This window comes from Periophthalmus magnuspinnatus, chromosome 4, assembly GCF_009829125.3.
Source record: "Periophthalmus magnuspinnatus isolate fPerMag1 chromosome 4, fPerMag1.2.pri, whole genome shotgun sequence".
Classification (NCBI taxonomy): Eukaryota; Metazoa; Chordata; class Actinopteri; order Gobiiformes; family Gobiidae; genus Periophthalmus; species Periophthalmus magnuspinnatus.
Window position 1 is genome coordinate 28,183,691 of NC_047129.1, and position 112,042 is coordinate 28,295,732.

Sequence of the window (112,042 nt, forward strand, 5' to 3'; positions counted from 1 at the left end):
TTTTATTTGGAAAGCCCCATATTTATAAAGCAAATGCCATGCCCTAAATTCAGTGTATTAGTAATAGTAATATACAGATTTTAACTCAGCTCAACTAACTTATATCTATTAAAACCCTTAGAAATATCATCTAAAGTGAGGAGAAAACCTTTGTTTTCTGCTGTCGTTTTTTTCTATTGCACTTGTAATTTTCATATTTAGCTTTTTATCTTCAATCAAATCCTTGGTATTAGCTTATTTAAGAATTGATTTAATGAGTTTCTCGTACGTTATGATTGTATTATATTATAGTGATTATTATTTTTGTTATTACAATAAAAGATCTGGACAAATTATTAATAAAATAACACTTTAATCATGATTTGAGATGGTCACAATCTCATAAGGTTACAGCGCCTCACGGTGGCACAGACACAACATAACTGTGGGCGTAGCTGTGGCGTCATTTAACCCCGCCTTTTAAAGTATATGAAGGACGTGACGTGGTGACGTAGGCGTTCTTGGGTAGCAACAGTTGCCTCGAGACCTCACCGCGCCATAGTGACTGTAGCCGTGGAGACAGTTACTTACCAACGGCGCAACACTCAGCAACAGCAGCAGCAGCATCTGGAAGAAGTCACCGAGCGAAGTGAGAGTGGGAAAGAAAAGAGCAAGATCCAGGCACAACTTTTATCAAAACAAAGGTGAATATTTATTTATCAAATTAAAACACAAGAATGACGTGAATTTTGGGGAAATACTGCTGATGGAGGCGCGTTCTTTCGCACATAACTTTCCATTCGCCCCAACAGGAGAAGAACCGTTAAAATATATTAACTAGCTAACGCTGATTTAGACCTGGTTAATTCAGGAGTAGTCCTGATTTAATTCTGGTTTAGTCCTGGCTCTGCTCTACACCGGGTTTAGTCTTGTTCACTCCTGGTTTATTCCTGATCTAATCCTGGTTCAGTTCTGGTCTCATCCTGGTTTACTTCTGCTTTAGTCCCGGGTTAGCTCTTGTTTAGTACCTCCCAGGATGCTGACTGACTGTTGCTTGTCTTTTAGTAATCTAGTTTCACGCTACTTAACCGAATTTAGCTATATTAGTCCGTTTTCATCTGTGCAAATCTGATTTTGATGTTTACTTTACTTGCACGCGATCTCAGTTTCGTTCATCCAACATCACTTACACTTGTTGCTTTCTGGTGAAGCGAGGCGTGATTGTGAACGATCTTTCTCTTGGACGATACGGTCGATAAAAACTACAACTTACAACAATGCCACGCGCTTTACATCCTCCAGATATGTTAGCATTTGCAAGTTCCGCTGCAAGTCTGTACGATGTAGATTTATGGGTAAATTTGGCATCGCAACAGCGCGTCTTCCTGGCTCGTTTGCAGTGCAAGGTGGTAGGAAGTAGGCGCTCTGCTAACTAGCCTTTAGCCACGTTATTGAATGAGCCCGAGCCGATTGGAAATGAATACTGCGAACTACTTTCTCTGCAGCGTGCACGGTATCAGCTGCTGCTTTCTGTAACATCTGCACAGGGGAAGCGTTTAACTGTTTATCCAACTTGGTCTCAAAGGCTATGTGTGGATCATAATGTAATTAAAACTGTCTAAGTGCTCTTTAACTTTTTGTAGCCTAGTTGACTGAGTGCCATGCAGCTTGTTATTCCAGTAATGTGACACTAGAAATGGAAAAAAAAATATTTAGGCAACTGTAGTACTGTGCGTAATTGCGTAATGGTGTGTTGATGGGGGTTTGGGTGGTTGTATTGTAGCCTGTAAAGTATTTGTGCAGCAGGTTACTCTCTCTTTAATTGAAATGCAAATTCAGTTTAAAGAGTCACTACGTAACTTTCTTGTTTCGCTCCATGGAGATGTTCCACAGTTCATTTACAGAATGTTGTAGAAAAAGTGCCTTGACTTATTGAGACTGCGTATGCCTTTCCGCAGACCTGACCTGTAACTTGTAGTCTAGTAGTGTCACCTGCTTATCATCATCATGGAGTTTAATGCCAAACTACAGAACATTTTAAGCAACCGTCTACCACTAAAGTTACACAGTGCTCCTTTAATCAGCCTATCACTGTCACCAATTCTGTTCAGAAACCAACAATGGAATTTTAGAGGTAGCTGTCAGAAGATGGGTACTTTTTTCTAACTCGTGATATGTTGGTGAAATGTCTGAAACCTCTACACCAGTAGTTCTCCACCTTTTCACACCAGTATTACTAGAAAGTATTTAGTCTTTTAGATCTAAATCAGATCTATAACCAGACGATATTATGTCCAAACTAGAACTAAACCTGGTCTAAAAAAGGACCACCACTAATCAGTGACTCTAATTAAGTTAACACTAAAACTGAAGAGGAGTCCACTTACCATCAGTGGTTTGCATATAGTTTGAGAACCACTACTTTAGGCTACTTGAGACACTGGAAACTCAAGTCATAACAGAATATGGACAATGGCCTTTACATCAGATTCACTGTATTGTGTAACCGCTGCCAAAACTCATTTCTTTGTTCTTTCTATATATAAAATTCTGTTCTAACTTTCTTCTTTCATTTCTCTGAACTGTAACAACAAGTGCTCTGATTCTCCATGTGCTGTAGTCTCCACCCCCCAGTCTGAGCGTGACACTGTTATGTTTACATGGCAACCTGATATACAAATACACCCAAGTCATGGAAAAGGAGTGGGATAGGGAGGACTAGGGGGTGAAATATCATTCTGCTAAAACGTGAGCGCCGTTAATCACATTATTTTCATCTTTTCTTCCCTCTCTTTTTAGGAGTGCTGGCTCGCAGAAGCTGGCCAGGAAGTTAAGTTTCTCTGAAGGACGATTTTTGCACATCTGAAAGTAAGATTTTGTGTTAAGACCAATGTGAAGTTCTAAGCACAGTTCATATAGTTGTGTAGTTTTTTGCTCTGGGTTTGCACAATTGTTTATTCTATCATCAATTAAAGCGAAAAGGCACGCTATGTAACTTTTCTGGTTTCCCTGAACATGTTTTTGCTCTACCTGGAACATTCGACAGTATGGCATTAAAAGATTTGCATCAGTTCAATGATATTAGTACTTTTGAACATTAAAAACACATAAAACAAAAAATATTGGTAATTTAGTCTCCACAGATCTGACCTGTTACCGTGAAGATGTTATTGCTCTGCCTGGAATGTTCCACAGTGTACATTAATTCATTCACAAGTGTTTTACCCAAAAGAACTTACTGGAATTCGGTTAGCCTCTCCACAGACCTACCTATAATTTGGCCTGGTGGTGTCTCTATGCAGATAGATAAGTCATATTTTGGTCCATGGAAACTGCCACCAGAAAAGTTACTTGTTGCACCTTTATTTTTATTTTTTTGAAGGGCTAAAGAAGGGATTACACTTACATTTGATGTCATTTGACCTTCTGTTTCTAAATTGTACTTAACAATTATGAAATGCCTTTTTTTATAACAGCTACTTTGCACTATTAATTTGATCTACACAATGTGTATGTGGTTTTTAGTGAACTACAGCTGTTAATAGTCGCTGGCCTCTTTGACAGTGGTGACCTGACAGAGCTTTTGGTCACATGATTAGCTGTATTTAGCCTCTATCATAATGACTCCCTCTATTGCCCTGGGGAGAAGTTGTCGCTCAATACCCAGTTACAGATATAGACCATAGACCATCACTTGTTGCGCTAGCTAGCCTACCCAATTCGCGTCGCCTTGTATTTACCTCCTGTTGGTTTAGCGGAACCGTCTCAGCCTATTGTGCGCTTTATTGTGCAATGCTGCTTGCACACTTTAAATGGTTTATCCCCATAACTCCAGCCAGTCAAAGGCATGTCAGGAAGAGGCAGAGCAGAGAAGCAGAGAGGGTGGAAGCCTTGTGGGGCTTGTTAAGTGGAAACTAATGGTGTCATTTGTACAGATTGTGTTACAGTTTGGTGATTTCTATAAATACTTGGCTTTGTTCAGGGTGGGTTTGATCTTAAAGGAGAAGTAAGAGTGTTTTACGGCTGACTTTCTATACATTTTATTGTCCATTACACAGATAATGCACAGAATAAAAAAGACCGTATAATACTAATTGTTCTGTTGTTCTGATGCTGCTGTTCTATATATTTTCTACCTATAAGTATTTTATTTTTTAAGCATATCTTCTTTTAACTTTGTGCATGCCCTTATTTGTATTTGTATTTATTCAGTGTGTTTTATGTTGCACTTTATCACCGAAGTAAGTTCCTAGTTTGTGAACTGTGTTCACAAACAATGGCAATAAAAGTCTTCTGATTCTGATTCTAATTGGTTCTTCGCAGCTGATGTCATCAACATTCTCTGGGGGTGTGATACTAACAGGAGGCACTGCTCTGTCTGAAGCTCTGTTGCTCAAGTCAGATGTTTTCTGAGCTTTATTTAAAAAATTCACTTACCTGAAATTACAACAGAAAACTGATTTGTGCTGGTAAACATGCCCCTTTCTAATAACATTACAGTTAAACGTTAGCTAGCATTAGACAACAGTTAGTCACTCTCACATTTTTTGTTGAAAATCAAACGTGATCATAGATGCTCATGTTGATCACAGGCTCCTGAAAATGTGTAGTTTAAATACATTTTGTATTTTTTATTTTATTTTAAATTTTTATTTTTCTTGGTTTTTCAGATTAAGGTTATAATAAGGTTAACTCAAGTAGGTTTATCGTTTTGTTAAGCCAACTAGAGTTTTGCATATTCAACTTTCATGAATGGACAGTAATGATGACACAATAAACATGGACAGTGTCACTTTCCATGCGTGTCTCCATGGAGATTTATTTTGTTTTTCCTGGAATGTTCCACAGTATGACACTTACCTGGCATTTTTATTGCACAGAAAATATACCTTGAAAACCATACATTCTTACTGTGAATGGGTTTGCCTCTCCACAAATCTGACCTGTATGTAACTTGACCAGGTGGCTTTCTTGTCTCCATGGAGATTGCTTTGCATGTGTTGCTCAGTTGCTATGGATATAGATCAGTTTAACGCCTTATTGCATGTTAACATTCCAGGCAAAGCTATAACCTCTCCATGGAGACAACCAGGTGGCAGACCCTCCACTAGAAAAAGTTACATAGTACATCTTTAATTTCTCCACAAACAATTGCATCTTCTTTTCGGATAAACTGAATGTCTAGCTAATCACTTCTAAATTAAGTTTGTCTCCCCAGTGTCCTGAAAGTCGAATGTTTTACGTCTTTGCGATTATGCCTGGCTGACTTCCCTCCCTTTCCCTCCCTCTCCCTCTCCCCGCTCACACTTTGGAAATCATTGTGCGCTTACGGTTGCTAGGAAACGGAGAAACAAATCTTGTCTCGCAGCAGAAAAAGTGTCTCCCATTGGCTCCCGTGTGGCGGCAACAAGTTGAAACTGGTTGTGAAATGAAATATTGACTGTCTACGCTTGTGTATGTGTGTGTGTGTGTGTGTCATCAAATACATTCTTTACATTCCACCTGTTGCTATCAGTGCTACACAACTGCTAATTAAATTTCCTGCCACAAACGGTAGACAAAAAAGAGGGTATTTGCATCACAATACCCACCCCCTCCCTTCCCCACTACCCACAATCCACTCAGACATGGTTACAGCCCCCCTAATATCTCCTCCACTCTTTTTCTGTCCCTTCTTTGGAGTTTTTACAGCTGAATTTGTAAAGATGTGTACTCGCTAAAAGGCAGAATTATTGTCTTAAACTTGCCGAGAGTTTAGTCAGTACAGTTTAGAGTTTAGATGGGCCTTTCTGGAAACAAAAGAGTGACTACAGTTGTCAGAAGTTAAATAGCTCTTTGTTTATTGCCATTGTAGGTATCGGTGAAGCTTTAGTGTTTCAAAGTAGTATTGTATTGGCTGTTTTACATACAGCTTGGAGTGAATGACAAACTGAATATACAACGGGAGCTAGCTGGGTATCAAAGTGTTGTTATAAAAGAATCACCCAATTCAAATGCTAGTCCGGGGACTAAAACGGTGATGTGCTATTTGTTAGCAAACATGGCCAGCGGTAAATTTGAACAGCTAAATGATGAATTAGCCCATGTTTTTTGTGGACAGCAGAAAGGGAAAACTATTGGGCCACCTGGTTTGAGTAGCAACAAGTGTGTGTGTATGTATATATGTGTGTGTATATATATATATATATATATATATATATATATATAATATATATGTGTGTGTGTGTATGTTCCCCCAATGTAAAAACACTTGGATTAGCATGAAATATTTACGTGGAAAAGCAAGATAATAGTTAATTTGTTAATGCAAACCTATTCTGCAAAATCTAATTTTTAGAGCTTATTATATAGTGGTTTCCTCTCACCATTTACTCACCCGAAGTTGTATTTGGAGTGATTCGTCATCTTTAATCCCTTATTTTCATGGTGCCATATTGCCAATGAATCCCCATTTTCTCTGGCATATGCCCACTGTCCAATGTCCGAATTATAACATAATGATCCACAGGTGTCATAGAGTATAGCATTATAACAAGACACAAGAACAACAGGTCTTCTTTAACATTTGGTATTGTACAATTGACTGCCAGCCTTAACATGGAAACCTATAGGTATTCTTATCTTCAGGGTTTTATTAAGACTTATCTTACATTTTTAAGGCGGTACTAGATCAATAGTACTGTTGTTTTGCCCAAAGGTGTATGGATTGCTAGTAGCAGAATTTGCGCCATCAATGTTTGGTTTAGGTACTTTCAAACGATTTTTTTTGTATGTATTTGGATCCTTTGTAATTTTGAGGTCTTTAATTATACTTTTAATAACCGTATACTGATTCTCTATATGTTCAAGCCATGTATAGAATTGGTTCAATATAACCTCTTAACACTTTTAAATGCCTTTTTATATCATGAAAAAAAGCTTAATTCATGAACAAATAGTTTATTAAGAATGATTTTGGCTTTGTAACTATGTAATTAAAACCCTAACTTCCAACCCTAACCCCTTAAGTAAGTAGTTATAAACTCAAACCATCATTAATAAACTATTTGTTCATTATGAATTAAGTCTTTGTAGTTTATTAAGGCTCTATTTCATTTTGAGGACTTTTCACCATCCGAAAGATATACTATGTTGTTTTAAATTGTTTATCACCACGGCGACAGACAGTCCTCATTTTTCACCCCATACATATTCTAGCTTCCCTGTTGTCATTTCCATGTGTTTGAGCTTGTGGTCAGAACAACGTACTAGTGAATGCTACTTTTCATCCTCCTGACATTAAATAGACAGGGGCTAGGGAGTGAATGGGTGGATGGTGGAGGAGGGGTGGAGGAGGGGTGCAGTGAGTGGTGGAAATCTGGAAAGGGTTAGACGAGCCTGACTGTTGGGGGGAGGAAGTTGCAGCAAACACACGATCACCATGGCAACGGTTTGATCTTTCTCTGTGTGTGTCTGTCACGCGGATGGAGTGGACAGGTTGCGCTGATGGTCAGAGGTTGGCTTGCTCTCTCTCTCTCTCTCTCTCTTTCCCTCTCTCCCACTCTCCATCTCTCATACTTTCCCTCACTTTCTCTCTCTCTCTCTCCATCTCTTCATCTCTCTTCATCTCCCTCTCACCCCTTACTTTTTCTATCTCTCTCGCTCCGTCTTCCTCTGTCCCTCTCTCTGGCTCTCTCTCTCTCTCTCCCCATCTTCTTGCCCCACCTCTCTTTCCCTCTCCCCCTCTATTTTTGTCTCTCTCTCCCTTCCTTCTCTCTCTATCTTTTTCTCTCTCTGTGCCCCTCTCGCTTTCCCTCCCCCTCTCATTCTCACTCTTTCTTTTTCTTCTCTCTCCCACTCTCCCTCTCTTTTTTCTCTCTCTCTCTCTCTCTGTCCTCCTTCCGCACTCCCTCCCCAGCTTTCTCTCCCTCTTCTTCTCTTTCCTCTCTCCCTCTCTTGCTCCTGTCTCTGTCTCTCTCCCTCCCTTTTTCTCTATCTCTATCCCTCTCTAGCTGTCCCTCCCCCGCTCTCTCCCTCCCTCCCTTTTTCTCTCTCTGTGCCTCTCGAGCCCCTCCGCTCTCTCCCTCCTTTCTTACCCCCTCTCTCTCTCACTCCGCTTCTCTCCATTACTCTCACCCTCCCTCTTTCTCTCTCTCTGTCCCTCTCTAGCTTTCTCTTTTCCGCTCTCCCTCCCCCTGCTCTCTCCCCCTCCCTCTTCTCTCTCTCCATCTCTTTATCTCTCTCCGTCTTTACCTCTCCCATCTGTGGACACCGGGAGCGGGCTTTGATTGGATTAGCCGTGACTTAATGAGACAGGCCTGAAGAACAGCCTTGCACTGGACACAAATCTCCCATCATATCTTTATTTGGGCTTTGTGTCCAGAGCAGCACGCGCAGCCCTGTGATCCCTTATTTAAGAAAAAGAAAAAAAAAAACAGTCGACTAACGATGAGAAATTTGTACTGTTGCCATAGCGATTAACAATTTAAAACAAAGCAAAGCATGTATTAGAACTGAGACCTGTTGATTTAGTCTTAAAATAAATTTTTTTTTTCTTTTTTTTTTTTTTAAAGTAAAATGTCAAAGTTTTGTTCCTTATTAGTAATTAGTAATAAATTATTAGTAATTTATTAGTAATTTTCCTTATTAATTATTAAGTCTTAATTAAGTCTTTCCTTATTAATTATTAAGCCTTAATTAATTATTAAGTCTTAATTAAGTCTTGTTTTTAGTTTTGAAATGTTTGATTATGATTTAGGAATTTAACACTTAGTAATTGTATTGTCTTTTTATTGTGTGAAAAAGTCAAATATTCCAGTAACATCATAGTTGTGGAACAGTTCATCTTGTTTCATACGGTGCGGCCCATTAGAGTTGCTCATTGGAGCTTGTTTACGAATGCTCAGCTGTGAGAAGTTTGGCCCTGCTCCAGACTGAGCTTTGGAGGCTTTGTGTTTCAGGGGTGATTGTGTCCAGCGGAAAAGTATAAAGAGAAGAGTTGATGACTTTAACATTCCTCTTTTGTGGAAGTACTTAGAACCATTTATACGTCTACACTTAAAACAACAGCACTTTCTCCTGTCGACCGTGATCAGCTCTCAAGTTGAGTCTGTAAAAGTCTGCGTCCCCTCCTCCCCTGCCCCTCACTGTCTAAAATTAAGAGCTAACCACACTTGTTGTAAGTTTGTGCGTAGCGTGAGATACAGGGATCAGGTGGGGGGATGGCATTGTTTGGTTTGGGAAGTATTCTGTTGGTTTCCTAGCAACAGGCTCCTGGAAACGGGAGTGGACGGTGTTGCCACTAGCAACCGTTGTTGCTCTGCAAACAACGTGGGCCAGTGCAAACATGAGCCAAGACTGTGGCTCCTGCTTTAATTGAACATCTGTATGTGTTTTTGTGAGATGTGTCGTTGACAGATGTGTAAATCTATCTGCACTCCGCAAATTACACAACTTTAGGGAGCTTTTACTGTTTTATATTTAGCTTATTCGAGTTTGGACAAGTTTATACAGTAACTCCAGAGACAATCATCATTGCAAAAAGACCATACCTTTTTAAAAGACATTACCAGCAAGTTTAGAACAAGTTTACTCTTTTAACTTTTAGCATTATTCTAGTTTCGACAAGTTTGTAGAGCAGCCCCAGGGACACACTCCACTGCAAAAAGAAACATTTATGCCATTTACATTTTTAAAATAAATACTAGCCACAGATACTATTCTAACAAACCAAGTAATACTTCAAAAAACATGAAAAATTGTCATATGCACTTAAAATACACTTTAACTTTTACAATTTAAAACTAACCATAGTTATTATAGTTTTGACAAGTTAGAGTGAAACCTTAGAGAAACCCACAGAGACATTCTCAACCACAAATAAGAAGCCATACTTATAAACTTTACCGGTGACATTAACTATCAAAATGACTTACAGTGCTTTACTAAAGAATGAACAAGTATGAACAAAAAAGCGTTGTTCATACTGATCTAATGGCTTGTTAAGAATGATTCAGGCTTAGTAACTAAGCTACTTAATTGTCTACTGTACTAGTTAAGGACCTGAATCATTCTTAATAAACAATTTCTTCTTGCACCATTCTGATACTGGCATCGGATATTGGCACGGATACTTAACAATGTGCTAGATCGGATATCGGCTTCTAAATCTCAGTTTAGGTGATATCCTCACAGGGCATACACATGTAAGTACTACGACTATTTACTGGTTGCAGTTGGCCCAGAAAGTCTCATAATGTTTGAACTGGATTTAATACAAAGCTGTTCTGTGGTTACTTGAGGGATAAATAACAGCTGCATAACACATTTGGATCAGTTTTGTCTTATTTTATTTCTTACTTAAGGAAACAAACGCATTCAATCTCTGCACTAGTGTCGAAATAGGGCGTCGGCAGATGCTTAAAGCTATAGTATTGATATTGGTATTGGAACTGAAAAAGCTGTAACTGGTGTATCTCTAATTATAAGGATTTTTTACTATTCAAACGGCATAGTTTTTTTGTAATTATTAATTACTATGGCTATGATCCTGATTGAAACCCATAGATAGATCGTCTAAAATGTTACCTTTCTCTTTCTTATGTTACCTGTGTATGTCTTCGAAGAGGGTTGTCAGAACTATAGGTTTAAAGCGTATTTTGAAACAGACTCTGAAATATGACCTAAACATTTTTTTTTTTTTAAATATAACTTTGAGCCAGAATAGCTTCTCTTTTTATTCTCCTCTTTGCTGGCTCCCTGCTGGGCCAAACCTTTGTGTCACAGGATTTAGTGTGTCTTTTAACTTCACCAAAAACTCCTCCTCTCCTCGCCCCACTTCAGACCAGCAAACTGCAACCCCTCACTCTATATGAAGAGAGTTTTAATTGTCAAAACACCAGCTGTACGCCGTCCTAATTAGCCTCTTTCGCTAATAGCAGAATACACCCTCAGGCTACTTCCTCCTCTGAAAATGACAGGAGCGACGGTGAATGATCGGATTGTTGCACGTTTATTTATAACTTTTTCACACTTCAGACAGACATTTTTTTCTTCAGAAAGACGGAGAGCTGCAGTGGATTTTAAGATGTTCGCTTCTTGCTAGCATCCGTCCGATAATGGTCTTGTGTAGCCGCAGTGACAGAAGATTGACGTAGTGAAAGTAGAATTACACTAGAGTGATAATTGGGTAATGCACTTGATCCAATTGAGCCTATGAAGTGTAGAACAGAGCTGCCTTGTGTGTGTTTTTAAAGATACACAACATTTTCAGGTGTGGGGTTTGCCACTTGCTTGTCTCCATGGGAAAGTTGTTGCTTTCCTAGAATGTTCCACAATAAGGCATTAAACTTATCTGCTTTGGTCTGGGATTAGTGTAATTACCATAGACTGTCTATATAAATGGACATGGCTAACCTGCTAGCTGCCGCGTTCCAAATAGGAAGTATGCATGGCTGTACTTCCGGCTCCACTGACTCTGGCTCCAATTTCACTTTACATTGGAAAACTGTCACCATTCTCTCCGTAACTGCTGCTGTCAGGCTCGTCATTTTGGTCTTAAAATGTTTGTATTAACCTGCTCTACATGATCCTGGTATTTTTATTTTTCTATTGTGTCTGTAACTCAAGATATGAACATTAATATCAGACAAATCAGGTGCCTTCTTTCCCCGAGTTTGCTTGAGTTGGAAACAGGTTTGATCGACAGTGTTACTAAGCACCGGCTCCCTGCTAAACCAATTGTGTGGCAGAAAGGGGTGTTACCTTCAACGGCCTCGTTCCGGATTGGCTCTTTTCCTGCTATGATACTTGCGGTCAGAATTCCTAATATGCAACTCAGCTCCAAATGTGCCCCTGTAACCTCTAGCCTCGATTAGCTTCATTTGACTGGATCTGAATGCTGTGGGTGACGTCACTCTCTTAGTTCACTATTTATACAGTCTATGATAATTACAGGTGTTTAAATGCTCAAAATACCTCGAAAAACATGTGTTCTTGTGGTGTAATCTGCTTGTCTCCATGGAGATATTTCAGTTTAATGCCATACTGTGGGACATTCTACAATAAAATCTCCACTGATACAATTAGGTACTGAGCCATCCACCAGAAAAGTTACACAGTACACCTTTTAAGCTTGACATATGCTGTTTCCTGTAACTGGGTCTGGTGGTGTTATCTGCTTGTCTCCATGGAGATATTCAAGTTTAATGCTATTCTTTGGAACATTCTTGGCAAAGCAAAAACATTTCCAGGGAGACAAGCTCTCACCAGAAAAGTTACATAGTGCGCCTTTAAGACTGACCTGGAATTTTGAAGTAGTCTTTTCATGTAGACACAGCCTCTGGCACAGTGGCACACCCTAACCTGTTGTTTTTTTTGCTAGAATTTCCCAGCTAAATATAGCACCCAGTCTCCAAACCTTGACTGAGGCAGTTGCAGTTGTCTGAATCATACGTCTTGTTATGTTATGGAATACACTGCACAACAGTTACAAAAAAGAAAAATGTGTGTATATATATATATATATATATATATATATATATATGTGTATATATATATAATATATTTTAGACACACACCTCTTCACTCTTTGTAAATGTAACAGTTTAAAACTAAATATTTTATCATTGGAATGACTCCTCAAGATGATACATATAACAGGAAGCTCCATCCATGAACTGGTTTATTCAATTTGACAACAGAATCCTTATCGCTATGGTACATATTGGCTTTATTCAGAGATTATAATAAATTTCAATAGGTTGACACAATTAGGTCTCTAAATTTATCGTGAGTAGTTTTTCTTTGCGAAAAACGAGAAATTTTGAGTATTTTTGTTTTGATATGATCAGATTTGAGCTGTGAATAAGTTCCTTTTATGGCTAACTTTTGGTACATTCTGCTGTTTATTTGTTGTCTATTTAAAAGTGGTTCACTTGGATTATCTTGTGTTATTTAAATCTTAATTAGTGGCATGAAGTTCTGTCAAGATTTTCGTTTATGGCAATATTGCTCTGTAGTGATATTTTGTGTTTCAAAATTTGATATCGGGACAGGTCTAGACATAATTTAACACCTTTTCCATTATTTAAACATTTTATTCAATATTTTTTGTTGACCATTCTCTTCCAGCTTGTAAGCAAAATGGTGCACTTTCAATGGTTGGCAAGTCTTTTGAGAAATGCTGGTTTAAATTACAACTCTGAGCCCTTAACTGTCTTGTTAGTCCAGTCGAAATAACTACAAGACAGCTCACATTTCCCATTTGCCACTGAAGTGTAGGATTTGCAGTGAAACCATTTAATTCCATCTTCCTTTGACTTTGGTAAAGAGCGGTTAGCAAATTGTGGCTGCGGTCAGGTTTCAGAAACTGTTTTGTTCATCTTACTCAGAAACATTCCACAAAATCAACATATTATAATCCCTGTTTTGGTTTGAGAGATTATTGTTGGAATCATGCTTTTGGCTTTTTTTATGTAGAACTGACTCATTTGTTTTTGCAGTAAAATCTTTTCTTGAAACAATTTGCGCGATTGTAAATGTTGAATTTAAAATACAGACATGCTGCTTACACTTTACAATAAGTAGTTTTCTCCTTAAAGCTGCGCTGCGTAACTTTTCTGTTGAAGGGTCTCTGTGAAAGTGTTATTGCTTTGCCTGGAGTCTTCTACAATCTCCATGGAGACACCGCTATAAGTTACAGGTTAAATCTGTGGATAGGCGCTCACAGAAAGAAAAGGTACTGTAATGGTGTGATATTTTGTGTTTAGTTCAGAATTAACACCTTTTGCTGTTCTTGTAACTGTTTATGTGTTGTTGTTAATGTAACTCCTTTTGTGTGTGACACTTGGTTGCTATGCCGACAAGTTGATGTGTGTCGTCAGTTATTGGACTGTTTTGGGGACTGGTTCTAGTGAGTTAAGACCGCTGTCGTTTTGCTCTTGTTTTGGCCTGGATTACGGCCTACAGTAGCTCTTGTGTTCAGAAAATAAGCAACACAGTATTTTTGAGCACTAAATACACAATTAAACAAATGCAAGAGAAGTTAATGCTATACCGTGGATTATTACAGGGAAGACCATCCACCAGAAGTAGTTACTAAGCATGAATCATTCTTAACTGTTTCTTCATTACAGATTAAGTATATTTGGGTGCAGTTATTATAAAGTGCTTTCTGTGAGTAGGATCAAACATTACCACATCCGTTGCTTGTTCAGGCGAGTTGGGACTGTACGACCATAATGTCAAATTTCACTTTGATTTGATTTTGAAAAAAACGTCATCCCTTAAACTGAGGCTACCCCCAATGGTGCCAACTCCAGCCCATGTCCCCCTATTCTAATCCTCCTCTTTGCACTCCAAAGTTCCTGCTAGAGCTTTACAAACGGGAGAATAGAGAGAGCAGGGAGGGGGCGGGAGGAAGAGGGAAGGAAGGGAGGAGGAGGAGGAGAGGGTGGGGGGTGGTCACCATGGAGCCCCTCGCCATGGCAACCAACAAACGTTTACAAAGCATTAAGGAATTTCCTCATATCAGCTGGATTATTGGAGTCCTCTGAGAGCCGCTGGGATGTGTTCATAGTCAGAGCCTCGCTAACGTCTATCCTGGTTGCTCAATCTGGTCTTCTTCACAAAGTTGAGGTTTTCTATGTAGATTTATAGACTGAAATCGCAATTTGGATGTAATTGGAAGTAATAAACAAATTGCAAAGGGTACAGTTTTTGAATAAACATGATTTTCTCCACAATGAACAAAACATTCTGTCTTATTCTGCATAAAAACGGCTCACTGTAGTTTTGATCTGTACAAACATGTTCTGAAATATGATTCTTGTACTCGTTTGTCAGTCTTTTTTGCAAATTCTTCTGAATATGTTTAAAATGTGAAATTTGAACATAAATCGCAAAGCTAATCTCAATGGTACCAATTGTGATTTTTTTCTGAAAGCACTATGTCCTCCACTAGCAACAAAATATCCTCTTATTCTACTAAAGCTATTTTAGATGAGTACAACATCTTCGGAAATGTGATGTGTGTATGGGGTGTGTCTTAAAATGTAAACTTTGACCTGAATCATTTTATTAATAAATAAATTGCAAATCTCACCGCAGTCCTTGTCAGAAAAATTCACAATTAGATATTCTTCCCAAATCGTGCTGCTGTACTCCGACCCCCTTCCACATCCATTCTCCAAGCTTCCCTCCTTTCCTCCATGCCTTTGAAAAGAGACCCTTTGTGCCCCTCCATTTTTAGCCCCCTTTGCTATGCTGTGCACATTGTCACCCAGTGGAGAGGGAGAGAGGAGCACTGCTTTTGGTAACTCAACTCCACAAACTCCAGTCCAACTTTTCCATTGGCGTTGCTGGTCCTGTCAGCGCAATCGTGATTCAGTTTTTTTTTATTATTGTAACTTTGATGTTTTGGAAAAATGGAAAATATGAGTAACGTGTGAGGTTAGCCAAGTGTTTTTGTACTAGGGCTGCATTGCCATGGAAACTCTAAACTAATTTGTCAGTTCAGATTTTCAGATCTTTTTTCCACAATATATTTGGATTAAGGGATTAAATTCAAAAGGTCAATTTAGGTTCTATTGTAGTCAAGACTGTACCTGGAGAGTACTTTTTGCCCTCCCTAACAAACATCAGAAGCACAAAGCTGTACTGTTTCTCTTATTTGGCTTTCCTGCAGACAATAACCTACTGGTGGTGCCTTCTGCCTTCTGCTTGTCTCCGTGGAGGTGGATAAGTTTAATGTCATACTGTGGAACATTCCAAGTAAAGCAATAACCTCTCCATGGAGACAAGAAGGTGGCAGACCCTTGACCAGAAAAGTTACACATTGTACTGGATTTCTGTTTATAAAAGAAATGACACATAATAAAGGCCTAAGTTTGGTTTGTTTGGGCAATGAGCAGAAGCCCTAGGGGTAAAATGTAATAAATGAGTCGCACCATATCACAAATAACTATACCTTAATTAGCTGTAATAAAGCTAATAGCAACCATACCAACAAAACAACCAATGAAATAAATCAAAGCAAAAGACCCAGAGGACCACTGCTGTCATTCTAACACTGTATGCTAACATTGGCACATTTTATCTCCTCCCCCTCGCCTCTCCCCTCTTCTCCTCTCCTCTCTTCTCGGTCTGCCCCTCTCCTCCCTCCTTCCCTCCCTTCCCCTCCCCACAGCAGCATGCAGAGCTCTGAAGGAGGGTCGGACTCGGCGAGCAGCGTGGCCAGCCTGCGGACGTCATCATCAGCCCAGGCTCCAGTGGTTCAGCCTGTCCCGGCCTCACAGCAGGTAGGAGCTCTTCACACAAACCAGCACCACTGCACAAATGGGAATCACTTATCCTAGTGAGATAATGGAGGACTCAGCCATCTGATACTATGCACTTTGACCTCACCTAAAATGAAATATGTTAATGGAGACATATTATTAAATCCATACTGGAGTCTGGTGTAGGGCCCATCTACAGGCAGCAGAGGGAATTGCCATGAGGAAAAAATATTGTTGGCTAATGAAGAACATGCCCAGGCATGTTAATGTAAGCATGCAGTTGAAATGAACGGGATTTGACGCCAGAAATGCTTAGAGCGAGTCTGCCAATGATTTACGGATCTAAAACAGCACAGGGTTTGTACATGTGACACAACAATCCTGGGGTAATTCAAACCAAGTATTTTCTGAGGCTCAGAGGTGAAGGATTACTGAAACCAGCGTGAATCAAGCTAAATACACCTTCAGGTATGTTTTTGATGAGGGAACAATGTTATTACATGGTTGAAAGCTTAAAAAGTTAATTTTGAACAATATGTGTCCTTACAGGCAGGCAGATTTGTCATCACTTGCTCAAACAGGTGTTGAAAAGGGCGTATGCAGATGTCCCAGTTGTGTTGACACATTGTTTACCATGATGTGTGGTTGTATGTTCAGACCTATGTAATGGACCTATGTCTTATATCCAAACAGAGGGTGCTGGTTCAAGCCACAGGCTCAGCTCAGAAGGGAGGAGCACAGCAGCACAGCAGAGCTCCACAGCAGGTACAGAGCTGTACTCAGGCAGTGCTGTCAAAGACCACCACACAGGGACAATTTATACAGGCTGAATTATCGAACAGGCTGAATTATCAAAGACCACCACACAGGGATATTTTATACAGGCAGAACCACCATATAGGGACATTATATGCAGGCAGAACTATTAAAGACCACAACACAGAGACATTTTATAGAGGCTGAATTATAAGCTGCTTTAGGGGCTCATTTCACTGACTTCAGGTTATGAAACACTAGCTACGCCTTCCAGCATGAGCACTGCATGAAGCCAATCTCCTCAGAATACAGTGTATACGTATATATACTGTATCATACAGTATATCTCTGCTGCTCCCTCTGTGACTGTAACACCAGTTCCTTTCTCTGGCTGAGCCTGGCTGCTGCCTCCACAGCAACAAGCAAATATTAATGTGATGCAAGTCTAATTACTTTGTGTTTTCTGTTTCCATCTATTTTAAACTCGTCAAGTCATGTGAATGTCTTACATGCTTCAACCAACTCCCACATGTCTATGTTGTTCAGTCATTGCTGACTCTGCCATGCTAAATGTACCTGTTGAAATAAGAGTTAATCATAATAAATCAAACAAGTTCAACAATGAAATAATATATATTTTCTATGACTTAGTATTTGAATCCAAGGGCTGCCACGGTCTAAACGTATTCTCATAAAACTGTGATAATATGTGAGTGCACTTTTTGTCTTCTTCTGAAATCTTATATATTCCTTTTCCACTGTCAGTTATATCTAAATATAGCAAGCTACCTATGGAGAACCAAGTAGGGCTGTCCATTTCAGTGCCATACAAAATCGTATTCAAGGGCAGTAGTACGTTTCCTCTCTCATGTTGTCCGTGTCTCTATAGGTTCAGCAGGTGCAGCATGTCTACCCAACCCAGGTCCAATATGTGGGAGAAGGTGGAGATGCTGTTTACACCAATGGGACTATGTAAGGACATTGTCTATATTTCATTTAAAGTGCATATGACAGGTTTTCATGTTTCTCTAATTATGACATGGTTTGGTGGATTGTGCATGTGGTAAATATTTATCATAGTTTTACATCAGTAAAGTGAAAATTTGTAGAAAAAAGTTGTTAGTGTTTATTTGTATTAGTCTATTCATAACTAATGTGCAAGTTTTGGCCCTTGTTAACACAATGGTTGCTAGGTAACAGTTATGGAATCACCTCTACGTATGTCACATTTGCATCTCGTTTCCAACCGGGAAGTAAAATTATAAACTTTACCTAAATAAAAAAATTGAAAACGGTGTACTTTTCTATGTCCAGCCGCACAGCCTACTCCTACAACCCCGACTCGCAGCTGTACGGCCAAGGCAGCGGGGGACCGTACTTTGACTCCCAGGCAGGCGGAGCCCATGTGACCACAGTGGTGTCGTCCTCGGGTGCGGGTGGAGTACCCTCTCATGGAATGGTGGGCATCGCCATGGACGTGGGCAACAGCCACATCATCTCCAGTGGCAGCACTTACCTGATCCATGGGGGCAGCATGGAGGGCAGCCGAAACCACCTGTCTCACTCCTCTCGCTCCTCCTCGGCCATGGTACGGAAGGTGGAAAAACCTAGAACAATGCTTCATTAGTAATGTTGTAGTGTCACAATGCAAACATTTCAAACTTGATTTTGATACTAAGGAAGAGACTCGATACTCAACATGGATTCAGATACCATCATGATAACAACAGCACTCAGAAAGAAACACTTATTTAGACAATAGAATGTAATTTTTAACATTAAATGATAGTACTTTCTTTTATTACTGTGTGGTGTTACACCTGTCTAATCCAGGTAGGTCGTACAGGTAGGTCCCATATTGGTTGTATACTACTCCATGTCTTATACTTGTTCTGATATAGCTCAAGATCTAAACCTGTTCAGGAAAGGTTCTTTTTTGTCCCGTGAATGTGACTTTCTTTGGTATCGATACTTGCTCAAGGAAACATCTAGTTTCAATACTAGTTGATTGATTGATTAGTATATTTTTGATTCATGTTTCTGATAGCATTAAATAACAGATTGGGATATACTGAAGAACTGCTTTGAGAATGAAGGAAAATTATGACCGTTGCCATGGCGATTAAAACAAAATATTATATCTTTTAAATGGGAAGCCCTCAAAATGTTATGTATAAAGGCATGAATAATTAGTAGTGACCTCAGTACTCCATGTCAGAAGGGTGGACACATCATCACATTGTTGGGTTTCATTTTTCAGATACATTACATTTATTGGAGATGGGGGTAAATACAATTACTATTGTTAATATGGTGAATTTTGTTATTTTGCTCAATGACCAGGTTCAACATTGGTCATTTTTTCTTGGATATTTGTTATAAAAGTATAATGTAATCAATAGGGAAAACTGGATCTTGCCTCCCATCTGAGAATATAACATTATCACTAGAATATAAAACCACCATTTACACCACATACACTAGAAATATCTGACTAAAAATTAAAATTCATAAAATGTATCAGTGGCCACTTCAGTGCCTCCAGTGTAGAATTGATTTAATGTGATTCATGGAGCCTATCATAACATCTGAAAAACGTTGTATGATTTTCAACTAATAATTTTAATGTATGAGTTTTGTGACCAGGTATCTCCAAAACAAGTCAACATAAGGCAAACTTAATTGCTCCTTTAATCTTTGTAGTGACCAATTTAGCTCTGTCCAAAAGGTGAGAAGTTGCTTTGCTAAACCACCCACAGTGGAGCTAATCTCATCAGCATTACCACATGCTGTTGCTGCCTTCATTAGTAATACCAGAGGCTAGAAACAGGGATTTATGGCAAACTGAAAGTTATACATGAACCTTATAACTTGTTCAAAGTCAACAAAAATATAAAGTAATAACCCACAAGGTGAAATTCATCCAGTTTTTTTTTTTTACCACATTTTTTCCAAATCCTTAACAGACATCTATTCATGGATTTTAGCTTCTTGTTTATAGGTGCCATTTGTTGACCTTTGACCATTCAAAAGATATAATATTCTGGTGCTCTATATAACTTTTTTTGGTGTAGGCTCCACCACAAACTTGTCTCCATGTAGATGTTGCCTTGAATGCTCCATAGTATAACATTAAACTTTCTATCTCACCTTTCTTCATTTCATAGTGTGAAACATTCCAGGCAAAGTAATAACATCTTTATGGCGACGAGCAAGTGGCAGACCCCTCACCCAAAAAGTTACATAGTGCAGCTTTAATTGTTAATTACTATGGCAACAGTGCAAATCTTTCATAACTCATTTGACACATTTTTGATGGAACAAAAACACAAACACTAAATAAAAAAATCCAGTCTTCTATAACTTAAAACCTACCATAAAATAAAACAGTTGCCTAAGAGACGCCTGTACCACAGTACTGATGTAGTGAGGTTAGCGGCTGTAGAACCAGGACAGAGCTTAAATAATTCAGATGTGTCTTGTTTGGGAGGTTTTCACAGGCACTTGAGCTCCCGGTGAAACAAAGAAACCCCCAGAGCTCATTACCATTTGGCCACAACCTCAGGAGTCTGCTGAAGGCTGGGACCAAGGCCTGCTTCTCTCCCCTCTTCTCCCATGTCTCCAGTTTGGCTTCAATTTTTTACTTTTTTGTAGTTCACTCCAAAGAACCTGGTTTTATCATTATCTGTAGATTGTTTTTCCAAAATGGTCCATCGAATAGTCTCAGGGGTGGAAAGTAACTCATGACAAATGTTAACATTACTGTAATTCAGTAGATTTATTTGGGTAGTTGTACTGATTGAGTAGATTTTTAAACCTGTACTTGTAATTGAGTAAATATCTAGGATTGTAATTAAATTCCTAATTCAAGCCCAAATCCACAGCTGTCTCAACACTCTCTGCTCCTTTCTACCTACATGCACACATTACACTGCTGCATCACCTGCTCAGAAAATATTCAGTTTGTGGTTTAAAATAACTAATTTCTGTTTCACACAGTTTAATTAATTATGTTTTGCCAGTAATACGTTCTCTGAGTAGCACTTTTTTATTCAAACTTTTTAGGTCCAGTTTTGGCTGCAGTACTTGTACCTGTAATCAAGTACATATTTAGCCATGTAACTGTATTTTTACTACTCTTTACATTCTATTCATTGACCCAGGTTCCTGTTTTTGTATACAAACCCCTATCTCGGGCACTTTTGACCTGTTGTGCTTAGATTTACACGACCCCCTGACCTTTGGGGTTCCTATTTACATTAGGGTGTCTGACTGCCTTCACTGAGAAGCTTAACCCTATGAACCCCCTGATTTGCATGCTATTGTTAGCCAATAATGCATTTGGCTACATCACTGACTGATTTGAATGGAAATGCAGAGATCTGGCTGCTTGCTAACAGTCCTGTTTCCTGTATCTTTTTGTGATTTGATTTCTGTCATTTATCTTTTGCTTACCCGTCTCTCTCTCTCTCTTGCTCTCTCTGTCTCTTGCTCTCTCTCTCTTTCTTTCTCTCTCTCTCCTCTGTCCTCTCTTTTTGCATGCTCATCTTTACTGTAGCTTGAAATGGCGATTGAAAACCTCCAAAAGTCTGAAGGAATTGCAAGTCACAAAAGCAGCCTGCTCAACAGCCATGTAAGTTCCCATGTATGCTGGTGCTTTGGCAGTGTGTTACTAAGTCAAACACACTACCTCCTGTTGGCTTTCCTTACTGCCCACTGCTATACATTTCCATCATTGATCAAGACTTGCATTTGCTATTTTTTGCTATGTTTTTTTTTTCTATATTTGTTTACTTTAAGAATGCATGGAGCTGGCTTAAATTTTTCGTTTTTTTTTCTCTCAAAGCTTAAATTATTCTCACATTGACATTCGCCTGAACATGACTTGGGTTTTAGGTCCCGAATTGTGGCATAATTATACAAATAACAAAAAGTGTATACCGGTACAATAAATTAATCTTTATAAAATTAAAGAGTCACAGTAATTTTGAATGTGTGGTAAATTGGATACTTAACCCAGCTCTAGCAAAGCAGCATCTGGTTTTTGCAGTGCTGTCATGCGGTTAATACTTATGTCATTATTTTTTAATCAGTTTTAACTATTTTCATTGAGGTGTTTATTTAAAGCAGAGATGCCCAACTTTTATAGTATACAGTATAAATTAATTTTTGTCCCATAAAATATATTGTAAAAACAGCACTTTTTGACAACATTTTACCAAGCGCAAACCCAGAAGAAAAAGCAGTACATTTGTCAGAGATGCGTTGCAAGGACTGATCATTCATTCAAAAGTGCATCTGGCCCAATGCACAACTTTGATTTGCAACTCTAGTCTCATGGTAGCATTGTACATATTTATTATCATTCCCAGAAGTACTAGCTAATTTGGATACTTCAGTCTAAAATAGAATATAAATGTCAATTAGTTTGATTATTGGAAATGCCCCATGACCTGTATATTTGTTTATTCTTAGCTGCAGTGGCTGCTAGACAACTATGAGACGGCGGAGGGGGTGAGCCTGCCACGCTGCTCCCTGTACAACCATTACCTCCGTCACTGTCAGGAGCAAAAACTGGACCCTGTCAACGCGGCGTCCTTTGGAAAACTCATCCGCTCTGTGTTCATGGGCCTCCGAACGCGCAGACTGGGCACCAGGTAAGCAGAACAATGCCAATATGTGATGACAGTATTCACACACATAATAGTGTGATAAGCATGATCTGATGAAGACCTGAGTTTTACAGTCTTGTGAAAAACAGTTAGTTAATTTTAAATCATTTCTAGTTGTCCAAAATGATTCCTCAGTTACCTTTTGTCTTTGGAGCGTCCTAATTATTCACTATAATTTATAATATAGAGTTTATAAGCTCTTTTCACAACTCTCAGAAACCAGCGCGGAGATTTACCATGACATTAACGCTAACAACAACTAGCATGCTAATATGCTAATAGATTGGCAGTGAAAGTAACAATGATCTTTAAGTTACTGGTATTACGAAGGTGCTAAAAATTCAGCTCAACTGACTTGGCCTTAAGTTTACACGTGACTCTTTGCTTCACTAATGAAGCAAATCTCAAGCAAATGTTTGAGATTTGAGTTACTTGCATCAAATATGACATCAGGTCTGCTTTGTCTGGTGACCCACAGAAGTTGCCCTGTCTTAGGTTGGATTTTAGCCTCAGTGAGGGGTGAGCCTGGCTCTGATGATTGTGAAGGTTTGGGGCTGTAAGTGTTGAATATATGTGTCTTGGTGTATTTGTACTTTTTTAACATGTAACAAAATGCACACCCACATAAGAAAAGCTGTCCTGAGCTTCATGACCAATATTGAATTTGGATCTAAGTTGAGGTGTGACAGTCATGGCAAACATTTGTGAACCACCCCAAATGAAATCATCTACATGACAAGCTAATACACCCGTTACATTTTTGTCCTCATTTAACCAGTAGAAAACTGCAGGGTCAACTTTAGCTGTGACAGCTCCTGCTTCAATCATTATGCTTTTCACTCTGTTATACCAATAGAGTGAGGCATCAGCTAAACCATACACATTTTCTCAGTTTCCAACGTTTCCCTGTGCTATTGGCCTCAGGAGGAGGTCTGTTGAAAATATCTTTAGACAGTTCCAGTCCTTTTTTAAAAAGGTAGATTTATGTCCATTGAATAAAGTTGCCACTGTTTTTGACAACTCACTTTCACAAGGAGCCTCAGCGACTCTGAAGCACAGGTTGGAGAGCCCTTTTGTAGCTCAGAAACCTGTAGCTCCTGAAACCCGCGTGCAGCAAGTCTTGCTAATTCATTGTCTGTCTCTTTAAGAGTGTAGATATAGTTTTTTTTTTTTTTTTATCTGAATGCTTTTAACTGTATGTTCATAAATGTTGATTTTAACTGTCTGTAAATTGTATATTATATTGTATTGTAAGGTGACCTTGAGTGCCCAGAAAGGCGCCCTATAAATAAAATGTATTATTATTATTATTATTATTATTATTATTATAGATATGATCAGCTTAGTCCGTTTCAATCATACTCATAAAACTTTTCATGGGTTTATAGCTTGTTTATGGGCCACATTTTGAGGACTTTTCACTAGGCCTGTCACGATAAATACTATATCGACTTATCGTTCAATACATGGCAGATTGAACCATATTTTTTGGGGGGCAAAATTCATCCTTGCACTAGTGTGAAATTGTTATTTTTCTGTACTACAATGAGATTTGAGCTGTACAAGTCTGAACCATGAACATCTATGACTCATTATAGATACAAACTAACTACTTAATTTATGCATTCTTCTATTTATTTATTTATCGCAGTTCATGGTTTTGTTTTGTTTTTTTACAATATTGTACATTTAGAGTCATTTTTGGGGGATAATTCTTGTTTATGGTTTGGTTTCAGTATTATCGTTTATTTTCTATATGCGCTTCAAAATCTGGCATTGTGACCGGCCTTGATCTGAGATGTTAATTGCTATGAACCCGTCGACTCGGCACCAGGTATCCACAACAATGCCCAGTATGTGATAACAGTAATCACACTACCATTACAGCTATGAGGAGTATGATGAAGCGTGTAAGCATGGCATGACTGTGGATGGAAGGCTGTAATGATAGTAATTGCATTGAAGGCAAGATGTCTCCTTCTCCCTCTTCACTGGCTTTTTTTCTGCCTTCCACCAGAGGAAACTCCAAGTATCACTACTATGGGATCCGGGTGAAGCCAGACTCTCCACTGAATCGTCTGCAAGAGGACACTCAATACATGGCCATGAGACAGCAGCCCGTCCACCAGAAACAGAGGTCAGAGGGCACATAATCTTCTGCCTTTTCTTTTTAGCCCATTCACAAGTTATAATATTGTGGTCTCATTTATTTGCTATGGCGACAGTTACAATTTTACAGTTTACTCTAGTCAAGTCATACTATGCTAATATTAAACCTATTCATGGGTTTTACCTTTCTTACAGGCAACATTTTGAGGACTTTTTACCATTTAAAAGATATGATATTTTCTTTTTTTATGTAATTACTATGGGGATGGTCCCAATTTTTCATCGCTCTGAAATGAATTTCTGCAGTTCAGTAACTCAGGGACAGATGTGATATGTTTATTCCATTCAAATCATACTCTTAAAACTATTCAAAGGGTTTTAAAGTCTTGTTTGTAGGTGACATTTTGAGGACTTTTGACAATTCAAAAGAAAGGATATTTTATTTTAAATTGGTTGCTATAGCAATAGTCCTAATTTTTCCTCACCCTGAACCCCATGAATATGCACAGCTAGAACATGCTATATCTTATTAATTTTAACATTTTGAAGTCATCACAGTAAAATCAAAATTGCATTAATTGGCATATTAGCAAGCCACATCTCAACTCTTGTTTTTTCTTCCTAATCAGAATATAACTCTAATCAAACCTGAAAACTGTATTGTGACTATCACATTTGAGAAAAACGCTGAAACAGTGAATAAAACAGTAATTAATGTTAGCCCATACTATAGCCGTATTCTCTGTAGTCATAGTGTTTGAATGCTTAAGCCTCCCATGCTCACCTTGCTACCCGGGCCCCTGTTGTGTGTTAGATTCAAGCCTCTGCAGAAGGTGGATGGGATGTCTGACAGTCTGTGTGGGAGCTCGCAGCACTGTAGCAGCACTCCAGAGCAGTCTGTGGCAGCGCAGAGCCAACATCACCAGCAGTACATTGGTAAGAACACAGCCACTCCTAACGGTCTCATACTCATGCACTACAGAGGCTGAAATCAAAAGGATTTTAAAGACGCAATTTGCAACTTTATAGTCAAAAATAGACTAAAATAAAGCATGTTTTTTCAATTTGGTGGTCTATATTGCACTGAAAAGCGTGCATTTTTACTCTGAGTGGGCTTGCATCTCCACAAACCTGACTTATTTGGCTTGGAGGAGGGCCTCTTTCTGTTTGGTTCTATGGGAATGTTCTTTGGCTATAATCTTCCACATTGCTATGGCCTAAAACCTATTTATCTCCATGGAGAATGTTCCGAAATATGGTTTTAACCTTCCATTTCAGTAGAAAGTTACATACTGTATCTGTGGTGCTTTTTAAACAAAATGTATAGTACCAATAAAAAGAATGTCAATGTTTTATGTCTTTGGATATACATGTATGAGAAAGTGTGTAGGAGGGTTTTAACCAGTTATGGCTACTGTTTAGCTACTTATTTATCCATTTTTATCGTTTGCATATTTGCACAGCCCATGCACAGATCCCATACTTGTGTTTGTATATTCTGTTCGGTGCTGTGACTGACAGCTGTCGTCTCGTTCCCATTTTCACAGACACTTCTCACACGTTGCCTCCGTTTCCTTCTCCCGACCTGGACTCTCAGCCTCTCCCTGAACGCATCAACATGAGCGATATCAAGAAACTGCAAAAGCTTTACAGGGACCACTGTGAGGTAAGGCTGTAGTAAGAGAACTGGATAACTCACCTGTTCAAAATTGCTTTTAATGTTTGATTTAATGTTGTAAATTTTGTGATATTTTATTCTTGTATGTATTGTGAAGTGACTTTGAATGTCTTGAAATGCGCTATATAAATACAATGTATTATTATTATTATTATTATTATGATCTTTAAGTAAACCATTTATGGTGTATAAGTGTGTAACAGGTTTTTAACATTCTCTAATTTTTACTTAATGTGTTGGGATGATACCTGCTGTAAATAGAAATTATAGTTTCACACCAATGAAGAAGTAATTTGTGAAAAAAAGTTGAAAACATGTTGAAAATTCCAGGAAGCAGAGTTCTGACGACATCAAAATGGGAAGAATTCTATCCAAAAGTTAGGATAGAATAATAAATAATAATTTCTCTGTGGAGTTTTGGCCCTGTTTACTATGTGGTTGCTAGGTTACTGTTAAGGAATTCCCTTAGTAATGTGGTGTCATAATTTCCAATAAGGAAGTAACATTTTTTACCTAAAAATGGCCAAACTGGAAAAAAGGTGTGAAAGTTTGAAGAAAAATTTAATTCTAATAACCTTAACTGTCTTTTAGTAAAATGAATAATTCATGGTTATGTACGGTACATATATGGACAGGAATATAAAGCAGAAAGTTGAAGTGACTTCAGTGTTAATTAACATATAATAACACATTGCCACATTATCCTGATCCTTCTCTTATTATAGACCTTTCACGATAACAAAGGTTCAAGTGCAATATATTATTAAAAAAAAACACGATAATATGGTTGAGTACCTTATACCTCTAACAAAATAATCCTAAAGCAGGATTATGACATTAACTTTTTACAAATGTTATAAAAGACATGAGTTGTGATATAAATAAATTGCAAAATAAAATACACTAAAACAAATTATTACTAATTAGTCACAGATGTAATGTTTTTTATCCCCTACAGATCTACGAAAAGTGTAAAAGTTGTCTGTTAATTTAAAGAAAAAGAATGCATCATATATATAGATTATTAAAAAAATCAATATACTAATGATTGTAACAGGCTTTATTATCTTATTGCCACATACTCACTAATGCGACTTGTTACACAACCCATTTCACTGAGGTCGCGCTCCCACTTCCTGTTTGCTACACCAATGTTGAATCCTAATCCTGCTGTTTATGTCTGTGGAGGTTAGAACTGAACAGTCACAACACGCTTTAACATAAAGCAGGAGTTCTACTGAGGACCTGTCAACAAGCATCTGCTGCTCATAGAAAATCAGGACAAAGAGACTGCCCTTGTTTACTTCATCACTATTATTATTATAGTATGTGATCTGTGGACACACCCAGTCCTATAGCCTGAAGCTGCTGGCTAATTAAAAATGCGTTTCTAGCACACCTTGGTTTAGAAGAATTTATCCAATGATCACTAGTCAACAGCACAAATGAAGAAGTATTTAAAAGTCGCTTATTGTAATATTGGCTTTGAATAGTTTTTATTTTATTTTATTATTATAATTTTTTTTCCCCCCCAAATCATACCTGGAGTTGTGTTTTGTTTCATTTACACATTTAAGTAATCCTCCAAAGCTCAAAAAAGTTCTGTTCCACCTTGTTGCAAAGTTGTAGTTTTCAAGTTAACGGCTCCTTTTACCTTTAGTTCAGCAGAGATCGGCAATGCCAGGGCTGAAATCATCCAACTGATTCTAGTGAAGGTGTATGAAGGTTAGTGTGTTTAACATGTGCGAATGAACCAAAACACTAGGTATGTTTTTGATGAGGAAACAACATTATAACATCGATCAAAAAATAGCGTAATATGGACCCTTTAAAATTGTTAGCCAGAACCATTGGTATATTGACTTTTCTAGGAATGAGAGACAAGTGACACCTGTTGAATGCGAAGTGAAAAGTGACATATTTGGTACATGTCAAAAAGACCACTTAAAAAAACCATGACATATTTCATAGTAATGTCATTTGAATGTGTTGCGTAACATGAATAAGCCCCCATTGGTCAGGACAATGGACACGAGTGGGCCGAAGAAAGACCCCCGGTGGAGATTGTGTTCCCCCCAGAATAGCAGGAATAATATTGGACATTAAAATTTGGGTCTTTTGAGTGGGAGAGCGGCTGTGATTAAGGCAGCACTACTCTGGCTTTATCATATTATCCCTGGCCCTGCTTGTCCAGCCTCACCACGCCGCCTTTGTTCCTGGAGCCTTTTCATCGCGGTGCTGCTTTCAAGACATGCCAATTAACCTTTGGAGCGGCCTGGACGTCGCGCTGTCTTTGTGCAGGCCTCCTCTTGGCTCTTTGTAATGCCTTGTCTGTGGTCAGGCACACGGGCGATGGCTTTGTCCCACACTGCATTTCTGTCAAGCCCGCGTCGCCTTGTCGTGTGTTTTTTCACTCTTTTTTTTGTGAGCTAACACTGACACATTAACACATTAAAAAAAAGGCGTTATTAAAGGTGCACTGTGTAACTTTCCTTGTTAAAGTTGCTTTACCTGCTTGTATCTATGGAGATGTATTTGCTTTGCCTGGAGTGCCTTTATTATTACTGTGAGTAGGGTCGCCTTTCCACAGACCTGACCTGGAACTTGTTGCTTGTGTCGCCACCTGCTTGTCCACATGGAGTGTTTTATGCCATACTGTGGAACATTTCTCATTGAATACAAGCACACGGCAGACCTTACACCTGCAAAGTTACATAGTGCTTCTTTAACTCTAAAAGACACAGAGTAACTAGAGCATACATGTAACTCGATTTAACCTGACGTTGCATGTTAAATCCATTGAAGAGCAAAGTAGCCATGGCAACGCACTGCATCTATGAGGATATGTAACTGCAAATTTTTTAAATGGACAGAAATTGTCAAAAATAAAGTATGAAATAAACAAAAGAAGATTTCAGTTGGCGTGGACTCAAATTCAGACAGTGCAGTATTAAAGGTGCATTCTGTAACATTTCTGATAGAAAGTCCACACCTTCTTACCTCCATGGAGATGTTATTGCTTTCCTCGGAATGTTCCAAGATTGATACCAAACTGTGGGACATACGCAAATCCATAACATCTCCATGGAGACAAGAAAATGGCGGATCATCCACCAGAAAAGTTGTAACTTTAAACCTTATTGTCCTCCACAAACACAAAATTTATATGGGCAAGATGGCACATAAAACTATGCTTTGGTTGCTTGGTTGATTTCTAAATGATGATACAGCTCATGTTTGAGCACATACATGTAGTATCTGCCATTATGCCAACGTTCTTCATTTTATTAATGCGGTGCCACTGTGATTCTAATACCTAATTATCCAGAACCCATCTGTGCAATTAATGAAATCCTATTTTTAGCCATTTCATAAAACATCAAAGAACAAATAAATATATTTATTTTTGGACTTAATTAAGGGTCAGTCTTCTCTACCGTCTGTCCTGTCTCGCTCCTTTCACTAGAGATGTTTTTTTTTTTCTGTTGCGGCAAAACCCTGTCGTTCGGAGGGAATGGGGAATTCTCCTTTTTGTTTTGGAGTTCTGTGTTTGACCTGTTGCTGGGGGCAACCGTAAACAAGGTTGCCATGGCGACAGCTGAAGAGGAAGCAAAAACATATCATGTGATTAAAGCCTCCACTGCTGCTGTGTAACCTGATCCAGCAGCAAGTGTCCGTCCTGCCAGATACAGACGCACGGTGTTAATGATAGAGGTGGTATTTCAAAATGATGAAAAATTAGGACCATTGCCGTAGCAATTAATCATTTTAATAAAATATTTCATCTTTTGAATGGATGTGCACAGAAATGTTGCAAGTAACTAAAGCTGAAAAAAAGGACTGTTGCCATAGTGATTTACAATTTAAAACATACTATTATATTTTTTTAATGGGGAAAGTGCTCAAAATATTGCATACAACAGGAAGCTGTTACAAAAAAAGAAAAGGATTATTGCCAAAGTGAGTAACAATATAAAAAATAATATAGTTTTTGAATTGGGAAAAGTGCTTGAATATTGCCTATAACAGGAAGACTGTTGCCATAGCGATTAAAAACTTAAACTATTATATCTTTTGCGTGGAGTAAAGTGCTCAAAATATGCCCAGGAAGTGGTGAAAAAATAGGACTGTTGCCATAGTGATTAACAAGTTAAAACAAAGCATTATATTTTTTGAACTGGAAAAAGTCTTAGTTTTATAGTTTTACATCAAAACAAAATGGCTTTTTTGATCACTGCTTTGTACACACTTGAAAGGGTTTAGCGTAGCTCCATTTGAAAGTACACAGTGTGTGTGGGGGGCAGCAGAATTCACCATGTCGTTATAGCGTTCTCTCTTTTCTCTTGTTTGCTTTGACTTCTTTAAAACTATTTGGACTGCCTCTGAGAGAAAGCCTTAAACAGTGTAGTCTTTGTGTGCTGTGGTGTGGCTCCGTACCACGCCTCTATCTATATATCGCACAGGCCTCTACGGGAAAGAGGAACTGCCATAGGGTTAGATCAGGTCAGTGTTTGGTAATCCATTTGTATGAACACTAAAAACTCTAGGATACATCACTTTTAAGAAGATAGTATTGTGAAAATTCTATTGTAATTACACTCTTTGAATCGTTTCCAATCAGTTCATTGCATTCACATTTTAAGTAGTATTAATATTTTTGTCTTTGCGTTTTACTGTTGCTTTCGAAATTCTAAACCTGTAAACATAAGACCATCGGAAACTGGAGAGAGGGATTGAGTGATTTTATACTTGTTTACGTTCTAAAAATAATCAACTTCAAAACCCTTATCATGCTTATCGTGTCGTATAAGTATATTTATTGTGGGTAGTGCAAGGAAAAGTGCTTCAGTAGAATTACAGTGTATTAAATAAAGTCTTAAATCATACATATTTTTTTAAAACTGACTTCTATGAGATTTGAACCATGTTATATATATTGGTGGTTGGTGGTTCTTCAACGTTACCCTTCTAAAAGTTGTTTCTCAGTTGATTCATGCGTGTTTGAGTAATCCTGGTATTCTCCTCATTTGAGACACGAGTGCTCATAAAATTGTAGTTTTCACTTCCCCTATCCCCGCCCACTCCTCTGCACTTCCTTCTGTCTATTCAGATTTCAGACTCATACTCGTAGAATTCAAATATGTCACGTAATCATGTTTTAACAATGAAACCAGATGGATGTATTGAGTTCCTGTTCAAACATTTACAAGCAGCTGATTTTCATCCATTTCTTTTAATAAGCGTTTTAGATCATTATCCCACTTCGCAATGCACACGATGCAAAACGGTTATCTACGTAAGTTACAGGCTAATACTAAATACCCCTAAACCAGTTGAATATGTCTCCTTTATAGCAAACGTCTGGATCAAATCTGTGTTGAAGTGAGTGTTAAAGTGAAAGTGCAGCTAAAGCCGGAGCTGGTCCTGTAGTCTGTAAGATTAATGTGTGCAGCGCCTCATTGTGTCACCCCAGGGCCCACACTGAGGCCGCACCAGAAACTTTGTTGTGTGTCTGGTTACCATGGCTCAGCTCTGTGTGTTTGTTCCCCCACTCCTCTCCTCCCTCTTTTCCTCTCTTTCTCTCCTCCCTCTTCCCTCCGCCTCCTCCTCCCTCTCTTCGCCTGTCCTCCATTCCCCTCTCTCTCCTTTTTTGCCCTCTTTTCTTCGTCTCTCCCCTTTTTCTTTTTTCCTCTCCTCCTTCTTTTGCTATTCATCTCCTCTCCTTCTCTCCTCTCCTCATTCCCTGCCCTTTCTCTCTTCTCCCTTCTCTTTTGCTTCCCCTCCTTCCTCTCTCTTCACCCCTCTTCTTCTCCTCTCTTCCCCGTCCTCTCTACATTCCCTCTTCTTGTCTCTCCCTCCGTTCCCTATTCTCTTTACCCCTCTCCTCCTCCTCCTCCTCCTGTCCTTCTCTCCTCTTCTCCTCCCTCTCCCCTCCTCCTTTCCTCCTTTAGGCCACTCTGGACGTGGTGATGAACCTTCAGTTTCACTACATTGAGAAACTCTGGCAGACATTTTGGTATGCAACATCGCCATCTAGTGACGGGAGCACCGCTGTTGGGTATGTAATTAAAATTAAAATTATGGACCAAACAATAGTGATAATGACTTTTTCCATAATCAAATGAGAATGAGAAAAATGGGTCCTTTATCTGCAGTTTAACCTGGCAACTCAGCTTCAGTTTTCATCATAGTACTTGTTAAAACTGCACAGGCTACATACAGTTCTTTTAATTAGTAAATACACAAATAATAACAAAAAATACTGTATTTTAATGTAAATTTGTACTTGTTGTGTACAGTGAGGATGACCCAGAGGCCGTGATCCCGCGGGACAAACTGGTGTCTCTGTGTAAATTTGAGCCTGTGCGTCTGTGGATGAGGAGCTGTGACCACGTCCTGTACCAGGCTCTAGTGGAGATACTCATTCCCGATGTACTACGCCCTGTGCCCAGTCAGTGTCACATATGAAATATAAACATTATGCTCACAGCTACAGCATTCCTTCTCTCTCTTCATTTCTCCTCTCCTGCTCCCTCTTCTCTTCTTTTCCTTTTCTCTTTTATTTCTCTTCCCTCTCTCCTCTCCTCTCTCTCTCTCGCTCTCTTGCTTTTACGATTAGACTGAATCTTGTTTAAAATTTGATTAATCACCCATCCCTGAATTATACTCAAGAAAAAGTATAAATGTGTCATTGTACATACACCTTAATAACCCCATGACGTCTCCTCAGGTACTCTCACTCAGGCCATTCGAAACTTTGCCAAGAGTCTTGAAGGATGGCTGACAAGCGCCATGACCAGTTTTCCTCATGAAATAATCCGTACCAAGGTAATAAGTTGTCCGTTTGCTTTCTTATAGAGGGAGCGTGATCTTTTGTTTTAGTTTTGTTCCCTCATCAAAAACATGGTAATTAAAATATCTACATTCAAACTACTTTTTATAAAGTCAATAGAATTGATTGTGTCATTTTCAGGTTGCTGTGGTGAGTGCCTTTGCGCAGACATTGAGGCGTTACACCAGTTTAAACCATTTGGCTCAAGCCGCTCGTGCCGTCCTCCAAAACACCTCCCAGATCAACCAGATGCTCTCTGACCTCAACAGAGTTGACTTCGCTAATGTCCAGGTAAACTCAACTATATATAAGGTGTAGACGAGGCTTAACTGGCTCATGTTAACAATATAACTTTTGCCCTGTATATGTTTGTGTGTAATGTCCTGTTATGTTTATGTGACGGAGCTGCCACCACTAAGCTTCAGTGCCTCATTTGTCTTCACTTCAGTCTTGACATTAATGGGTCTCTTCTTGCTGTGATGGGTGCGCTTGTTTTGTGTCTCAGGAGCAGGCATCGTGGGTGTGTCAGTGCGACGAGGCGGTGGTGCAGCGTTTGGAACAGGACTTTAAGGTGACGCTGCAGCAGCAGAGCTCTCTGGACCAATGGGCCACGTGGCTTGATAACGTGGTCACACAGGTCCTCAAACCGCACCAGGGCAGCCCCAGCTTCCCCAAGGCCGCACGCCAGTTCCTGCTCAAGTGGTCTTTCTACAGGTACTGATAAAATAAGATACAAAAATAACCAATACTTGAACTAGTATCAAAATGAGAGCAACCTATGTAACCATGGTTCTACTTCAGCCATCCTGACCTCCAGAAGGCAACGCTAAAGTATCATCCCCCTAATAATAAAATAAAGGAACATCATTGGTTTCAGAATCTGTATTGAGCACTGAGCATTTTCCTCTGTATTGAAATATTTTAGTCTTTTTTTAATGACGTCAATACCACTTTCTAGTCATGTTGTGCGTACATATCAGCCTACAGTATTTTGGGGGAAATTTCAATGGCAACATTTGCAGGGTACAGCTAGCTGGAGGAACTACTCTGTCTGAAGTTCTGTTACTCAAGTTATGCTAAAGTCTTTTGATTTAACACAGTCTGACAATAAAGAACTTATGGGGTGAACACGTTTTCTTTCACAGTCACACTCACCTTTATGTTTATGTCACCTAAACATGACAACAGACACGTGTATGGATCACAGGTTACATACTTTTTTACGTTTTACAGCCTTCTAAAACTTATGTGGCGTTGTCTCCTCGTGCCTATAGTGTTGCTATAGTAACTGCGACCACCCCAAGCCTCAGTGGAGACAGTCTGTGCTTAGACTAATCCTGTGTGTGGTGCCCCCTACAGTTCGATGGTGATCCGGGACCTGACTCTGCGCAGTGCCGCGAGCTTCGGCTCCTTTCATCTGATCCGCCTCCTGTACGACGAGTACATGTTCTACCTGGTGGAACATCGCGTTGCCCAGGCGACCGGAGAGACGCCCATCGCTGTTATGGGAGAGGTATGGAGCGAGTTAGACCGTTTATGTGACCCAATATATCATAATGTAAAATTATTTTTTTGAATGAAATAAACCATTATTTGTTTCATTTCTTTTTATGGTTTGTCCTCCTTTGGCTAATCATTATTTAAAGTTACTGTATCCACGTTTAGTTACATTTTAGACCTGTTTTGAACCCCTAGTTTTTGGCCTGATATATATGGGATTAGCTCTGGTGGTACTCGTAAAGCCAAATATTATTTTTACTGGTACTTGGTGTGAATAGTTTGAGAATGACTTGTCAAATTATCAGATCACAAATGCTTCAGTTTTATACGTAATAGAATGTCCTTTGTTTGAACCTCCAGAAACATGTTTCTACTAGTTTAATGTTTCTTAATGAATTCTGCTATTACATTTTAATGCCTCTGGACAGATTTGAAATGTGCAGTGTGAACTGAATCCTAATTCGAAAACATGAATTGGAAATGCAAGCAATGATTGGCAGAAACGTCACACTGAGATGTTATTCTAAAATCATGTAGCCCTATTTACCTGCGAGATACTGGCCACTAAACAAAGCTCTTTATGAAGTTGATTCAGACCAGAGTTTGACTTAGAATCATTTAAAACTATAATAACTACAATATTGGAGCAGCATTCATTCTCATGTGCCTTAGGAATAAATTGCACTATAGTAAATGGTGCATTTTTATATCACAAAGTAACAGATGTGTCTGATCACCGATACTGGCATTTCTTTTTTATTTTATTTATTTATTTTACAGTTTTTGATGAGCATCTTCAGGGTGATTAATTATATTTTTCCTTTTGTCTTGTTGTAGTTCAGTGATCTCAGCTCGATGATGCCCTCCCTACTGGAAAAAGGTAAAGCTTTATCAGCTACTACATTGTCTGCTCATAATTGAATCCTATCAGACCCAAGTGTGTGGACAGTGAGAAACATTGCTAATATTGGCCGCTAATTGCCCCACAGTGTTCGGGGCATCAAACGCTCCTCCTAATGTATTCCTTTGATTTATCATTCCTCTTTGTTAAACAGTAAAATGCACTGCGGCTGAGTGACATGTGCATTAATTATTAAGTACAAGCTTATTTTGAGTTCATCCCACATACTCTGTCTCTCCCATCAAACGCACTGACACAGCACTGCTCATACTCGTCTATGAGCAGATAGAGGATAAATAAACTCACACTGTTTATACGGCTGTGCAATGAACACCATTTTATTTAATCTTAGTGAAATCCAACCATTTCATATTGTCATTTACCTACATGTGTCTTAATTGCACAAAAATACACATTCTTACTCTGAGTGGGGTCACCTTTTTGTAGATCTGACCTGTTACTTGTCCTGTCACTCGCTTGTCACTCGCTTGTTTCCACGGAGATAGATCAATTTAATGCCATATGTGGAACATTCCAGAAAAAAACTAATTTCCAAATGAAGAAAAAATATAAAAACATGCTTTTAATTATTGACTTTTGGCTAAAATTTTACGGTGGGGCTTAAACAGCTCGTTTGAACTGTGGCAGTGGGCGCACTTTGAAATGTCCCAGTCTGCATCTCACTTCTTTTGCTCACTTCTGCTTCTTACTTAATTCCCTCACTCTCTCTCTTCTTCCTTCAGATGCATCTTTCTCCGATGAGATGAGTGACATGGGCAGTGACGCAGACGCCTCCCGAGGTCCCACCGAACCGGCTGTAAAACGCGAGAGGATTGAACTCAACCACCCAATTCAGGAGATGTGAGCCTGCACCCAATAATCTGCACCCGTCCCTCTGCACCCGTCCCTCTGCACCCGTCCCTCTGCACCACACCCTCTGCACCAAACCCTCTGCACCAAACCCGTAACCTGATCACAAACGTGCGTGTCCCTCTGCCTCTGCAATGTACATAGAGCAGAGGGTACTATGTCAAAACCCCCATTTGAATAACTTTTCTACTCACAGAGGGATATTTCATTATTTTTGTTAACTGTGAATGAGTTTGTGCAGTTATTTTCTTGTTTAGGACGTGTGTCTCGTGTGTTGATCTACATAGCCGTGCCATAGTGTCATTTGGAGTGCCTTAGAAACTTAACTTAACCATCACTACTACAGATGTCTATGACCCCTCAGCTGTGCCTCTACCGCACGATGAATGTATCAGATTTAAACCTCAAATGTTGGAACGAGCACCTTTTCTGTGGGTTAGGTGTGGATGTCCTGGTGCAGCTAAAACAACTAGAGCCATGCAGTTTACTACTCACCCAAAGGACCTGTCTGTCTCTGTCCTGTTCAGGTTTACACTGGTGCAGTACAGGGCAGGTGACTATACTTCAGTACAAGCTGGAGTGTGCCAAGTGTTACTGCATTAGAAGTAATATTGTGCAAATTGTTCAAATATACTTTACTTTTGCTTGGAAATCTAATTAATAATCTAATCTAATTCTTGAAAATGATGTACAAAATCAAATTGGTTTTAGCTCGACCGAGGGGCTCAAAGTTTTTACCTCACAGGGCCAAATGAATGTACGTTTGATGGTCAAGGGCCAAACCTAATTATAGTTTGCACATAAAAATGTAATTCAAATATAAGGAAATAGACAGGATTGGCTTTTTTCACATCTTCTGACAGTATTTTCAACACAAAATTTAATCAAAATATATTCTTAAAATCTCAGAGCCCTGTGTGGGACAAATCAGACATCCTGGAGCTGGATTAATTGTGATAAGATTGTTAATTGGTATAAAATTATAACTTTCTGACAAATATACCATTTGTAAAGTAATAAAACCATTCAAATTAATGTATGATAGGACGATATGTAGACCCAGAAACCATGACTACATCTTTTGTCAACCCAACTTCTGGTAGTGGGTTATAACCTGTTGGTCTCTATGTGATCTGATTGCTTTGCCTGGAATATTCCACTGTATGGCATTTAAACTTATCCATCTTGCATTTATTTAATTACAGGTGTTTTATTGTGAAGAAAATACCGTCATAAACATGCAGGCTTGCCTCTCCACAGATATAATCTATAATCTGGCCTTGGATCATACCAGGGAAAGCAACAACCTCCATAGAGGTTCAGAGCAGGTGGCTAATCCTTCACTAGAAAAGTTGCATAGTGCTCCTTTAATGGCTTCACCAAGTCATTTTTTCCATTTTACCGTGGGGCGTTGTGAGATTCGAGTTCACTCCTCACTGTTATCCAGGCCGTAGTAATTAGGAGTTACCTCAGCTTTGCCCGTATATGGTAACCCTTTCTCCCCACAAAAATACATCTACCACGCTCTACTGACCTTACCCACAATGCACCGCTCCAGTGAAACCCTGCTCAGAACTGCAGTCTATTGCTTGGACCCTGTTAGACATCAGTGCTTATAATACCTCAGAGGATTATTCTATGCTGTACTCCTTTAGCTCAAATGACATTTAGGCAAGTGTTGAAAATGTAGCCATTGAAAAAGTTTGAAAAAGTCCTTTTGTTTCTGATGTAAATAGTTTTCAAAGATCCAATTCAGCAAAACTATCAAATCTTTATTAAAAACAGTACAAGTGTAGCAGTAACTTCTTTAATTAAATCACATCTTTAAACTGGAAAAATACGTCTTTAAATGGTCATTAATTTCAATATGGACTAATACGAGAGCTTTTTAAAGGTGACGACCAAAAAAATGTTACTTGGTTCTAGTCTAGAGGTGGGAGAGAAGCGGATAAATGGTTAATCAATTTGATGTTTTGGAGATAAATTGTTCATGCTTTATTCATGCTTTATTAAGGCTAATTAAGATGTATTCATAAAGTGTGACATTTCTCCACCTTTTTTGTTTAATTTTAAGGTCAATCCACATTTTGACCTCAATGGCAACATATACAGACATTTTTAGCACATTTTTTGTTAAATTGCCATGGCAATAGAGAGAAAAAATGTTTTTAAATCATTTATTCATATCTCCCGCTTCTATTCTAGTGTTTATATTTAAGAAAAGACAAAGTATGTGTGTTACCTTATCCACAATCTTCGCATCTACAATGAGTGGATGTAGTTTAACTGTTATAAAAAGTATAAATAATTATCTTTATATGAGCCGTAGAATGTGTATGTGGCCTGATTTTTTTTTTTCTGTGACAACAGAAATTTCAAATTAATTGAAATGAACTGTAATTGATTATAGAATGATACAACTCAATCAGCTGTTTGATGTAAAGGGTAATTCTTGATTTAAAATTTAAATTGAGAACTTCTATTTATATGAGCTACTTAAAGTCTCTAATTGGTTTAAATTTTTTTGTCTGATCCCATTTTTGTTATAGCTATGAAATAATCTTTTGTTTTTATTTCTTGTAACGCGTGCCTGGCTGTCACAGTAATTTGCCTTCTTTGGATACAGTACTTTCTATGTGTACTACTTGTTTTGTAAAGCTGTCTAGATTTTTGAATATTTTTTATTATAGTTTTTGGTTCTTACAAGTATAGTTATTTTTGTGCATTTTGGATTACACTCTAGACTAAGGAGGGACGACATGTACGTTAAATAAATGAATAGTCAAGGTGTATTTTGTACTTGGTCAAGTAATAAATTGTGCAAACCAAAAAGTGTGAGTTTTTTTATTTATGAAACAAGAACTTCACTAACAATCGTACAAACAGGTCAAATCTACTCACATCTTTTAATGGTATTTACATAATTTAAAAATGCTACTTACAATGGCAACTTATTTTTATAGAGTTCAGGTTAAATTATCCAGTGTTTTTTGACGTTACAGACCCTATTCTCCAGGCTATGTTCACACTGATGCATTTTCAAATCAAGACGCTTTTCCTATTTTATTGATATTTTGCAGTGACACGATGCTGGGGGGGCTCTACATGTGTCTATATGGCGGAATGTTCATCAGTTTCCATGGTTACACGATGCACACATTCAGCAAACGCCACCAAAAAGGTTTCGAGAGTCTGAAAGCGCAAGAAAAAATAGATTTAAACAACAAGCGTCTGTGATGAATACAGGGTTAACGGTCTTGCTCAGGTGTTTCAGACTAAATGGAAAAACTGTCGGTTAAAGATAAAGATAGCGAACGTGTGACTGATTTTATGTGTGAGAGACGTGTTTATGAGCACAAATCAGCTCACCTGTTTCTTTCTAGCCAAGTCTGCTGTTCTTTAAGGTTAAATTGTGTTAAAACAAACTCTTTAGATTAAAGTAACAGATCTTCAGACAGAGCAGAGCCTACAGTTAGCATCACACCCCCAGAGAATGTTGAGGACATCAGCTGCAAAATATCAATAGCATTGTATTTGTTAATCGTCAATAAAGGTCTGAAACTTAAGCATGTCCCGCTACTTTAAGGATCTGTTTGTGAGATTTTGATTTAAAATTCCATAAACATTGTCTCAAGAGGTAAATGTGTCCAAATCAAATCAAACTTTCCAATATAGCTTTGAGTAATAACAACTGTAATGCTGATTTATTCTTAATTACAAAAACTTTGGACATGATGGCTAAGTTGTTTATGTTATAATTTGGTGTTTTGCTTCTCAACTCAATTATCCAATCCAAAAGCAGAATGAACCTCACACGAGTCTCACATTTAAGTTGCCAGTTTCAAACGCTAAAATCCAGTTGTTTTAAACCTAAAACGACTCACTCTGAACTGAACTTTTAACTAAATAATGGCGTCTTAAGCCTTCAAATAGAGAATATTTATGAATAGAGTGTATCATTTGCCATTTTACTTGAACAATGTTGGAGTTTTTGTTATAAAAGCTCATTTGGTATATTTAATGATTATCAAAACACGATTAAGATCATTTGAACAGTCGACTCACTATTCTGATTCATCATTTGCGACCCTAGAAGGACACAACCTCCAAAGTTTAAAATGAAAATGCAGTAATGAGAACATAACCTTAATACAAAGGCACAGATATCTGATTTAATACAAAACAATAAATAACTTCTACGTATGAATTTTACAGAACAGATTTGAGGAAAGGCAGAAGGACCGACAGGTACGACACAGATTTTAAATAAGAGTAGTGATATTAGTCAGAAGTGCACAGCGTCTTCAGTGTAAAGTTTATGCAGCGCTCTGACCGTCCAGCAGGGGGCCCAGTGAATATTCAGAGGGAACATCCAGCCATGTACTTCCCTGTTAAAACACAAACAAACACAGATAAGAATCAAATCTATGCTCTACTCATTACAGTAGGTTTGAAAATGTAAAAGTACATTTAAAGGTCTACTAAGTGACTTTTCTGGCGTGAGAGAGCGCCACCTGCTTGTCTCCATGGAGATTATTGCTTTGACTGGAATATTTCACAGTATGGTATTAAATTTATCTCCACAAGTCTAATCCACTTTACGTTTAATGGCATACTGAGGAATATTTCAGGCAAAGTAGTATTAACTCTCCACTGAGACGAGCTCATGCCGGCCTCTCCAGCTGAAAAGTTACACAGTGGACCTTTAAAGATGTTTAAAAGAACTTGTCAAACCATGATAGACAGACTCTTAGCTGCAGTCCAGACTAATTCCTCACTTTTCTTTCTATCGCATGCTTTTAGTTAGACTATTTTATGGGAAAAAGAACAAAGAACAAAGCCTTAAATATACTAAACCCTGTAAATATTATGTTGTATGTTGTATATTCCATTTCTTTTCAAGCTGTGTATCTAAAAGTGTCTTACACAGTACTTTGGGTTGTCAAAAGTATCAAAATGGGTTTAAAACTGGACTAAAATCGGTCGAAAACAAGAATCTCAAATGTTGAAACGTCTTATGTATAAATGGGAGAAGCTAGAATTGAAAATAGATAATCATTTGTGAAAGTATTACTAAAAAAGTCACATTCACAGGACAAAAATGAATCTTTCCTGAATAGATTTACTGGCATAAATCATAAGTCCTGTGCTCAGGTCTCTGCACTGGCTCCTGTAGCTCAAAGAATAGACTTTAAAGCAGCTCTGCTTGTGAACAAGTCTCTCCATGGCCTAGGTCCAAAGTATATCTCCGACATGTTAGTGCCATATGAACCATCTCACACTCTGAGGACTTCAGGGACCGGCCTCCTGCTGGTGCCCAGAGTCAGGACTAAACATGGAGAATCAGAGTTTCAGTTTTATGCAACTAAAACCTGACAGGCCTCTACTTTGACAATGTTTAAATCCAGGATCAAAACAGTTCTGTTTATCTATGCATACGACTGAAAGGGTTTTATTCTGCACTCTTCTGTTTTAATGTAAATTTTATGATGATTATTTGTGATTATTTATGTTTTTATTTGTGTGATTTTAATGTCCTTCTTATTCTGTAAAGCACTTTGAATTACTTTGTGTACAAATTGTGCTATACAAATAAACTTGCCTTGCCTTGCCTTGCCTAGATTTAGAATGATCTTGAGCTGTGTTAGAACGAGTATAAGACACATAGCTGGACGACTGAGGGATTACACAGATATAAGACACATGGTAACATAAAAGAACTATTATTTAATGTTGAAAATCACATTCTACTGACTAAAGAAAGAGTGATATTTATTATTATCACGGTATCAGAAGTGGCATCGAGTATCAAGTCTAATCCTTGGTGTCAAAATCAAGTTGGAAAGTTTTGTAATTTTAGTTTTACGTGGCAAGATCAGTTTAAATGTGAGGATGTCTGAATTGCAAAACTGCACTTTTGTAAAATGTGTGTTTAAAGATTTCCCCAAAACACAAGACGCTCAACATGGAAATAGTCAGAATCAAACCGGCAACTTTTATGCTCGTGTGTAAACCTCTACTGATTAATCTAAACGCACTGGGTTGTATCTCACCTGTTGCGAATCTCTTCTTGACGAGTGACATCCGGTACCTGCTTCCCACGAGCTCCAGGTCCATCCCCGACAGAGAGGCCCCAGATCCCACAAACTGCACGGCCAGGCTGGGAGCGGGGCCCCGGGGAGCCTCCAGACACTGCCAGCTCGCACACAGAGTACCAGAGCCTACCAGAGGGGGGTATGTGGGTTAAAATGTATAACTTAGGTCTGTAGTCGGCTAAAGAAATACTTGGTTCATTAAACATTTGCCTACATTTGTAATTAATAAATCGACTCAAAGGGGGTCAAAATATAAGGATCTCATGTAAAAACTATGGTACAGCATCTTCATAAGAGAAAAGCGCAGATTAAACTGTCCAGTCAAACCCAAAACTCCAACCAACAACTTATAATATATGTTAATAAATGACTTTTCAAACAGTGGTGGAGGAAATACCGGTACTAAATATTGTTACTTAAGTGAAATTACAGATACCGGAGCAAAAAACAACATTGAAGTAAAAGAAAAGTATGACATGAAAACAAAATAGCAAAAGTATTAACGCAGCGGTGTAAAAATGTACTTAAAGAATAAAAAGTAGAAGTGTTTCGTGCAGATTTTGAGTCTAATGAAGCTTCAAATGTAGTGATTTTGATAAAGATTTGTGCAGGAATTTTGCTCAATAAAAACAATTGAATGGATTTTATTTGTATATTTTGCTAAAAGTATACAAATAAATAATGTGGTAAAAAAATAAACCCTCAGCAGGTCTCAAACAAGAATAAAAAATACTTTTACTTTTCCGTCCTGTTGAAAAATACACTCAAGTAAAGTACAGATTCCTAAAATGTGTACTTATATAGAATAGTACTACATTTACATTGCTACTTTCCACCACTTTTTTCAACTAATAAGTCAGCTGGTCAATGATTTCCTCGTCAACCATTTTTTAACAAGTAAAAAAAATGCAGTTCTAGATATAAATTTACAAAAAGAAGTTATTAGATCTTTCCTAGATCGTGTACTCTTTACTTGTCACTCAAAAGTTAATCAGTTTCATTATGATCATGAACAGATTCTATGCAACGAACTCCTCTAAAAATATCTTAAAATGCATTGGATTCCTGTGTTGTTTTAGCCGTTAATCTTTACGTATGCTCACAAACTGTAATAACCATAGATGAATTCAAACCGTGTGAACCGAATCCCTATTTAACAAAACACATCTGATCTCAACGCTTTGTAGAAACATTTCAGACAGATTTTCGTTTAAAAAAACCCAATTATAGATGTTTTGTGGCTTAAGTGAGACAGAGCTTGTGAAACATTTGTGCTTTTTAGTTTTGAAGACATAATAAATCAGGAATAAAAATAACTAATCGGGGAACTGGCGGTTTCTCCTCATCCAAACACATTTCAGACTCGTATATGACAGATAAATGTAATCTGATCTGGGTTGTTGAGGGTTAAACCGGAGTGTGCGGGACAGTAGTGAGCTCTGACCTTTGCTGTGGTTGGTGGGGGACAGATTTGGCAGTTTCCACAGAAGTCGCCTCTCCTCTGAGTTCCTGCGCAAAGGAAGAAAAAGCGTTTAGCCATGTTATAGTTGTTTCCTTTCTCATGTACCCTCTCGACGTTACATTTAGGGTGATTCATGCAGGTCTGAGTAATCTTTATTCTCGTATTCAAGACGTCATTGCTCCAATTTACCCCTATTTTTACCGCCACCAGCATAAAACCCGCCCTCTGCACTTATACTTAATACAATTTTATTTTCTTAATCAGTAATACATGTAGCAATTGGCATTTTTTCCATGTATTCAAGAAATTGTATCTTGCCTCAGTACAGATATATTGTATAAGTAAATCTTGAGGTAAACATATGTCCACTGTGTACTGTCTGCATCCAATTATCGCTCAAGAATCAAGAAGTGTGCGTTGTACTGGTCTCTGAAAGCTGATAAACTCATTGTGGTGAATAATTAGGATGTTCTGAAAGCATAAGGACAGTGAGGAATAACTCTGGCCCGCTTTAAGATGGTAAAAATCAGATACAGTTGTCCCTCACTATATCGCGGTTCACCTTTCGCGGTTTCGCAAATTTTTTTAGAGCAATTTTTCATGTTTTTTTTTTACATCGAATGAACGTGCATTGTGTTCTGCGTCCTGATTGGCTGTTGGACTGTAGCTCATTGTCCATCAGTCTCCTCCGTGCTGTGTCTCCTGCACAGTACAGAATGTGTTCAGCCAAATTTACATAAACGATGGATCGCAGTGTGACTCTGAAGTGCTGTATGTTTGCAAGTTTTCTCCCCGACAAAACCCACAATGTCGATGAAAAACAATGTCGTTCTGCACCGACAAAGACGCCTACGAAGGTTTGAACTTTGAGAGTGTTTAAACAAGAGAGAAATGTGAGAAAATGTTAATGCCTGTGTGAGAAAAGTGTATAAAGTGTGTGGTGAGGGGTTTTACAGCCAAAAACATATAGAATAATTGTAAAAAATAAAGCTGATACTTCGCGGATTTCACCTATTGCGAGTTATTTTTAGAACATACCCCCCGCGATACACGAGGGACCACTGTACACAGTTCGTTCTCTCTCACCATGAGGCGGGGGGCTGGCACTGCAGGTCTGTGGCGGTGTGGTCCAGAGGGAGGAGGACCTGGACTGCGGTGAGCTGGGTGGAGGGGGCAGTGGCGGGGCAGCAGTGGTAATCCAGAGACACCCGAGTCACTGTCCCGCTGCGCTGACACTCTGCGGAGAGGAGGAGGGGGGCACGGCCAGGGTCCTGGGACGAGACCTGGGACCAAGATGCATAAAAGCAACGGGTCAAATGAAGTTAAAGATGCACTGTGGAACTTTTCTGGTGGAGGATCTGCCTTGAGGAGACCTGAGCAAAATATACATGGAACATTTAGTTTTTTAGGATTTTTTCATGAGTTTTCAGACTGTGTTTACTAATGAGTGCGTTGTATCACCATGGTAACTGCAGGACGCTTCTCCACTGACGTTACCCCTAAACCATTAGTAAAATGTGAGAGGTGGGACAGAAGATGAGACGAGACATGAGACTGGGTCCAGGAGATTTTACATAATTTATGATAAATACATTCTGCATTTCACAAATTTGTCCTAATTTTTTTGTACTTTTGTTGTCACTGTTGCATTTCAAGTTAATTTCTATAGCACATTTAAAACAGCTTCAGCTGACCAAAATGTTTCATGTAAAAGTCAAGAAAAAACTAATTTGCAGATAACATAATACACAGAAAAATAAAAAATAAAACACTAAGATGTCCTGTCTAGTATTAAATGCCAGGGAGAAGCGTTTTCAGTCTAGTCTTAAACCGTATTAAAGACTGAGAGGATCTGACAGGTACGGGGCGCTGTTCCATGGTTTGAGAGTTACCAGAGAAAATACTCCGTCACCGCTGGGCTTGAGTCTGGCTTTGGGCACAGCAGCAGGAGCTGGTCAGCTGACCTCAGAGCTCTCGGAGTACAGGGCTGCAACAACTCAAACCTCAAATAAAGAGCGATGCTTTTTGGAACTACAGTGTCTTTAGATGTAATTCACCAGCACTTTACACCTTTTTTGTCCAATCCAAATGCAAGACACATGGTTAAAATAATTTCTTGTGGCAATTTTATCTCACGATTTCTTCAGACACGAGATCTTGTCCCATCCCTATAACATGTAGATAGGGTCTGGGTCTAGTTGAATGACAATCTATATTTTAGCTGTTATATTTATAATAATTTATCGACCTCCTGGTCCATTTGCCGACTTCCTGACAGAGTTTTCTGATTTCATTTCAAGTTTAGTTTTGAATTGGGAAAGGATTGTTATAGTTGGAGATTTCAACATACATGTAGATAACGGCAGTGATTGCCACAGTAATGCTTTTGGCGCGCTCCTGGATGGGATCGGTTTCACCCAGAGTGTGAATAAGCCTGACCATTTCTTAATTACCTTTCAATTCATACTAAAAGACTATCCAGCCCCGCAGAAAAAAACTATAATGAAAATAACATTATCAGATAAATCGGTTACAGAGTTTAAAGAAATTATTGAGCCATTACTAAAAGATATGTCATGTGACAATGAAAATAATTTTAATCCAATTGTCATTGATTGATTGGTTGACAGAACAATGCTCACCTTAAAATCTGCTCTCGATGTTGTAGCTCCGCTAAAACAGAAAAGCATTAAACCAAGACCTCCGGCTCCATGGTACACGTTACAGCTCAGGACACTCAAACAACATGTGAGACGCACAGAGAAGCTTTGGCGGCGCTCGCGCTCTGAGCAGTCTCTGAAGGCATGGAAGCTCTGCCTGCTCACTTATAAGGCCGCTCTGCGGAAAGCCCGAACTAGATACTATTCAAATCTAATAGAAGTAAACAAAAATAATCCCAGATTTCTGTTCAGCACTGTAGCCAGGCTGACAAACTCCCACACTGCTAATGAGTCTCTTTTCCCCTCGAACATTAGTTGTGATGACTTTCTTCAATTCTTCGATTACAAAATTACAACCATTAGAGACAAAATCAACAAAGTTACTCCAAAAATCAGCTCTAAGCAAATCCAGTCTGTAATACAACAACAACAAACTTTATTTATAAAGCACTTTTCATACAAGAAAAATATAACACAAAATGCTTTACAGTGCATTAAAATCAGTCCCACCCACCAAACCCACCCAACCACCCCACAGCCAAACAACCCAACCCCAACACATCAAAAACACAACCAGACCTATAGACCTATCTCTAATCTTCCCTTCCTCTCAAAAATTCTAGAACGAGTGGTGGTGAAACAGCTCTGCAGGACAATAATATATTTGAAAAATTTCAATCTGGATTCAGAGCTCACCACAGCACAGAGACTGCACTGCTTAAAGTAACAAATGACTTACTACTAGCTGCTGATAACGGGTTGGCTTCAGTCCTGGTCCTACTGGACCTCAGTGCAGCGTTTGACACCACTGATCACAACATTCTACTGCAGAGGTTAGAATGTGACATTGGAATCAGAGGGACCGCCCTCAAATGGTTTAAATCCTATCTATCAGATAGGTACCAGTTTGTTAGTATAAACCAGAGCACCTCTCCCTGTTCTAAAGTAGCCTGTGGAGTTCCACAAGGATCTGTGCTTGGTCCAATCCTATTTACTCTGTATATGTTGCCATTGGGTAACATTATCAGAAAACATGGCATTAATTTTCACTGCTATGCTGATGACACTCAGCTGTACTTATCAATGAAACCAAATCAGACTGATCGAATAGATAAACTCGGTGCCTGTGTGAAGGACATCAGGAAATCCTGAAAAAACAGAGGTAATACCGCATACTTTCACCTGCGAAATATAACTAAAATTAGAAATATTTTACCTAAAAACGATGCTGAAAAACTCATCCATGCATTTGTTACTTCCAGACTTGATTACTGTAATTCTCTGCTCGCCGCCTGCCCCAAAAGTACTATAAGGAGCCTCCAGTTGGTCCAAAATGCAGCGGCCAGAGTCCTAACAGGAACTAAAAGAAGAGACCACATCAGTCCTGGACAAAAATATCTGCACTGGCTTCCTGTCGAGCTTAGAATCAAATTCAAAGTCCTCCTCCTGACATACAAAGCTCTAAACGGTATGGCCCCATCCTATCTGCAAGATGCTATTGTCCCGTACCAGCCAAACAGAGCACTCTGCTCTCAGAATGCAGGACTATTAGTGGTTCCTAGAGTGTCCAAAAGTACAATGGGAGGGAGAGCATTCAGTTACCAAGCTCCTTTGCTATGGAATCAACTCCCTGCTGATGTTAAACAGGCCCCCACAGTCTCTGTATTTAAGACCAGGCTTAAAACCTTCCTCTTCAGTATAGCGTATGACCAGGTTACATAGTGAGGGAGTTAGGGACATTAAAACCCGGGATAAGACAGGCTGCAGTAGGAGTAATTAGCTGTGGGAAGTATGGCAACCTGAGCACTATCCTCTGCTTCCTCCTATTTTCTCATCAGCAATGCTATTCACATGTTGTCTCCTGTCCCACTCCCCCTGTGGAGTGTAACTCTTTCAGATGCCCCGATGACAGCTGGACCCTCTCCTCCTCCCCGCCTGGCCCTCCTCCCCACCTGGCCCTCCTCCCCGCCTGGCCCTCCTCCCCGCCTGGCCCTTCTCCCCGCCTGGCCCTCCTCCCCGCCTGGCCCTCCTCCTCCTCGCCCGGCTCTCATCCTCCTCGCCCGGCTCTCATCCTCCTCGCCCGGCTCTCATCCTCCTCGCCCGGCTCTCCTCCTCCTCGCCTGGTCTTCCTCCGCCCCCTCCCTCCTCCTCACCTGGCCGATTTTTCTTGTTTTGTCTGATTTTCCCTGTTGTTTGATTTTCCCGTTCGTTTTCATGTGTAGGCAGCACAGTGGCTGAGTGGCAACACTCATGCCTCACAGCAAGAAGGTTTGGTTCGATCCCCGTGTCGCCCAGGCCTTTCTGTGTGGAGTTTTGCATGTTTCTCCCCGTGTCTGGATGGGTTTCCTCCGGGTACTCCGGTTTCCCCCATCAACCAAAACATTAACGCCCTTCGAGAGAACTGTTGTTGTGATTTTGGGCGTTACAAAAATAAATGAACTGAATTGAATTGAATTTTCCTCACAATTTGATTTAACGTAAAATACATTTAATTATCAACACTGTAGATACAATTACTCATAGCTAACAACACATTTTACTTATATTAAGAAATTCCCTGTGTTACCTGATATTTAATAAGAGCCACATTGTAATATGAGGCCTGGGGGTTGAGCTCCGCCTCCCTCTGCAGATGCACCTGTAGAGCCTGCATGTTGAACCAGAAGTCCCGGGTCTCTGGGTCACTTTGAGATGGATCACTGTAGAAATACAACAAGTACAATATCAACTGTAAAACCAACATGAAAGGCTCTGAATTGAATATTTACAGTTTTAAAAATGTGAAAAAACAGAACTAGTTAATTTTAAACTACTTACCTTAGGCACTTTTAGCATCCTAATTATTCATTATGATGAGTTTATAAAAGCTTTTTTTTAACTTTCCAAGGCCAGAGCAGAGTTTTGCCATTACAGTAATACTAAGAACAACTAGTATGCTAACAGGGCACTTACTGATTCTCTGACAATATAACACTTCATAATTAGATGCAGACAGTACACAGAGGACTTATTTTCATCTCAAGAGCTGCTTTTACAATATATCTGTCCTGACAATTTTTACTTCATATGAAAATAATCAAGTACAGCAACTTTAAAGCCCCAGTCTGTCACTTGTTAGCACAATAAATAGACTAAAATAAAAACTTGTATCCTTACTCTGAGCAGGCCACAAACCTAGACTTACTTGTTTCCATGGAAATGTTATTCCTTTGGCAATAATATTCCAGTTTGGCAAAAAACTTATCTATCTCCATGAAGAATCTTCCATGGAACCAAGCAGCTGACATCCCACCTCCAAAAAGTGACATACTGTTGCTTTAAAATAAGAATATAAGTGTGAGGGTCAGCTGACCTGAAGAGCAGTTTTTGATTGGGTAAGAAGTGGTCGATGCGAGAGATGTTGAGGAGCCTGAAGCTGAGCACAGGGACGTTTGGGTGAGCGCCGAAGATACGAGTGATTCCAGCTGGAAACGACATGGTCAGGTCCCCCGTGATCTTCACCAGACAACTGAGGAAGACAACAACAGACAGGTGATGCTTCAGCTACATGGAGAGTATAGATCAACATTCCCCAGGGGTGTGATGCTAACTAGAAGCACTGTTCTGTCTGAAGCTCTGTTAGTCAAGTTAGGCTTTAATCTGGGCTCTGTTTCAACACAATCACAAGAACTGATTTAATTAGAGCTACAGGTGAGCTGATTTTGTACAGTTAAACAAGTCCCACTCAAATTATACTAGTCATAAACAAGCATTTGCTTAGCTAACAATTTTTCAGTTAGTCATGCTCACATTTTTTGTTCAAAATCAGACATCTAAATGTGACCATGAACACTCAGACCCATCACAAGCTCCTGAAAATGTGTTGTTTGAATCTATTTTGTATTTTTTAACTTTTTTGGCAGTGTTTGCTAATGTGCACATTGTGTTACCATGGTAACTGCTGAACATTCCGCCATAGACATATATACATGTAGAGCGTGATGTCACTGCAAAGTATCGCTAGAACGTTCTGCTGGTAGGGGGCAGGTAAGTACCATTTATTTTGTATCAAATATAAAATACCGGTTGCTCTGTCCTCCTTTAAAGTAGGCGTTGATGTATTCAGTGATGGCGGCTGCTACAGGCCACGCCTCCTGTGTGCTGAGGGAGATCGGACTGGGACCCCGAGACAGATGCACTAAAAAAAATGCAGTTATATTTTCATTCAGCATGTATGTAAATTCATATCTATGTTACACATAATAATTAGATGCTGAGTTTTACATTGTCTTGGAGGATGGTCCGGGTGCGGACAGGGCAGGGGCGACACCTGTCCCGCTCTGCCTGGGCTGGGGGCTCGGGTGGGCTCCACCCACTCCCCCTCTCTAGTTTGGGGACCCCACTCACTGGGACTGGAGGAGGAGGAGGAGGTGAGGGAGGGGCTGGGGTCAGGGAGGGGTGAGGAGCACAAAGAACGAGACTGGAAGCAACAGAGAAAGAGAAAAAGGGACTAATGACCTAAAAGGAGACATTATTATCTATTGGAACTAAATGATTTTGAATATTTTTGAATAGTGTTTTAAAACTTCTACACCTTCTCTTTGAACACAAGAATCATAAGTCAACTGGGAGGGCAGAAGTTTAAAAGACACAGCTATTCATAGGTTTCAGCTTCTTGTTTAATGGTGACATTTTGAGGAGTTTTTAATCACATTTATAATATGTTGTTTTGAATTATTTGTTTGAAAATGACACTAAAAATCATTACTACATAGTGAGGAATAAATCTTTTGAGACTGAAAAAGACGATTTAACAGAATGGGTCCAGCACTGCCCTCTGGAGCTCATCCAGGATTCATAGAACCATAATTACATTTGTCACTCTCATTTGCGTTCACGTTACATTTTAAACTTGTTTATAAAGATAATTTCTGACTCACTCTCTCCGAGCCGCTGAGTCGCCCTGATGTCCTTTTGGCTCGAGTTACTCGGGCTGAAGGAGCAGTGATGCCCTCTACTGGCTCCTGTCTGTATTTGTGCTTTGAGCCTGACAAAGTAAAAAAAAGTTTTGTTAGAAAATACTGAAGCATAAAAAACACCATTCTGCAGTATGACATAAAATGTATATATTTTGCATCAATTCAGTTGGTTTTACTCATGGGTTATTACAAAAAAAGACCTTTTGGCACCACAAGTTTAATGGAACGTTTAATGCCATACTGAAGAAAATTCCATCCAAAGCAATAACTTCTCCATGGAAACAATACTGCAAACAAATCAAATCAAATGCAAACAAGGTGGAAGAGTCTTCATTAGAAAAGTTACATCATACACCTTTAAAGATGCACTTGTCATTGCTTTGCCTGGAATATTTGACAGTTTGGCATTAAACTTATCTCAGTTACTCAGTCATTCGTACTGTCGCCAGGGTCACCTCTCCACAGAGCTGACCTGTAACTTGGCCTAATGTTCGTCTCCATGAAGATACAGATTGGAACATTTTAAAGCAATATCATCTCCATGGAGACAAGCAGGTACAAAACCTTTACCAGAAAGGTTGCACTGTGCATCTTTGTGTTTTCTACCTTTATGTGAGCCGAGGCTGCAGGGCTGAGCGATATCGAGACAGTCCTGGTCTTTGTCCGTGGAGAAGCAGAGGTCCTCCTGGGGTCCGGAGTGCCTGGTGAGGGGAGGGCCATTTCTACGCGGTTCACTTTCTGACGATCTGTGCTTCCTCCTCTCTCCTCCCTCCTTTTGCCCACTACTTCCTGTTTTATCGTGCACTTTGGGATTCGTTAACACCACTGCAGCTGGAACGCTATCACTAAACGGATTATGCACAGAATTCCAATGCGCAGTTTCTTTTTTAGCTTGCGAAGCGTCGGCTCCTAATCTATTGTTGTTGGTTGCTATGCTACTAGGAGGCGGGATAAGCCCAGCTCCCATGGCTAGTCCTGATTGGTGCGTCGGGCTGCCAATCATTGTGATCGCAAACGGGTCTTCCGAAGAAACAGGAGGCGGTAAACTTCTATCTCGTTTTCGGTCTTGCTTTTTGCGATGAGCTGCTGAAGAAGAGGAGGAAGGAGTTTTATTTGATTGCATTTTACTGTCTATAGCGGCGAACGGATCTCCTCGTATCTCCTGATTGGTTGAGCGAGGAGGGGGGCGGGTCCAAGAGTCCGAAAAAGTCTCTTGATTGACAGTTCGTTCGAATGCGAGAAAGGGGTCCTCTTGCGGGATGTGTTTGCAGTTCCACACGGAGCTCTCCATTTCCGGGGTGGGAAGGTTGGGAAAATGCATCGAAGTTTGGTTGTTTTCCGGTGGGACTCGGGTGGGACGAGAGGAGGGCGCTGACCACACCCCGTCGTCGTGGAAACGGGGGCGGTGGGGTCCGGGAGAGGGGTCCCGGAACGCGGACAGGAAAGGGTCAGAGGAGCGACCCCGAGTTTGGTCCACGCTCTGGGGGGCAGGAGGCCACGCTGCCCAGCCCTGCCCTGGTTCGGGAGACGGCCCCAGTGCCTGATGGGAAGGAGAGTCCAAACCGGAGTCTTCAACGTTTTCAGGAGACGAGGAGTCGGAGGAGAAGGCAGCATCTGAGGAAAGAAACAATAGGTTGACGTCATAACATTTTACAGTTACTGGGCCTATCCACATGAAATAAAAACTGGCACAAAGTTCAAAGTTCTCTCAGAATAAATAAACAAAAGCCTCAGAAAGTAGTGCCATTACTGTTGTCATTTGAAAGTACATTAAACCATGAGATTAAAATTCCAGGCTTGTGGCATCAATCCCAAAGAAATAACGATAATGTTCATATGTTTGTGGATTTTCTTTTGGATATTTCTTTCAAAAACAGTAAATCTCCCACAGAGTTACACAGGCCCTCGCCCGCCATCTGCAATCATTACATCATCAAATTATAGAACATGAATGCAGCTTATTGATACTTTTCAGTGATATCACGCTGGGTGCGGGGGGATCTCTACATGTACGTCTATGGTGGAACGTTACTATGGTGTTGAAAAAACTGTTGGTTCATGCTTGCTAGCTTGTGACTGTAATGTTATTTGAGAGGGACTTGTTTAACGGCACAAGTCAGTTCACCTGTTATAGTTCAGTTAAGTCAGGTCTTTTTGATCAGATTGCGTGAAAATAAAGCTCAGATTACAGTCTAATAGAGTTTCAGACAGAGCAGAGCCTACAGTTAGCATCACACTCCCAGGGAATGTTGATGATAGCAGCTGCAAAGTATCAATAAGAACATTATAGGGGCCAGAAGTATCTAGTAGCTTCTTTAACTGGTCAAACTGCAGTAAATATCAAAACACTGTCTCATTAAGTTTTATAAGGACATTGTCTGCAGAGGTTCAATGTACTGTTGTCTTACATTCAGGGTCCCCAAACGCATTGTGTCCTCTGAGCTGCTCCCTCCCCTCGCAGCTCTTGGACTTAAGGGCCGTGTCCAGAGGAGGCCCAAACAAACTGTCAGACACAGACGCCGAAGAACTCAACCTGAGCCACAGAAAACAACCGGAGGGAGGAGAGAAGAACAAGGAGACTAGTTTATAGTAAATGTAAAAACAAGAAGGACCATACAGCACTTTACATGCATCCATCTTTGTATAAAGGGTCTCGGTTATTCAGGTTATAATACCAGTATGAAAAATGTATTGTTTTTAATTTTAAGGCTTTTGATTCATTGGACTGGTGTAACATAAAAATAGGAATTTAATCATGCTGTTCTTCATTTTCACTGTCTTAAAAAAGTTCATTTTAAATAGTTTCAGAGTTATTCCTCACATTAAAGTGCTGTTAACAACTTTCAGAAGCCAGAGTAGCATTAATACTAACAGCAACTAGCATGCTAACAGAGCACCAGCCTTATTTCGTGGCTCACAGACAAAAAATAACCCAAAAACTTTTATAATTAGTTGCAGACAGCAGTGGCCTCATTTTGATCCTAAGAGCAGCTTTTACAATATATTTATACTGGCACAAGTCAATTTTATTTTGTTACATGAATAAATGGGTATGGCCCCTTTAAAAGCCAAAATATTTTCATGTCGTAAAATAAGATGAATGAAACTGTGCTTATTTGTTGAAGAAATCTGATTATTGCAACTGTTTCAACATAAATTAAACAGATGTTTTGTTTCACCTGGTGTGGTCAGGGCTGGACGTGGATCTCCTGAGTCCATCCTGATCTCCTTCTGTGAAAACCAAAAAAGACCCAACACATCAGTAATGACTGCGCACAAATGTCAAATAATTACATAAAAAAATAAAAAATTTAAACCAGCAACTTATTAACAGGCCTTTATAAAGAGGCTGAGAGCGGGAAAAGAGAGAAATAAAAGAGAAAGTGGCATATTGTGCACTCATTACTTCTGGCAATGCACTAATCCCGATGCCTGTATTGATGCTGGTCCAGATTGGGTCTGGTTTGGCATCAGGTATAATTTCTAGATCTTCAAATATTGATCCGATACTCCAATACAGCCATACACATTTTTACCATTTACAAATATGGACATTTCATTTTAATGCTCCAAAGAACCTATAGCATATTATTTTAGATTGTGCACATTATCACATTATATTATATCAGTTGTTCTGCTGTTGCAAAGTTCCTGTAATGGCTCGTATGGAAAATAGAATGATTATTAGGAAAATTTTTGTTAATTTTTAAGGAAATCATATCAGGTGCTCAAATAGTATCTGAAGCCTGATCTCACCTCTGTGTGTCGCACCCTCATCCTCTGATCGACCTCCGGCGGTACTCGAGTTTCCTAAAAATCACCAAAGATATTAGATCATTTAATATAATAATACAGTTTTTCAGATTTTAAAGACTTACTGGAAAGATGCTTTTTGACTGGTGGCTAAAATAAAAGTAAAATAAAGAATAAACATTGGTGAAGCTAACCGCGTTTAGATTTCATAATATATTTAGATTAGATCACAAAGGAAACTCACCTGCTGGCGCCCCCCTCTGTTTGGTGGCAGAGTCAGAGCCCCCACTGTGGCCTTCAGCTCTCGGTCCTGAGCGGCTGCGCTGCTCCGGTTGCCGCTGGTTACGGGGCGGATTTGGATGTGGAACTTTTTGGGCTCCTCGTCGTCAAAGTCCGAGTCACTAGAGTAAAAGTTGTGCTCTTTCTCCTCAGCACAGCGTTCACAGAAATGAGTCAAGGAAATAAAAACACAGATTAATGTATGTCTAAAGCGGAGAGCAGTTTGGATATTGGTTATATCTCCCTAAATTCAGGTGGGTGTGATTGACAGGTGGATTAACCAATCAGGGACATGCATGGCCCGTCCATATCAAAACAAATACGACTGCTTAGGAGGAAAACAGAAAGGTAAAAAAAAATCCACAGGGGCCTGAAAAACATTGCAAATTTCTGAAGAATTGAGAGAAAGTAAATTTTATGCTCCTACGTTTCATATGTGTCAATTTCTGGTGCAATGGAGAGAGTGGGGACCAAACTGATATCCCTTTGTTTACAAAATACTGGAAGAAATCAATTTATAAAACTTGTAAAAACCTTATTTGTCCCAATTCAGTAGTAAAAGGAAGCCAATGGGCAAAGAAGAATTGGTCTGAGGGCCACATTTAGCTCCTGGGCCACAGTTTGGACATGTACCTAAAGTGGATATAGTGATATTTCTGTATTTGTCCTATTGGTCACCACAAAATAGGACATTGGTGACGTAAAATTAACAAAAAATCTCTTCAAATCTAGTATAACTTATGAATGGAAAGGGTTAACATGTTCGAATTTGTAGAAAATATCCTTGAAAGTTTGTTTGTTGACTCTACAGATCACATTTGAAGCCAACATCAACCTTAATGTGCGAAGAGGATCATTTTCAGAGCATTTGAATCATGTTAAAATGTCTTCTTTATGCTAAAGAGTCCAGTCAGGGAATAGTTTTAATGAAACTCTTTCCTCATAACATCTCTGTATCCATTAGACTCTAAACAGGAGGACGCGTTTAGTCATTTGCAGTAATAAATGGGAGCAGGGTCATTATAATTGCCCTGCTCTTCTGATAATGAGTTCATGAATGGAGTCAGTGAGGCGCGTAAACGAAACGCACCCAGACCGTGACCTCTGACCTCTGATCTAACTGCATTAACTCAATACTGTGGGTAAAGGCATTCACAGCAATTAACTGAGTGGGGAAAAGTGGTGTAGTAAAAGAAAATGTATGAAAAAATGTATACCCATAAACCAGTTAAGACTAAAACATGCACTGAGACTAGTTCTATATTAAAGAAACAACTGTTACCATGAAAATCTGACATGTTTCTGACAAAAGTGCAACACATCCATAGAGACATTAGCCAAAACAATGTTAAAAAGTAAAAGTGTAATGGATATGTGCATGGCTCTGAATCTGATTGTACAAAAAAATTCAAATAAGTACAGGGCTGTGGGCAGGGATAGGGGGGTAGGTGAAAACGAACATTTTATAAATACTCAAGCCTGCTGGGTCACTTCTTCTTAAATGAAAAGTCTGATGCCACAATATCAGCTCCATATCAGAACGAGTAAATGTGTTTGTTTTATTTTGTGTATGAATTTGAACTTTGTAGTTTTGAAAATGCTTTAATAAAAAAAAATACAGTATAAGATTACATGCTACAAATGACATTGAAAATTACATTCTATTATATATAAAAGGAAGTATTGAAAACAGTATTGAGTGATTTCCTTGGTATTGAAATCGAGTTTTAAATGTTTGTATTGTGACAACACTCGTGATGGGGAGTGGAAAGGTGGCTACTGCTATGACTCCAAACAGAGCTCGTCATAGTCATTGGTGTGTGCGGATCCTGTTTAGACTGATAATGCCAGGTAATCCTAAACCTTTCACAGTAAAACTAACGTGATATAATATTTAAGTGAGCTCCACCATCACTAAATATGTAAAACGTGTATATTTACATTTGGAGCCAACAAACTGGTAGTAAATACTATGAGGGTTACGACTGGTTTTTGATCTGCGACGATACTGAAAATTAGCTGGATCAGATATCGGCTTCCAAATATCGGTGAGCTGATATCATGTTTGGACAAATAAACTGGTGTAACAGAGACCAGAAAAGTCTAATGTTTGAATTTTTCTGTGTACAAAGCTGTTCTGTTGTTACTTGAGAGACAAATAGCAATTACATTACACATTTAGATCAGTTTGTTTTATATTATTTTAGTTTAAAAGAAATATATGCCGTGTCTGCCCTGGTATTGGTTGATATCGTATCGGCAGATCCTTAAAATCAGTATCAGAACTGAAAAAGCCTGATCAGTGGTTAGATTTCTCATCCACAAGTGAGCGATTCAAACACGGCTCGGACCAGTTGGCGAGACGGGTGAAGTGTCTTGCCCAAGGGTGTGTAGAATGAATGTTGAAAGTGAGTGATTGGTGGTGATCGGAGGGGCAGGTGGCGCAGACTGGCAGCCTTGCTTCTGTCAGTCTACCCCAGGGCAACTGTGGCAAAGTTAACCACCGCCAAGTGTGGGATCCGAACCACCAACCTTCGGATAAGTGGACACTTTACCAATTGAGCTAATGTAGCGTAGAACGGCCATTAAAATAGTTACGCTGATTTGAAAACCCCTCTACAAGATGCGTGTCAATTTAAATCAACATTACAAGATATGTTTAAACCTTAACACCTGTATCCTCTTTCTTGTCTCTTTTCTCTGGATGACCATTAATAGATACATCCGATAACACCATAATAGTTTGAACAGTTGCTTGACTTGTAACTTAAGACACTACAGCTGTTTAAAAGCGCACACACTGACTGGCACACGGGTCACGGAGTAATTATTTAAAACAGCACCGATAGGCAAAAGGATATCGTTTTGTGCGTTGTCGGCTCGTATTACAAAGCCCTCGTCGTCCACTTCCAGAGGAGAGTTCTGTGGAGCAGAGACAGACAGCAGCCGGGTCAGAAACACAGGGAGACGTAGATTTGAACTGCACAGGTGTGAGGCAGAGCAGCTGAGGATACTGCGACGAACATTAGGGCTTTATAATGGTTTAGCTTAGATCTGTGTTGCTCAAACTGTGGTACGAGGCCTGCTTCTAATTTAGGGACAAATTAATTCATATTTTCATCCTCGTATTTTCTTAACCCTCTTATAATTTCGTCATGGTTAAGTCCAATTTTACACCAGTTTTCAGATACAATATAATCCTGTTTTAGTACTGGTTTAGACCTGGTGGTACTCGGAACGCAAATTACTTTCTGGCTTTTTTAACCCATTATCAGGAATACAGTTTATTGACAATGATATATATTACAGTTTGTTGTTTGACACTCCCAAAAAACATGTAATGAGCTGAGAACTGAGATTTTTAAAACTCAGACAAAGCTTGAATTACATCAGAACAACACAAGAAGTACAGAAAATATTAATTTAGATGAAAAAAGTACTTTGTTGTTGATGTACTGAATGAAAATATTGTCAAGCGGCGTCTCTTTAGCTTCATTTTGGTTCAATCGAGCAAAAATGTCATATTCATGGGCTTTTCTCTAAAAAAAACTAAGCCATTATTGGTAAGAATAACTGTCAGATAATGAGAAATCAAGCAGCTCCAGTTCAACAGTTCAACTCAAGAAGACGTGATTGTTCATGTTATGTTACTCCCTTGATATAAATAAAATCCCCAGCTTTTTAAATCGTTTTTCCATTGCCTGGTAGTTGCTCTGTGAGTCTGTGATGTCCCACGGTAGAGTTTTAATACATGTCTCTTAAAAATGACACCGTGACTCACTCGGGGCGGGTCTGTTTACTCTGCTCTGTGCACATGGAGCTGTGAGGACGCTCTGGTGCAGTCCACACACAGGTATGACACTTCTGCTGCTGCTCTGATGTCAGGCCGATTCTCAGAACCACCAGAATAAACCTGGGAAATCCTACACTCAGACTCGTCACGATCACGCTCTCATCATAGAAACACTTAGAGCTGTTTGACGTCTCTTATGCCAGTCTGGCTTGTAATTCATTCAGAAATAATAATTACACATGTTGTAACATAACCTGGTGGCAACAACTGCTTGTCTCCATGGAGATACAATGAATGCCAAATTGTGGATCTTTTCAGGCAAAGCAAAGCAGTAATATCTCCATGGAAACAAGCAGGTGTCAGACCCTTCTTCATTTTGCACCTTAAAATTGCATATTGAAATGACATTATAAGTTAAAGTTTGTAGTATGTAGGATTTTTATTAAACCTGACGCAACTGTGTCCACAGATATAAGGTGGACATGTTTAAATCAAATATAGCTTTTACTGATAACAATTGTAATGCTGATTTATTCGGAATTACAAAAACACTGGAAATGATGGGGCCAAGTTGATATAATTTAGTGTTTTGGTTTTCAAGACGATTAATCAATCAGAAAGCAGAATGAGCCCCACATGAGTCTGCCTAAAAGACCTCTCTCTATAAGGTTTACTCTCAAACTGGGGTTGCAGTTTTTCAGGGGTAAATGCTCTTTTTTAACAATACCACAGTCTAAACAATAGACTGGTTTTGGATAATGGTACCTGAACAATTTAACTGGACAAGAGTTAGGTGCAGGGTGAGCACAAATTCCTTAGGTCACATTTAAAACCTTGAAAACCATTGTTGTAACTGGTTCCTCATGTCTCCGCTAATCTTTAAAAAACATGTTTTTTCTAGTATATAGTGACGATCTATGACACAGATCATTATTGCACATTTTTGCTCATGATTCTAAAAAACTTAATAGAAAAGAACAAAGCATGACTGCATGAATGAATCACTAAAACTATGATCTCAGAGTCTGAGTAAACTAATGGAGAGGGAAAACAATTACTGTTTTAAAAGCACAGCGTTGCGTCATATGTTGAGTTAAAAAGAAAAATAACTCACAGGTGTTTCTGTCATGGCCGAATCCCTGTAAAAACAAAAGCAGAAAAGTGTCAGGGACAAAGAGGCGCAGTCTGAAATCTTTAAGTCCACATAGAGTTTGTTGTTTCTCACGTAGAGTCTGGTTCTTTGTCTCTCCTCCCGAGCCCTGGGAGCCTGAACGCTTTACCACGAGTCTTCTTCACTCCTTCAGGAGCTAGAGCCGTCATGTACTCCTCAAAACCAACCAGAGCTGCACACACAAGCGCACACACAAACACGTACAATCAGGCCTGTCACGATAACAAAGATTGACGTTCGATATACTGTATTACTGAAGTAAATATAGACGATAAACGATAATACTGAAACTAATTTATGCCACTGATACAATAACCCAAGAGCAGATTTAAACCACAAAAACTATTCTAATTGTACAATATTGTTAAAAATTATGATCTGCAATAAATAAACATCAGAATGAAACACTTAGTCATTAATCTGCATCTGTAATGAGTCATAGAAGTTATTAAGTCAATCTTTTATGACTTAAATCTTATCTTTACTGCAAGGAAAATGTACACACGATAAATACTGACCCAAAAAATATTGTTCCAGCTTTCATATATTGAACGATAAGTTTATAGTAATTATCACGACATGCCTACATACAATTCATGTAAGGAGTTATTTTAACTGTTTTTATAACTTTCTAGAGGCACTTGCACGATTCCATGGAAATATTATGTTAAAACCATACTTTGGAACATTGTCCATGGAGATGAATATGTTTTATGCCATATTGTGAAAGATTATAGCCAAAGGAATAACATTTACATAACAAAGGAATAATAATTTCCATGGAAACAAGCACGAGGCCAAGGTTTTTATGTTTGTTGTATGCTTTTCAGTGCAGTAAAAAGTACCTAAAAATATAATTTGTTTAGTAAAAATGACTATGCAACATTTTTTTTTAAATATGTGCACGACCCTGAATCAGAATTTACAAAAAATAAAATAACGGCAAGTAAATATAGGGCTGTGGGCGGGGATAGGGGGTAGGTGAAAACAAGCATAAGCTCTCAACTCTTGAATGCAGGAAAATCTAGAATTACTCAATCAAGCATGAATCAATCAAATTACAACTCAGAGAAAGCTAATGAAGAAAAAACATTATAAAATAGTTCAAATCTAATAAAGGTTTTGCATAATATGTCTTTTTTAACCTTTCAAAATGTTAACAACAGACAGAAAACCTAATAATAAATAGTGTAAAATGCCTGGTACCTGGTCGGTCTTTGCCTGTTCCCTTCTGCTCTGCAAACTTCTGGATGAGGTTGTCAGTCCCAATATTTTCCACATTTTGCTTGAATTCCTCGTGAACCTAGAGACAAATTGAAGGAAATCCAGTTTACTAAAACACTGAGAAAGAACGGTAACTTTGAAAGACTTAAATAGTGAATAAAAAGAGGATCTGGGCCCGGCGTACCTGTCCCACCTGAACATGGGTGTCTTCTATGGAGTGAGAATAACCTTTAATGAGCTGTTTCATTTGACGTAAATGAGCCTCCTCAATTTCCTGAAATTTCTGCAGACGTAACAAAACAAACAATTTTTATTTATTTGAATTATTTATGAACCTACAATTTTTATGTTTTTTATACACAAAGATAAAGTTAATATATGTTAGATTTGGGAAAATTCACAATGTTATACAGGGTTGACCGTCAATTATATACCATTATGTTATATGTATGTACAAGTATGGGATTTAAAGATGCACTATGTAACTTTTATGTAGGAGGGTATGCTTACCTGGAATGTCCCAAAAAATGGCATTAAACTTATACATCTCCATAGAGACAAGCAGGTGATGCGACTAGGCCAAGTTGCAGTCAGAATGTATGTTTTTCAAAGCAATTTTAGTAATTAAAACTCCTGTAATAAAAAAGCAAGCTAACCAAATTTAAAGCCATACCGTGGAACATTCAAGGCGAGGCAATAATTTCACCATGGAGACAAGCGGGTAGCGTACCAGCACCAGAAAAGCCCCATAATATATCTTTAAAACAGTACTTTTGACTCTGCACAGTATAAACTACATCACCATTTACCACAAAGGTTTCTCATTACTGTAGAGTTACAAAAAATACATATAAGTCACAAGTACTAACTAATACATTTTACTTTGTTGAGCCAATATACATATTTGTAAACTACACAATAAATGTACAAGGTGCCAGGGCTCTGAGCCAATAGATGCGGTTGCCAGACTTTTTAACCCAGCGATAATTTGAGAGGATTTGGTATTTAAGTGTCTATTCAGCACAACTCATTTGTCACTGTCTGCTCTGGGGCTGTAGTCTCGATGTAAAGACTAATGTTACACAAATAAAAGAGTGTGGAGATTACTTTGCCCAATTAAATTAATAAAAATGTGAGCTATATAGGAAAGTATAAAATATCCTATTGTACAGTCAGCACCTAGCAAAGTACTTTTTCATGTTTAGTGCCAAAAAGGGTGTACTGTGGCGACTGCGTTCAGCTACAGAGCCTAAAGTAAACTGCAGAAGTTTAATATGTATTTATGTTGTGAAATGTTCTCTTTATTGCTTTAGTTGTAGCCTGAGACTTATCCTATAACTCAGCATTTTGGGAAATCCATAATTCATTCAGGGTGTATGTTGCAGCGTGTGCACAAAGCAAAAAGGTGGGGTTATAATAGTAGGGGTTGTGTGTAACTTAATTAAATAAAAGGTTTTGTCTGTAACTACTTACTAAATAATAAAACCTGCTATGATAACACATTTTAAAGAGTGAAATATTGCAACAGAAAATATACCAATTCCAAATGATAGTATTGAAGACCAGTTTATGCTGATACAATGGACTTCAAGTATAAAACATGAACCATATTGGATTTAAGTGAACAATCGATGAAAGGTTTTAGTCTGGTTATGTTCCAGCGGTGGAAGAAGTGCTCCATTTTGTTACTTAAGCAAAAGTACTGATATCTCACAAGAAAAAATCTATGGTACAAGTACAAATGTTAAGTAAACGTTTAAAATTGTACTTAAAGATGAAAAAGTAAAAGCATTTTGCGCCGTTTGAGATCGTATAAAGCTTCAAATGTAGTGATTTTGATAAAGATTTATGCTGAATTTTGTTCAACAGAAAAAACTGAATTAACATTTTTTTCCAAGCTGTTTTTGTCTGTATCTTGTTGTTTGCTCAAACTACGAACATGTTAAAATTAAACCTCTCAGACTTTTCAGCAGGCCTCGAACAATAGTAAAAAATGCATTTACTTTTCAGTTCAAAGAGAGAGTAGAATAGAAAGTACTCTACCTACACCTGCTCTCAATTAAAAAATATCCACCAAAAAAGTATCCAAACTATCCAAATAAAATTTTTACTTAAGTATAGAACTTTACTACCTTTACTTTGTTTCGTGCCACCACTGCTGCGTTCACACTTCCTCTTAGCCTGGTGAGCTAGTCCCTCCTACATTTTGTCACATTTTTGGACCGTTTAATCTGTCTGTGTCGTGTCTCTTAAATGAGGAAGACGGCTAATATCTTTGTATCATTCAGAACAAAATCTATAACTTATTTAACCTCAGACACATACGAGTTTAGTGCTTCGCGTGTTGATTCTGCCAATTTTTTTTTTTTAGCTCTTTCTCAATCCTATGAATATTTTTTTCTTTTTTACTCATAAGCCGCCACGTTTGTTTTGATATGAACGGACCATGTGCCCTCTGATTGGTTAATCCACCCGTCAGTCGCGTCCATTAGAACTCCAGGAGACAGGACTCCATTTTTCTAAAGTATAAGAAAAGTGTGCAATCTTGAACGGCCAGACAAACATGCTCTGTGAGGACCTGGTTTGATCTTGGTTTAGTCTTGATGCATCTCATAAAAAAAAAATAAATAAAAGTAGTAAATTTAAAAAAGTATATATATAAACTTGTGTGCTTATTGATAGTTTTTGTACGGTGTCCTTGAGTGCCCAGAAAGGCGCCTTTAAATAAATTGCATTATTATGACTTAGTTTAGCCCTTTTAAAATGCTGGTTAAGTCATGGTGAAGGATAATACTATTTTGTTGTTAAATTGTTAATCGCTATGGTAACGGCCTTCATTTTTCATCATTCTGAAACCCGTGGATACTAATTTCCGGGACAGGCCTTGTATGACAGCACCCGAACTGACGCTAAGGAAAATTTGACCTAAATCCATTTTGTATTTAGCACCAATAATCTGCTTGCTGTCATACTCAGACCTTGGCCTTCTGAAAGTTAATTAGCCACATATGTAGAGCCCAGTCATTATTTCAAAACACAGATCCCCTAATTAAGGTTTGTAGGAGGTTTCTATGGTAACAGCAGCCGTAACCAAGGAGGCGGAGAGTGTGACTAATGCCAATGAAAAGGTCGCAATGTGGTACCTTTAATAAAGATGGGAAGATAGATGATGTGGAAAAACAAAATATGCACCTCATGTCCAACTTCTAACTTCTACATTTTTGTAGAAGTTAATATAGTTTATATTACACAAAATGATTTCTTGTGAGCTTTAGGCAATGTTATAATATTGTTACCTCATCAAAAACAAACCTGAAGTTGTGTTTGCTCTGTTCCACCTTGTGATGTCATGTAATGGTAGTTTTCAAATTAACAGCTATTACCTTTTGTTTAGTAGAGATGGGCAATTCCAGGGCCGAAATAATCTGGTGAAGGTGTCTGGAGTTTAAAAACACAGCGGAGCACTTCCTGTATTACCACATGACATCACAAAGTGGAACAGTGTTTTCCATTTGAGACTCAGCCTAAATATGCAGGATTCGTGTGTTAAACATGTGTGAATGAAACAAAACACAACTCCAGGTGTGTTTTTGATGAGGAAACAACATTATAACATAGATCAGAAAATAGGGTAATATGGGCCCTTTAATGAGCATTAATTATAAAGAATGATACTGTATTTTCAGTATCAGCACTTGTTCAAATGAGAATCTAGGCCACTAGTTTTGATACTAGTTCAATACTAATTAACTATACACATAATAAAACAACATGGAGCAGACAGACCAATAACAGTGATTTGTAAAAGGTTGAAAAAGATGAATGAAGGGAGAGTGAGTCCCATAAAGCAGCTACATTCAAGATGTAACATCAGACCATTATATATTTGCAATTGTGACATTTTATTGTATTTTTCTGGTTAGTATTGTAAGGATTAATGAATTCATACATGATCGCTGACAAATAAAGAATAAACTAACTAAAACTAAAAGCCCTGATACAGTGTAAATGTGTGTGTCTGACCTGCGCAGACTCGCTCATCTTCTGCTCAAACTCTCCTCCCACACGGTTGTACTTCTCGATGCACAGGGCAAACGACTCTGCCGCTTTCTTAGACTTCAGCTCCGCCTAGTGACACCAGGAGGAACAGAGAAATATGGTCACTGCTGGAGGAATGTACCCAGGGTAATGCCAGATCGATATGTATAGGCCTCTAATTTGAGTATTACACATTGTTAATCTGGAAAGGATCTGGTTGAAAGTGAGAAGCAAAATGTAGAGCGCCCAGGTGAATATTTGAAGCAGACTTGTCCAAGTGTCACAGCACTGGAACAAGCCCAGAAATCACACTTTTGTTAAAGGAACTGTATGTAATATTTCAAATTCCATAAATATAATCCATCCACATCCACAGATATGAGGTAAACATGTTCAAATCAAATACAACATTTACTGATAGCAAATTTAATGCTGATTTATTCTTAATTATAAAAAACTGATATAATGGCCAAATTGTTACTGTTATAATTTGGTTTTAATTCTCAAAATGATTATCCAATTAGAAAGCAGAATGAGCCTCACATGAATCTTTGGCCAGTTTCAATGCTGAAATCAAGTTGTTTAAGCCTAAAATGACTCTCTGACCTGAATCCTCACCACCTAAACCCCAGCACCTGCAGCTAATCATTAATTAGTGCTAGTGCAGCCTCTGCAGCTCAGTCATGAGAAAAATTTGTATGTGTTCTCTGTCTGCATTGGAAACTCTGGTTCTGTTGTGATCGTAGTATTTTATTTTTAAACATTAAGAGCCCAGGTTACATACTGTTCCTTTAAATCTGGCTCCAGAAAAGCACATCTTTCCTGTCCATAAATTCATGGCTTACCCACAGGTTTAAAAAGCTAAGTTTTATGCCAAAACAAGCTCAAGTACTATTGGTGGTCTTCAGATTCTGATATGTGATGATGTCATACTTTCAGATCGGGACAAGAGCCAGTTTCCTCTACTGATTACATTGTACTTTGACATGAAATATCCAAAAGGTAAACACGCAAATATTAAACCAGATCATTTATATTATTGACTACATGGAGTAACTTCTTGTATTACAACAAAACTCTGCATTTTAACAATATTTATTTTATCTGCCTCCATCTGTATTAAATATTCTTGGCCTATAGAATATTGTGATGTCGTCTGAAACCCAACAATAAACTCTACAGTGACCCAATAGAGTTCATCTAGTAGACCATAGTTTTTGTTTGTGTAATTGTCACCTTCTCCACTTCTTTCTGTGGCGCTCCCTCCTTCTTGAGTCGGTCCAGCTCCACACACTTGGCGTGATACCCCTCTTTGGACTTCTGCAGGTGTCCACTCTGAACCTGCAGGGCCTGAACTGCCTCCACTGTCCCCACCATCTCCTCTTTAGTCTGCAGCACATCAACAACGCTACAAATATTACACAATGCACTACAGACCACATGCACGTATATTTCATAAAGCAAATGTCATGAGCAGACACAAGAGTAATTGGATTTCGGTGAGATAAATGAGTTTAGGCTGAAAATCGAAAGGACAAAAGTAAAGTACCTTGCTATATTTTCCCATGGGTTTTAATTGTATATTGCTGGATACTATAAAAAAATGGATCACTTTTGTTTCTCATATCAATCTCGATTTTAAATTACATTTTTTTTCTTTTCAATACTGGTTTCATGAACATAAACAAGACAATAGCAAAGTCTGAACTCGGCTCCAAAACACTTGCTTTTACTGACAGAAGAAGACTGCCCGTAGTGCTCTCCATTAAAAAGGCCAAAGCTGGAAGATTAGATAGGCTTGAATCTTGATCTCGATAAAAATTCCATTAACTGCCCAACCCTAATATATAGACAATATCTGTGGTATATTTAACCCCACCAGAGGAGCTGGAGGACGTGTCTGGGGTGAGAGAAGTCTGGGAGCCCATGCTTAGACTGCTGCCCCCATGACCCGTAAGAAAATGGATGTATGGATTTAACAAACAAAAGTTGTGGTAGAACTACAATTTGACTTTGGAGAAAGGGAATTTGTTTATGTGATTCTGTACAGTACATATTCACTGTTTTGATTATTCAAATTAGAGACAGATGATATATCTGCCAACCGATACATCAGATATTTGGACTGTTTAGTGCATCAGCTATCGGCCGTAAATCTCCTGCAGAAGCTGATATTTTGTTTTGGTTGATCTGCTGCCTAAAAAATACACACAAAACTTTATTCTAACACTTCTTAATGTAAAGAGACAAAACATGACTATACAGCTCTCTTAAAAATGTGATAAAAAAGGGCTGTGGGTGAGTTTTAGTCAATTTAAATGACATACTTTGAAGAAAAATAATTAAAATCAGTCCTACATATTAGCCCAAAAATATTGACCATGAAAAAAAACCATATCGGTCGATCTCTAATTCAAATAAATGTACTGCATTTCATGGACACAGGCAGCATGCAGTGGTTTAAAGGTGCACTAAGTAACTTTTGTGATAAAGGGTAAGGCACCTCCTTATTGCCATGAAGATGCTATTGCCAGGAATGTTCCTCAGTGTGGTATTAAATGTATCCATCTCAATTAAGAGAAATAGTTGACGACATAAGACAGAAGTACGAGTCAGATCTGCAGAGAGACAAGCCCCTGCTCACAGTAAGAATAAGCCATGTTTTTCAAGGTATTTCAAGTTGTTAAAGTTGTGGAACATTCCAGGCAAAGAGGTAACATCTCCATGGAGACAAATGGAATATTAAAAAATGTTGTAAAATATGCAATATTAATGGGTTTTATGCAACATTTTGAGGATTTTTTCATATTCAGATATTTAGTTTTAAATAGTTAATCGCTCTGGCCCTATGGTGCACACAGGGTTTATTTAAGCGTACCTTGCGGTGAACTTTGACCTGCTCCTCTGCGTACTTGTTGATGTCTCGGATCAGGTCGTTCATTTTCCTCATGAGCTCCAGGTGACACAGGGCCAGTTTGTCTGCAGACACCCGGAACACGTCCCACATCGGAGCAAACGTCCTGGAATAACAAACAAAACAGATGAACAGATACATAAAAGTGTGCAGATTTAAAGGTACACACCGTGGAGAGGTTACTGCTCTATTTGAAATGTTCCACAGTACGCTATTAATATATGAAAATAAATCACATAAAATTGCTTCTCCACAGCTCTGACCTACACCTTAACCTGCTTGTGCGATCTTCATGTCTCCGCAGATACATTTAATGCCATACTGTGGTACATTCCTGTTCCAAAACAAGAACATTTTTAGTATGTGCCGGACTCTTCACTACAAAAAAAAACAAACAGTCTATCAATCTAGTGCAGTATATTTATTTTGACTTCTTGTTGCTATTAAACTGCAATGGTCTACATGTTTTCATAAAGGAGCACTATGAAACTTGATGGTGAAGAGTTTGCCACCTGTACGTCTCCATGGACATGTTATTGCTTTGCCTATAATCGGATCTGTGGAGAGGCAACCCCACTCAGTAAGGATACATGTTTTTCAAGGTACAACAATGTAAGATATCAAAGTTTAATGTCATACTGTGACAAAGCAATAACTTCTCAAGCAAGACAAGCAAATGGTGGATGCCTCATCAAAACGTTACATAGTGCACCTTAAATAAAACGGAATCCAAATAGATGTTCTTAATTGACTCATTACTAATTCTTCATGTGTAATCGATTTTAATGTAATTATTGTCCAGCTGGAGTGTTTTCTAACAACGTACAGTTAAGGTGCTTCTCTATTTGAATGTTTACAGCTTATTCAGCGAATGGTGAATGGTATGAGGAAAGGAGCAGATAACACAGACTGCACAGTCTGTGTATAGCGGTAAAACTCCTGACAGGTGCAAATCCCACGTTGGGCTTGTTCCAAAAAGCTGAGAATTGCTGCAAAGACACAGCTCATCACTATTTTGAGGTAGTTTGGCTCCTGGATGTGACTACTCAGCATTTTGTCCAACCTGAAACAGTTTCCTTCTTGTCGCTATGGTTCAAATTGCAAGATTTATTAAGAAAGTGCTTTGGAGAATAAAGTGAACATGGTTCATTTTGAAGTACATTACAAATAGGGCTGTTATAAGAAACAGATTTATAGAGCAGTCCTCAAGACTATCCTACAGAGTTTGGGAGCAAAATCAGCACGTTCTTCCTTCTCAAAAGCTGATGAATACCATCTTATCTGGCAACACAGTCACAGGTCACAGCCTAATTGTGCACCACCTGTAACTGCATCTGGAGACAACCAGTGTCTGTAAAATCATACAACTTAAGAAGGTGGTCGGATGATCACAAAACGTTTTGACAAAAAAGAAAGAACACAATTCAATTGACATAATAATATTATTTTGAGTTTCAATAAATTGACCAATAATGAAAACACTCCATATATTGTCAGATTTTGATTTCACTGATATGTTGTCCATGCTTAGATTAATGGAGTAAATGTATATAACCATGTTTACATTGTCCATTTATATGATATATTGTCCATGCTTAGATGAATGGAGTATATGTATACAGCCATATTTACCGGTACATTGTCCATTTACACTTGTGTTTATCGATATGAACTTGGTACATTGCCTTAAAGGGAGGGTCACAATAGTCATATCAGTGAGGCCATGTGTAAATTATGAATATGCACATTTGGTGTACACAGATGGTTCTCATTCATATCTCATACGCTGACATACTGTATGCTCTATAATTGTGTTGCCGTAGTGACAGGACATATGGCGGAACCTTACCGACGCGAGAGGGGCAGTTCTGTGCTACTTACCCCAGTGCACTGCTGTTACTCGCAGTCTTAGCTAGTTTGCTCATGGACTTCGAGTAGCTCTCTTCAATAGCTGCCCTGCAAAAACATAAAACACAATTAGATTTATTCAGATTCACTGATCAAAAGATTCTATTATATTTTACTTTGTCTTATTAAAAACATATAAAACATTTCCTGAATATTCTGTCTATAAACTCATCTACTTTCAATTAATAAAGTGATAAACCTTAAAGGCACATGTGACATTTCTGGTGAGGGGTCCGCCACCTGTTTGTCTCCATGGAAATGTTCTTGCTTAGTCTGGAAAGTTCCACAGTTTGGCATTAAACACACCTCTCTTTCAATGATTCAGTTGGAGACAAAGAAATACCTTGAAAAACATGAATTCTAACTGTGTCACCTGCTTGTCTGCATGGAGACGGATTAATGCCATACTGCGGAACATACCAAACTATTAAGACAATCAGACCAGAAAAGTTAGTGCGCCCTTGACCTCACACCTGCATCTGCTTTTAATGTTTAAATTTTGAACAGGGTGTCCATAAAAAAGAGTCTAAGTGCTCTCACTGGGTCTCCCTGTAAAGTAAAGATAAAAAATAAACATTATAAAAACCTTATTTGTATACATAGTTGATCAAAAGCACAAAATATAAGTGCAAAATACATTTATAAAAATAATAAAAACATAAAAATAAGCACAAAAAAACAATAATACAATAGGGCTGAGAATATCAAATTTTGCCATTTTGAACATCAAGCACTGCATTTATGTTCCAAAAATAGGATTCAATTCAAAGTTCACAATTTAAACGACCATTAACATTTGTGAGAAGAAGAATTACGAGGACAAGTCGCACACATTTAAGAAACGTGCAAATAAGTGGCTACAATTAGGTGGTCCAGAAATATGACTGTTGCTTTTATTCAGTCTGCATCACGTCCCAGACCCTCCTGCATTAGAACAGAAAGCAGGAGGACTGACTCATCCTTTTTCAGTAGCACAAACAGGAGTATTTAAACAGTTTATACAAGTACAGAAGAGAGTAAATCCTTCTTTAAACTGTCAGTACTTAATGCAGTCCAGTCACATTTACAACCTCCACTAATGGTCTCATTCGTTACACTGTGATGTGAAGTTTACTTAACCCAACGTCAGAATCCTCCTCCACTGTCTGTGTTAGAAACCATCGTTTGCACTGGTACAGACTGTCACGATTTTTGAACAACAAATTTAAGAGGGGTGGCTCAGTTAGTAGAGCGTTTGTTCACTGATCTGAAGGTTGGCTGTTCGAATCCCGCTCTCGTCATAAAACATCATTGGTTGAGCGGTCCAGATCCACTGACGTACAGGTTGGCGGTGTGATTCCAGCTTCCACAAATGAAAACTGTCATCATGCTCTTGGGCAAGACACTTAACTCTCCTCACTCCGACTGTCTGCATCCACTAGTGTACGTATGAACTTTCAAATCGCACTTGTTTTTGCAAATGAACTCTTGGTAAATGGCAAATAGTCAAATTTTTATATGACGCTTTTCCACCTTCATGGCACTCAAAGCGGTTTGCATGAAGGAAACGCTTACCGCTTAAGTGTCTTGCCCAAGGATACAATAACAACATTCATCTGTGGGGGTTGGAATCATACGGCCAACCTGTGGTTCAGTAGATCTGACCGCTCAACCAATGATGTTTATGTCGATAACTGGATTCGTACCACAAACCTTCGGACAAACAGTGACAAACACTAATTGCACTGTACCAGACCAATGCATTGATATAGTTGAGCAGGTGGGTACATGCTGCAATAACCTTGGTCTGAAAATATATGTTGAGATGTTCGGTCATAAAACTTTAATACCATCTGTACAAAGACCCAATAGTCCTGCTGGGTTGAACAGAACGGGAAAGCAGCAGTAAATGTATTTCAGTATAAACAAATGTCGTTATTGTCATTGGGCTGTGCTGCTGATGAAGCTATTACTATGCCACAGTGCAAAAATGGGGGCAGCATATGGGAGGACATATTTTATTTATGCCAGAGATATTTGACCTGGTAAATATTTAAACTATTCTGATTAGAAAAAATACATTGATAAGAGTGACTGCAAAGAAAATAAGTGAATCATAGTGGAACATGCAACTAAAACATGTCAATAATCGCAGTGGTAGTAATTTTAAAGTAACGTAATTAATAATATGTAAAATATGTAAATATAAGTGAAAATATGAATGAGTGAAAGAATGGTTTATGTCTTATCATTGTTTCCAGTATTTATTTATGCATATAATTTGAATCAGGGCTTTGCAACTTACACTGCAACACTATTTTTAAAACAAAAAATAAATTTTCTCATCCCATATGGCTTCAAGGTTTCAGTAAAAATTAACTGGCTGATTTATTATTATTATAGGTACACTATGTAACCTTGTTGTCTTCATGGAGATTTTAATACTTTTTCTAGAATGTTCCACAGTATGGCATTAAGGTACACATTTATCTTGCATTTATTCGATTGCATTTGTTTTATTCCTCATAAAAACCTTGAGAAACATTGTGGAACTGCTTGTTTGTCTCCACAGCTCAAGTTAATTGTAATGCCATACTGTGGAATATATAAGCAAAGCAATAACAGCTTCATGGAGACAAACGGGTGTCAGATCCTCCCCGTGAGACGTCACATAGTGCACCTATTGACACTTTGCAGTGATATCACGCTGGGGTTGTTCTACATGTATTTCTACGACAGAATGTTCAGCAGTTACCATGGTGACGCGAAGCACACATTAGCACACACTGCCAACTATAGTTTTTTAATTATTAGAAAAAACACAATGTATTTTAACAACAATTTTTCAGGAGACTGTGATCAATACAAGGGCTCAACCTGAAAAAGATGTTGACTAATGCTAGCTAGCTTATGTTAGCTAGCTTATGACTGAAATATTATTTGAAAGTGACTTTTTAACAGCACAAATCAGCTCATCTGTTGTAATTCCAGCTACGTATGTCAGTTCTTTATGGTTAGATTGTGTTAAAACCAAACTCAACTTGAGTAACAAACTTTCAGACAAAGACGGGCCTTCAGTTAGCATCCAGAAAATGTTGATGACAGTAGTTGCAAAGTATCAATAATGGGAAATTGTCACATATAGTGCTAGGAGGCCCGTGATATGTTGATTCGTTCTTTGTTTTGCTGATCACATTATAGCAGTGACCTTTGAAAAGTCCACAGACGCAGGAGTCATTTGTCTCTCTGATTGCCTGGTTGAGTTTGTGAGAATCTCCAGCTGCTTCACCATTCCATTTCCTCGCTCTGATTGTCCCTCGCTGTCGTCCGGGGGAAAAAAATTATTAAACTTCTTTCTACCAGAAATCTGAATCAGTTTTCTCAATCAGGAGCAGATCAATGCTGTGAGCGTGGACTGTGTGGCAGTGACTGAAGGCCATGCTGGGCTCCCACGCTGAGTTGATTAGTGATTTCCCCGTGTTACTGCCACACAGTCAGAGCTAGGGCTTTAATAGGTCAATTTGAATCACACATTGGATGAAATAAATGAGGGTTGACGGGTGCAGCGAGGAAGTTCCAGTTTTCTAAAGTACAAGCACAACAAGATTTTCTACAAAAAGACATGATATTTTGGTCTGTGCAGAGGACATTCTGTTATCTAAAAAAATGCAGCCTTTGCGATTTAATAACGTCAATTCAAATTGCAATTTCGATTCCCTAATTGAACTCGAGCTCAGCGGTAGGGAATATAGATATGAGTCCCGCTGTGACACGATCCTCCGTCAGGTTTGGATTTAACAAAACTATGGACCAGTGAGGGCAGCAGAAGTTGAGAGTCTGCAAAGTGTCAGCTGTCCACAGTCTATTCTATTTAAGGTAAGAGCAGATCCGCTGTGTGTTTTGGACATTTTTGGAGCAGCGTTAATTAACTTTCTCTCGTATGAGTAACATCAGCACATGAGTAACCAAGCGGTGCTTTGGCCCACCTGCTCCTCTGTGCCAAAGTCTGAAGCTGCAGGTCTGCACTCACACTAGACAAACACTTTAGGTCACATGTGTCAAACTCAAGGCCCAGGGGTGAAATCAGGCCCGCCATGTCATTTTATGTGGCCGCGACAAGGTAAATTAAAATGTATGACTGTCTTAAAATGTCAGTTTATCAGCAGATAGGCAGTTACACAGTCATATTGAGTTTGACACCCCTGCTTTAGGTGCTGTTTGTGCTCGGGCATGGTTAGATTGGGCTTGGACACCGGAAGACATACTGCATGTGCCAAGTCTTACTGACCTTATTCCACTCCGCCCAAAAGTGGGAATAAATGCTACTAAACCCCACTTGATTTGTGGGGGCACGTCCAGTTTAGGGGAAATCCAATTAATTTAAATCAAGAATTGGAGAAAGATTTTGCTAAAATATGATATTGTAATCGATATAGTTATTTGCTGTGAAGATCCGCAACTCTATGTGAAATAATACAACCCGAATGACTATGGCGGCATTCACAGTAACTTCCAGAATAAGGTGGATAACTTTCCTTTTCGAATACCCCCTTGTTAATGATAATTAACCAAGCATTGCAACAGTATTAATTACAAAGCAATGCTCTTAAATATGTTCTTAGATAAACCTGTGAAGACTTGGCACATCGGAGCCTGTTCCATGTGAGTTGTATCAGAAGCACCTCCTCATCTCATGTTCAAACTTACCTCTCACGGACGTACTCAGCGAGCTCCTTGGCTGCCAGCTGGCCGTGCTTCATGTTGTGGTAGAGCACGTCGAAACCGGCATTTTTCTCCCCCTGTAAAAAAATAGATGAAAAAATAATATTAGTGCAAATGTGAAAGAGCAAAAAATCTCATCACTGAGTGCATTTATATACAAAGTACAATGAATATTAAAATAACTCTGACAGGTTTCATTTCTGCCTTTGCCACATTAGATTGCCCATTATACATTTCATACATATTTATCAATTTGGAACGACTCTCACTGGAAGCGATCGGGAAAAGGCGGAATGTCATGATGGATATTTGAATCTAAACGGTGGAAGTGGTACAAGCTAAAAAATCTACCATACATTTCAGACTATAGAGCACACCTGTATTTAAACCACATCACAATTTTGTACATATATAAGCCGCAGTTTTTCATGTTGTAACATCTGATATATACACACAAAAAAACATACAGTTATTTTTTTGTTTTTGTATTGTTTAATTTAATTAATTACATTTTTTTAAACCCGAAAATCAGCAGTACACACGCCATCAACACGGAATAAATATACCTGCATGTTTAGAAAATAAAACAGCCCCAACACGGCCGTCTGCTTTTATTTGGTCTGAAAGCTTTTGTCGTCTTTTTACATTGACTAAGTTCTTACTGCTGCTGCCACCAATGTCGCACCATTGATTCGTTAATGTCAAGCTTTTGTGCAGTGACTCCATTTCCTTCTTTGATGGTCAAGCTTACGTGTAGTGGCTCTATTTCCTTCTTTGAGGCCAGATCCATTGCCTTTATCTTAAAAGCTGCATCATTTGCATTTCTTCATGTGTTTTCCACGATGAGGGTGTGTGTATGATGCGCAAAATTACAGTTCCAAATCAAAACTAGTGTATTCTTCAGCACATAATCTTTTCCCACGTCTGTCTCACTTTTGCATTTACTGGTAGAGAGTGCCCCCCGGTGGCTGTTAGCCAGAAAAATCTATAAATAAGTCGCACTGTATAAGGCTCAGGGTTCAAAGTAGCGGCTTATAGTCTGAAATTTACAGTAACTTTTATTCGATCCGGTTGAGAGTAAAGCACCTGCCAGCGTCCCTCTCCACCGATGCATAAAGAATCTGCATTGAATTATCTGATTCCTGAAATTAGAATTTCATGTAAACTGTTACATCTGATGTGAGTAATCTGATTTCTTTCTGACTGTTCACACTTGTGCAGGTTCTGACTAACCTTGCACAGCAAGATGGATTTTCGCGATATTTGTGAGTTCATCTTGGCATTCTCTCACTGGAACTGGTGCCCAGTCACTGGTTAGGGGACCAATCACAGGCCAGCACTGAGGTTTGTGCGGAAGCCAAAGGCGAAGAGCTCAAGTGAACCACAGAAACATGGTGACGCTGACTGATGTCCTTCATCTTATTTTAGTGAAAATGTGGACTATTGTTTGTGAAAAATGAAAACATATGTATGTAGACATAGCCAATGTGGCAATGGTAAAAGAAAAAAATAATTCTGTCAACTCGACACAAAGTTTTTTAGTGAAGACATTTTGCTGGTCATCCAAGCCACTTCTTCAGTTCTGCAATGTTGCAATGTTGCAATGTTGCAATGTTGTCTACAGAAACACAGAAACACTTGATAATTGACACCTGTCTAAAGAAGATCCTTTACATCTCCATTTAACACATAAAACAAACTTCAAACTACTACAAGCTGTTTATACCACTTTTAAGATTTTACTTTTTACTCCTCCCTTTAATTTTATGTTTTGGTTGAAAAAAAAAAGGCTTTTCAAGTTTCAAAAATAGGTCCACATTATCACCACCCCTTGGTTAGATTTAGTCTGTGGTGGTGGTGGGGGGGGGGGGGGGGGGGGGGTGGTCAGCCCTGTTTTCACAGTTGTTGGGTTGTGGTTAAGGTTAGGGCCAGGGTGATGGTGGGGGTTATGGATTTACTTTCCAAAATGTCCTTTAAATGTGAGAAAACGGGGCTGTGGGATATGCTCCCAGTGGTTAAACAAAGAGCAGAGTCCACAGTCACAGATGGAGAGGCTGGCGGGCAGCTGCTTCCCAAACCTAAAAATATCTCGGAGGCGCAGACAGCAGTTCCCAGGTACCAGGGGAATGACTGGAATGCCAAAGGAGACAAGCCAAAAACATAAGAGTGGGAATTGCACCCTGCGGTCAGAATTTACCAACAGACAAAATGAAAGGTATCAGATAATATTTATGGGAAGAGTATCCATTCAAAAGTCCTGTGCAAATGTGCGTGCATGAATGTATGCTGCAGCCAGGACCGAGGGCTGGTGAGGATTTGGGTGGCCTGAGAACGTGGATGTGTCTGTCAGGGGCAGAGCGGTAGGCTAATCTGTCTGAGGCCGCACTAACTCACTGACCGGATGGCTCACTGGCTCGGTGGGGCTGGGGAGCGCTCTTGCCGGACACTACTCTGTGGCTGACCAGAACTGAAGAAGCGGCTTGGGTGAGTAGCGAAACGTCTTCACTTCTACAACGTTTTGTCCAGTTGACAGATTTAACTTCAGCTTTTACTCTATGGCTGACTCGCTCTGGACAGTGGAACTCTGGTGCTGGACTCAAACGGCTGCTCTACGCTGCTTGCATAATAAGTCTGCTTAAATATTATAACGTTTTACCAATTAGCAAAAAAATTCTGTAATAAGTAATATCCTCGACAAATATTTCAGAATCAGTTTTATTGCTATTAGTTTATTATTTAGTTTTTAGTGACCAAACATTAACGTCACTCTCACATGTTGTTTTAATATTCAAATTTCCTCACCACTTTTTTACCATGCACTGTTGACTGAACCAAGGCTGCGGCGTAATATTAAAGCCTCATTTGTATACAGCTGACAGCCGAGAGAGTGAGGACAGAGCGGAGGACAGGTGCTCTGATGGACAGCTCACCTTTCAGCTCACGTTTCTACAAAGAACCGCCGCTGTTCATGTTCTGTTTTAGGAATCAAGGGTCTATACAACTCTATGAAATACCCAAACTTAATATGCAAAAATGGCATGCGCTGTACCTGATATTTACCTGATATATAAATCTTAAAAATGTGAAGAACACAGTTAGCAGTGGTCCAAAGTTATTCATCACTTATCTTAGGCTTTTCGAGCGTCCTTATTATTCACTGTGAGTTTATAAGTGCATTTCCCAACTTTCAAACCTGAGGTGAGTTTTTCTAACCTGGCTCATGTTAGATTGATATGTGTGTCACTCTGAACTGAGTACTACACATTATCAATCTGGGATGTCTCTCACAGAAAGCGATTGGAAAATACGGAATGTCATGACGATTATTTGAATCTGATTGGTCGAAGCATCACAACAGCAGGACGAGCAGTAAAATCAAACTTTTGTTACATTCAGTTGACAGAAAAGCACAGACACCTTCCCTGTCCACAAATGAACAGTGCTTGCCCTTTGCACGTTTTCCACAAACAAAATAGCCCTTATTGACACATAAATAGGCTGAAGTACATCTGTGGATGCTATTGACATCACAATGTTTTGTGATTGTGATTGGTCCACCCGATTAACCTTACAGCGGGAACATGCCCAGATGAATTCTAGTGAGTCTGTGAACTCATAAGTATTGCGAGAATCCATCTTGCTGCTCAAGGTTAGAGTTTGCCATCATAGTAATACTAACAACAACTAGTATGCTAACAACAATGAGTATGCTAACAACAACAAGTATGCTAACAATAACTAGTATGCTAACAACAAGTATGCAAACAATGCACTTCCTGATAATCATACAAGAAAAGGCTTTATGATTAAGTGCAGACAGGACACAATGGACTGACGTTTATACAATATATGTGTACTGGGGCAAGACAAACTTTGCCTTTAATCTCATGTCTCACAGTCCTTTCAAATCACTCCCTGAAGCTATTGTGAAAATTGATAAATGACAAAGAAGATGTTGAACTTTGTGCCAGTTTTTGTTTCATGAAAATAGGCCCAGTAATTACAGAGATATTAACCATAAACCAGATCAACAAATCTGCATCTGACAGTTAAACAGCTACCACAGAATTCTGAGGCATTCTACAATGTTGTGAAGTCCCATGAGCCTAACTATAGAATAAAAAAAAGACAAAACCAAGAGTAATTAGTCAGAGATTTCACTACAGACCTGCAGATGACCTCTTCCTATTGTGGGGCATTACAAAACCCTATTCTCTCTATGGAGTGGGGGATAATGGGATTGGGGAGAGAGGAGTCCATACAGCAGAAAGACCATACAGCAGAAAGACAGGTTTAAATCACTTTTTATGCACTGATAGCAACTTTTAGACTCCAAATGATGCCAGTTTGTTTGATATGGCACTGAGCAGAACACTGGCTCAGTTTACAGGCACAGCAGAAATCTGATCATTATCTGATTTCTGAAGTTATTAGATTATTGAGATGTGATGTCAACAGTTACATCGGATGTGAGTAATCTAATTTATTTTTGATTGTTTAGAGGCTTTGACAAGGAAGTTATGTTATGCCATCCTTTTTTGCAGGCTGGTAGCGGGACTATTGGGTTAACCAGAGTTAGCAAAAAAAAAAAAAAAAAAAATGAACAAAAGATCTATGGATCAAATTCTTACTCCAGTAGTTTTAAAATCTCCATTGGTTTATTCCACTAGCATGTATGTATTAGTTAAGATGTGACTGTGACATTTCTGTGCTTACTACCAGCTCGGTTCTGGTTATCTTGGCCTACATCATTAGAAGTATAATACTCCCTACAACAGAAGCAAAGCCAGACTGGACTGCACTGGAATGGACAGCACCATCACAGTGTCTTGAGAGTTCATGTCTCCAGGTGCCGAGTCTTTTACTGATGGTCAATAAACTTGTTACGACCTCCAGCTCCTCCTACAGCCACATGAGTCGAACCTGCTGCTGATCTCCTATTGGTTTAAAGTTTGCAAACAGAAACGGCCTCTCCTGCGATTGGTGCATTGTTCACAAATTGGCACCTGATTGGCTCCTGGATCCTATGTGCTTATTGGTGCAACACCCTAGAGCCTGGGCACTTCTGGGCCTTCATCCGCGGCTGCTACACCTTTAAAAAGGATCTGCCCGCTGTAAAATGGAATGTTTTTACAGTAACATTCCTTTTAAATAAATTATAACTTCAGTTTTACAATTTTCCATCTTGTTTGTGACTTCCCCTGGTCCTTAGCTGAGCCGGGTCATAACAAAACTTCCTACCTCCTGAGTCTCTTCTCTTCAACTCTCGGCCTAATAGAATTTATACCACAACAGTAACAATGCAACCTTGTCCTTGCATTCTCCGTGTTTCAAAGTACTTAACAGCACCTGAACTGCAGTTAAAATGTCCAATCAGGAATAGAAACAGGACTGACCAAGAATAAACAGTTGTGTCCATGGCAACACAATGACGTGAAGTTGTGAAAAAGCAAGAGTTATGGGAAGAAAATGCAACGCTGGAATGTCATGACAATTACACTAATAACTTCCTGCAATTCAAAAATAAATGTACTGTTTTGTACTAGATGATGCTGACAGGAAAACGTAAGTTGCCCTGATTGACTAAAATAGATGGAAACGACTGATCATTTTATCTAAAATCGGCGTCGTTCTGGACAAGACTTCACTGACATCTTGCTGCTATCCACTGATTAGTGATTGTTGAGTCACAGAATCAGTAGGAAGTGCAGTTGCAGAAGTGTGATAGTGCATAGTGATTAGTTATTACTACACTACACTATATATATAAATGAACATAGCTAACCTACTAGCCGCCGTGTTCCAAACAGGAAGTGATCATGCACGGTTCCGGCTCCATCGACTCCAGTTTACTTAATATTGAAAAAACGTTGCCTCTCTCTATAACTGCTGCAGTTACTCTCCTCATTTTGGTCTTAAAATATTTGTACAATTGTGCCTGGAATTTAAAATATGAACATTAGTAACAGGCCAATGAGATGCCTTCATTCCCCAAGGCCACTCCCACTAGCACTAGCAACAGGTTTGATTGACAGTGTTGCAAAGTGACTGCCCCTACCTAACCAGTGGTGGGAAGGGGCATTACCTTCAACAGCCTTGCTCTGGATTGGCTCTTTGGTTGCTATGATACTTGTGGCTGGAATTCCAAATATGGAACTCGGAATATGGAACACTATAACTGCTAGCCTTGACGAGCTTCATTTGGCTGGAACAGAACACTGTGGGTGAGGTCACACTCACTTAGTCCACTTCTTTGTACAGTCTATGGTAATACTACATAGTGACTGCAATTTTGGGTAAATAAAGTCACAGTATTAGCAGTAGCACTATCCAGAAGTACTAGTATAAGTATTTGTAGTACATATTGTAGTTCATTTAGCTGCAGTAACTTGTAAAAAAAAAATCACAAAAGGCCTTAATATTGAAAATACAACAGTAAATGGCGACTCTCATTTCCTGCGGCTCGTAACGCATTAAGTAAAGAAACTGATTGTCCATAGTACACAGAGAGAATGCCTCCTTTCTCTTTCGTGTAGTCAACTGTCAGACATAATGTTATTCATCTCCAGAGCCCGCTCCTCTGACGGTGCTCACTTGAATCTAATTAGCTGCACTTCAGACTTCCCTCTGCCTGCTCGGAATATAATTACAACCAAGAAACCTGAGGTAAAACAGTGGTACGACATCACTGCTATCACAGGTTTAACAATGAACTGAACAATATGACTGACATAAAAGGCTTAGGATACAATGTATGAGCTGAAATAGGATCAGTGATATCAGGGGATTTATTTATTTTTTTTTTCATGGTCTGTATTGAAAAAAAACAAAAAAAACCAAAACAGTATCTCAAGCTGATGATTTTGAATTTTGAATGGCAATAGATGTGCCTTAAAACTGGTGGCTAAATATCACACAAACAAATAATTTTATATCAGAGAAAATACATTTGATCATTTTTACGTAAGTGAAAGGTGAATTTTCTGGTGTAGAGTTGGCCACCTGCTTCTGTCCATGGAGATGTTATTGATTTAGCTGGAAAGTTCCACAGTATCTCTTTTTTCATATATTCAATGAAACTAAAATATGCATTCTTTAGCTGGGTTGTCTCTCCACAGAACCCACCTCAGCTTAGATAGACAAGCTTAAAGGCATACGGTGGAACATTATGGGCAAAGCAAAATCCATATCGAACTGAAAAACAACCTCCATCAAACTCCCACATTTGTAAACTTGACTGTTCTGACATTTTGACATAAAAACACCAGTACTTAACTAGTACTTCCAAGATGCTTTGTACAGCAGAAGAAGGACAAGCTCAAACTGACACAGGAACATGAAAAGGCCAATGCACTCTGTGGATAAAGTCATGTGGTATTTTAATCTCCAACCAAAATCTGAAATAAAGAACAGTTTTTGGAGAGTTACATATATCAAGTACTGCACATAACTATACATTTTTAGGTATCTGTAGTTTAAGTAGATTTTAAAGTGGATACTTCTTACATTTGAGAGCGGGTATCTATACTTTCGACTCCTCTACATTTTCAAACAGGACTGAAAAGTTTAAGTATTTTTTATTACTGTTTGAGTCCTGCTGAAAAAGCCGAGGGTTTATTTTGATCACGTTCATCATATGAGCAAACAAAAATATACAAATAAAACAGCTAGGAAAAAAATATCAATACAATTGTTTCTGTTGAACAAAATTCACCACAAATCTTTATTAGACAACACTACATTTGAAGCATGATTAGATCTCAAAATCTGTGCAAAGTACTTTTTACTCTTTAAGTACATTTTAAGCGAGCACTTTAACATTTTTACTTGAGTAGACTTTTTTCATATGATACTTTTTCGCTCCAGTAGTAAAATTGAGTACTTCTTTCACCACTGATGTTCAGCATAAATAATGTCTATTTTAATTACTGACTGAAAAATAAAACACACTTGCACTACAATCTTGAAACAAGGTTATAGTGATAGTTCCATAGTTAATTCACTTTAACCTCAACTGCAACACAGGCACATTTTTGCACATTTCAATAGGACAGCATTGAAGTAGCTTTAACTAATGCCACTTTTCCCAGTTTAGACATGAATTGAAGTTAATTTAAGTAGAATACATCTGACTAAAAGCACCACTGATGCTCTTCCTTTCACCTTCTCCCATTAAAGATGCACTTTAACTGTGCCCCTGGTCCACAGAGCTGTTACAGTGTGTGGAGGCTCCAGTGTCTGGGACATTCCTGATGTGGGTCATATGAAACCACAGTTACTCCACAGGCCTGCAGCCCAAACACAGCACTGAGACAAAACAACTAAAACACACATTAAACATGATAATACTAGTAGTTTTCTTACATACTTTATTCAATTGAGATATAATCAAGCCTGTCACGAAAATTATCATATGTGTCAGAAGAGAATAACACTAAATGTAGTCATAAAGGGCTACTTGATAAACCACCTGAATAGCTCACTTGTTTGTTGAACTTTTATAGAGAACTTTTAATACAACATCTCACGATTGCCTACGCCGAAAAACTGGCCGCACCAGAACTGAAATGGTAAAAAAAATCTTTTGGTTATTTTGGTTCCTGAAAATGGAAAACATTTTAAAGTACAAGCAAAACTGGATACTCTGGTGCCACAAATGCACTTTAACAATCTGGTGATAAACATTTATACTCACACCTACCCCTGTTTGTAATGTTTTAAATATTATATTGTCATTTGTTTTGTTTGTTTTTTTTGTCTTTTTTTCTCTATTTTAACAGGGCACCCATGAAAAGGAGAGTTTGAGTGCTGTCATTGGGCTCTTCCTGTATAAATAAACATAAATAAATGAATTAAAAAAGCATTGATTTATCGTCTGGAACAATATATTTTGGGGCTCCGGATTTATCAAGTGAACAATTTCTTTGCAAAAGTGAGTGGGCAGATTCAGGGTATTTTTTGTGTAATTCAATAACATTTGAGCTGTAGAAGGTTGTGACTTATATGGCTATGGTTATTTGTTGCTACTCATATCTTTTAATGACACTCTCCACTTAAAAAACGATTACCCCGACTATCTCGCATTATTGCTGTTGTATCAGTGGCATAGAGTAGTTTCAATATTATCGTTTATCACTATCTTTGTAGCAATATATCCTGCTTCAGAATGTGTTATCAGGACAGGCCATTTTACTTAAATTTTTGCTACAGATGAAAATATATTGATATCTGAATATATTGCTTATTGATCACAACAGCAACACAAATACTGAATACCAGTGTGAAAATAAGCAGGTCATTACTATAGTACTTGATGTTACTGACCGCTCTTTGTCCCTCTGCTGTATGTCCGTGGAGGCTTGTCACAATAACAACATTCTGTGAGTATATATTGATACTGCTGAAGAAAATATAGACAATAAACAATGCTTTATTGAAATTAATTTATGCCACTGTCACAATAATCCGGATTAAACAGAATTGCAATAAACAGGATTATAACAAAAAAAAATGTCATTATTGTTAAAGAGCTGCAATAAATAAAAAGCAAAATTTTTATAATGAGTGACTGAAGTTGTTTATTCAATGTCCTACAGTTCAAATCTTATAGTTGTACAGAAAAATAACAAAGTGCCCACAATAAAACTGACTACTGAGTTGATATAGTGTGTACTGTTATACTGTGCGTGTGTTAGCCTCTTTGGGATGGGTCTGCCCCGTCAGCACATAAGTGAGAGTGAGTCAGCACAAACAGGGCCCCTGACAGGAGCGTCTGACAGGTGTATCTGACAGGTGCCTGTGGGCCGGTCCACACACAGGACAGCTCCAGGGCTTTAAAGGTCTAGTTCAGGGCTGTTATTATGTGGGATATTAATGCTTTGTTGTGCTGAAGTAGTGCAGTAATTGAAGTGACATTATGTTCAGCCCTATTTGTATGCGGCCTGTATAGAAAAAGATTATCTAACTGCAATTTATCTTTAGCTTTGCAATTGAGATTAGATTTGCAATTTCTGTTTTAATAAATTCTGTTCAAAGTTCACATTTTAAACATAGGTCCAGAAGAATTGACCAAAAGACTGAAATATCAACCGAAACACTAAAACAAGAATGTACAGATCTATACTACAGGGTTAACAGTTTTATGCAGAATAAAACTGGATATTTATTGTCCCTGGAGCAAATTACGGTACTTAAATAACTGTAGCCTTTATTTGTGCCCATTCAAATTGTGATTTCGATTTGATTGTGGTTAAACGTGCAGAGCTATGACACAGGAAGTCTCTAACCAAAATGTCACCTGCTTGGTTCCGTCGAGATGTTTTTGCGCTCAGCCTTGGTTATAATAACTTGACTCGGCGCATTTTGTCATCTGTATGTTGTGGTCTTTTTGTGTTTGAGGGAAAGTGTAAACCAGCAGACGCAGTGACAGATGGACTAAGTCTGTGAAGAGCCTTTTGGAGCCTTGTTTGCGTTTGTTCCCCTCTCAAATCTTCACATCTTCAAATCTTTGGCTCAAGGCTCTACTTGTCTGGTCAGTTCAGGCAGCATGTGAGCTCCCTGTGCATCCTCCCAGCCTCTCCACACACTCTGCTCTGTGTTCAACTGATCAGGAGTTTAGTTAATTATATGCCGCAGACACAGGGGAACCACTCCAACCCGGCACAGGGCCGTTTGGATCCAGAACATTCACAAAGCAATCGGCAGTCTGCGGTATTAAACTGTGGCTGTGTCGGAATGCCCACATTATTCCCTAGTTAGGACATTATTTAGGGGTCACGCCGTTTTTAGTAGTGTCCAAATGTCCAGTAAAAATCTCCCACAATGCACCTTGTAAAGTAGTTTCCAGCGCTGGTCACTAGGGTCAAAATAGACCACAATGCATTGCGGGAGTTGGAAAAACATCAGAGGACAGCAACAGGTCTTTAACGACTGAACACGACTGACACAACACGACTGAATGAAAGCAGAGAGAAACGCTGGTTTATCGTACTGTTGATTCTTGATTATGGTTAAAACATCTCTAAATAAACTGTTTTTATGTTAAGTTACTAGCATTAGCCGTTTACCTTAGCTCCAGCTGTTAAAAGAGTGATAATTTCCACATGTTAGACAACAAAACGAATGAATCCAGTCTGTTTCCGTGAGATCCAGCTTGGCAAAAACTTCTATGGTTATAATTAGTCCATAAATACTTGTGTGCCAGTCGAATTTGATCATTATTTACAGGATAAATCAAGTTTTATCTGAGTTTGGCAGAATTTTTCACTACAAAACGAGAGTCATATGCACCAAATGTAGTGAGCTCAGTGTCCGAATCGCTCTGTGAATAAGTGCACTATATAGTGCTCTAAAGAGTGCAGGCCTATGTAGTGAATGAGGAGTTAGGGACTAGGGTGGACATTCGGACACAGCCTGTAAGAGCGGAGTGTGTGTAAACTACGGCTGTGCAATTGATAAAATTTTAGCCAAGACTGAGATTCAGTCATATCCACTAGTCAAAGATCAACTTGGGTCTTTTTAATTGACAGGTCTGCAGATAATCTTCTGTCAGTAAAAGCATTTGGTGGTTTTATAAATACAAAATACCACCATATATAACTACAAGGTACCTTTAACAAAACTGAAGTACTCAAGTTGGCTAAGGTGTGCTGTGTTCTCTGCTCCTGGCTCGGTCCCAGCTCACCTGCAGCCTCTATTTCAGGTGTGCCCTACTTCTGTCTCTGCCCTGGACAAACTTCCCCCGCCGTGACATTTAGCTTTGGACAAGAATATATTCAGGATAAAAACTTAAAACAAAGTTACTACAGTAGATTTAGTTTCAAGTTTGTAATCTCTATGATGCAGTACTGTGGAATAGGGCTGGATAATATACCATCATAGTTTAAGTTTTAGTTCACTTGGGTGCTTCATCTTTGGCCTCCGTCCAAACCATAATGCTGCTCTAATTGGTCCGGTCCCTGATTATCCTAATGAAGATATAACGGTAATTGCCCATTAAGATTAAGAAATATATTTTTGTCAATATTCACTTATATACACACGATGCATGGTTATTATAAAATAGAACAGCAAACCCAAGCCTTTTGAACCAAAGCCTATGAATGAACTTCAAACTATGTGAGCTACTTCTCTTACGGAGGAAACAGGTGAACAATCAGAGCTCTGCAACATCGCGATCAAAGTGGAGGAAAAAACGGCCTAAACCAAAACCTGCGATGCGGAGGCAGGAAGGAGACACTTTGAAGCGAGGGAACTTTTAGAAACAATGTACTGAAGCTGGATCAGGAATGTGAAAGAAAAATAAATAAAAGGGTACAATGTTTTGGACTGGAAAAACTACTGATGGCGACAGGGCATGAGTACAGCCCGCTTTGGTTTGATGATAGTAATGCAGACTACAAACAGCTCAGTGTATTAACAGAATAACAGTTTAAAATGCTATATGATAGAACTTACCAAAGCAAAACTGTTTATGTGAATCCAAAACAAAATGTATGCAGAAAACTAGATATACAACGCAAAAACAACCTTAAAATATTCTGTCATATAAGCAGCTAAAAACTACACAAATCAAGATATTTTTTTCTGAATTCAACTCAAATATTATAAATTACCTCAGTCTGACCATAAACCTAAATTTGGTAGTTGGGGAGTAAATTCTCAGTAACCCAAAAAGCATCCATATCTCACAACGATAAAAGAAAACTAGAAACAGACATGACAACTGGAATCAATCAAAGAATCAATTAAAACTATAATTGATACTATCTGTCAGAAAATTACCAAAGCAAGAGGTCTAATATTTAATCTGAAGATGTGAAACACTTACCCAAAAGTTGTTTTGAAAGACGGCCATGTTTTCTCCCGGACTCACTGCTCCCTGTAAAGACACAGCATTAGTGTTAGACTTTAGTGACTCTTTAGCTCTGTGTGTTCTGGAGCACTCAGGCTTTCTCTGCCCTCACTGCAAACTGTGAGCCATTAGGGCCCGATGACGGCTACCAAACAAGCTCCTGGAAAGTGCCTCTATGTGGGAGGGTGAGTCCAGGGGGAGAAGTCCTCAGAGGACAGAGGAGGAGGAGGAGGAGGAGGAGGAGAGGAAGAGAGGAAGAGTAGAGGGTGCAGATGAAGATGAGGCTGAGAGGAGGAAGGGAGGAGGAAAAGAAGTAGACTAAGTAGAGAGGAGGATGCAGAGGAAAAGGAGGAAGAGAGGAAGAGAAGAGGGTGCAGATGAAGAGGGGGCTAAGAGGAGGGTGCAGATGAACAGGAAGCTGAGAGGAGGAAGGGAGAAGGAAAAAGAGGTAGACTAAGTAGAGAGGAGGATGCAGAGGAGGAGGAGGAAGAGAAGAGGGTGCAGATGAAGAAGAGGCTGAGAGGAGGAAGGGAGGAGGAAAAGAGGTAGACTAAGTAGAGAGGAGGGTGCAGAGGAGGAAGAGAGGAAGAGTAGAGGGTGCAGAGGAGGAGGAGGAAGAGAGGAAGAGAAGAAGGTGCAGATGAAGAAGAGGCTGAGAGGAGGAAGGGAGGAGGAAAAGCAAAGCAGAGGTAGACTGAGCAAAAGAAGCAAAGAGGAGCATGCAGAGGAGGAGGAGAGGAGAATGTAGAGGAAGAAGAGGAGGAAGAGAGGAGCACATAGAGGAGGAAACAAGAGATGCTTGCGGTAATAATGTAGAAACTGAAAACTAATCTCCTATCCATCAAGCGCTTTTTAATGCTCTTTGTCTCCCTACTTCATTTCAACGCAAGGATGTAGTTTCATTTAATCTATTTCCTAAAACTCTTAAAAATATATATTATTAACTGCCATACTGAATTGTATATATTACTATGGTATAGGGATAGTCGTAAAAGGTTACAGTCAGGTGCAAAAGGAAACATGACGTCACTTTTGAGACCTAGAGTTTCAGTTTAAGTTTAGATGAGAATGAGGCACTTCAATATTTTCAAGATATTTGTAAAGTTAATGCATTTTTCCACTTAATTACACTATAATGACCCTCTGTTGAGTTAACCAACCCCAGGTTTCAGTCGAAGCATGGACAAGACCCGCTCAGTTACTCCAATCTTAAGCGTAAGTGTTGTTTATTCTCACAGACGGCTCTTATCAGTGCTTCTGTAGAGGAGCTGTTTTGGGCTGAAGCAGACCTCCCTGTGCCTTGGCGTCTGGCCCTATAACCTTCACACACACACACACGCGCACACACACGTTGGGTTTGCATGCTTTTAGAGGACGTTACATCGACTTACATTTCCTGGAGACTGATCCTAACCGTAGCCATAGTTACTACGTGCCTAACCTTGACCTAAATCCAAATCCAGCCTCTATCCTAAACTTTAAACCACGCTGTTGACCTCATAATATAGGATTTACATCATTTTACGTCAGGCTGAATTTGAATCATGATATTTCTGACAATTGTTGAGATCAGAGTGAACATTGTAAACAACTCCAGGGGCATTAACATTTGACAAAAGAGCGAAATCTGAACTGATAAACTAATACAACAATCCCATACATTTCAGAGCATGTTTGTAGAGGTCACAACTACAGGTACGATAAAAAAATAGGAACTCAAATTGCCTTAAAGGGCCCATATTGAGCCGTTTTCTGATCTATGTTATGATGTTTCCTCATCACAAACAGAGTTGTGTTTTGTTTCATTCACACATGACATCACGTTACATATTTAGGCTGAGTTCTTTTCCCAAACTGAAAAAACTCTGCTCCACCTTGTGATTTCATGTGTGTCCACTGTGTTTTTTATTTCCATACACCTTCAGTAAAATAATTTGGATGATTTCAGCAGTGGAATTGTCCATCTCTACTAGAACTAAAGGTAAAAAGTAGGTGTTAACTTGCAAACTACTGCTTCATGACATCACAAGGTGGAGCAGAGCATTTGAGCTTTGGAGATGTAAACTAATAATGCAGCATTAAAATTTTATATAATATAGGACCTTTAATCTAAGCAATAACCTTGAGTCACATCTCAACTTTAAACCATGTTGTTACTGTATAAGGATAATAAAGGATTTACATCACGGGGATCTGATTTCTCTCCCTTTTAAGTGAGTAGGTATATAGATTTGAGTCCCCAGAATGTTATAAATACCCAGTCCCACACACACCTCCGAGGGCGTGTTAATTAGCTCTGCAGTGGAGAGTGGGAGGGGAGCCACGGGACACCCCAACACCGAGTGACAGAAATCCTTTAGCGCAGAGCAGGGACGTCCCACAGGAGGGACCAGGGGAGAGAGTGCATAATGATCTGAAGAGCTGTTTAAATGCATGCGCCTCAGGTAAGAGTGTTTAGGGAGATGGAAGTTAACTTATAAAAAAAAAAAAAATATGACTTCTTGGTGGTAGAAGCCTGTCACAATAATTACTCTATCGACTTATCATTCAATATATTATAAATGGAACAATCATTTTTAGAGGTCAATCACAGACTTTATAAAGATGTGGACGAAGTGAGTGCGACGTCTCCCGTAACGTTCGACTCCAGTCAAATGAAGCTCACTGAGGCTTGCAGTTATAGGGGCGAATTTGGAGCAGAATTGCATATCTGGGATTCTGACCACGAGTATCATAGCAACCAAGGAGCCAATCCAAAGCGAGGCTGAAGAAGGTAATGCTCTGGGTTAGAACGGCAACGCTGTCAATCAAACCTGTCGCGAAAGCTTAAAGGAGTGACCTTGGGGAAAGAAGGCACCTGCTTCGTCTGTTATTAACGTTCATATCTTGAGTTACGGACACAATGCAGAAATAAAAATATCAGCATCATGTAGGGCGGGTTAATTCGAACATTTAAGATCAAAATGACGAGCCTGACAGCAGCAGTTACAGAGAGAGGGGCGACAGTTTTTCGATGGAGCTGGAAGCGCCCAATATTTATCGTGGGTACTTTTTCTTTGTTGTAGTTGAACATTTTGGTTATTTTTTTCAGCATTTTGATACAATTTGAGCTGTAGAAGACTGAATTATGAGCTAAAATTACACAAACTAATTACTTAAATATTGCATTCTGCTGTTAATTTGTACAATATTAACAATTTTGTACATTTAGAATATGTTTTTCTGAATAATTTTGCTTTATGGTTTAGTTTCAATATTATCGTTTATCGTCTATATTGACTTCAGGGATATATCGCACTTCAAAATGTGTCATCTTTACAGATCTACTCGGTGGCATTGTCTTAAATATGATCTGAAATTTCTATATTTTGTAGGGCTGGTTGACACATACCATTTACCATCAACTTTTTTGAGCTTTCTTCTATGTTAATGCATAAAAAAAAAAGAAAAAAAGAAGTGTTTTCTGAATCACTCATGCACATTTGAGTGATCTTGCTGTCACTATGCCAACCCTCCTTACGGTTAAGTATACAAGCCCATGTCAGTAGTCTTAGGCTCAGCTCTCCAGCCTACGTAACCACTTTTTACACTATATAATACGTTGTTTTTGACTAATATAGCATTTTCAAACCGACAACAGGTAACAATTAAAATTTTAAGTCTGTCAAATACACCCTCTTTAAAAAAATGTCAAAATTACTACATATTGCACGCCTGCGATTTTTGATTTGTCTTATTAATAACAAATAAAAATGCCTTTCAGTATGAATTACATGAATATTAACAACACAAACATTTAATCAGTGAAGTTGCTAAAAAAAAATCCCCTATAACCTCACACCCACTGCTCTGTATTGCCTTTGTAAGTGGCGATATGTGTAGGATACAGCAGCGGTGTTTAACCACAAATGCACAACGCAGCACAAATTAAAGAATAAATACATTTTTAAAATCCACTGTTTGCTATACTGTGATGTGTAGTTATTCACACGGGGCACCTCATGTACACGGGGGGTCGTCAGTCTCATCCGGAAGTGCAGCAGTTTGTTGTTATTAAAAAAGGGCAGGCGGAAATCAGTGGACCTGTTTCTTGTTTTAGTTGTTTTAGATCACATGTGTCAAACGCAAAGCCCGGGGGCCAAATGCGGCCCGCCACGTCATTTTATGTGGCCCTCGACAAGGTAAATTAAAACGTATGACTGTCTAACTGTGTATCTCCTGATAATCTGACATTTTAAAACAGTCATATTTTTTACATCTATGCAAATTTGAGGGCAACCATTTTGCTGATGTGGCCCTCGGTGAAATTGAGTTTGACACCCCTGTTTTAGATCAATATTCCTATTTATAATGTCCAAAATACAAAAGAATGATCCATGGCTATTGTAGATGATAAAAGTAGTAAATTACTGTACTTGCATAACATTTTTTTAGGTATCTTTACTTTACTTAGATTTTAAAAGTGGATATTTTTTACTTTTACTTAATTACATCTGACTACTACATTTTTTTAAACAGGGCTGAAAAGCAAAAGTATTTTTTATTATTGTTTGAGACCTGCTGAAGGGGGGTTTATTTTTAACACGGTCATAGTTTAAGCAAACAAACATAAACAAATGAAAACAGCTAAAAAAAAACTATCAATTCCACCGTTTCTGTTGATCAAAATTCAGCACAAATCATTATCAAAGTTACTGCATTTAAAGTTTCATTAGATCTCAAAATCTGCATGAAATACTTTTAAAGAGGTACTATAATACTTTTACTTAAGTAGATTTCTTCATGTGATACTGCACTTTCACTTAAGTAACAATATTGCGTATTTCTTCCACCACTTATGATCGTATATAGCAGACAAAAGCAGAAAATACGTCTTCTTCATTTAACTAAAATAGATTGAACTGAAGTAGGTCAGTGTAGTAGTGAACCACAGTCTAGTCTTTGGCCCAGAGCCCTGAGCTGTTCTGACCCAGCAGCAGTGGCTCTCGCTCAGGCAGAGGAGGCTCCGAGCTCCCTGTGAGGACGAGAGGCACCAGAACATGAACCACAGGGAACCAGGACACACGCCGACTGTCTGACCTTCATTTAAACCTGCTCTCATTCAAACATTAAACAGGAAAACAAACTGGAGTCACATGAATTATACATTATGTAAACATTAAAAACGCATTTAAAAGCTGTTCAAAAGGCATAATATATATCAGGGTGGAAACGACTTTAATATTAATCACTGCTAATCCAGATTTGAAATGATTATCAACTATTGAGTAACACATTTTGAAGTTTGACATATCGCTGAAGTAAATATAGATGATAAATGTTAATACTGAAACTAGTTTGTCACTGACATAATGACCCAAGAGCAGATTTATACCACAAAAACTATTCTAGATCTATAATATTGTTGAAAAAGACATGAGCTGCAATAAATAATGACACTTCTAAGACTCATTACACAAACTAAATACTGACAGAAGATATTCATTCAACCTTTTACGCCTTAAATCTTATCATATAGCCAAAAAATAACAAAACATTCCCAGTAGTACAGAGAAGCGTGCACACGATAAATATTGACCCAAAAAATATTGTTCCAACTTTCATATACTGAACGATAAGTCGATGTAGCGATTATCATGGCAGGACTATGTACACTGCAGTATCTAACAGTGGATATGATAACATAGTACAGAAAATGCAGTATTTGTGTTCACTCGCTCAGTAAAGTGGAAAAGTATGTGAAGATATTTAATTAAATCTGTTGACAATATATGGAATTGAATGTAATGTAAGTAATGTCATTAAAAGTATATAAACAAATACAGATAAGAAGTTCTGTGATCTTTTCTTCAACAAACACAAATCTTTTCTTTTCCAACATCTCGTCTCTATAGGTTCAGTTTTACAGCCGCGTCGTGCGACACTGTGTTTGTAATAAATCATGTCTGATCATGTGTGTGACAACAAGTTTGACGAGAAAGAGGGAGAGGGGGAGAGGAGGAGAAAGAGAGAGGGAGAGAGAGTTAGAGAAAGAGGGAGAGGGGGAGAGAGGGAGAGAAAGAGGGAGACACAGAGGGAGAGGGAGAGGGAGAGAGAGAGGGAGCGAGAGAGAGGGAGAGAAAGAGGGAGACACAGAGGGAGAGAGAGGGAGAGGGAAAGGGAGAGGGGGAGAGAGCAAAGAGAGAAGAAAGAAAGAGAGAGAGTTAGAGAAAGAGGGAGAGGAAGAGAGAGGGAGAGAAAGAGGAAGAGACAGAGGGAGAGAGAGAGAGGGAGCGAGAGTTAGAGAAAGAGGGAGAGGGGGAGAGAGGGAGAGAAAGAGGAAGAGACAGAGGGAGAGAGAGAGAGGGAGCGAGAGAGAGGGAGACACAGAGGGAGAGGGAAAGGGAGAGGGGGAGAGAGTAAACAGAGAAGAAAGACAGAGAGAGAGAGTTAGAGAAAGAGGGAGAGGAAGAGAGGGGGAGAGAGGGAAAGAGGGGGGGAGAGAAAGAACAAGAGAGAGAGGGGGAGAGCGAGCAGAAAGAGAGCAAAGAAAGAGAGAGGCAGAGACAGAGGGAGAGGGAAAGGGAGAGAACAAAGCGAGAACATAGAAAGAGAGAAAGAGATAGAGAGAGTTAGAGAAAGAGAGAGAGACAGAGGGAGAGGAAGAGAGGGGGAGAGACGGAGGGAAAGGGGGAGAGAGAGAAAGAGTGAGAGAAAGAGTGAGAGAGAGGGGGAGAGAGAAAGGGAGAGAGAGAGCAAAAAGAGAGCAAAGAAAGAGAGAGGCAGAGAGAGGGAAGGAGAGAGAGGGGGAGTGGAAGAGAGAGCAAAAAGAGAGCAAAGAAAGAGAGAGAGGCAGAAAGAGAGGGAGAGGAGGAGAGAGGGAGCAACAGGGACAGAGAGCAAAAAGACAACAAAGAGAGAGAGAGCCAGAGAGACAGAGGGAGGCAGAGTGAGAGAGGCAGAGAGAGTGAGGGAGAGCGAACAAAGAAAATAAAGAGAGAGAAAGAGGGAGAAAGCGGGCAGAGAGTGAGAGAAAGAGAGAGAGCCAGAGAGAGCAAGGCAGAGAGAGAGAGAGAAAAAGAAAAAAAGAGAGAAAGAACGAAAGAGATAGACAAGCTGGGACCTGAGGGACACGTGCAACAAAAATCCATCAGTATATTCTGCAGATGAACTGAGCAGAGGTGGGAGATTTATAGAAGACATTATATCACTATTGTAAGATATGAAAAATGTGAATATCAATAAATCTTTAGAAAGGCAAAGAAGGTTGTGTGTAATATATGAATCCCGTCCTTTTCACAGGCACGTTTTAGCATTTTCCTCATGGATGGCCATAATACTGTCTTAATAATAAGAAACACTAAGTCAGGCTTTGTTAAAGGTCAGTTATGTATGGCTATGTTAATGCTTTTCCTGGAATGTGCCACAGTATGGCATTAAACTTATCTATCTTTCCATCTACTTAATTACAAAAGTATACTGCTGAAACAATACATTCTTTCTATGCACAAACATGCCTCTCCGCAGATCTGACCTGTATCGTGGCCTGGTTGTGTCACCCGTTTGATACCATGGAGAGGGAGGATGATGGTGATGGATCCTCAACCAGAAAAGTTACATAGTGGACGTTTAATAGCGCTGATATACCCATAAAAAGCAGCGGTGTTATCAATAGCCCCGCGCACTAACCTCTGTGTCTCTCTTCTGCCTGACAACTCACAGATGGTGCAGATGAAATATTGGGACCTGCAAAAGACAATGAAACGCAGTGAGACAAAAGTGCTCCCAATAAATGCTGCACCCTCTCCCCCTACAGCTGCCATGCTGGTTTCCTTTACGACTTTTTTTTTTGGATTTTCGTTCAGTCTTTGTGAGAGAAGGTCAAAAAGAGCTCACAACATCTGCCCCAAGACAAATGAGAATGACGTTAAAAGGTCCTGTATTACACCAAATGGACTCTTGTGAGGTTTAAGTCGTGTTATAGTGTTGTTACCTCATCAAAAATATACTTTGTGGTTTGTTTCATTCACACGTGTTTGAGTAATCCTCCATTATGAGTCTGTTCCACCTGTGATGTCATGCAGTGGTAGTTTTCAAGTTAACAGCTCCTTTTACCTTTAGTTCAGTAGAGATCGGCAATTCTAGGGCTGAAATTACTCAAATGATTCTATATGCTCCGGTCTATTATTTTAAAATCCTCAATATTGGCTGTATATGTTCCGCAGTATCGCATTAATCTTATCTATATTGTATTTTTCAACTACAGATATTTTATTCCTAAAAAAAAATACCTTGCGACATGCATTCTTACTGTGAGCGGGGTTGCCTTTCCAAAGACCTGACTTGTAACGTGGCCTGGTGAAGTCGCATCCTTGGCGCCATGTAGAATTAACGCCATATTGTGGAACATTCAAGTCAAATCAATAATATTTCCAAACAGGTGGCAACCCCTCCACCACAAACGTTACATTATAGTGTACGTTTTAATGTTTTATTGATACCAATTTGCACAAAAATACTCTAATAGTGTTTCACAATGCTAAAACTTGATTACTCAATACTGATTCCGATTTGAGGTGATAATAAAAAACACTCCTCTTTAGACAATGTGAAAGTTAATGTGTGATAGTACTTTCTTTTATATTACCATGGGGTCTTATATGTGCCTAATCCCTCAGTGGTCCAGGTAGGTTCCATAGTGGTCCATGGGTGTATACTAGTCTATGTGTCTTATACTTGTTCTGCTACAGCTCAAGGTCATTCTAAAACTATTCAGAAAAGGTTCATTTCTGTCCTGTGAATGTGAATTTTTTTGTATCAATACCTGGTCCAATAAGTATTTAGTTTCAATACTAGTTTTTATATATCGATTAGAGTCTGATTTCTGATACTTCTGACAACCCTAATCTCTAATAGTATAATTATTCTTACCTCTAGCAGTATAATTATTTGCTTTGCTACTGTATTTGCATATTAAACACACCAGTATTGTTACAGCATAATAAAAAATGCAAGACAGTTCATCTCCAACAGCCACTTTCAATAATTACTACGATTCTCTGAGGATAGTCCAAAGTTTGTTGTGATCTGGTGAGTAAACAGTGGAAGTGGGTTAAATGTAATGATGTAGCGGGTCACATTAATCAGAGCTAAATAGAAAATAGAACAAAAGACATGAGGTGGTGGAGGAGAGAGGAGAGGGGGAGGTCAGACCCAAAGCAGAGCCAGATCAGCAAAAAAAAAAAAAAAAACAAAACACAGAGGAGAATAGATAATAACATGAAGCCTTATTGGAGAAAGAGGTAAACAGGAGATCTGAGAGCAAAATGTATTAATTTAAAAGTGTAATATCAAAAAGGCATCGGGTTGGAGCAGGTAGTGGTCCGAAACTGTTCAAAAATGGATATACCGAATTACTACTACCAAGATTAAATGTACTCGAACAAAAATAATTTAAAACTTCCATAAAAAAAATAGAAAATAGGACCTTTCCTGAATCTAGTTTGGAATAGTCTTGATCCATATCTGAAGAAACTACTATTATTTTGTGTTTAAAATTAGAACTGGGACCCGAAATATTTTTACAGAAAAGTAAAAAAGTATTTTAGTACAAGGCAGAAGAAACTCATCATTCACTCTCCAGGACTCCACAGTGCGACCGGACAGATCCTAATCACATCCTTCACACGTGTCCTCTCTCCTCTTCATAAACGTGGATTAAATAATATAAAATGCACTTAAATGATCGTTTGAGTTGATGTCTACAATAAAAAGCGTTAAGCACCTCACCTCTAACCAGACCGCTGAAGCTGAGGTCACGCTCAGGTCACGGTCTGGTAAACAGAGATAATAGGCAACGCAATAGGCAAGTGTAATCCAAATAGTTTTTATTATTATTATTGATATTATAAGTCTGCCTTTTTTAATTAATCCATTTGTTAACTTAGACACTGTATTTACGTTTAAACAGCTGCATCAAACCTGCAGATCCTCCACACCGTGTTTACTTACATGAAGCTGCTGATGCTCGAGGTGAAAAAGAAAATAAAACCAGATGGCAAAATACGTTAAAGATCATCTATTGAAACTGAAAGTTGAAGGTCTCACTCTGCATCTGCTGTAGTGAACTGTAAAGACACTTAAAAGCACAGACCTCTCACTCTGACATGGTTTTTGAAGACAATATTTATTTACTAGCTTTTTATTAATAAAACTTATAGGCTACTAACAGGTTCTGTTTTGTTATTTGATCAAATAAACAACTTTGAATATGTAAAACGTGTCATTATTGAGATATTTACGCAATTTTAAGGGCAATATATTAAGATGATATATTAAGATGGATTAAATAAGTGGCACGTTTCAAATCGTTAGTCTAGAGTCTCACATATTCAGGAAAAGAGAGAGAGAGAGAAAAAAGAGAGCAATGAGACGGGGAGAGGGAGGGAGAGAGACAGAGAGAGAGCGGGAGAGCAAAGAGACAGGGAGGGAGAGAGAGATAGACAGGGAGAGAGACAGACAGGAAGAGAGAGAGAAGCAGAGGGAGAGTAGGAAGACAGGAAGAGAAAGAGAGAAAGAAAGAGCAAAGAGACAGGGAGAGAGAGAGAGGGGGGAAGAGACAAAAAAGAGATAGAGAGAGAGCGGGAGAGCAAAGAGACAGGGAGGGAGAGACAGAGAGAGACAGACAGACAGAAAGAGAGAGACAGGGAGAGAGAAACAGACGGAGAGAGACAGACAGAGAGAGAGAAACAGACAGAGAGAGAGAGAGACAGACAGGAAGAGAGAGAAGCAGAGGGAGAGTGGGAAGATAGGAAGAGAAAGAGAGAAAGAAAGAGCAAAGAGACAGGGAGAGAGAGAGGGGGAAGAGAGGAACAGAAAGCAAAGAGAGTAAAGGGAGAAAAAAGAGACAGAGAGAGAGAAGCAGAAAGTGAGCGAGAGAGAGAAAGAGCAAAGAGACAGGGAGAGAGAGGGGCCTAGAAAGAGGGAGAGAAAGCAAAGAGAGCGCAAAGAGCAAGAGAGAGAGAGAAAGAGAGAGAGAGAAAGAGAGAGGGAGGGAGAGAGAGGCAGAGAGAGCAAAGAGACAGAGGGAGAGGCAAGAGAGAGAGACCGAGCCAGAAAAAGAGAAGGCCAGAAAGAGAGACAGAAAGACACAGAGCCAGCAAGAGAGAGAGAGAGAAAGAAAGAGAAAGAAAGAGAAAAAAAGAGAAGAGACAAGCTGGGACCTGAGGGACATCAGCAACAATACAAAAATCAGACAGTGTATTCTGCAGGTGAACTGAGCAGAGGTGGGCGATATATAGACTTTTTTTTTTTCTTTTCTAAAGATATGAACATTTGAATATATTACAATAAATAAATGATCGTCGGGTTTCAAACTGTTAGTCTGGAGCCCTGCGAGTCCTACATGTTCACCATCGTCATCTCCTTACTATCACAATAACATAATTAGTCAAAGAATAACATATTTTGGTCAACTAAGACACTGATCAATGAATCACCTAAAGACCTACACGCCCGCAGTCCTATAGTTGAAGTGTACAATTATTCCAGTCGATAAAGTATCAAGCCTTAGTATTAAATGTGAGTTACAACAGCAGTCTAAAGACACATTAACATTCAGGGATAGGACCAAGTGTTAAGCTGCAGCAGTGAATGATCTAAAGTACTGAACGTCTACTCTACACTTTAACTCTCCCACTCCCCATAATTTACAATGAGTCACTGGCAATTCTAGTATTTAAACCTGACTTCAGAGAGCAACAGTCTCCCAAACCTACACTTACAATGTGGTTCATTAAAAGAAATCAGCTCATTTTTGTACATTCTGCTGCACAAAAATGGAATCTCTTAAAATATGCTCTATGTAACTTTTCTGCTGAAGGATCCACCACCTGCTTGTCTCCATGGATATTTCATTGCTTTGCCAGGAATTTTCCACAGTATTTTTTCAATTCCACCTGTTTTTATTGCTTGAGACAACTGTTCTTACTACAAGCAGTGTCGCCTCTCCACAGATCTGACCTGTAACTTCGCTATAGAGATATCACACATTTGTCTTCATGGAGATAGATAGGTTTAATGCCATATTGTGGAACATTCCGGGCAAAGCAAGAACATCTTCATGGCAAGCAGGTGACTGACCGTCCGCTAGAAAAGTTACATATTGCGGATTTAATTAGTCAAATTTTGCATAAAAGTCTAAAAGATTTGGAGACAGGTTATTCCAGAGGCATTGTGGGACGGGTCAAATGCAAAAGACAAATTTCCCAATAAAAAGGACAATAAAGTGTACTATAAACTTATCAAAAGTAACTATAATTTTGTCATTTATGTGCATTTTAAATTGAAGGCTGTATGTAAAAATATCACTCAAACCTCAAATGCAGGACAATATCTAAAAACGGATTAATGAAAATACAACTTTGAGTAAGCTGCTGATGAAGTAACACTATGATAACATGCTTAAAAAGTCGTAAAAGTTAATTAAAAATATTTCTTCTTTATTTGACATGCAAGAAAGCAAGCTGCCAAATTCGGTCTATAGTAGCACTTTTTTTAAATTGATCTGTATGTAAGGCACTTTGCAAGTCATTGATACTAAAATTTCAAAGTCAGTTTTGATACTAAGGAATAGACTCGATACTCAATACCGATTCTGTGGTCAGGCTGAGACTTTTGACTTAAACTGTACTGCTCAGATCCGGGGCATATGGGGATACAGGAGGCTCGGTGACTCTGCACACAGCACATCTAATGGTCTGTCCTTTTCTATTACCTCTAAAGCTGTTTTGGCCGAGCGTGGAGGAGCAGGGATCATTCTGTGTCAACCCTGATTTCTCTGCCACCGTCTCCTGGGTTCACCTGTCATAGCCGGAGAGTGGGGTTCACTGCCGCACTGCCTTTTTCTAATAAGTACTGCGATTAGACTTGCGATAGATGTTTACAAAGTAGGATTCTGTTCAGAGTCACATTTTAAAGAACTCCAGAAGCATTAACATTTGTGAGAAGACGGATAAATGTTTTGTTTGCATTTTGAAGGACAAAAATGGGCCTTTTCTTTCAAACGATTTTGAGCTGTATCAGAACTAGTATGCCACATAGACTAATATACACCCATGGATCACTGTAGAACCCACCCGGACGACTGAGGGATTACACAGATACAAGGCCACCTGGTGATATAAAACAGATATAGATTATTTCTGTTCGGAGCCAGGAAAACCGTAAACCAGACCATAAAGTGTGTCAATCAATCACAGCCACTAATTTGTATCATGTGCCTCTAAAGCGCAGAAGACTTTTAGAGCTTTAGTCGGAGTAAGCGAACAAATACGCACTGTTTCTCTGTTGTGTTTTTTTAACTCTTAGTCGGAATCCGCCATTTTGACACAAACGGACCCTTCATTTCTCTGATTGGTTAATCCGCACGTCAATCACGGCCATTAAAAATTAGTAAGATTGTTCCAGACCCAAGTGTCTTTGTCAAGTTTTGGAACAGCGTGTGGTTTCGGCTGGCCTGGAAAATGACCAATTAGACCATGCGCTTATTATTTGAGTGAAAAAACAGTGTACACGTGTAATATACAACAGCAGAGTGCCACAGAGGAGAGAGAGTGATGGACAGACTGAGCCCTGTCTATTGTGTCCAGTCTCAATGTGCTTTTGTCAGAGCCACAGTGACACACAGGGCAGCAGCCATCTTTGTCTGTGGTCAGCAGGTCTAATACAGAAAATGTAATGTTACAGCATCAGGGAAGAGGTTTGGGGGTGGGGATGTCGAGATTAATCGGTTCATTGATAAATAATTAATCACAAATAGTATCTAAAAAATAATCATGAAAATTTAAGTCATTTTATTTAAATTGAAAAAGATCAACATAAATATTATTTCATGTTTTGTATCAATTAATGTCTCTAAAACTTTATCTTTATGAAGTTGTGTGTAGATTAAAATGCTCTTTTCCACCTTGTGACGTCATAAAGTGGTTGTTTTCAAATTAACAGCTACCTTTTTACCTTTTGTTCGGTAGAGACTGGCAACTCCAGGACTGAAATGATCCAAATGATTCTAGTGAAGGTGTGTGGAGTTTAAAAACACAGTGGAGCACTTCCTGTATTACCACATGACAAGTTCATAAAGCTGGCTACATACTGGACTCACAACCTTTTTCAATCCCCTCCCACATAAGAATCACTGGCAATCGCAATGCCTGAACACAAAAAATAGGCTACCTGATGTCTTAGTTTCAGGACATAGGCTTTGGTAGGTCAACAAATAGGAATCTACATTAACTGACTTTCCCCTGGATGAGATGCGGTTAAGTTAGTAGCTCATGTCAGGACAAGCATTGAACAAACCTGTTGTTGACTCAGACGCAGCCAGTTATATGAACCTCATAAATGAAGCTAATATAATACATGTAGTCAGTGTGTAGTGGCCAAGTCTGCATTCATTACATTCATAACACTGGCAGACTTCATATATTTACCCCTGAGCTGACGTGACATAATCGTTCCCGGGCCGTGTATCCACAGAAACACAGATCTAACCTCATCAATTCTTCAGTGACCCAGACTGACCTTTCCAGAAAATGTCATTACGCCTTGAAAGTCCAAAGTGAGAAGAGATTAAAAAAAATAAAAGAATATGACCTTTATGCAGTAGCCATTAAAGTTTATACTGCCAGTTTAAATGAGTAACAACGTTCTCCTTTGAAAGAACATCATCTTAAATTTACATCCCATTCTGCTAACAAGTCCGTAATCTAAACATTGAAGACGAGCGAAATGAATGATTAAAAGTCAAGAGTGTTGCCATAGCGACTAACTATTATTATATCTTTAAATAGGAAAAGTCCTCATAATGTTGCATATAACATGGAGCTGACACCCATGTATGTGATTTGAAGTGTTTAAAGGTCAACTGGAAAGTAACTGAGGGGATAAAAAAATTGTTTGGTTGTCTGTGTCTGCTGCATCTTTTTAGAACAAAACTTTATTCAAATGACACTGATTAAAAGTTGGCACTGTTTAGCGCTTTCACAACTCTCAGATGACCAGTGCAGAGATTTGCTGCAATGGTAAAGCTAAAAGCAAGCATGCAAACGTACACTTCCTGATTATTGGACAATTGGATGCACAGCATACACATTTTTCCAAAGCTGCTTATACAGTACATCTGAAAGTCATATTTATTTCTTTTTAGTAAGAAAAAGTGCACGCAAATTGAAGATTGCCATAGATCAATACTTGGGAAAGAAACAATTTGTTTTTCTGCCAAACGCACGCATTGCCAATTGCTACCCAGAATCCCCCCGCCTCTCTCCCTCCCCGTCCCACCTGACTCCACTTTCCTTAACCACTCAGGTCCTCTTACTACTCCTGATTGTCCCTCTGTTTTCGAGCGCCCTGATTGGCTGCTCCTCAACACATTATATGGACCTGACTGAATTATATATGTGTAGCCTCTCGTATGAAGCCAGAGCTCCGCGAGGCTGTCCCTGCTGCCGGGCCAAGCGGGGCAAACGCCACGGACAGGAAATATGAGGCAGGAAGCAGGACACTAACCTATTACATAACAAACAATGTCGACAAGTTAATATTAAGCCCACTGTGTACAAGAGTGACTTATAATTTTAGTATTTGATGCAAGATTGGGAATTAATTATAATAAAAATGAAAACTCTCGACTCTTACTAACTTTTGTCAGAGGAGGAGGAGAGCATCTAAAGCAGATGGGAGTATCCTCAGGCAAGAAATGAAGCCATAAGTTTCAAATACACAAATATTTATGCATACATTTCATAGTTATAGAGCTCTGGTATACATTTTTATTGACACTGCAAGTTCTGCCTTTATTAAAACATTAGATGCAAAAATATGATTTTATTAAAAGGTGCAATTCTTTTCTTATAGAGGGTCAGCCACCTGCCTCCTGTCTCCATGGAGATGCAGTTGCTTTGCCAGGAATATTCCACAGCATGTCATTAAACATACCACACTATATATAACTCAGAAGAGACAAGATAGTCAGATCTGTGGAGAGGTGACCCAGCTCATTGTAAGAATGGATATCAAGGTATTTTTAGTAATAAACACCTGTAATTTAGGATAGATAATTTTACTGCCATAGTGTGGAACATTTCAGACAAAAAATAACATTTCCCTTGAGACAGGCAGGTGGCAAACCCCTTAGAAAAGTTACACAGTTATTTTAAAGTTTGACCTCTGCTCCAAACCACACGCTTTAAATGACAGAGGATTGGCTGTGGACCTCTACTTGAAAAAGTCCCAAGCTGATCATTGAGTAGCTGAAAAAATTAGATCTTGATTTGATTTGAATTTGATTAATTGCAGCCCAAGCACGCGGGGTATGTGCCAAAATGCTGTGTCTGTTTGAATGTCCAGCAGACTGTCCAGAGACTACAGCAGGTAATCCTGTAGAGATGAAGGGAGAGCAATCGAGCACAAACAAATCTAAATGCAAAACAGCGCTTTTGGACTTGCACACCTCAGCTTATGTCCCATGTTCCCAGTACACAAGCTTCACTGCAGTTTTCAAACAAGTAAAGACATTAAAGATATGGTGAAAGTTAGAATTTGGATAGACTGTTTTGCATTAAGGCAGTGAAATATAGCCATGTTTTTGTTATTATGTCAGTTAGACCTAATATAATATCCATTAAACTAGGGAATGTGGAAACCTTTTTTTGTTCCCTCACATCGATCCGGATTTTCTATTTTATTTTATCTCATTAAAGAGCTAATCTAATTTATAATGTTGTTTTCTCATCAAAAACATCCCCGGAGTTGTGTTTTGTTTCATTCACATGTTTAACACACAAATCCTGCATATTTAGACTGAGTTCTTCTCTCAAATGGAAAACACCTTTTTCCACGTTTTCCAGGTTGTGATGTCATGTGGTAATACAGGAAGTGCTCCACTGTGTTTTTAAACTCCACACACCTTCAATAGAATCATTTGGATGATTTGCAGCCCTGGAATTGAGAATCTCTACAGAACAAAAGTTTAAAGTTAACTGTGAACTTAAAACTTCCACTTAATGACATCACAAAGCATTTTGAGCACTGGAAATGTAGAAATACCAATAATAAAGAGTTACTGAAACATGTGTGAATGAAACAAAACACAATTCTGTTTTTGATGAGGTAACAACATCCTAACACAAGAGTCAAGAGTAATATAGGACCTTTAAAAACAAAAAAGAAATGGAAAGAAATATTAATTTCCTGAAAATAAACAAGATAGATTTTTAATCATTACAAGTGAACTCTACTCCAAACCTTATGCTTTTTCTGAGGATTGTCTGTAGACCTTTTGATTAAAAATATCCAAGCTAACCACTAACGATTAAAAATGACTGGGCCCGATTTCAGTTAAAATTGTATTAATTCCACAGCCCGACCAGAAACTAATTTGTAATTTTGTCAAGTGCTTGAAAAGGTTCTGACATGGGACACAAAAATGGTTTAATCTTGATTTAACCTCGTTTTAGCCCTGGTGATTAAATCTTTTGTTGTGAAAATTCAACCATCAAACTAACAAGATAAATACAAAAACACCAACAAACCTTTGAATATAGCCTGACCATCACAACCAAGGAGACAAATGTTGGTAAAATTAAAAAGGCACCACTCTCTTCACTACATATACATATATAATATCTACCAGAAGTGAGGTTTACTGTTTTATATTATTAATAAATATAATAATGCATGTATAATTAGCATAAACCTTATTGAAAGTCACAATCACCTTAATATAACTTTCAGACAGGATGATGCACATGTTTACCAGTGAACCACACTGCCTTAGTATGGTCATTATAGGTCAAACTCATCATTAAACAGAGCTCACTGACCGTAAACAACACAGGGTAATAGGTCTGTCTCCTTCAGGTTAAAGGTGCGCTGTGTAACTTTTCTGGTCGGGGGGTCGGTCACCTGCTTGTCTCCATGGAAATGTTATTGCTTCGTCAGGAATGTTCCACAATATGCCTTTGAACATGCCTTATCCGTCTAGAATTTATTCAAAGGTTTATTGCTAAAAATGCCTTGGAAAAACAGGTGTTATTCGTTACTGTGTGCAGGGTCGCCACAGCATAGATCAGACTGGTAATTTGGCCTGGGAGCACCTGTAGCTTGTCTCCATGGAGATAGGCAGGTTTAATTTTATACTGTGAAGCATTCTGGACTAGGCCTGAATGATTTGGTAAAAATATCTAATAGTGATCTTTTTCTGACAAGCTTTGCGACTGCATTTAGATTTCAAATTTAATAGTTTTAATAGTATTCTGCTCAAGATTCACATTATAATTGTGTCCTGAAGCATTGACAAAAATCCAAAAAGAAATATGACCTAACAAACTAATACAAGAATCACATTTCACAGTTGTACACATCTAAGCTGCAAGATGAGCAGCTTTTAGGTAGAATAAAATCTGCCACAAACAGCTTTTGAACAACTGAGAGTCTCAATACCAATCGCTTTACTGTAAAAGGGAAACAGCTGACACGAAGTGCACTCACAACATTTGGCTTGTGGTGTTTGGTCTCTTCACTCCCATATCCTGCTGCAGTGTTTGCACTTGGATGATCATTAAGATTTTAACCCTCATCTGATTCTCCTCATGTCTGTGGTCTGCACTTTTACTCTCATGTTTAAAAATCATTTAAGACTGAAAAATCCTATAGTGTGTGGCAGGTTTAAGATGGTATATTTTAGAAATGTTGGCACTTCAAAAATTCCAACCTTTTTGATCCATCAATATTGCAATTTCCATTTAATTGCGATTAATCTTGCATCCCTATTTTCCATCATTGGCGCCAGTGTGAGTGCATAAAAGTTACAGCAGTAGCACACAGAATAGACTGGCAAAAGAAAATAAAGCAAGATATTGAAACACAACTTCAGGGGAATTCCTCTGGGTTTACTTTGACAAGATTTGGAGGTGACTGACGGGCAAGAAATGCAAAGAGGCAATGTGGCAGTTACCAGGAGAAATACCACAGCGGGGAAGAAAGAAGAAGTTACCATCTTAACAGTCTAGAGAGCTAAACAAAGATGTCTGACTAATTCAGATAAATGATGCTTCTATAACCTTGTGTCTGCTGTATCCTGAGTCTGTATTCCCTTACCAATGACTTTGAATTTAAAAATAGCACTTAAATTCAGAATGCAGTTACCTAAAATCAAAGGAATACGTAACTCAAAATATTCTTCCCATCACTGCACAATACAACAAAAACAACATCAAATTGCATGCGGTCCTTCCTGTACTCCTTCAGGGTAAACAATTATGCCATATAATTACATTTTTGAACCATTATGAGTTTTATAAAGCAAACATTCATAGTTTCTTGGGTTCATAGGAAACCTGAACAATGCCTTGTTTATGTGGACATTTCTCTGAATAGAAAGCAGGATATGCTTTCAAAATGAATGCATTATTTTAATTTTTTTTATACATAAAAAGGCAGCAAAATTTAATATTGAATTAAATAGGCTAATGAAATAAAGCAAGGATAAAAACACAAGGCATATTAGAGCTTGAAAACAGAGTATTAAAAAAACTAAAACTAGGCTACACCTGCCAAGCCCTGACCCACCTTGATGCTACGACTCCACGCATGTTCAACTTATTTGCTAAATTACGTTAAAAAAATCACATATTGCATTTCTTATAACACATAAATCAGGTTTGAACGTGCTTCCACATCAGTTCATATGTCACATGCTGCCAGTTACAATCCAACAATGTCACAGCAACTCGATATATTTACAAGCTACAGCCCATGATCGTGCGTTCAAGCTGTTTTTGTTTTCGCAATATCTTTCCACAAATAGTAAGATAGTAACTTGATTACCTTAGCATACTTCGGTGGGGTCATTTATATCTTGTTTCGCTGCTTCAGACTCTCCAGAGCCATGGTTAAGACTTGGATCACTGAGCGGTGTGGTCGTAGTAGTAGAAATCCACCAGCAGGCAATTTTCAGTGTGCGCTCCTGAACCCGCCCTGCTGCGCTCTGATTGGCTACTCTAAATATCAATCACGGAGAAACGAGTAGTAGGCATAGCAACCGTCAAAAGGAGGGTCCGGAAGGTTATAAAAGGAGTTGATTGGTAACGGCTCCGTAGTTTACGCCCATTATCAGAAGGCTACGTGCTTTTAGGTTTGTATTTAGTAGAAATAAGTAAATATGGGATTAAAAGAAGGTCATAGTATCACTCATTATGTTGATATTTTGTCAGCAGTGTGTATACTGTATGTCTCACAAAGTTTTAACGTTAAAGTTTTGTTAGCAACAGTTAGCTTGTTAGCTTTCTATTATGAATTATTGTAGTTTAGCTAACAGTCCTAGCTTTCCTTCAATTACCTGGTTAAATAAATAAAAGTAGCCTTGTAGGGTAAATCCTTTTGATCATATGTACGTTAGCTCCTTCTTATATACAACTTTAATGAAATGCTTATATTTAATAATGCAAAAAGTGTGGGAATTAGAAACCTATGATAGTGGGTCCCCCATACAAGGTTTTGGCAATATGTGTTTTTAAAATATTTATGGCTTCCAATTTCCTGTAATGGTGCCATTTTGAGGACGGTTGGCCATTCAAAAGATAAATAAGGCTATAATATTTTGTTTGGAATTGTTAATTGCTATGGAAACGGTCCTAACTTTTAAGTAGCTCTCAACTCATTGTACCTCAGTGTGGGTGTTTGAGTCTAAAGGTTACTAGAATTTGTATTAGTGTACATTCTATTTATATGTAAATGTGTTTTTTCTTTCTCATTTACAGCAATGCAAGGTTTCATCTCTGCAGCATTGCTCCTCCATCTGCAACTGGGACTATGCTGACAGTTAAACCAGGCCAAAGGTAAAGGTGAAATTGTCTACAGTACCTTGCTTCAGTTGTTTTGTGTCTTTAGGGAAGTAGCACACCTCATGCACGCGATGAATGCGGCATATTGCAGCCCCATGCAGAAGCCTCCGCAGGGCTGTGCAGTTAATCCAATTTAAAATGTGATTTAAATTATTACCCTATTCAATTACAAAAATGTTGTGATTAAAAATACAATTGGTTAACTTCTCTTCAGAATGATATAAGCGCTCATTCTGCTCCATAAAACCTGGAAATAAGCATTTTTTCCAATCTACGTATGCAGTATTTTAAACATAAATGTTAGAATACTTATAAAATAATAAAATATATTAGGGCTTTACTTTCTGGATTATCGTTCTCTTAATTGCAGAAGTGATTCAATTATGACCCAAATAATCGTGGTTGTAATTTTTGCCACAACATCCGCAGTGTGGCACAGTGAAACCTCTGACTCAGTTTAAACTCTCATGTTCCTTCTTTCAGGTGTAGCAGTTCAAAGACCAGGGGGAGTTCAGTGGAAGAGGTCTGTGATCTATCAGACAATGAGAAGACAGAATGAAGTGTCACAGGATGCTGCTGATTTGCACAGAAGGCACTGGGTTTGTTACAGGAAGAGACATGAAACCACAGAGTGTGACAGCAGCAGCACTGACAACAACACATGTTGTTTTAGCACGCAGTGGTGTGCTAAAACAACACCAACATCCATGATATCTTATGTGTCCTATTGTTTGTAGTGTTTATGGTGAAAGGTCCGTCACCTGCTTGTGCCAAAGTATGGCATTAAACCTATCTATCTTGCATTTAATTCCTCAAAGGCTCTAGCTGAGTGGTTCCATCCCCCGGCCTAAAGGTTGAAGGTTTGATTAAGAAGCCTTACTCGGGGTGTGTTAGTGAGTGATGCCTCGCTTCTGTCAGTCTGTCCTAGAGCAGCTGTGGCTGCTACCTCTAGTGTAGTGCTTTTAGAGGCTTTGACAAGCCTGTATTATACTTATATTATTACTAAAAAAAACTTGTTTGAGTTGCTCAAAAATACCCGACCTGTAGCTTTGCCTAATGGTGTTACTTTCCTTGTCTCCATGGACTTGGATTAGGTTAATGCTATTAATTAAAACGGTGCTTCCCCATTAAATGATGCTCATCAGTTTTGGCACCTGCTGAAATTCTATTTTTATTCTTTGAGTGGTTCCTCTATCCAACACTGAACCATACCCTGCTGTTTGTCTCCCCCTGTGGGTGATTTAAAGCCATGTCTATTTTCATCATTAAAACATACCAGAAAAAAAAACGTATATATATTCTGTAATACAATAAAATGTTTCCTCATATAAGGGATTGCAAAGGTGAATCCAATCTTAAGTTGTTCTAATTAAACTAAATATGGTTAAACTTCCTCCTCCCCAGACACCTCCTTATTATCCTTAAGCAGACTAGTTTAGGATGATTTACACTGTAGGCTTATACCAGGAAGTAACTCATATTGTTAACCTACTACTATGACAGCTACTTCATATGATACATTAGATTACATTACATTTGTCTTTTTACATAGGAAAAACTGAATCAAATCAAAATCCATCAATATGAGGATTTTTGGTTTTGCCAAGTTCTACTATACATAAAAGCCTTCAGATTTTCCCCTCCTCAGACACTTCTGCAAGCTCATTAAACAGAACATCAACTCCCTAGTCTGTAAACCATAGCCCCTTTAGTGTGTTCTTGGCTCTCTTCCAAAATGTCTCTCCCAAATAAATCCTGATCCAAATCCGATAGATTTAATTTATTTTGACAATCCAACTGTGTGGCACCATCTGAACTGCAGCAGGCTCTGAACAGACTGCTGCCAAGAGTCTTAGCTGTTCACTTCAAAAATGACACGCAGTTTGGGATCGAGTAAACATTAGAATTTTCGCACAGTATTTTTATGATGTTCTGCATATAGAGCAGGGCCATATCATATTGCTGGTGAAATACCATGATATATGGGGGAAGGGGGGTATATGTATAATCACTACAGTTGATTTTCCTCTCAGTTGTGAAGAGAGGCAGACAGATTGACAGTGCTAAAGCCTAGAGTGACTGTGGCGGCTATACAAAGACTAAAAACTCTAATAATGAAAGAGATATGTTGTGAATTTCAGGGTTTTTTTACTAAACTAAAAAAAACAAAAAACATGGGTTCTTACTGTGAGCAGGCTTGCATCTCCACAAACCTGACTCTGATTTGGCCTGGAAGAAGGCCTCCTCCTTCTTGTTTCCATGGAAATATTGTTCCTTTGGCTATAATATTCCACAGTATGGCATCTATCTCCATAGATAATAATCAAGTATGGTTACGTTTTATTTACATGTAATCTTACAGATGACGTGCTACCTCCAGAAAGTTACATATTGTAGCTTTAAATAGCCAGAATAAAACAAGTACAAATATATATTTCTTAATATATATTTTCTCATTTATATCCTAGTAAAAATTTGTCCCATGTAGCTTTGCCCTGACAGAATCTATGTGTGTTCTAGGAGCTTATTTTTGGTGTGTTATTGGTGATATTTCAGATTGGATTGTCTGTCCCTCCGGTGTTTTCTGCTCAGATGGAGTGAGGCTATGGGAGGTGACTGAGGACAATACTGCAGAGAATTATCTAATCAGTCACCAGTGAAATGACTGGAAAAACAAGGTAATGTTTCTATGGAGAACAGAGTGTCATTTCTGTTTTCATAATAAAATATTTCCATGTGTTTCAGTTTCTCCTTTAAAGGCGCCATTTTGAGGGTTTTCACTATTCAAATGATAGAAT

General features: G+C 38.8%; 2 protein-coding genes across 7 annotated transcripts; one reads left to right on the forward strand and one right to left on the reverse strand.

Annotated features, from left to right (window-relative positions):
- Positions 1-529: 529 nt before the first annotated feature.
- On the forward strand, positions 530-39,380 carry rfx2 (regulatory factor X, 2 (influences HLA class II expression)). 4 transcript variants are annotated; one of them, XM_033964717.2, is made up of 19 exons: positions 547-683; positions 2,779-2,847; positions 16,145-16,256; positions 16,929-17,000; positions 17,881-17,963; positions 18,306-18,579; positions 21,550-21,624; positions 22,467-22,648; positions 24,681-24,800; positions 25,587-25,708; positions 26,320-26,438; positions 32,402-32,508; positions 32,750-32,901; positions 33,181-33,278; positions 33,424-33,573; positions 33,788-33,996; positions 34,642-34,795; positions 35,620-35,662; positions 36,427-39,380. In XM_033964717.2, the coding sequence occupies exons 3-19, from the start codon at positions 16,149-16,151 to the stop codon at positions 36,546-36,548; spliced, it is 2,190 nt and encodes a 729-aa protein (XP_033820608.1). In that variant the 5' UTR covers positions 547-683; positions 2,779-2,847; positions 16,145-16,148; the 3' UTR covers positions 36,549-39,380. The 4 variants fall into 4 exon arrangements, with proteins under 4 accessions (XP_055077068.1, XP_055077067.1, XP_033820608.1 ...); XM_055221093.1 differs by lacking the exon at positions 21,550-21,624 and having other exon boundaries at positions 530-683; XM_055221092.1 differs by lacking the exon at positions 2,779-2,847 and having other exon boundaries at positions 531-683; positions 36,427-38,990.
- On the reverse strand, positions 39,369-108,330 carry fcho1 (FCH and mu domain containing endocytic adaptor 1). 3 transcript variants are annotated; one of them, XM_033964720.2, is made up of 28 exons: positions 108,229-108,330; positions 96,031-96,087; positions 88,339-88,389; positions 75,495-75,586; positions 70,782-70,856; positions 68,865-69,006; positions 67,223-67,375; positions 65,972-66,076; positions 62,133-62,231; positions 61,931-62,027; positions 60,779-60,896; positions 60,668-60,692; positions 58,622-58,682; positions 55,726-55,919; positions 55,607-55,631; positions 55,485-55,538; positions 54,908-54,959; positions 54,137-54,261; positions 52,335-53,342; positions 51,690-51,796; positions 51,034-51,229; positions 50,833-50,947; positions 50,123-50,278; positions 49,337-49,469; positions 45,197-45,393; positions 44,093-44,157; positions 42,607-42,774; positions 39,369-40,941 (listed from the first exon to the last, which is right to left on the reverse strand). In XM_033964720.2, the coding sequence occupies exons 3-28, from the start codon at positions 88,363-88,365 to the stop codon at positions 40,913-40,915; spliced, it is 3,618 nt and encodes a 1,205-aa protein (XP_033820611.1). In that variant the 5' UTR covers positions 88,366-88,389; positions 96,031-96,087; positions 108,229-108,330; the 3' UTR covers positions 39,369-40,912. The 3 variants fall into 3 exon arrangements, with proteins under 3 accessions (XP_033820611.1, XP_055077065.1, XP_055077066.1); XM_055221090.1 differs by lacking the exon at positions 96,031-96,087 and having other exon boundaries at positions 108,229-108,315; XM_055221091.1 differs by lacking the exons at positions 75,495-75,586; positions 88,339-88,389; positions 96,031-96,087; positions 108,229-108,330 and adding an exon at positions 73,996-74,094.
- Between the last annotated feature and the right edge of the window lie 3,712 nt (positions 108,331-112,042).

Bases quoted from the DNA above. Each gene is read 5' to 3' on its own strand.
- rfx2 (XM_055221092.1), top strand. From the start codon at position 16,149: ATGCAGAGCTCTGAAGGAGGGTCGGACTCGGCGAGCAGCGTGGCCAGC. The intron at 24,801-25,586 runs GTCAGAGGGCAC...GTTGTGTGTTAG, and splicing joins CCCGTCCACCAGAAACAGAG to ATTCAAGCCTCTGCAGAAGG. The intron at 32,902-33,180 runs GTCAGTGTCACA...ACGTCTCCTCAG, and splicing joins TGTACTACGCCCTGTGCCCA to GTACTCTCACTCAGGCCATT.
- fcho1 (XM_055221090.1), bottom strand. From the start codon at position 108,252: ATGACCCCACCGAAGTATGCTAAG. The intron at 53,343-54,136 runs GTAAGACAACAG...TTCTTTCCTCAG, and splicing joins TGCGTTTGGGGACCCTGAAT to ATGCTGCCTTCTCCTCCGAC. The intron at 50,279-50,832 runs GTATTTTATATT...TGTCTTCCTCAG, and splicing joins AAAGGAGGACAGAGCAACCG to TTGTCTGGTGAAGATCACGG.